The sequence below is a fragment of the Mesoplodon densirostris genome, chromosome 7 (genome assembly GCF_025265405.1).
Source record: "Mesoplodon densirostris isolate mMesDen1 chromosome 7, mMesDen1 primary haplotype, whole genome shotgun sequence".
In the NCBI taxonomy this organism is placed as follows: Eukaryota; Metazoa; Chordata; class Mammalia; order Artiodactyla; family Ziphiidae; genus Mesoplodon; species Mesoplodon densirostris.
This window is the reverse complement of record NC_082667.1, coordinates 87,186,807-87,330,985: the sequence shown is the minus strand read 5'-3', so window position 1 is coordinate 87,330,985 and position 144,179 is coordinate 87,186,807. Positions and strand designations below refer to the sequence as shown.

The 144,179-nt window shown below is 42.7% G+C and overlaps 2 protein-coding genes and 1 pseudogene across 6 annotated transcripts; all 3 read left to right on the top strand.

Moving 5' to 3' along the window:
- The first annotated feature begins 37,510 nt into the window (after window positions 1-37,510).
- Window positions 37,511-122,021, top strand: LOC132493273 (interferon regulatory factor 6-like). 5 transcript variants are annotated; one of them, XM_060103628.1, is made up of 5 exons: window positions 38,100-38,358; window positions 38,885-38,924; window positions 44,994-45,199; window positions 46,228-46,356; window positions 121,964-122,021. In XM_060103628.1, the coding sequence occupies exons 1-5, from the start codon at window positions 38,262-38,264 to the stop codon at window positions 121,990-121,992; spliced, it is 501 nt and encodes a 166-aa protein (XP_059959611.1). In that variant the 5' UTR covers window positions 38,100-38,261; the 3' UTR covers window positions 121,993-122,021. The 5 variants fall into 5 exon arrangements, 4 of the variants coding, with proteins under 4 accessions (XP_059959611.1, XP_059959609.1, XP_059959608.1 ...); XM_060103626.1 differs by lacking the exon at window positions 121,964-122,021 and adding an exon at window positions 54,301-54,452; XM_060103625.1 differs by lacking the exon at window positions 121,964-122,021 and adding an exon at window positions 53,851-54,026.
- Window positions 54,532-73,223, top strand: LOC132493264 (BCL-6 corepressor-like). The gene is given in 10 exon segments (XM_060103613.1): window positions 54,532-54,864; window positions 56,051-56,237; window positions 57,051-57,113; window positions 61,861-62,106; window positions 63,352-63,533; window positions 63,858-64,112; window positions 68,999-69,165; window positions 70,316-70,461; window positions 71,142-71,298; window positions 72,731-73,223. Coding segments are annotated over 9 exon segments (1,686 nt in total). The 5' UTR covers window positions 54,532-54,864; window positions 56,051-56,059; the 3' UTR covers window positions 73,023-73,223.
- LOC132493275 (centrosomal protein of 78 kDa-like) lies at window positions 101,372-104,147 on the top strand (annotated as a pseudogene).
- Window positions 122,022-144,179: the final 22,158 nt, after the last annotated feature.

Below are 144,179 nucleotides of genomic sequence, written 5' to 3'. Positions count from 1 at the left end.
GTGGGTCTGAAGAAGTTCAGGTGTTTGCCAAGTGCAGTGGGAAAGCAGTGAATGAGAGGTGTCCTGATCCAGTTTGCACTGAAAGGGGAACAATTGATTTTGGCTGCTGCATAAATGGATGGGGTGGGGATTCAGTAAGAGTGGAAGTCGGGAGACCCAGATAAGGTTAGGAATTTGGCGTGGTAGTCCAGGAAGACGATGTCTGAGAAGATGGAGAGAAGTAAACAGGTTCTCTCTATTTGGAGGGAGAATCAGCAGGGCTCATCGGGGGATCAGATTGCGGGGAGGTAGCGGGGCGCTATTCTGTTTACTCTGTGTGCACGTGTGTGCTTATGCCTCTACTGCTGAGACTTAATTGTTTCTACAGAGAAACACTAACCTTTCCTCTTAAAAGTGGAATTGTTAAATTTTCACTGTTCATACAAAGAAATGTCAATCTTTGAAAAATACATAAATGGTCTTTGTATCAATTAGAAACTTTCCTTCCTGTTTGTGGGTGAATAATATCTGTTGTGTGAATATACACACCACATTTTCTTGATCCATTCATCTGTCAGTGAACACTTGGTTTGTTTCCACATTTTGGCTCTGAATCTTGCTTTTGAATTATTGTTTGGACTTTGATGAGAAGTATCTCTGTTGTTCAGGATGTGCCCAGAGGTTTATTCTGTCTTCTGATCACTTCCATATTTCTAATTAGCCCAAGCAGTGCATACGTAGAGTCAAATCAGTTCATCCAAGGTGCAGGGACTGAGTGTCTCTTTGGTTTGCACTCGTGGACTTTCTGAGATGTTCTAGGTCTCAGAGGCCGTGCAAAGAGTGTCTGAGGTCCTCCAGAGCTGCCACAGCCTGGCTCTCCTCAGGGTCTGCACTGCTGGGAAAAGCACTGCTGCTTGAGGACCTGTGTCCCTCTGCTGTAGACGTTGCATTGTTAGGAGGCAAATGAATTCAGATTTGCATTCATCATGCTCTCAACCATCACAGCTGATTGGGTCCTTGTATAACAAAACAGAAGTTCACTCTCCCTCTTGGCTAACAGGCTTTCAAATATTAGAAGGTTGGTATTCTGTCCCCATGAAAATTTCTCTTGTATACTGTGAAATACCCTGATTGCTTTATCTAGTCTTCAGATCTGGATTTGCATAATCCCACCCCACCGCACCTTGTCCAAATGTGCTACAGTCGGGTGGGACCCATCTTAAGATGTGTTGGTATGTTGTCCAAAAATGGCGTAAACAGCCCAGATTGAATGTGATGTTGTAAGTGAGCAGGACCTTGTGGGGCCTTCCTGGGACAGATTCTCCCCATGTCTTCTGCCTGCTTCTTGTCTTTAGAAAATTTTAGCCTCCTAGCCTCCCGTGAGTTGGAAACAAACAATTTAATCAGAGAAGGGAGAAAGTGCCAAAAGAAAGGAAAAGAGTCCCAAAAGACCAAATAATACTAGTGTAGCCGTTAAACAAAGTCAAGGACCTTTAGTTCCTCCTCAAGGGCTGTAGATACTGTTCTGAGCCACGTCCTTGGAGCTGTTTTGCAGAGACTGAAGCCCCCAGCAGGGGGGAGGAAGGTAACTGCATGCTGCCCACAAGCACGTAGACCCCAGACCAGCTGGAACCAGCCGGTTGATGATGTTGACCTCAGATTACCTCACCACCAACCAATCGGAAGAATGTCCACAAGCTGACCACACACCCCTCAGCCTCCTCTCCCTCACCCCACTCGTTTGTAATTCACTTTAAACATTTTTTAAATTTTATATTGGGAGTATAGTTGATTTACAGTGTTGTGTTAGTTTCCGGTGTACAGCAAAGTGATTCAGTTATATGGACACAGATATCTATTCTTTTTCAGATTGTTTTCCCATTTAGGTTATTACCGAATTTTGCTTTTTTTTCGTGGTGCTGTGTGGCTTGTAGGATCTCAGTTCCCTGACCAGGGATTGAACCCGGGCCACGGCCGTGAAAGACCAGAATCCTAACCTCTGGGCCACCAGGGAACTCCCTAGGTTAATACAGAATATTGAGTAGAGATCCCTGTGCTCTACAGGAGGTCCTTGTTGATTTCCTGTTTTATATATAGTTGTGTGCATATGTTAGCCCCAACCTCCTGATCTATCCCTCTCCCCCACCTTTTCCCTTTGGTAAACCTCAGTTTTTTTCCTATGTCTGTGAGTCTGTTTCTGTTTTGTTAAGAAGTTCATTCGTATCACTGTTTTAGATTCCACATAGGAGTGATAGCATATGGTATTTGTCTTTGTCTGACATCCTTCACTTAGTGTGATAATCTCTAGGTCCATCCATGTTGCTGCACATGGCATAATCTCATTCTTTTTTATGGCTGAGTAGTATTCCATCACACATATGTACCACATCTTCCCTATCCATTCCTCTGTCGATGGACATTTAAGTTGCTTCCATGTCTTGGCTATTGTAAATCGTACTGCTATACATATTGGGGTGCATGTGTCTTCTTGAATTATGGTTTTCTCTGGGTATATGCCCAGGAGTGGGATTGCTGGGTCCTACGGTAGCTCTAGCTTTAGTGTTTTGAGGAACCTCCACACTGTTCTGCATAGCGGCAGCACCAGTGTACATTCCCACCGACAGCCTCACCCCATCTGTAAACACCTTTCCCTGAAAGCCACTGGGGAGTGGGGGCCTTTTGAGCCCTAGAGACCTGGACCCCTTGCTTGTTGCCCTGCCATAAACGTGGCACTTTCCTTCACCGTGACCCGTGTCAGTAGACTGGCTTTAGTGCGTGCGGGCGAGTGGACCCAAGTTTGGTTCAGTAACAGCGTGTTTGGAGATAAGCAAAACTATCACCTCTCCTCCTCTCTTTTTCTCCTGTGGATGCAGTTTAATATAACAACGGCTGTAGCTCTAGTGCAGAAATATCAGTAGGGTGAAGCAGAAGGGCTTTGCCAATACAATCCTTTGGGCATGAGAGTCATGTGGAGAAAATATTCCAACACAGATGCCTGGACCCAGCCTCACAGATTCTAATTGCACAGCACTGAGCCAGGGCCTAATTTTAACCTTCTCAATTGACATGCTTGTGATTTGGAAATGACTGGGTGGGATGTGCCACCCAGGCTGGTGCAGTAGGGGGTCTTCAAGGCGTCGTTGAATGCAATAAGCAGGAGGGAGGTGAACCGTGACCTGGATTTCAACCAGGCAGCCTCTGGCAGGGCTGTGGCCGGGCCATGGGTCCACAGCTGAGCGGACGTCTGTGTCAGCCTGCAGTCCTCCTGCCAACGGGTCCGTGACAAGCCCTCCAGCGGCCTGGTGCTGCTGCGGATGAGCAGCCCTGGGATCGGAGTTCAGCCCAGGCACCTACGTGGTACATACATAGTGCATGTGCTTGTGAGGAAACCGCCCTCTCCACCAGGAAGCCTGGAGCACATCCTCCCGTACAGCCCTCAGAGGGGACCAACCCTGCTGACACCTTGATCTCAGACTTGCAGCCTGCGTAAATGTCGGACAGTGCATTTGTGTTGCTTAAGCCCGCCAGTGTGTCGTATTTTGTGACGCAGCCCAAGTAAACTGCTACGACCTGTATTTTGAATAAGAAGGAATTCACATGAGACGGTCACTTTCCTGCTTCCCCTGCCTTTATTTTTTTTATTTTTATTTGTAAAAAATGATTTATCTCTCTTAGGCTGCATCGTGTCTAATTGCAGCACGCGGGCTTAATTGCCCCGTGGCGTGTGGGATCTTAGCTCCCGGACCAGTGTTCCCAGGCTTTGAACCCACGTACCCTGTATTAGAAGGCGGATTCTTTACCACTGGAACACCAGGGAAGTCCCTCCCCTGCCTTTAAATTAAGACGTGTCGCTGAGCTTCAAAGAAGAGCCTGTCCTTTTCTGTTAGATTACAAACTTGAGTTTTCTTCTTAAACATTGCGTTTCCTGGTTGTGGTAGATGTGTTAGTGTTGAAAAAAATGGTTGAGAGACTTTAAGAGGAAAATGATTTTACAAATCCTGAAGATGGGTGCCAGTTATCTTGATAAAATTGGTATGTTAAGAGACCCAAAATAAACAGGAGAAAACACAGGCAACTACTTAGGAAATGCAGGATGGGAAAGGCTTCTTCAAGTACAGTGTCCAAGCTGATGAAAAGTATGAAGTGAAAGTGAAAGATTTGAACACAAAATATCTTTTTAAGTGTCTGTATAACAGAATGTGAGAGTAAAAAATTAAGTTAAAAAGATAAAGAACAGGGATTGACAGATACATACTTTTATATGTAAAATAGATAAACAGTAAGGACCTACTGTATAGCCCAGGGAACTATGTTCAATATCTTGTAATAACCCATAATGGAAAAAAGAACCTGAAAAAGAATACATATATTCTTACATAAATACATGTAACTGAGTCACTTTGCTGTACACCTGAAATATTGTAAACGAAGTATACTTCAATAAAAATAGCTAAGTGACACAGTAGGGAAAATATCTGTATTTAATAGAAATGCAGATACAAAAAGAGAAAGCTTTATATTGTAAATCTCCATATATATGAAGAGATCTTAATGAAAGCAAACTAAAAGGTGGCCATTGCTGCTTCTGGTCAAGGTGAAATCGCAGGGTCCAGGTTTACCCTCCTAGCTTCAACAACTTTAAAAAGGGGGGAAATGTATGAAATGACAGTTTTTCGCCTTTTGGGGAGAGGGGTGAGTCGTGAGAGACATCAGCTCACTGCTGGACATCCTGTTCATTGGGATGACTCCGTACTTATTATTCCCTTTTTTAGAGCATTTCCTCAAGACAACTTGTAATAGAAAGACTTGCAGAGAGTGTCCAGGGCAGGGGGCTGGGGAGCCCAGCATGTCTTTGGGCTGAAGGGATAGAGTGAGGTGTTGAGGTGGGCACAGCAGCTGGGCTTCACAGGCCACCCCAGTCTTCTGCTGAGACACGGTCAGTGCACGTGGGTGAGGTGAGAACTGGAGGCCTGGTGGCGTGCTCATGGGCGCACTGCCCTTCCAAGGCGCTTCCCAGCAAGGTACTCCGTGTAGCTGATGTCCTTACGTGGTGAACTTGGAAAATGCGAGAAATGCACCCTGGAGGTTTGCCAGGCTCAGGCTCAGAGGAAGTGTGGTCGCTGTCATTCCCACACGAGCAGCATTTCATCGGTGAGAATTCAGGCAGAGGCCACAGTCAGCAGCAGCAAGAACTGGAAAAGACCATTCGTGGCTCTAAGCAGCCACTTCCAAGAGCAGTTTTGGGGAAGCACACATTTTGTGCAGGATTCATTTAATGTGGCAGTTCAGCTGGGGAAATCAGGAATGGGTTAGGTGCTTATTCATTTGCATGAATCATCACTTCTTATTTCCGTTTTTAGAGGATTTCCTCAAGACACTTGTAATAGAAATACTTCCTCTGTCCCTTTCGTAAGTATCTAAATCTTTTAAAAACTAAATCAGTTTCTTGCCAGCATTACAACCCAGGAATGTTTATGTTAAGGACCTGAGAGCTATCTTCTTTATCTCTCTGTCACCAGGGGAGTTTAGGCTAGGTGTTAGGCACTTTCCTCTGAGCTATAAGTACGTGCTTGTCCTAGAGATAGGAGAAGTTGTCTTTCTCCTTTTGGATAAAGGGTATTAACTAGCATGGACAACCACCGAGATGACCAGGTGAATTTAGGATGTACTCTGAAAGAATGTATGCCATTTTTATGGTGGTGTCAAGTCTATTCCCATGAGGCAAGTTCCCGTTTATCTTGAGAACCTGTATGCAACAGATTTTATCTGCTGAGCTATAAAAAAAAAAGGTGAGGTTGATTTCATTTGCACAAACATTAGTGGTTCACCTGTGGGTGCACAGCGCAGTCTGGTTTAATGGTTATTCAACAGTAAAACCGTTTTCTTTATCTCTACATTTGTGGAGAGGATTTTCTCGGTTGGCGAGAGATTTTATTTTTATTTTGTGTGTTCGTTAATTAATTAATTAATGAGACTGTGCTGCGCAGCATGTGGGATCTTAGTTCCCCAACCAGGAATCAAACACGTGCCCCCTGCAGTGGAAACTAGGAGTCTTCACCACTGGACCACCAGGGAAGTCCCTGGAGATTTTATTTTTAACTTTTCCCCTAGCAGCTTTTAAGGAACAGTTGGCCAAGAACACAGTTATATTATTTCACCCCCAGTGATAAATAGTGATAAATCATTACCCTTCTGATTCCATTTTTGAAAAATGATATTTTTACCTAACATAAACAGTATCCCCTTTAAGAGGTAAGATCCCAGGTATCTGTTTTCTGTTTTCGGTTTGTGTGTACGTTCTGATTTTCGTACAGTTTTTAATGCGTTGGTTGTGTAATCTAAACAGCTACAGTTTCTACTTTCTTTTCCTTCCGTGGGCAATATTAGTTTGTGTCATGGCTGGGCATTTATTGTATTCTAGGATTTGAATGAAAGTTGTAGTGTTTCAGTTAAGCGAACATGATACCCTCCTTCCCCTCTCCTGGTGGTGGGGGAATCTCAGATGTAACCCGAAATGTCCCAGGGCCGGGAAAGGACCAGGGACCCTGGAGACCATCACACAGCCCCCACTTGAGGCCACACCTTTCCTTGATCCCTAACAGGAGTGAAGACAAATGGGCAACGGAGTCCCTGGTCCAGGCGGCACACCCTCGCAGCACAGCAGCACTTGAGCGCCAGATGAGATGGAGGCATTTCATACGCTCACTATCTTGACGGCACGGAGACTTCTGGGAGGCTTCTGGAGTCCGGGTACTTGTCCCGCGCTCCTGGCGGGCTTTGGCAGGCGGACTTCGGGCATCCGCCTGCGCAGGTGCGCCTGCTGATTTGTGCGTGTTGGCGCACGCGCACCGTCGCCGCCCCGCCCTCGCTTCCTGTGCGTGCCCAGGTCGTCGCTGGCCGTCGTTCCCCCGTCTTGGCCTCTTGCGGGCGAGCATTTCGGGGCCTGCGGGGCGGTACGCTGTCCTGGCCGGCCGGCCGCCCGCGGGAGCGGGCTGTGCGGGCGAGGGTTCGCGTGGGCCGGGCGGAGGCTGGAACTGTGACCTCCGAGCTCGAGCCGCGGAGCCCGCGTTTGGGCCGGAGTGGCCGGGCGGCCGGCGGCGGTGCAGTGCCCGACCATGTGCAGCGCGGGGCCAAGCGAGGTCCCGGGAGGGACGTGGGCCCAGAGCCGGCTCCTCTGGCCCAGTGGCCTCGGGAGGCGGAGCGGAGGGGCCCCGAGAGAGGAGCGCGCCCGAGGAGCAGCCCCCGGACCGGAGCCTCGGGAGCCCGGGGCCGGTGAGCGAGTCCTGACGGGGTAGGTGTTGCGTCTGCAGGCCTGTAGTTGGTTGTGGAGCCTGCGGCCCTTGAAGAGCAGGGCTTGGGGTAGCCCGCCCCGGGCCCCGCGGTAGAGCCACCTGGAGCGTTTGACCGCTTCCCGGAGGTGGAGGGGCCGGGCTGGAAGACAGGGCTGGCGGCTCCGGATGGGGCTCCCCTGGGACTTGTGAGCTCTGGGTGTCCTGAGGGAGCAGGGTCCACAGGCTCGGCCGGGACGTGCCGCGTCTTCCCCTCCGTCCAACCCCGATCCTCCACCTCCTCCTCGTCCTCCCCCTCCTTTCGCCGTCTCGGCATCTCGCACGTGTGTCTCGAGGCGCGTCAGCACCTTGGTTGTCTAATGTAAGCGTCCGCCGCCCCCCTGGGTTGTGCCCTGTGGAGTCGCCCAGTGTAATCGGTGCAGGATGAGTCTGCAGGGCTTCTGTCCTGCTGCCTCGGGTGAGGAAGGAAGCGATGGGGCCTGAGGAGGGAGATGACTTGTCCTAGACCCTCCCCGGGTGTGCACGTGGGGTCGCTCACAGGACTCCAAACTCCTAGGGCAGGTGTTCTGTCCACTTAAAGTCGGTTTTAATAAAAGATGTTTTTGAGCGTCGCACTTAAGTTTGTAAAGTTTGTACAAATCATTGCAAGACTGAAACGCACCTGAGTGTGTCCCTTTATTCTGGGTGTCCTGTGGATTTTCTGATCTAAGTTGTTAACAGACTTGGAAGAGATAAACTATAAGCATTTTTAAATTTCATATTTAATGACGGAGGTTTATTTTAATAGGATTCAATGTATACTCGCTACGGAAAAATAAAGTATCCCCTCAGGTACCAGAGTCACGTGGGAGTTACAGACCTGAGGGCGGTTGCTCCCTCCTTATTCTCACAGGCCCTTCTGAAGGTGAAAGGACGGGTCTCCCACAGGGGTCTCTTGTGGAGCGCGGGGCGGGTGCTCGTGCACCCCGAGCCGCTTCAGTCGTAGCTTCACTGCCTGCGTTTTCCTTCTCCAGGTCCGCTTCCACTGTCACAGTCCTGCACGTTGTTCCGAGAGCAGCGGAAAATGAATCAGCCTCTGGTGAGTTTTGCTGTTTATGTGTTTACCTGCTGCTGTTCTTTTGTGATAACACCTTGGGAGGCGAATAGTTCAAAAGTTAAAATGGGAAAGTAGGAGTAGGTAAAAGATGTGGTTAGACAAAGCGTAGAGGAGCAGGTCAGTACCAAGTGTTTCTGGCACGTTCTACGTGTAGATCCCAGGATCCTCTTAGAGCCACAGTACAAGCCTCGTGTTCTTGACATTTGTGGCAAAACACCATCCCTTGCTTGACTTACATTGTCCTGCCGAAGCACTTTTGTTCTCGAGCGTTAAAAGGTTTCCTTGAGGATCCCGCTGTAGGCCGCGAGCCTTCCTGAGTGACAGCCCCTAACGTGTTGACATTGGTGCCTTCCTTGTACTTCCTGTAAGCCGAGAGCGTGCTGTCCAGGGAGCACTCGGTGCATATAGCTTGTCTGTTCAGTAGAACACCGTTGTCACATAGGTACATTGTTTTCAGTGCTCAGTCGAGGGATGCAATGAGGATCATCTGGAAGAACAGCCTTGTCACCCTTCCAGTAAATTTCCCTCTTTGTCTCTTACAATCTCAGAGGGTCGCGTTACACACCATGCAGTGAGGTCTGTGGCAAAGATTCTTGTTTCCCAGCTGAATTGTATAGTGCAGCCTGCGGTCTTGGTTCTGCCCCTCCACGGAACCTGATCCGGTTGAGGTGACCTGGCATCCAGCATACAAAGCAGTGGAGATTTGCCAGTCGTCACCTCAGACCACTGTCGCCTTGCCATCTGCAGAGTCTGCTCTGTTGGTTTCTGTGACAGATCTCTCCTTGCTGTCTTCCTGACTGATTCTTTCTTCCACCCTCTTTGTGTGTTGTCTTTTCACCCTTGGTTCATGACTCTTCAACCCGTCTGATCTCACCCTCTGGTGCTTTTCACCTCCAACTCTGTCAGTTCTCCCACCTGGACCGGATAGATGCCTCTGTCCAGCCACTTGCCAGCATCTCTATGGAGTTTGTCCAAAGTGCACCTCGAATTACTAGATCCAGTAGATCCAGAAATGATTATTTACAGCTCCCCTGCCCCTTGCCTTGTCCTGTTGTCTCTGGTGGCTCATCGTTGCATCATCCAGCCTGTCACCTGCCCAGAAAAAATGAGTTCATTCTAAAGTCCTTCTCCATCCTCTGTTACCACGTTGTAGTGTGAGCCTTGTTAATGTCGTCTTCTAAGTGGTTTTTATTCGTTCTCCTTCATCCCATACTTGCTACCATTAAAACAGCTCATCTGTTCGTTCCTGTAGTTACAGAAACTTTTCTTCTGTGCCGCTACCTCTTTCCTCCAGCAGCTCAAGTGTATTCTCCACGCTGAGTATTTCTCCTAAAATATTAATCACAGCGTTTTGTCTCCATGTGGGAAGCACTTTAGAGGTTCCCTGGGTGACTGGACAAACGAGGTTGCCGTTCCGCGGAGCCATTAACCATCGAGCCTAGCACTGGGGGGAGGTCGTACCTCGCTGATGATGCGTTTGGATGGATCTGTGGGGTAAAATCCTGATCGGAGAGGCTTAGGAGAGAGGAGTGGGAGAACTGGGTTTGTTCTGGTCCCAACTTTTTCAAGACATTTTGCTGTGACGGGGAAAATAGAAACTGGACAGTAGCTGGGGTAGGAGCTGAGGTCCGGGGAGGATGTTGTGTTGTGTTGTGTTGTGATGGGAGAAATAGCAGTGGGAATGATCCAGTAGATGCGTGTGGGGGAGGGGAGAGCTGCTGCCCGTGGTCCTGGAGTGGGGCGTGGATAGCAGAGCTGGGTTGCAGGTGGGGAAGCCCTCCGATGGCTTCTCTGTTCTCAGGGAAGCAGCTCCTCAGCTGAGGGTGAGGGTGAGGTTGGGGGTTTGAGGGGAGAGCAGAGCTCTGGGGCCCAGCTCCATCGTGACCATCAGCACACACAGTGCATCCAGCTGGGAAGACTGTACTTGCCTTCCCTGCCTGAAAAACCATCTCCTTTCTTAAATGTGGGAGTAATTACTCTTTGGGGAGCCTATGTATTTACATGGGTGCTTCTCAGCTCAAAGCGAATTGAGTGCCAGTTCTGGCCATGGACATTTTCTTCTCTGCTGATGGAAGGGGGTCCCCAGAGGAAGTGTCCTGCTTGCCTGGCTCTTGGCCTCGAGGACCCTTCACACCATCTAGTGTTGTGTCTTTTATCTTTGACATAAGCATCAAACGTCTTCAGTTTCTGCATGTGATCTTAAGAAGCAATTCTCTGCTTCCAGGAGCTTCTGTGCTCCTCGGGAAAGGCACTTCACAGAGCTAATTAGGGGAGAGGACGGGAATCCTGCCCGTCGATACGTAGGGAACTCCAGAGTGCTGACAAAGCAGAGCCTGCTTTTACTTATTTATTTATTCATTCATTTTAATTTTTTATTTGTTTACTATTTAACTTATTCAGTTTCAGCTGCGTTGGGTCTCTGTTGCCGCGTGCGGGCTTTGTTCTCTAGTTGCGGCGAGCAGGGGCTACTCTTCGTGGCAGTGCGTGGGCTTCTCATTGCGGTGGCTTCTCTTATTGTGGAGCACAGCTTCTAGGCATGCGGGCCTCAGTAGTTGCGGGTCGTGGGCTCAGTAGTTGTGGCACGCAGGCTCTAGAGCGCAGGCTCAGTAGTTGTGGTGCACGGGCTTAGTTGCTCTGCAGCATGTGGCATCTTCCCGGACCAGTGTTAGAACCCGTGTGCCCACCATTGGCAGGCGGATTCTTAACCAGTGTGCCACCAGGGAAGTCCGAGAGCCTGGTTTGAAATGCATTGTCAGAGCACGTGGCTCAGTGACTCGGGGAAGGGGGACGGCCCTGAAGTGACCAGGACTTGGGTAGCTGCAGAGGTTGGCGAGGCTCTCAGAGCAGCGTGAGGTGGACTGGATGAGGCTCCTGAGGTGCTGGTAAGGACCTCCCTCCTTAGGATGTGGGCCTCCCGTCAGGAAGAGCGGGACGTGAAGGCAGGCAGACCCTGAGGTTGACTGAAGAGCCTCCCCTCTGTGCTGGTTTTGGTTTCTTCCTGTGGAGAAACTGAAACCTTGTAATTGGGACAGTGAGTCATCTGATGAAAAGATGTCATGCGTAGAGACTGTGGACGGCGTGAAACGCGGGGTGGGGTGCGGTGGGTCAAGTCAGGGGGACTCTGGGCTCCAGCGCGATGCCCGACAGGAAGGGGCGAGGCCGCGGCGTGTTCCCGCTCATCCTAGGCCCCGGTAAGCAGTATGGACGTTCCCTTGGGGTTTTTCTGAATCGTGAATGAGGTTGAGAGTATTTTCACGTGCTTAGAAGCCGTTTCTTCTTTTTAATTGGTAGACAGTCTTTAGGGCAGTTTTAGGGTTAGAGGAGACTCAGAATCGAGCAGACAGCACTTTCCTACACCCGTCCCTCTGGGTTCCCTCCCTTGGTAACATCTCTGGCCTGTGTGGCGCGTCATCTCAGTGACGGATCGGCATTGACACCTAATTCTCCCCTGGAGTCTGTAGTTTATATTAAGGCTCACTCTCTGTGTCCTACTGTTCAGGTTTGGACAGGTGTGATGACCTGCAGCCACCACTGCAGTGCCACCCAGAACCATTTCACTGCCCGAAACATCCCTGTGGGCCACCTGTTCACCCGCCCAGTGCCCCCAAGCCCCCGACAGCTGCTGGTCTTGTTACTGTCTGTGTATTTTTGCCCTTTCGAGAGTGTCACGTAGTTGGAGTCCTTCATTCTGTGGTCTTTTCAGACTGGTGTCTTTCTGTTTTTATATGAAGGGCCTGTTCATGTCCACTGCCCGTCTTACTGCCCCAATTCTTTCCTGTGTGGTTTTTTTTTTTTTTTTTTTTTTGCTGTGCGCGCGCCTCTCACTGTTGTCTCCTCTCCTGCTTCGGAGCTCAGGCTCCGGACGTGCAGGCTCTGCAGCCATGGCTCAAGGGCCCAGCCGATCCGCGGCATGTGGGATCCTCCCGGTCCGGGGCACGAACCCGTGTCCCCTGCATCGTTTGGCACTGGAAGGCTTCCAGAAGCCTCCCCCGTCCATTGCAGCTGAGGAAGCAGCTCCTCAGCTGAAGGTGTGGGTGAGGTTGGGTGTTTGAGAATAGGCAGTTGGAAGAACTCCTCAGTCTGGAAGACACGATGTGGGAGGGATTCTGAGTAGCTCATGTAACGTGTGTATAGATTATTCACTAAATCTTGAGTTAGCTCTTAAGATTGAGAAGAAGCAGCATTAGGGAATAATAAGCAAGCTGTCCTCCACATCCTAAGACACGGTACCAACTGAGACTATAAATCTGCAGGTCGAGATTCATTCACAGATGGTAGGCTGATGGGAAGCTGTTAGCCAGAGTTAGGGGGTTAGGGAGCAAATCCCCAACTTAGATTCTGTAGAGGGTAACAACCTGCCTCTCTCATGCAGGGGGAGATGGAATTCTCAGCTCAATGCCTCAGGACTCCAGTCCATTATCATGGCTGTTGTAATCTGTTTCTGAAGTGGTCTTTTCTACAACATTGAAAAAAGTGACTGCATTATCCTGAACATTTTTATCAAGTAACAAATCAGCTGATATAAATGCATAAAGTTGGCTGAAAGCAGGCCAGGATCTCAAAGCCCCTTCGGAATGTCTAGGTTGGGCACACGTCACGGAGCCTAAGAGTTTATTTAGATGGGGAATCTTAAAAAGCTGCGACTAAAAGTGACCATGAAATCATCAAACTTTTAAGTTTGAAAAAGGCTCATTCTTTTTTATATGTAAAACAGCATTAACTGAGTCATTAAATGAGCTTTTAAAAAAGCCTCCTGTCAAGAGAGTGACAGATACAGAACTTTAAACCCATGCCTCTGGGGCCAGTGCTCTTTCTGTCATAAAATGGTTCTCCCTAACATTTGATGAATCAAAACACACACACACACACACACACACACACACACACACATACACACATAAGACCCAGTGTTCACTGTTCACTGTTAAGACCCAGTGTTCACTCTTCAACTTGCTTTCAACCATATGGAAACTTTATTGATTGAGTCTTTCAGATATTATTTCAGAGCAGATAAGCCAAACGCTATTTCTCTCACCTGGCTCCAAGCCCTGTTTAGTCTTCTCCAACTGGGTGTAATTATTCACTAGGGATCTCACCTATCGTTCAACACTCAAACTTGTGATGGCCATGCTGTGGACTCCATTGTCTTGAGAGGAAAGTTTACACACCAAAACATTTGGGTGGGTGAAAGGAACACAGGAGAGGAGAGTAGAGGAAAGGTATCGGTAAATATGTAGTGAGTTGTTGCTTTTCTACCTTGATTATGCCTGAATGGCTATTTTTATTAACATGAGCTTGTGCTACATGCTTGATGCATGACACATGCAGACTCCCTTAACTTAGAACATAATTGTGGCACATGTATCTCCAGCTACAAATATAGATACCAAAGAGCTTAAGGAGCTCTGAGAGTCACATTACCTTCATTTATTTTTTTGACTTTTTCTTTTTTTGTGAGAATTGAATAGAAATAAAAGCTAAAAAATATCCCTTATTCACCTAGCAATTTCTTCTCATCTTCCTTTTCTCAGGTAACATCTCTAGGAATCCTCCCATACCCAGGAAAAGATAGTTTCTCCTGCTCTTTACAATCAAAACCCCCTGGGCAACCCTTTCTCATACCTTTTATAGTAGAGTGTTGAATTGTGGATTTACTTGTCTGAATCTTCTTTAACCTGTGAGAAAATTGAGTGCAGGGGCTGAATCTTGCAACAGTGTATCTTCCAGTGCCAAGCACAAAAGAGTCAACTAACATGTAGCTTTAAAAAAAAAGTATCCTGGGGCTTCCCTGGTGGCGCAGTGGTTGAGAGTCCGCCTGCCGATGCAGGGGACACGGGTTCGTGCCCTGGTCTGGGAAGATCCCACATGCCGCGGAGCGGCTGGGCCCGTGAGCCATGGCCGTTGAGCCTGCGCGTCCGGAGCCTGTGCTCCGCAATGGGAGAGGCCACAACAGTGAGAGGCCCACATACCGGAGAAAAAAAAATTATCTTGTACATATTGTAAGTGTTCAATACATTTGTACATCAAATACATGAAATAATCAAGGCTGAGAAATATGATAGGAAAAAATTAATATTAAGGAGGATTTATAAATGAGTAGAAAGGGGATTTTAGGGAAGAAATCATGATTTAAGATTATTGGGTTTTTTTTAACCTGGTATATGTTAAGGATTGCTATAGAAGAAAAGGCAGTTCAATACTTTGAAAATGTGTGAAGTCTATATTCATTAGTTCATCAGCTAAAATAAGGTGGTATGCCCATAGCTGCTCATCTTTCAAAAATTTTCATAAATGTCAACTTGTTGAAAATATTTTTGAAACTAATTTTTCTTTACCTTTTAAATTCTCTTGGAATTAAACATGGTGATTTACCACTAAGACCTTCAAGATGTATTAATTTATTTAGGCCACCATAATAAATTTGAGAGAGTCTTTGTACAGAGATGCATTTTAAAAAACACAGTTAATCACCCAAAAGTAATTTATAAAGGAATTCAAATTTTAACCATTACTCATAAAAAAAAGGTGAAAAAAGGAATTAAATTCATAAAAAGTTGAACATTCCTAAATCTTCATCCCCCTACTCAATTTTCTTGTAGTTCACAGTGCTGCAGAATTCCTAATGCAGAAATCCTCAATTATATCCAGCACTTTTTGGCTTTTCCCTTTTCTTTACAAGCCCTCCATTATTTTCTTTTTCTTTTTTTTAAATATCTTTTTTGGAGTATAATTGCTTTACAATGGTGTGTTAGTTTCTGCTGTATAACAGAGTGAATCAGCTATATGTATACATATATCCCCATATCCCCTCCCTCTTGCGTCTCCCTCCCACCCTCCCTATCCCACCCCTCCAGGCTGTCACCAAGCACCGAGCTTATCTCCCTGTGCTATGCGGCCGCTTCCCACTAGCTCTCTATTATTCTGTATTTGGTCGTGTATATATGTCCATGCTACTCTCTCACATCATCCCAGCCTAACCTTCCCCCTTCCTTGTGTCCTCAAGTCCATTCTCTACATCTGTGTGTTTATTCCTGTCCTGCTCCTTGGTTTATCGGAACCTTTCTTTTTTTTTTTAGATTCCATATATATGTGTTAGCATACAGTATTTGTCTTTCTCTTTCTGACTTACTTCACTCTGTATGACAGACTCTAGGTCCATCCACCTCACTACAAATAACTCAATTTCGTTTCTTTCTATGGCTGAGTAATATTCCATTGTATATACGTGCCACATCTTCTTTATCCATTCATCTGTTGATGGACATTTAGGTTGCTTCCATGTCCTGGCTATTGTAAATACAGCTGCAATGAACATTGTGGTCCATGACTCTTTTTGAATTATGGCTTTCTCAGTGTATATGCCCAGTAGTGAGATTGCTGGGTTGTATGGTGTTCTCTTTTTTAGTTTTTTTTTTTTTTTTTTTTCTTTTTGCTGTATGCGGGCCTCTCACTGTTGTGGCCTCTCCCGTTGCGGAGCACAGGCTCCGGATGCGCAGGCCCAGCGGCCATGGCTCACGGGCCCAGCCGCTCCGCGGCATATGGGATCCTCCCAGACCGGGGCACGAATCCGTATCCCCTGCATCGGCAGGCGGACTCTTAACCACTGCGCCACCAGGGAGGCCCTCTTTTTTAGTTTTTTAAGGAACCTCCATACTGTTCTCCATAGTGGCTATACCAATTTACAGTCCCACCAACAGTGTAGGAGGGTTCCCTTTTCTCCACACCCTCTCCAGCATTTATTGTCTGTAGATTTTTTGATGATGGCCATTCTGACCGGTGTGAGGTGATACCTCATTGTAGCTTTGATTTGCATTTCTCTAATGATTAGTGATGCTGAGCATCGTTTCATGTGTTTGTTGGCAATCTGTATGTCTTCTTTGGAGAAATGTCTATTTAGGCCTTACACCCATTTTTGGATTGGTTTGTTTGTTTTTTTGATATTGAGCTGTGTGAGCTGCTTGCAAATTTTAGAGATTAATCCTTTGTCAGTTGCTTCATTTGCACATTTTTTCTCCAATTCTGAGGGTTGTCTTTTCGTCTTGTTTATGGTTTCCATTGCTGTGCAAAAGCCCCATAGCAGTATTGTGAGTGTCACTGAAGCAGACTTGGGTCCACTTATCCACGTGCAATAAACCCAATCTACTGACACTGGGTTGTGGTGAAAGAAAGTGCCGTGTTTTATTGTAAGGCACCATACAAAGAGTCCGGGACAGCTAGTACTCAAAAAGCCTCATTTTCCTGATGGGTTTCAGCAAAGTGTTTTTAAAGGCAAGGTGAGGGAGGGGAGTCCCAGGGTATGTGATCAGCTTGTGCACAGTTCTCTGTTTGGTTGATGGTGAGGTTTCAGGACAGTGTCACAGGGGTTAACGTCATCAATTCTTCAGCTCCAGTAGGCCTGGGGGCTATGTGCTCATGGTCATTAAGTAGTTAACCTTCCATTTGGTGGGAGTTTTAGCATCTGTAAAGCAGGAAATGTACATCAAATACTGTTATCTATGTACTTCAGAGAGGAGCTAAAGTAGAGGATATGGGGGAGGGGTCTATCCTAGGAAGGCCCCATAGGGTCCTCCTCTGTTACATGAGCCCTGATGTTCTTTCCAAAATCCTCTTAAAGTTGAAGACAGACAGATTGGGTTTCCATTTTTTTGCTACCAAAAGCATCCTAACTTATACACTTGGCATAAAAATACTCTACTAATTTGGTACCTGCTCAGAGGTCTTGCTCAGGGCTGTACACAACTCCAGCTTGTGTCATTCACATTGACATTATTATGAATGGTACCCACTGGAGTTGTGCAGTCCCCAACTTTCATAGTTGTAAAAGGCTGTGCTGCTTTGTATCTGCTCATCTTTCCAGCTCCCCTTCAGTTGTCTTACATATGTGAGCTACAGTTGAGTCAGTTCCAACTACTTTTGCTCTCCAGAGGAACCATGGTATTACTTGGGGTTTTTGTGATCACTTTGTTCCCAATGCCAAATACAGATTCTTCACAGTTTGTTCATCTGACAGAGTCGTGTTTATTCTTCGATGGTCTTCTCAGATATCACCTTTACTCTAAAACTTTTCTGGTCACATCATTTTCCTGCCATAGACCCTAGGCACTCATAGTAAATGACTTTATCAAATGTACACATAGCACTTTGTGCACATTTCTATCAATGCATCTCATGATGGTTTTTTTTTTTTTTTTTTTTTTTTTTTCTTTTTGCTGTATGCAGGCCTCTCACTGTTGTGGCCTCTCCCGTTGCGGAGCACAGGCTCCGGATGCGCAGGCCCAGCGGCCATGGCTCACGGGCCCAGCCGCTCCGCGGCATATGGGATCCTCCCAGACCGGGGCACGAACCCGTATCCCCTGCATCGGCAGGCGGACTCTTAACCACTGCGCCACCAGGGAGGCCCTCTCATGATGGTTTTATGTTAGTCTTCTGTACTGACCTATGTGCTTTTTGAGCAAACAGGTTTTTCTAATTGTGGCCTAGTAGAGGAAACCCTAGCACACAGCAGATGCTTAAAGGACTCTCTCTTTGTGGACTGTTTACTGTATTCATTAACACTCATAATTCACTGAATGAACCAAATCATTTAATATTTACAGTTTTCCACAGCAAGATCTTTTTCGACCCACCGCCTAGAGTAATGAAAATAAAAACAAAAATAAATAAATGGGACCTAATGAAACTTAGAAGCTTTTGCACAGCAAAGGAAACCATAAACAAAATGAAAAGACAACCCTCAGAATGGGAGAAAATATTTGCAAACAAAGCAACTGACAAGGGATTAATCTCCAAAATATACAAACAGCTCATTCAGCTCAATATCAAAAAGACAAACAACCCAATCAAACAATGGGTGGAAGACCTAAATAGACATTTCTCCAAAGAAGACATACAGGTGGCCAACAAACACATGAAAAGATGCTCAACATCACTAATCATTAGAGAAATGCAAATCAAAATGACAGTGAAGTATCACCTCATACCAGTCAGAATGGCCATCATCAAAAAATCTACAGACAATAAATGCTGGAGAGGGTGTGGAGAAAAGGGTACCCTCCAACACTGTTGGTGGAACTGTAAATTGGTACAGCCACTATGGAGAACAGTATGGAGGTTCCTTAAAAAACTAAAGATAGAGCTACCATATGACCTAGCAATCCCACTCCTAGGCATATATCCAGAGAAAACCATGATTCGAAAGGATGAATGCACCCCAGTGTTCACTGCAGCACTATTGATAATAGCCAGCACGTGGAAGGAACCTAAATGTCCATCAACAGAAGAATGGATAAAGAAGATGTGGTACACATATACAATGGAATATTACTCAGCCATAAAAAGGAATGAAATAGTGCCATTTTCAGAGATGTGGTTGGAGCTAGAGATTGTCATACAGAGTGAAGTAAGTCAGGCAGAGAAAAGCAAATATTGTATAGTACCATTTATGTGTGGAATCTAGAAAAATGGTAGAGATGAACTTATTTGCAAAGCAGAAATAGAGTCACAGATGTAGAGAACAACCTTACTGTTACCAAGGCGGGAAGGGGTGGGTGGGATGAATTGGGAGATTGGGACTGACATATATAACTACTATGTATAAAATAGGTAACTAATGAGAACCTACTGTATATCACAGGGAACTCTACTCAGTGCTCTGTGGTGACCTAAATGGGAAGGAAATCTAAAAAAGAGCAGATATATGTATATGTATGACTGATTCACTTTGCTATACAGCAAGAAACTAACACAACATTGTAAAAGAACTATACTCCAATAAAAATCAAATAAAAATTTTAGAGTTTTCAATCCCCCATTATCACATATATCCAGATGCAGCAATATTTACTTCTTCTATCAGTTGCCAATGTCAACTAAAAAAACCCAAACAATAGCAGCATAGTAAGGAGAAACTTTACTCAAAAGGGTAAGTGCGAGGAGGGGCCTATTGCAATTGGGGGAGGAGAACTATTGCATTAGGGAGAATGCTGTGACCCTAAGATCTGCAAGCCTCTCAGTGGTTAATCAAAAGGGGATTTTCTTCTCTTGAGAGGAAGTAACAAGGGTATTAAGGGTAGGGTGTGGGCAAATGGGATAAAAGAGTAGCTTGAGTGGATGGTAGATCAGAGAATATTTTACCCTGAGGTCAGCCTGTTCTTAGGAGAGATTATCTGTTGACTCAGTCTGACAGTGAGTCCGAGTTCTGGAGCCTGGAGGAAGGAGTGAAACTTTACAGTTTGATTAATAAGCAGTTTGTTCCAATTGATTAGTAGGAATAAACACTTCAGATGATAATTTATGAGACAAAAAAAATGGCAATTTGGAATATCTTTGTCTGGCATTGCCACAGGTAAACAAGAGGAGGCATCTGTGGTGGTTCTTAGGATTAAGCTGTTTTCCACAACACAAAGGGCAGAGGGATATCTTAACCTTTGCTGTTTTCCAGGATTCGAGGGCTCAGGTAAAATTCCACATTGTCACTAATAATAGTTTTCAGTGTCGAAGGACACAATTAGACTATATAAAACTTTATTTTCTTTTGCAGTGGTCATCACACAGCCAAGCAAATGTATCCACTTGTTAAATTTAATTACCTTTTATCTTAGAGAGTTCCCCCAAATTAAATAGGTCAGAAATTTTTATAAAGAATCAAATATTGCTTTCCTGTCTGAAAAGTGTGGACTGAGTATCAGAGACTTATCAGATTCCTTTCAAGCTAAAGTCACCTTCATTCACTTGATAAGACTGTAGAGGGCACAGTTGGACTGAAACAAAGCTTGAGTGAAAGAGTGTGAGAACTTTATTACACCTAGCTAATATCCAAATGTGTGCTGTCAGTGATTCATATCTGCCTTTCAGAGCAAAGGTTTTTTAAAAAATCTTTTTGAAAGAGGGTTTTCTTATTTGTCACTTTACTTTCTTTTTAATTAATCCTAACACCATTTCATGTGAGAAAGTGTGTTTGAAGAGATAGAATTATAAATGAGTCCAGCATTATTGTTATAGTCCCTGTATTAAAGTGTTACTGTAAGCTAAGGCAAGGAAGTCAAAGATAGTAGATTAAGAGAAAACTGCTGGGGAAATGAGCAAGCATTATTAAAAACAAGTGACAGGTTTGTATTACTCTATTGGAAGTAGCATATAGTAGTGGAAAGACTAAGGAATTAGTTGGGCTATCCGTAAGCTATTTGAAGCACAGCTTTTCCAAAGCTAAGTAAAGTTTTCTCTAATCATCAGCTAATTTGTGGTTTCAAAATCCTGTAGTGTTCTTGATGCAGTTACCACCAAAATGAAGCATGCCCTTCTTCCTAATGGTCTAGTCCTCCCCTTCCTTGTACTATATGTGCAAAACAAATGACATATACGAACTCTTTATGTTCTCTTTTCACCCTGCTTTCATTCCACATTGCACCAAGATTTCATTTTCCACACGAGTAATGGCTTTATAATTTCCAAATTCAAAGGTTTTTCTTCTGTCTCATTTACCTTAAAATCTCAATTGCTTTTGATGTTTTGCTCCTCACAGATGACTCTTATCTTTTTGCTGTAATTGTGTTGACTATGTACTACCTGTTACTCTTTTCACATATTTAGCAAATCAGTTTGTTACTTTGAGTGCTTCTTTTTGATTTTTCCCATTCCACTCTTTTGGGAATTCACCATACTTCTGTATTTTGTGTGCTGGTTCTCCTCTATCAGACTATTGATTGAATTTTATGTTTCCAGCTAAAACCTGCCATTGGATTGGCTATTACCTCAGTGGGAAATGGCTATGGTATCCATGTAATGTACTCTCACTAAAGCCCCAACTTTGTATTGCTAATTGCCTTCTAAATATTCATAAATGGATGTCTTGCTATTCCTTGAAAGATAGCTATTCAAAATCATTTTTCTCTCCAAACCTAGTCCCTCTTTCTGATTTTCTCATTCTTCTATCTCTGCCATAGCCTTTAGATAGAAAAAAATGTTGACTGTTTTTTCAACTAACACTCTGTAGGCTCCTTGCTATCCTCCTAGGCCAGGTCTTTGGGCCAAGGTAACTAGTCTCTGGATCCATTAGAAAGTCCAAGGGGGCAGAATTTTCTTTATGCTTTGTTCATTAATGTAGCCTAATCACAAAGGATGATAACTAGCTCAATTAATATTCATTAATAAATGAATGAGCCCAAATACCCAAAGTTAGGTTCTCCTATTATTTATTTGACATTAATTACCAGATGAATATTTTTAATACCACTTTTGTATTGCTGCTTTTCTGATCAGAAACTTCATTTAGTCTATTTTGTCTCTTTTTTTCTGACTTTTAAGATTGTCCATTTTTCTATTCTAAGGAGGTCCTAAGAAAGTGAATTAATGTTGTGGGTAAGAGTGAACGTACTGGAGTTAAACGGCCTGAGTTTGATTATTGTTCTTTCATTTACTAACTGGGACAGATATTTAATTTTTCTGTGCCTTGATTTCTACGTCTTTAAAATTGAGATAATGATCACTGGATTGATGTTAGGATGAAATAAGTTAGTGCCTCTTAAGCACTCAAACAGTGCCTGGTATTTAATGAATGCTCAATATGCATTATTGTTATTATTATTATTAACCTCTACATTTGAAAAGCGTCTGTACAGTCAGTGACATCCAGATGTTTAATAGAACATATCCCATCTTTCAAACAAAATTTTACATGTAATCCCAATAACTTTATGAAATACAAAATAAGTGTGGCTTTGATTATTTGTACCCTCCGCTCTTTCATGAACTCATAAATGTCCTTGACAAAATCCCCAAACTCCAAGAACTACAATTTAAAAACCACTGGTCTCAGTAACTTTTTTTCTTTTTTTTTAATATTTATTTTTTTGGCTGCACTGGGTCTTAGTTGTGGCATGCAGACTTCTTAGTTGTGGCATGCGGAATCTTAGTTGCAGAATGTGGACTCTTAGTTGCAGCATGCATGCGGGATCTAGTTCCCTGACCAGGGATCAAACTCGGGCCCCCTGCATTGGGAGCACAGGGTCTTACCCACTGGACCACCAGAGAAGTCCCTGGTCTCAGTAACTTTTGCTGTAAGTATTTACTGATTGACTAAGTCATGTTGAAAACCATTAGATTGTAGAAAGAGCAGGCATTTTAATAATACATCTATTATATTGCCTGTCTCAAGTGAGGGTATTGTAAGACAAGGAAGTTACATTTGAAAATATTATGTAACACAGACAATTTATATCTATTTTAGTAAATTTACATCAAAGGAATAAACTTTTTTTATAATAAATGAGGGGTAAGTTTGAATTACAAATCATACTTAAGGAATCAAAGTGTTGTGTTATTATAATTGTCATATATAGAATAAATTATTTGCCCTTTGAGCATTTGGAGATGACTTAAAACATTATTTGTTTCTGAACTAAGCCTATAAGATGTAAAAAGCATTTTCTAAATGATAATATTGATATTAACAATACTTATCCTTTTACTTTCAACTCTGTAAGCTTAGTAAAACTTCAGCCTTTATTGATATCCCCATATCTAAAAGATATTTATCTCTACTGCTGTACTCCCATGGTTTATTACATATGTGTGTACTCTAACACCATCACAGTTTCCCCCACAAGCATATGCACTAACAGAGTTTGTATCCTATCTATCTAGTTTCCTTTAGGGTCTGATAAGGCCAGTTGAAGATGCTTACTAAATGCTAATTGGGGGTATCGGCAGAACTCTTGGTTTTAAGCAACATGATATGACTTAGATAACTTTAAGAAAATGAATTTATTACAATGATACAGAGTAGCTCACAGAATGGTTTGGAGAGTCAGAGAACCGTGGGTCTAAACTATCAGCCAGGAGAAATGTCTAAACTTATTTCATGGTCTGATGTGGTGAAGATGAGATTGCCACTACTGCTGGATGACTTGATTACTCTGCAGATTGTAATGCTGAGCTCACAAACACAGAATTTAGATGCTGCTGGAAAGAGGATATTGCTTCCACTAGGGTTCTTTTGTGTGACCAGAATCGATTCTACAATTGCTGTTTTCCACTCACTCACTGGCAGCTTTTAATTGCAAATCTGGGGCATATGCATCCAACTGATAGAATTCCGTTTTTGTGCTAATGCCCTAGTTTCAAAGGAGGCTGAGAAAACAAGTACTTGAGATGTTTAGCTTCTATGGTGAAAGGTGGATTTGCCTCATAAAGTGGGAGATTCCTAAAACATAGGGAATGGACAAGGTTCATGCAATTTATCTATGACTTTCAGGCAGACATGGGTCTTGCCAAGACACTTTGGATAGTCTATTTACTGATCTGTAGGATCTCTGAGCATGATGTCATTAAAATAGAGGATAAGTGTGATGTCAGAAGGTCAAGGTCCCTATGAACTAAGCTGTGATGTAGAATGAAAAAGTTGAGACAATACAGTGAAATTAATACTGCTGCCTTGTGATTTGCAAGCAAATTGTTCTGATGTTCTCAGCTTTTTAGAGTAAAGGAATAAAAGCATGTGCCTAATCAATAACTATTGATTACTTAGAAAGCAAAGCAGGTTCCTTAGAACCTTACTGATTTGTTCTAGTGAAGAGACCACATACAGAACAACGGTCTCAATTTGCTGTCTCTAGCTGATCAAATTTATAACAATCTTCTGTTTTACTCCTGAATACTCTGACTTCTACACTAGACAAATTGAAATTTTAAAAGGGAATATGATAGAAATCACCAACCCTGAATTTGTAAAATCTTCCATAGTGAAACTAATCACTGTGATTCTCTTAGGGATTTAATCATGCTTTTGACATATTATTATAATAAATAGAGGAAGCTCTTGGAGCTTTTAGTGGGCTCTTCCTAATAAAAATATTATTCCCTGAGACATGCAGCCAAGATGGTGATTCTGCTTGTGGCTGAGTGTACTACTTTAATGATATACTAAGAAACTAATGAAATATTTATGGACATTTGGGGCATCCTACTAGTCCTACTGGGAGGCAGACTTAAGTCAAACTGCCATTTATCATTTCATCTTCGTGTCTCCACCCTGACTAGTGGAGAATAGTGGTATCGAAGGTACCAAGAATCAATACAGGGAAGGGTAAAGAGGTTGGGATGGGAAAAATTGACTTCCATTTTCTAGGTAACTCTTCTTGGCTAAGTCATTACATGTCTCCAATCATGGCGAAAGAAATGTTACTATATATCGTAAAATTGACTTCTCTTTAGAAAGATGGCAAGTGAGGGTTGGAGAGTCCTTTCTTTATTGGAATCTACCATTATATCCTCATCCCACTACAAAGAAGTCCAGTTCTTTTTCAGTCAATGCCCCATTCCAAGATGCCAATTAAACTCTCATAATAAAGCAGTCATCAGAATTAAATGTTTAGTGTTATTCTATCTCAACCTGTGGATGCAAGAAGTAAGACTTTTATCACATTCACAGAAAGTTAATGATATTTTGGCATTATCTTGAGCTGGGAATTTAAGACTGGAATATTACATTCTTATTACATTGGTTTATCCTGTTGTCTTTATTTTTAATTTATTTTATTAATTTATGAAAAGAAATTTTATTGTGGTAAGAAAACAATATGTGATCTACTCTCACATTTTTAAGTGTATAATACAGCCCCTGGCAACTATCATTCTATTCTTTGTTTCTACGAGTTTGACTATTTTAGATATCTCATATAAGTGGAATCATGCAGTATTTGTTCTTCTGTGACTGGCATATTTCACTTAGCATAACATCTTCAGATATATCTATGTTACTGCACATGGCAGATTTTCCTTCTTTTTTAAGGCTGGACAATATTCTATTGTATGTATATATCACATTTTAAAAATGTATGCATACGTTTTGTCCATATCTTGGCTATCATGAATAATGCTACAGTGAGCATGGTAGTGCAGAAATATCTTTTAGATCTTGATTTCAAATCTTTAGACTATCTACACAGAAGTGGCATTGCTGGGTCACGTGATAATTCTATTTTTAAGGTTTTCAAGACCCTCCATACTATTTCATAGCAACTGTACCATTTTACATTCTTACCAGCAGTACACTGTAGTTCCAATTTCTCCACATCCTTACCAATACTTTATTTATTTTTATAATAGCCATCCTAACAGGTTCAGGATGATATCTCATTGTGTGTTTTCTTTTGTTGTTTTTTGGGGGTTGTTTTGGTCTGTGCTGTGCGGCATGTGGGATCTTAGTTCCCTGACCAGGGATTGAACCTGCACCCTCAGCAGTGAAAGCACAGAGTCTTAACCACTGGACCACCAGGGAATTCCCTCATTGTGGTTTTGATTTACATTTTCCTGATGGTTAGTGATGTCGAGCACCTTTTCATATATCTGTTGACCATTTATATATCTTCTTTGGAAAAATGTCTGTTCAAGCCCATTGCCCATTTTTAAATTGGGTTATTTGGGGGTTTTTTTTGCTATTAAGTCATAGGAGTTTCTTCTAAATTTTGAATATTAAGCCCTTATCTGATACAGGGTTTGCAAGTATTTTCTTCTATTCCATAGGCTGCCTTTTCATTTTGTTGATTGTTTCCTTTGCTGTTCAGAGGGTTTTTAGTTTGATGTAGTTCTACTTGCCCATTTTTGCTTTGTTGCCTGTGCTTTTGGTATCATATAGATAGGACATCATTGCCAAAATTAGTGTCAAGGATCTTTTCCCCTGTTTTCTTCTAGGAGTTTTACAGTTTCAGATCTTATGTTTAAGTCTTTAATCCATTTAGAGTTGATTTTTGTGTATGATACAAGAGTCCAGTTTCATTCTTTTGCATGTGGATATCCAATTTCACCAACACCATTTGTCAGTTCTGAGAAAGAACAAAGTTGGAGGCGTAAGAGTTTCTGATTTCAAAAAATATATTACAAACCTACAGTACTCAAAACAGCATGGTACTGGCAAAAAGGCGAATGGAACAGAACAGAGAGACTAGAAATAAACATATGCATATACAACCAACTGATCTTTGACAAAGGAGCTAAGAATACAATTGGGAAAGGATGCTCTCCCAGTGCCCTTAGAAGTAACCATGACACCCTACAGATTTGGAATATTCAGGGCCTCCATACTTTTTTAAAAGATAAATTTATTTATTTATTTTTGGCTCCATGGGGTCTTCGTTGCTGTGCACGGGCTTTCTCTAGTTGTGGCGAGTGAGGGCTACTCTTCATTGCAGTGTGCGGGCTTCTCATTGCAGTGGCTTCTCTTGTTGCAGAGCACAGGCTCTAGGCTCATAGGCTTCAGTAGTTGTGGCACACAGGCTCAGTAGTTGTGGCTCGTGGGCTTAGTTGCTTCCCGGACCAGGGCTCGAACCCGTGTCCCTTGCACTGTCAGGTGGATTCCTAACCACTGCACCACCAGGGAAGTCCCAGGACCTTCATCCTTTTACATGTGAGTTACTACTTGGTTTTCCCTAGTCAGGTCACTAGTAGGCTTTAAGTTCCAGGAGACTCTAAGGTTAGTTTTTCTCAATTTGTTTCTTATTGCCAACTAGGGATTTACTGTCTTCAGTGCCAAGCAGGCTAGATAAGTGATGGCAATTTCCCCTATATCCTCAATGATCTGTTGTCTCTGATCTCTCCTGGTATCAATTTTTATGTTAGAGCAATAGATGACTTACTCTGGGTTAATGAAGTAGAAAATAAACGATTAAAAAGATATTGGACAGTTTATGGAATCTCTAAATAAAAGATTCAACAACCAGGATTGGTGTTTGGAAGTTTAAACTTATGCCTAGGAATCATGCTGTAGAATTGGTCCAGGGAACAACCTAGTGCAAGAGTCACTGGGCAGAGACACTTCAGCTAGAACTACAAATATCAATGATAGGGGATGCTAAATACAGTAATATGAATCACTGATACATTTGTTCTGGATACTGAAAACTGTGTGTGCTTTCCACTTCCAGAATATATTCTAAGCAGTCTTTTCTTCTTGTCAGTAGCTTCTAGTCCAGTCTCCAGAATGAATATAACTGATTGTCAGAGCTAAGGTCATATGCTAGCCTATGGCTTTAAAGGTTACTCAGAGATTAAGTAGCTGGCATTTTCAATCTCAATAACGAGAGACAGATTCTTCCTCATAAGATGGGGATTTCCATAACTTATATATGGGTTCATACACTGGACAAAAACGAAGAGTAGAACTCTCCATTAGAGTTTATTCATGAATAAATACCACATAAGTCATAATTTTCTTTACAATAATGTTTTAGAAACAAGAATAAGGAAGTTATATATATATATATATATATATATATATACACACACACACACACATATATATACAGAGACACACACACACACACATGCATACACATATATGTATATATGGGTGTGTGTGTTTATAAATTCTGACTTTATATAAAGTAGGCCTTTGTTTTTTACTGTTACTGTTCTGAATGCAGAATGGGGATTCTTTTAGTTACAAAGAGGAAAATGAAAACTTTTTTCTGAACTAAACTACATGAAATGTGAATATGAAGATTAACATCGTCTCTGAGGCAGGAACCTCAAAATTATACTCCTTCTCAATCAATGTTATTGTCAGTTCTTAGTTTTATTAATTATTAAAGGAAAATATATATCCAAGACATTACTGCAAATAAATATTTTAGAATATGTCTGGCTTTTCCTGTACAGTGAAAACATTTGTATAATATGAAATGTAAGAACAGATATTTTTCCAGCGTAAGTTCTCGTTGCACATTCTCACATATTATAACCATATGTAATTACTGTTAAGTGAAAAGCCTGAATTAGATGAGTAAATTGTTAGAGCCAGTGGTAAGAAAATTATTATATATATTTTTTAGCACAGTATTTAAATTTTATATTGAAGAAACTTTTGAGGGACTTTTCATCTAGCTAGTAGGTGAGTTAATTAAAAACAGAGGAACGTTGTGAAGAGTGACACCATGGTGTTTTTAGAATCAGAGGGGTATGAATTCAAATTATTCAATGATAATTTTTGAGATCCTACCACAGCCAGGTACGTGGCTTTTACATTTTCTCTAGGAATTTCATTTTCATCATCTAAACAATAGATATAAAACATTTAACTAATGAAGTTTTTGAGAGCAGAGCAAATCTTCAAGGCAAGACACAAAAAGGTGAAAACCTTTCCAAGTAACTTGACTATGTTCCAGAGCAAAACTCAATAATATTTATAGAAATACAAAAATATTCATCACTACTACAAGGCAAAATTAATAAGTTATGGCATCCAACCAAAGATTACCAGGCATACAAAGGGTCAGGGAAAGATGAACTATAATAAGAATAATCACTTGAGAGTGACCCAAAACTGGCACAGATGTTAGAATGAGAAGATAAGGAAGTCAAAATAGCTTTTATAATTGTACCACACATGTTAAAAAAAGTTATGTCGAAATATAGAAGATATATAAAAGAACCAAATTTAACTTCTAGAGATGAAAGCTACAGTTATTGAGATCAAAACAAAGCAAACAAATCATTTGATAGGTTTTGTGTGTTTGAAAGTTTGTTGTTTGAAAATTTGTTTCATTTGTTCTACCAGTCAGACCTGGTAGAAGAAACAGTGTTTCTGGGTAAGAGATGATAAAAATACCAGTCCTCCAGTTAGTTCACTGTCACTGTCAGAGAGCTTAAAAGAGAACTCAGTGTGGTCGAACAGTAGCCCAGAGAATAAGTTGGAGGGGGTTATTGCTGGAAGTGACAAAAGTAAGACATGGCTTCCACTTTGGGGTGTCTTCTGTTGTAAAAGAGGCAAGAATGAGGATGAACCATAAACTCTTCCCATGCTGAAGCCACAGAGTGAACCCATCCCATGTTATTAGAGGCCACTGATAGCAGAGGCAGAAGACCAGGATCATAACTGCTAATGGGCAGCTAATTGTGCTTGTAGTCAGAGGAGGGTCTCCCTCTTTTCCCGTTTTTCTTTTTAATTCTAAACTCAGGGTTATAATTAAACAAAACAGGAATTTAGAGAAGAGCATGTGGGAAGCTTTTTGGCTATTTGGAGTTGTTGCTTTGAACAAATATCCCCCCAATAAAAATAATAACATAATAATAGTAGTAGATGAAATGTCCATATATTTACTTAAATGAATTCTTTAAAATTAGATGTAGTTTTTGGTCTAGACTGCAAAAGCATTAAATTTCCCTTGTAGCAGTTACTGAAAAAAAATTAAACATTTAAATTTCTTTACTTCATCAAGATTGAATTTCTCAATCAAACCACATATGATTAACCTGGTTTTCCAATGTATCTTTTATAACAGACACATAATCTGATAATAAACATGGCATTGTTTTCTAAATTATTTTTAATGACATACATGATAGAACATGAGAGGATCTTGGCCCATTTAGCAACCTCCATACTTTTATTTTAATGGAACATATAGTTTAGGTAGAAAATATAGCCTAGTGGATTTAAAAAAATTATCTTTGGAAATGAAAAATAATGGAACTGAAAGATTATGTAAATTAGAGACTATAAGGATTTGATTTATTTGAAGTACAGGGTCCTTAAATTGTGCTTCTGGTTAATAAACTGGCTTTAGACATTGGACAAAGGTCTGTAATTTCTTCTACTACAGTCTGGTATTTCAAGAGCTACCAAGAAAACACTGCTGAATGGCTTTAGGTCTCAGAAGTTAAGACACAAGAGAAGTCAGTTATCACCACTATGGTGGTAAATTCCCTCTATGCAAAACAATTTTAAAAAATTCCACTTCTCTCATCAGAATACCACAGTGCAGAACTTCCGTGGTGGCGCAGTGGTTAAGAATCCGCCTGCCAAGGCAGGGGACATGGGTGCGAGCCCTGGTCCAGGAAGATCCCACATGCCCAGAGCAACTAAGCCAGTGTGCCATAACTACTGAACCTGCATGGCACAACTACTGAAGCCCACGTGTCTAGAGCCCGTGCTCCACAACAAGCGAAGACACCGCAATGAAGAGTAACCCCCACTCGCCGTCACTAGAGAAAGCCCACGCACAGCAATGAAGACCCAACGCAGCCAAAAATAAATAAAAATTAATTAATTAAGAAAAAAGAATACCACAGTGCAATGTCATCATCTCCTCAAGAAAAAGTGCCATATAATTCTGTTCTCTGTCTTCAGTGTTATGCAGTAAGACAAGATTTGTTTTCTCCAAGTCCCCCCTCCCTTTTTTTGGTCATTTCCCCCTCCTAGAAGAGAGCCTTAGCTTAGATGAGAAAATAAAGTTTCTATTATCATAACACCAAATAAAGGCTATCAACATTTGCAAGGGAAATTTTGATTGTAGATGTTTAACTGAAAGATTAAAACATATTTCCGTAGGACCTTCAAGGTACCTGACCTCTCCCACTGCGTATCTTGCTGAGAAGATGAAAGGAGCCTATTGACTGCTAATCAAGCCTTGCAGAGTAAGAAGAAAGCTGAAAAAACCAAGGTCATGGTGAAGAGGAGAAAAGTTAGGGAGAACCTACAGAGATGCAGCTTTAAGCTGAAACCTGTATAGACTTTAAATGGAAAAGAGGAAAACACTATCCGTGCTCTCCACTGTTCTCTATGTGTTTTGTATTGTAAAGTAGGCTTTTCTTCTAGTAACAGACCCACTTTCATGCTCTTCCAGATATTCAAGTCTACATAAATAAGGATTTATATACTTGTGGTCTTGTCTGAGATTACTGTACTGTGACATAACATATGGCTGTGCCTCCATCTAAGACTACCATAGAAATTAGCCAAGAAATACTCCACCGTTTATCTAAACTACCAGATTGTTGCTGAGGAAGGGGAGTGCTCACAGCTTTTGTAAATTGATGTAATGAATACTCTTTCAGCAGGGGAGTAACTTGAGAAAAGTAGTAATCTTGGCCTGGAAGCACTGGCCGAGAGAATGCATGGTTTAACATGAATGCCTAGGTTAATGCTTTCTTGTGAGTTTATTAGTTTCCCATAGGAATATTTCACAAGCTGTTATCAGGCTATGAAGAGAGGGAAGAAGTCTGGGGAAGGTCATATGTGTGTCTGCATCATCCAAAATGGATGATAGAAGGGAAATTAGATTGTTTATGAAGACGGAGGAAAAGTCCCTGAATGATATGGCAATATTGATGGGGGCAATGCAGTTGATACAGTATTTGGCTCCAGCTACATTTGAAACAGGGCTTGAAACTAGTGAAATGACAGCCAGTAGGTACGTGAGAAGAAGAATGCATTATTTAGGAATTCATGATTCTCTGCCATTCTCAAATAATTCATTGAATAATTAATTGAGAGGATGGGTAAGGGAAATTGATTAAGCTTTAGAGAAACTGATATAAATTATTTAGTGGACAGTGTATGTTATGATTGATTTAAGAGATTTTCAAGGGTAATTTTGACTTTACTCCCTTAAACAATATTTTCCACTGATTTTAGCACCTAATCAAATATCAGAGTAATATTTGACTCCAGTTTATGGACAGATTTGAATATACAAAATCTTAAGTAACCTAAGAATGGAAGGCAAGTTTAAAGAGAAGTTATAAGGTATGAATACAAATTTTTCCTCTCAATAAGCAGTGCAAAAGGAGAACTACAGCTGTAGAACCCTAGAGTTTGTAGAGCTTTTCAGTGTGATTGAGCCATCAGAGATCAATGTTTTATGGTACCATAGTAGGAAATCCTATATTATGATATCATAGTATCGAAGTTAGTAATCTTATTCAATTGTGATGGTATTTTAAAAGACTAAGAAAATTAGGATGTGTGTGTGTTTGTACTAAAGGAAGTTGAAGAAGAAACTATTAATTATTAATTTACTGTATCCCAAATTCAGAATTCAGAAGTTGGCATGGTATAGATTCAGGAATTTTTTTGTCTGTGTTAGACTTAAGGAAGGAGTGAATATTATTTGATACCCATAGGAAGACTAAACCTAAAGAGAATATAAATACTTTTTTCTAGGGAGATTTTTTTTCCTTTGAAAAAATGCTTCAGGGTAACACTTGAGTCTAAACTCTTTGGGGACAGTGGCTATTGGTGAGAGTATTTGGAAGTGTAGGTATAGTTAAATAATAAACTTGATTCTTGGAGTTAAGGACTCTGAAAAAGCAAGAAAAGTTACTCCTCTAAGGGCAAGATCACCTTAAGGAAGTTAATTTGAAAATGTCATTTAACAGGTGTGAGTTTTGACACACTTCAGTGAATATGTGCACCATGTTGTTTATTGACAAGGGGAAAAAGAATTACTATGTCATTAACAAGACCACTTCTTACCAATCTGAAAGAACTAAAGATATTTGGAGAGTTCAGATGGTATTATAATTGATTCATCCAAGATTACTCCTAGAGTGAAATAAGTGGATTGGCACTCAGCATCTATTTGATCTATAGTCATTTCCCTTTATTCGAGGTTTCATTTTCTACTGTTTCAGTTACCCACGGTCAACCGAAGTCCAAAAATATTAAATAGAAACTTCCAGAAATAAACAATTCATAAATTTCTGAGTAGCGTGATGAAATCTTGTATCATCCATCCACCCACCGGGGTATGGACCATCCCTTTGTCTGGCGTATCTCACCCCTTAGTCACTTAGTAGCCATCTTGGTTATAGAACTGACTCTCAGTATCACAGTGCTTGTGTCCAAGTCACCCTTATTTTACTTGATAATGGCCCCAAAGCAAAAGAGGAGTGATGCTGGCAATTTGGATATGCCAAAGAGAAGCTGTAAAGTACTTTCTTTAGGTGAAAAGGTGAAAGTTCTTGGTTTAATAAGGAAAGAAAACATCATTTGCTGAGGTTGCTAAGATCTATGGTAAGAATGAATCTTCTGTATGTGAAATTGTGAAGAAGGAAAAATAAATTCATGCTAGTTTTGCGGTCACACCTCAAATTGCAAAAGTTATGGCCACAGTGCATGATAAGTGCTTAGTTAAGATGGAAAAGGCATGAAAATTGTACAATAAGATATTTTGAGAGAGGAAGGGACCACATTCACATAACTTTTATTATAGTATATTGCTATAATTTTTACATTTTATTATTAGTTATTGTTAACCTCTTACTGTGCCTACCTGATAAATTTTATCATAGGTATGTAAGTATAGGAAAAAAACACAGTATATATAGGATTCGGTGCTATCTGCTGTTTCATGCAACCACTGGGGTCTTGGAATGTATACCCTGAGGATAAGGGGGCTACTGCATTTTCTAGTATACCTTCCTAAGGCAGAGGTTAGAAGTTAAGAAAAAAAAATCCCAAACCCTCTTTCAGCTTGGGATCTTTATATAAAAGAAATTCCACAAACTCAGTGCATTTATGTGAGACTTGGAATTTGAAAATAAGGAAAGGCAGTTATCCTGCTGCTTTAGCTTTTGTGGCCAGCAAGCATGGCTGTGGAGACATAAGTATTCATCTGTAGCATCATTCCTGTGTACTTAACTCCCTAGGTAGTAAGCACAATAGCTGTTTCTCTTTGTGAGTTTAGATGGAAAATCTATAGACTCTATGTACATTTAATGAAAATTATGAAGCAGTAACAATTGTTACAATCACACGGGTCAAGAAATGGAACATTGGCAACAACCAAGAATCCCCTCCATGCCTTGCATCATCACAAAACCCTCCCATAGCACAAACAATAACCACTTACCTAACTTTTATGTTAACCCATTCATTGTTTTTCTTTGTAGATTTATTACTTATGTGCACATTCCTGTAATACTGTTGATAGATATTTGTGTTGTTTTCTATTTATGGCTGTCATGAACAATGCTGAACAAGATACATGTCTATATATGTATCCTAGTACACAGGAGAACACATTTCTCTCGGGAGTGAACTACTGGGTTACAGGGAAGTTTCAGGAATGAGATGCTGAGTCACAGAGAAAATATGTCCTTAAACCACAAGATAATGACAAGTGGTCAAATCAACTTACACTTCCAACAGTGGTGGTGACTCATATTTAAATTCCTTGACATGAGTTGTTATCATTTATTTTAATATTTCCTATCTCATCTGTGTGTAGTGGTACCTCATTATGGTGTGAATTTTAGTTTTCATGATTACTAGTGAAAATATAAATATTTTACAATTTTAAATATAGTTATTGGCTTTTGGGATTTGCTGTTTTTTGAAGGGTCTATTGAATTTTTGGCCTACTTTTCTATTGGGTTATTTGCCTTTTTATTCTTGCTTATAAGAGTTTATTTCATTTTTTAATTGAAGTATAGTTGATTTACAATATTATATTACTTTCAGACGTACAACATAGTGATTCAATATTTTTATAGATTATACTCCATTTAAAGTTATTATAAAATATTGGCCATATTTCCTGAACTGTAAATATATCTTTGTAGCTGGTTTATTTTACACATTTTATACCTCTTTATCCCCTACCCCTATCTTGCCCCTTCCTCCTTCTCTTTCCCCACTGGTAACCACTAGTCTGTTCTCTATAACTGTGAGTCTATTTCAGTTTTGTTATATTCATTCATTTTATTTTTTAGATTCCACATATAAATGATAACATACAGTATTTGTCTTTCTCTGTCTAACTTATTTCACTAATCATAATACCCTCCATGTCCATCCATGTTGTTGCAAATGGCAGGATTTCTTTCTTTTTCATGGCTGAGTAATATTTCTCTGTGTGTGTGTGTGTGTGTGTGTGTGTGTGTGTGCGTGCGCGTGTGTGTGTATCATACCACATGTTATTTATTTATTTGGCTGTTAGCAGGCACTTAGGTTTCTTCCATATCTTGGCTATTGTAAATAATGTACATAATGCTGCTGTGAACATTGGTTGCATTCATCTTTTTGGATTAGTATTTTCGTTTTCTTTGGATATATACCCAGGAGTGGAATTGCTGGATTTTATGGTAGTTCTAATTTTAGTTTTGAGAAACCTTCATACTGTTTTCCATAGTGGCTGCACCAATTCATATTCCTACCAACAGTGTACTAGGGTTCCCTTTTCTCCACATCCTTGCCAACATTTGTTATTTGTAGTCTTTTTGATGATAGCCATTCTGACAGGTATGAAGTGATATCCCATTGTGGTTTTGATTTGTATTTCTTTGTTGATTAGTGATGTGCATCTTTTCATGTGCCTATTGGCCACCTGTATGTATTCTTTGGAAACATGTCTATTCAGGTCTTCTGCCCATTTTTAATTGTTTTTTTAACATTGAGTTTTATGAGATGTTCATATATTTTAGATATTAACCCCTTATAGGTCATATCATTTGCAGATATTTTCTGCCATTTAGTAGGTTGTCTTTTCATGTTGCCAGTGGTTTCCTTTTCAGTGCAAAAGCTTTTAAGTTTATTTAGGTCCCATTTGTTTATTTTTGCTTTGGTTTCCTTTGTCTTAGGAGACAGATCCAAAATAATATTGCTGTTATTTATGTCAGAGTGTTTTGCCTATGTTTTCTTCAAGGAGTTTTATGGTTTCTGATCTTGTATTTAGGTCTTTAATCCATTTTGAATTTATTTTTGTATATGATGTGAGAAAGTGTTCTAATTTAATTGTTTCACAATTAGCTGTCCAGTTTTCCCAGCACCACTTATTGAAGAGACCTTTTTCCTATTGAACATTCTTGCCTCCTTTGTCTGAGATTAATTGACCATAAGTGTATATAGGTTTATTTCTGGTCTCTCTATTCTGTTCCATATGTCTGTTTTGGTGTCAGTACCATACTGTTTTGTTTACTGTAGGTCTGTACTAGAGTCTGAAGTCAGGGCGTGAGATACCTCCAGCTTTATTCTTTTTAAGTTCTTTTCATATTTTGAATAGTAGTCTCTCTATTGGTTTAATATGTTGCAATGATCTTTTCAAGCTCTGTGGCATGACCTCTCTTTTAACTACCTTTGTGTTTTCTTTTGTTGGAAAATATTCATTTATTTATTTATTTATTTATTTATTTATTCATGCATTCATGCATGCATGTACGACAGGCGTTAGAACTTCATGTTTCCCATTCCGCCCCCTAGCGAGGCTCTTTGGAAGCACGCTCACGCATGCGCAGCTTTTTTTGAGCCCCGTAAGGAAGGCAGGCAGGGAGGCTTCGGGCTCCCCAGGTGGGTAAATGGGTGGGTGTACTTCGTGCGTCTGTTTTCGCTGTGAGAATCAGCCTGCATAAACGTGTAGTAACTGAGATGGTTGAATGCAGTGCCTTTCTATTATGCCATAACACAAATACCAACTAACATTTAAGGCTGCCGGTGCATCTCAATTCATCCTCACAACAGTAAACAAATAGGCCTTGTTAATAAGCCTGATATTGGAGATGAGAAAGCTGATGCTTACAAAAGGTTACACACACACTAGCAAGAGAGGAGATGGAAACCTAATTCTCTCTGATGCGACCACAGGCTTTTCCCACTAGGATCTGCCACATGCGTGTGCTGTGTGAAGAATGAGGACACAAGGCTGAGATTCCCGCCCTTACCCTACCCCCTCATTTTCTGAAAGTATTGCAAGGGCCCTTGGTAACACATCTGTTCTGGCATTTTTCATGTTATAAAAGCAAAAACACATCCAGAGAGGTAAAGTGACTTTCCTAAATCACCCGGAGAGTCGATGTTAGAGAAAGCAGTCAAACTCAATAAAGTGTCTCACAACTGAATTGGGGCAAATTGGGATGGAAAACTTTTAAAGGGTAAGTAACTTTTCTATATCTGGGTCGTGGTGGTGGTTACACCTGGTATACAATTACCAAAATTAATCAAACTGTACCTTTGAAATTGGTACATTTTAATGCAAGTAAATAATAATCTCAATAAACAAAGAGGTAAAAACAGCGCAACTGGACTTAATACTCTAGAGACAGGCAGAGTGTGCAGGGATACTTAAAAACCACAGGATAGGGCTTCCCTGCAATGGGAAACAGGAAGTTCTAACGCCTGTCGTACAAGCGCGACGTAAAGCGGGTCTGCTTTATGGCACCCTGCTTCCGCCGTAAAGCGCCGTTGGCAATCCCGCCTGAGTGGGTTGAGGAGACGACTTCCAGGTGAAAAACGCGATTCTTGGAGTTTGGCTGACTTGACGTCTTCCCCATGGGCAAACGCGGGAGCCGGAGCCGGAGCCGGAGCCAGAGCCAGAGCCAGCTGCTCAACTCCCTAACTAAAAAGCAGAAGAAGCATCTAAGGGATTTCGGCGAGGAACATCCCTTCTATGACAGGTATAGAGAGGCAAGGCTGGGACCGGCGCTGCCGGCGTCCTTTCCCGGTGGGAGCCCGCGTGTCCCCGCGTTTGGTCCGCCGGTGCCCCGGGGGTAGTGACAGGGCAGCTCCCGCCGCGTGCCACGCTGCCCCGGCGCCGGCCTAGCTCGCCCGGGGATCCTGGCGGCTTCCCGCCTGAGATGGGGTTCTTCACCGGTCTTCCTACCCTTTGTTGAGCCCGTAGTTTTACGCTAGACGGCACGCCTCCTGTGTGGCGACTGGGCAGAGATTTTTTTTTTTTTTTTTTTTTTTTTCCCTTTTTGCGTTATGTGGGCCTCTCACTGTTGTGGCCTCTCCCATTGCGGAGCACAGGCTCCGGATGCGCAGGCCCAGCGGCCATGGCTCACGGGCCCAGCCGCTCCGCGGAATATGGGATCCTCCCAGACCGGGGCACGAACCCGTATCCCCTGCATCGGCAGGCGGACTCTCAACCACTGCGCCACCAGGGAGGCCCTGGGCAGAGATTTTATAAGCTTGTGTTCGTTTTATATGTTTTTAAAGAATTACTTGGGGGGCTTCCCTGGTCGCGCAGTGGTTAAGAATCCGCCTGCCAACGGAGGGGACAGGGGTTCGAGCCCTGGTCCGGGAAGATCCCACATGCCGCGGTGCAAGTAAGCCCGTGCGCCACAACTATTGAGCCTGCACTCCAGAGCCCGCGAGCCACAACTACTGAGCCAGGGTGGTGCAACTACTGATGCCCGCGAGCCTAGAGCCCCTGCTCCGCAACAAGAGAAGCCACCTCTCGCCGCAACTAGAGAAAGCCCGGGCGCAGCAACGAAGACCCATAGCAGGCAAAAATAAATAAATTAAATAAGTTTAAAAAAATGAAAAAAAAATTGCTTGGGACCCTCGACATCACCTATCTATTCAATGACCATGAGGAAACTAATGTTTGGGTAGTTGTGGGTTCCTCTCTAAGTGTCCAGACTCTCAGTTATGATCTTAGTGCTCATCCCACCCCTTTGGGCTGCTTTATCAACAGTTAGAGGGATAGTCTACTTAAGAAATTTGCTAGAAAAGGTGAACCCCGAGGGCTTTTATTTGCCAAAATTTCCCATCTTTTGGATGAGAGCCTGTTACTGTGTGACTGTAGTATTTGTCATGTGGTCTTGTTAGACTTTTTCATTCGTCTCTTATTATCTATTTGGCATATCCTTCCAAAACCTGTCCAAATGCATATGGAGTTTTTACTTGACAATAGATATAATGTATTTATAACGGTATAGTCTGCCACGTTCATTGAAAGTTGTATCATTAGACTTTTCCTAATTGCTACATACTAGTAGTTAAAGTTTAACATTGCCTGTTTCTTCTCAGGGTTTCCAGAAAGGAAGCAAAACCACAGACTTGTCAACTGGTAATGCTTTATACCTTCTTTATGATAGTAGATTCTGGACTGTTACTTTTAAGATTATATATGGTACTAAAGTTTGGCTACATTTCCACTCTCTTTGATTTTAGATGTAAGCTATATTTTAGTAATATTGCTTAGTTTTAAGTGCAGATGTCTGTTAAAATGCCATTGTGATAACTAATATCGTATAGAGTATGAAACTGTCCTGAGAGATTAGCCTGTTAGAACCTGTTAAGGAGGCTTACCAGAGGGCTCTTGGTGAATCCTAAGAGGGAATGTCATGTTTGCTTAACATAAAATAGAGTGCAAAATCATCAAAGGTCTTATTTCATTACCACAGACTCAGAAATAAAGTACACTTTTTTGTTGTAAGTTTTCCTGTTGCTCCTTTAAAGGTGCCAGATGTCTGACACATAGGTTAGATCGCCTTATAACCTAAAGCTCCATGTGTTTAGTTTGCTGTCTTCCCATGTGGAACATGAGCAGTTCAAAGAAGAGGAAGCGCTTCTAGAATCATAGCTAGATTAGCTGTTTGAAACAAATTTGGTGCTAGGTCTGGTTGAATAGATAGGATTGCATATTTGCAGAAAAGCTAGTTTTTATTTAGAAAAGTCTGAACTTGGTTCCACTGTGGGCCTGATGATAGTCGTGGGGTAGCAACAAGAACAGTATAATTTTTGTTTTTAAAATCCCCATTTTCCTTTTAGTCAGAGAGTTTATAGATACTTCAAGTTCTGAAAGTGAAGCATAGAGTGAACCAGAACAAGTTTCTGGTTACAACAGACTACTTGCCACATTAAAGGATGTCTCCAAGGAAGATGAGGAGGAGGAAGAGGAAGAAGACAGTGTTCTAGATGAGACAGAAATGAGTCTTGAAGATGGCGATAGTGACGTCATTGTGGAGGAAGAGATGGCAGTAGAGTCCACTGACGTGCAGAAGAGTGAGTGTCTCTGATGTGGGTTTATCATCTTTGCAGGGACCACAGACAGATTGCCCCAGGGGCAGGGTGCCTTGTACCACAGAGCTGGGTGAAAGCACATGGATTCAAAGCAGAGATTCTTAACATTGTTGGGCTCTGTGATATCTTCAAGAATCTGATGAAAACACAGGACCCTGTGGCCATAAAAATGCAGAAATGACATTTTTGCTTAGGATTTCCAGGATTTCATCAATCCTAGTTCAAATTCCCCTGATTGGGAGGAAAGGGCACATAATTCTGTTTTTGTAATGGTCTCAATTTATGAAAGAGATTATTGTTCCTGCCTTAGAGGAACCAAGTTTAATGGAAGATAGACATAAAATATACAAAACTTTTCAAGCATCAAATCTGAATGGAACCGATAAATATAAGGTGTTAAAGAGATGCAAAGTGGTCACATGCTGCCAGGGTGAATGAGGGGAGGCTTCAGAGAAGAGCTGGGACTGAAAGCTTAAAGGGACTCTGTCTCACTCAGACGTCTAGGTGACTATTTTTTTAAAAATTATTATTAATTTATTTATTTTGGGCTGCATTGTGTCTTTGTTGCAGTGCGCCGGCTTCTCACTGTGGTGGCTTCTCTTGTTGTGGAGCATGGGCTCTAGGCACGTGGGCTTCGCTAGTTGTGGCACACGAGCTCAGTAGTTGTGGCTCACGGGCTCTAGAGCACAGGCTCTGTAGTTGTGGCGCACGGGCTTAGTTGCTCGGCGGCATGTGGGATCTTCCCAGACTAGGGCTTGGAACCACGTCCCCTGCATTAGCAGGCGAATTCTTAACCACTGTGCCACCAGGGAAGTCCCCATAGGTGACTTTTTAATTTAGCTTTAAAATCAACTTTATTGAAGTATGAATTACATTCAACAAGGTGTACCCGTTTTAAGCATGTAATTTGATAAGTCTTGACAAATGTGTATATCTATATTGTCATCGCCAAAGTCAAGATACAGAACACTTCCAATACCTGCAAAAAGTTCCTTCTTGTCCTTTTACAGTCAGTTTCCCAGGCCTGGCATCAGGCAACCACTGACATGCTTTCTTTCACTATGTATGAGTGTTTCCTATTCTAGAAATTCATATGAATGGAAGCATACAACAAGTACCCTTTTGCACGTGGCTTCTTTGGCTCCTCATGTTGTTGTGACTCATCCGTGTAGCTCATATTAGTAATTCATTTCTTTTTATTACTGGAATAGTAGTCCGTTGTCTGAATATATCTGGGTAACTTTTTATATTCTATTATCTTAATGCCTACTTGCCTTACTGTATTTTTTTCTATACTTTAAGGTGTCACACACCATTCTTAGTATTTTCATTCATCACTTGTACTCGGATACAAAAATCGTTGCCTCAGACTTAGGGATTGTTTAAATTTTGTTGGTTTTCCAGTTTTCTTTCATGTTTTAGGTTTTTAAAAATGAAAAGTTTGGCTTTTTAAATTATAAAAGTAATATATATTTACTGTAAAAATGTAATAGGGTAATATAGTTAACGTATATCTCCTCCACCCTGGGATGAACACCTTTAACATTTTATAGAACCTTCCAGACTACTTTTTTATGGATATATGAGTGAATATATATTTGTGTGTATGTGCATAATGGCCTCATACATTTCTGTAAGTTACTTTTTTCTTTAATAATATAACGTGTGTAACTGTGGGTTACTGCCGCTAGAACCCTGGTGTCCAAGCTCCCAGGCCAAATCTCCTTCTACTACATTACACTACCATGGGGAGGTTTAAAAAAGAAAGGGAAAGTATGAAGGGTGATTTTTCCATAAATTAAATCAACTTGAAAAGGCGCATTTGGAGAGTCAGAGAGTACTGATATTGCTAGAAAGAAGAAAGGTTTAAAAGCTGGTTAAATCTCATTCAAAAAAAATCCATATGTACCACATTGTAAAAAAGAGAAGGAAGACGGCGTTCATGATTACTGGGCTGGCAGGGTAGGGGACAGTTGCATGCTGGGGGTGGCTCTCGTACTGGCTCTTCCACTCTTCACACTTGTGCTCGGCCAGGGCCAGGGACCGCTGAGGGAGATCAGAGGAGAGGGTGGTGCCTTGGGGGTTCCAGGGAGTTGTGCAGCTGGCTCCCTTGCCACCCAGACTGCCCCAGGGTTCCCAGCCCCAAGGGTTATGGAGCATCCCCACACCTGTTTGCTCTGCAGTTGCTGTCCTGCACGCATTTTCTCCTCCAGCACTTTCTGCAGTGTCTCCTTGGCCTTCTGCTCATAGCTGTTTTTCTGGTCTTGCATCTGTAATAGCAACTTATTCATTCCCCAAGAAGTGTATTTCTGTAAATTTGAGGCAATTCAACAAATACACATTGACCTACTGTGTGCTAAAGCCTGAGCAGGGATACAGAAATGAAAAGAAATTGGTCCTTGCCCACAGGGCAGAGATGTCAGTAATCTGGTGGACCTTCTTCCAGGCTGGAGGCAGGCAGGGAGAGTACCTCAGGTGATGTGAGAGGTGAGTGGGGATAAAAAACTGCCCTGGGCATGCTGGGCCTTCTCCCCTAGGCCTTCCACAGGCATTTGAAACCCGACATTTCCAAAGGGAAATCATCTTTCTAAACCTGCTCCTATCTCAGTGGCCAGCATCACCACCCACCCAGTCTCCCAAACCCTAAACCAGGGAATCATCCTTGATTTCTCTCTCACCTTCTTCAAGGAATCAGTTCCTCATCAAGCTTTGTCACGTCAGCGTCTTTAACGGCTCGTTCATTACCTGTATCCTCTATCCCTACTGCCACCGCTTTAGTTCAGACCCTAGTGACACTATTATATGGATTATATAGAGACTATGTATTATCTTCATGCCTTGCCTCCCTTCAAACCCTTTTCAGCCCTTCAGCTAGAGGGTTCTTTCTAAAACTTACATCTGATCACATCACAACCTGCTTAAATCTCTCAGTGGTTCTCAGTGTTCTAAGAATCAGGTCCAGACTCCTTGGCATGGTTCCTACTTACAAGCCCAGACTTTGATCTCATGCTGCCTCCACGCAAGCTGAACTGCTTGTAGGTCCCCTAAGCACTGTGCTTTTCAGCCTCTGCCTTTGCCCATAAAGCTTCTTCTGCTTAGAGTATCGTGACCCACGCTTCTCACCTGGTTAACTTCTACCCATGTTCAAGATTCAGCCCTAGAATCATAAATTCTGATAAACTTGGCCAACCATACCTACCCCCCGACTCTTTATGGATTAGGCAGTTTTACTGGTGTTCACATAGTATCTGTATTTCTGATCTATTGACTCATCTGTCTCCTTTAAGGGATTGTAAACTCCCTTGAGGCAGGGAGCATTTTTTTTTCTTTTTTTTCTTTTCTTTTGCGGTGCATGGGCCTCCCACCGTTGCGGCCCCTCCCGCCACGGAGCACAGGCTCCGGACGCGCAGGCCCGGCGGCCATGGCCCACGGGCCCAGCCGCTCCGCGGCACGCGGGATCCTCCCAGACCGGGGCATGAACCCGTGCCCCCTGCATGGGCAGGCGGACTCTCAACCACTGCGCCACCAGGGAAGCCCCAGGGAGCATTTTTTAAAAAATAAAATTATTTTTGTAGGCTTGGGGATCTGAACAATATTCAGTAAAGTCAAGTTTTAAAAATTAATACATTTGTATTTTTAGAATTTCTCCTGGCTTCAAGGTCAAAAAGAAAAAGACACAAGAGCAGCTTTGCAAATTCACTGGGGGGGTCTTGCCTTTCCAGTGCTTTTCATTTTTACGCCCTGTGATTTTTGGGAAAGCAGGAGCCTTTTACTGTCGATTCTGGGTTACCCAACTGGGTAAGAGATAGTCTGGATAATGCAGATTTAGAGTTCAATATCAAATCATTTCCATTTAGCTTTGGAGTCATCTGAAAATTTAGATTTAAATGTTGAGTGGGTCCTATGTTCTTGGAATTGTCATTAGAAACCAGATACAGGAGTTACTGGTTGAGATCATACATGGTTATGTCCAGGTTATTGGACTTAACCATGCTGGTCACTGACCAGCTTTATCCCCCTTTGAAAACGAGTAGACTGGCATTCTGGATTATATGTCAGTCTCTTATGAGCTTGGTTGGCATTACTGAAAAAATAAAAGTTGTGGATCCGCAAACCCATAGACTATATAGACTATGTTCCCCTGCAGAATTCTAACTACATGGCCACCTTACCTTCCTAACATCAAGTGGGAGCAGTCTGGCCGGTCCATCTCGTTCTCTTGATCTTGAGTCCTCTGCAAAAGACATCCCCCTTTTCTGCACCAGCACATACGTCACAGCCCTGAAGAAAGTGTAGACATCTGAGATAGGTTAACAGTGGGGGAGGGCTGATATCCCGTGAACAGACACATAAATGCCTGTTAGACCTGGAAATTGAAAACCAGAGAGGCGGGGCCACACTGGTTTTGGCCCAGGCCACCAGCCACTGGTGTTCCCAGCAAAATGTTCCCAATGTGGGAGTTTGAGGAAGCAGGGAAAGGCAGGTGGTGTGAGTTTATTAGGACTTGAGGCCCTCAGCCTCGCACTGAGGCAAGCTGAACCCCCAGAGCGTGCTTCCTGCCCTCCTATGGGCTGCTACTCCTAAAGGTACTTGGTTTCAACAGTTATTTGTGCATCAGGTTAAAGACTGAAGGGAGAGGGAACAGCAAGCCTAAATTCTTCATATCATACGCCACCTCCCTTTCTCTTCTTATTATATAAGCAATTCATGTGAAAAACAAATAAGGCAAGCAAAACAAAACAAAATTACCTGAAGTCTTGCTATCCAAAAGTTACCATTAGTATTTTGGTGTATACTTGTTCCAGATTTTTCTTTATTTTCAACCCTTCATTAAGGCCATTGTAGTGTTGACAGATGATGCTGGCACAAGCACTTGAGATGAGGCTCCTCTTTTTAAAATACTGTATTTGCATTTGGCTTAATTGGTCTCAGGCCCTGCCTTGCCTGGTCCCCAGCGTGGTGTTTTCTGCTGCAGTCTCTGTAAATTGGAGTTGGGGTGATGGGGCAGTCAGGCAGGGCTGTGTGCATCTGTGTCTGTATGAGGGAGGGCGGGCACACTTTCCAGTGTTTCTGGGCAACAAGCAGGCACTGACTGCAGTTTCCTATCCCTCAGGCCTGGGCTGTGGAGACAGGGGAAGTACCAGGAAGGGGTGGACGACCCCGACCCAGCTAAATGGAAGGCCCAGCTCCGCTGTGCGCTCAACAAGAGCAGGGAATTCAACCTGATGTACGACGGCACCAAGGAGGTGCCCATGAACCCAGTGAAGATATATCAGGTGTGTGACATCCCCCAGCCCCAGGCCTCTATCATTAACCCAGGTGAGGCCCCAGCTGCTGGGGAGAAGGTGGACAGTGTGCCAGGTTCCGGGCTGGACCCTTAAAGGGATAGTCGACTTGAAAGTCGCCTCGCTTACAAAGTTGAAGACTGGTAAATAAAGCAAGAAATGCTGTCCCTAGAAAGAACCCAGAGAACAAAAGATATAAACTGAGCACAGTCTTCCTGCCCACCCAGTGGAACAGTAAAGCATTAGAAAGAAGAGGGGGTATTGAGTTCTATAAAAAATAACTTCTCTTGGGACTCAACACTGAGAAGAGAGGCCAGGTAGTTTAGAAGAAGGAGGGCTTAAAACTTAGAAGGTCTGAGTTATAAACCTCGGTCTTTCCATTTCACTACTTGTGGGACATTGAATCAAGTCATTCAACGTTTTGAGCCTCAGCTTCTTCCACTATAAAATCTGGGTTCTCATCTTTCCTGCGTATTTCAAAGGCTGTTCTAAGAATCAATTGCCATGACATTAGGAAGGCTATTAAGTTCTCTTTATAAATGATGGGTAAGTGATCATTTAATTTGTATGGTATTTTTCCTAGGAGAATACCACCTGATCCCTATATTTACTCAATGTTGAGCCAGTTCCGACTAAGAGCCAGATAATTTAGACTTGACGTCCAGTGAATCTAGTGAGGCTCTGCCATGAGGGAAGGGTCTGTCTTCACAGTAAGCTTATAAAGGGGAGAAGCTGTGCTCCTTGGGTCCTTAGAAGGGATGCGAATGTGTAGAAAGGGGTTTAGAGTAGGAATTAAAAGATTTCTAGGAGAAGGGAGTAGGGTCTGCAGCTCCTGGATAGGGGAGGGGATGAGAGCTTGCACTGGGGCTCCATAGGAGGAGCTGGGAGTGGGGTGAACACCCTTGGTTCCCACTCTTTGGCATTGAGGGTGCACACTGAACCCAAGGAACCCCTGTGCTGGCAGTGCCTAGCTTGAACAGTGGGTCAGCTGCAGGGATGACAGTGCAACGTGAGCGCCTCACTTTTGACCTTTGTGTGTGTGTGTGTGTGTTTCTCGGGTAGGATCCACTGGATCTGCTCCTTGGGATGAGAAAGATAATGATGTGGATGAAGAAGATGAGGAAGATGAGCTGGACCAGTCACAGCACCACGTTCCCATCCAGGACGCCTTCCCCTTCCTGAACATCAATGGTGAGTGGGGTGGGGGGTGGGACCGAGGCATGGAGAGGATGTAAGGGGCTTTGGTTTTGCAACCGTTGACACCATATCCACCATTGCACTGGGAGCAGCGACCAGGCCCTGGGGCCAGGCTGCCAGTCTGTTAGCAAGTAGGAGTCCTAGGCAAAGGAACTCCGTAGGCATAGTTATCCCAGTGGGGTGGCTTCTAGGCAGAGAGAGCATCTTCTGAATCTTATGTGATAATTCAGAGAAATTAAAAAATTAAATTCATTCTCAATCCCACATACAAATACACAAGCTGTTACAAATTTTGCTGATTTCCTTCAGGCCAAGTGCAGGGATCCTTTTCGTGAATTGTAGGCAAACTCTTCTGCTATTTCCCTCGGTACAAATTTTCTGTCACTGCCTTAACAGCCTCTCCTAAGGCTGTATCGTGGGAAACTTGTGGCTCTACAGCTCTTAATACTAGGCTCTGATAAAATTTCTCTACTAGAGACTTTTATCTTTTTTAAATTTATGTATTTATTTATTTATTTTTTGTGGTACGCGGGCCTCTCACTGTTGTGGCCTCTCCCATTGCGGAGCACAGGCTCCGGACGCGCAGGCTGAACGGCCATGGCTCACGGGCCCAGCCGCTCCGCGGCATGTGGGATCTTCCCGGACCGGGGCACGAACCCGCGTCCCCTGCATCGGCAGGCGGACTCTCAACCACTGCGCCACCAGGGAAGCCCTATGTTCTTTTTACATTGACTTTTTGAATTCAGCTTCCCAGGAAAGATGAGTTTAGAGGTTGGAGGGTCCCTGTGAGACAGAGCAGGTCCTGCACCTCCCACTGCACGTTCTGAGGACGCTCAACCACAAGGTGAACTGCTCTTCCACAGCATCTTCCCTTGAACTTTTCACTGACGTGCTCCTAGTCATATGACTTGCATTCAGTTGAGTAGCTTTTCACTACTTTTCTAAGTTCCATCTGGCTGCTAGGGTCACATGAGATACTTTTGCCACCTAGAAAATTTAGTATATCCAGATGATTCCTGTAGGATTTTGGAGTCCCCTTCCCTAGGTGATGCCCCTTCTTTTGAGAATCAGGAAATGATTCTTATCTGTCTACTTGCCCTCCTTCACTTACCCTGTCATTTATAACCTTGCTACCAAGTGATGAGTAAAGACAACGATCATAGAGCTCTCTCAGGTTAATACTGCCACAGCTACATTCCCACTTGGTGCAATTTTAAGATTTGGACATTTGGAAATGTGAGATCCTTTCCCACATCTTTGGCTCACTCATTCTGTTATTCTCACCCCTTAAAAGGATGCAACCCATTTCCAGCATCATGATTTCCCTTTTTTTTTTTTTCATGTGTTTTTTTTTTTTTATTTTACAAATTTAATCAGTTATACATATACATATGTTCCCATATCCCCTCCCTTTTGCGTCTCCCTCCCACCCTCCCTATCCCACCCCTCCAGGCGGTCACAAAGAACCGAGCTGATCTCCCTGTGCTATGCGGCTGCTTCCCACTAGCTATCTACCTTACGTTTGGTAGTGTATATATGTCCATGCCGCTCTTTCACTTTGTCACAGCTTACCCTTCCCCCTCCCCATATCCTCAAGTCCATGCTCTAGTAGGTCTGTGTCTTTATTCCTGTCTTACCCCTATGTTCTTGATGACATTTTTTTCTTAAATTCCATATATATGTGTCAGCATACAGTATTTGTCTTTCTCTTTCTGACTTACTTCACTCTGTATGACAGACTCTAGGTCCATCCACCTCATTACAAATAGCTCAATTTCATTTCTTTTTATGGCTGAGTAATATTCCATTGTATATATGTGCCACATCTTCTTTATCCATTCATCCGATGATGGACACTTAGGTTGTTTCCATCTCCGGGCTATTGTAAATAGGGCTGCTATGAACATTTTGGTACATGTCTCTTTTTGAATTATGGTTTTCTCAGGGTATATGCCCAGTAGTGGGATTGCTGGGTCATATGGTAGTTCTATTTGTAGTTTTTTACGGAACCTCCATACCGTTCTCCATAGTGGCTGTCCCAATTCACATTCCCACCAGCAGTGCAAGAGTGTTCCCTTTTTTCCACACCCTCTCCAGCATTTATTGTTTCTAGATTTTTTGATGATGGCCATTCTGACTGGTGTGAGATGATATCTCATTGTAGTTTTGATTTGCATTTCTCTAATGAGTAAAGATGTTGAGCATCCTTTCATGTGTTTGTTGGCTGTCTGTATATCTTCTGTGGAGAAATGTCTATTTAGGTCTTCTGCCCATTTTTGGATTGGGTTGTTTGTTTTTTTGCTATTGAGCTGCATGAGCTGCTTATAAATTTTGGAGATTAATCCTTTGTCAGTTGCTTCATTTGCAAATATTTTCTCCCATTCTGAGGGTTGTCTTTTGGTCTTGTTTATGGTTTCCTTTGCTGTGCAAAAGCTTTGAAGTTTCATTAGGTCCCATGTGTTTATTTTTGTCTTTATTTCCATTTCTCTAGGAGGTGGGTCAAAAAGGATCTTGCTGTGATTTATGTCATAGAGTGTTCTGCCTATGTTTTCCTCTAGGAGTTTGATAGTGTCTGGCCTTACATTTAGGTCTTTAATCCATTTTGAGCTAATTTTTGTGTATGGTGTTAGGGAGTGATCTAATCTCATACTTTTACATGTCCCTGTCCAGTTTTCCCAGCACCACTTATTGAAGAGACTGTCCTTTCTCCACTGTACATTCCTGCCTCCTTTATCAAAGATAAGGTGACCATATGTCCATGGGTTTATCTCTGGGCTTTCTATCCTGTTCCATTGATCTATCTTTCTGTTTTTGTGCCAGTACCATACTGTCTTGATTACTGTAGCTTTGTAGTATAGTCTGAAGTCAGGGAGCCTGATTCCTCCAGCTCCGTTTTTGGTTCTCAAGATTGCTTTGGCTATTCGGGGTCTTTTGTGTTTCCATACAAACTGTGAAATTTTTTGTTCTAGTTCTGTGAAAAATGCCATTGGTAGTTTGATAGGTATTGCATTGAATCTGTAGATTGCTTTGGGTAGTAGAGTCATTTTCACAATGTTGATTCTTCCAATCCAAGAACATGGTACATCTCTCCATCTATTTGTATCCTCTTTAATTTCTTTCATCAGTGTTTTATAATTTTCTGCATACAGGTCTTTTGTCTCCTTAGGTAGGTTTATTCCTAGATATTTTATTCTTTTTGTTGCAATGGTAAATGGGAGTGTTTCCTTGATTTCACTTTCAGATTTTTCATCATTAGTATATAGGAATGCCAGAGATTTCTGTGCATTAATTTTGTATCCTGCAACTTTACCAAATTCATTGATTAGCTCTAGTAGTTTTCTGGTAGCATCTTTAGGATTCTCTATGTATAGTATCATGTCATCTGCAAACAGTGACAACTTTACTTCTTCTTTTCCCATTTGGATTCCTTTTATTTCCTTTTCTTCTCTGATTGCTGTGGCTAAAACTTCCAAAACTATGTTGAATAAGAGTGGTGAGAGTGGGCAACCTTGTCTTGTTCCTGATCTTAGTGGAAATGGTTTCAGTTTTTCACCATTGAGGACGATGCTGGCTGTGGGTTTGTCATATATGGCCTTTATTATGTTGAGGAAAGTTCCCTCTATGCCTACTTTCTGCAGGGTTTTTATCATAAATGGGTGTTGAATTTTGTCAAAAGCTTTCTCTGCATCTATTGAGATGATCATATGGTTTTTCTCCTTCAGTTTGTTAATATGGTGTATCACATTGATTGATTTGCGTATATTGAAGAATCCTTGCATTCCTGGAATAAACCCCACTTGATCATGGTGTATGATCCTTTTAATGTGCTGTTGGATTCTGTTTGCTAGTATTTTGTTGAGGATTTTTGCATCTATGTTCATCAGTGATATTGGCCTGTAGTTTTCTTTCTTTGTGACATCCTTGTCTGGTTTTGGTATCAAGGTGATGGTGGCCTCGTAGAATGAGTTTGGGAGTGTTCCTCCCTCTGCTATATTTTGGAAGAGTTTGAGAAGGATAGGTGTTAACTCTTCTCTACATGCTTGATAGAATTCGCCTGTGAAGCCATCTGGTCCTGGGCTTTTGTTTGTTGGAAGATTTTTAATCACAGTTTCAATTTCAGTGCTTGTGATTGGTCTGTTCATATTTTCTATTTCTTCCTGATTCAGTCTTGGCAGGTTGTGCATTTCTAAGAATTTGTCCATTTCTTCCAGGTTGTCCATTTTATTGGCATAGAGTTGCTTATAGTAATCTCTCATGATCTTTTGTATTTCTGCAGTGTCAGTTGTTACTTCTCCTTTTTCATTTCTAATTCTATTGATTTGAGTCTTCTCCCTTTTTTTCTTGATGAGTCTGGCTAATGGTTTATCAATTTTGTTTATCTTCTCAAAGAACCAGCTTTTAGTTTTATTGATCTTTGCTATCGTTTCCTTCATTTCTTTTTCATTTATTTCTGATCTGATTTTTATGATTTCTTTCCTTCTGCTAACTTTGGGATGTTTTTGTTCTTCTTTCTCTAATTGCTTTAGGTGAAAGGTTATGTTGTTTATTCGAGATATTTCCTGTTTCTTAAGGTGGGATTGTATTGCCATAAACTTCCCTCTTAGAACTGCTTTTGCTGCCTCCCATAGGTTTTGGGTCGTCGTGTCTCCATTGTCATTTGTTTCTAGGTATTTTTTAATTTCCTCTTTGATTTCTTCAGTGATCACTTCGTTATTAAGTAGTGTATTGTTTAGCCTCCATGTGTTTGTATGTTTTACAGCTCTTTTCCTGTAATTGATATCTAGTCTCATAGCATTGTGGTCAGAAAAGATACTTGATACAATTTCAATTTTCTTAAATTTACCAAGGCTTGATTTGTGACCCAAGATATGATCTATCCTGGAGAATGTTCCATGAGCACTTGAGAAAAATGTGTATTCTGTTGTTTTTGGATGGAATGTCCTATAAATATCAATTAAGTCCATCTTGTTTAATGTATCATTTAAAGCTTGTGTTTCCTTATTTATTTTCATTTTGGATGACCTGTCCATTGGTGAAAGTGGGGTGTTAAAGTCCCCTACTATGATTGTGTTACTGTCGATATCTCCTTTTATGGCTGTTAATATTTCCCTTATGTATTGAGGTGCTCCTATGTTTGATGCATAAATATTTACAATTGTTATATCTTCTTCTTGGATTGATCCCTTGATCATTATGTAGTGTCCTTCTTTGTCTCTTCTAGTAGTCTTTATTTTAAAGTCTATTTTGTCTGATATGAGAATTGCTACTCCAGCTTTCTTTTGGTTTCCATTTGCATGGAATATCTTTTTCCATCCCCTTACTTTCAGTCTGTATGTGTCTCTAGGTCTGAAGTGGGTCTCTTGTAGACAGCATCTATATGGGTCTTGTTTTTGTATCCATTCAGCCAGTCTGTGTCTTTTGGTGGGAGCATTTAGTCCATTTACATTTAAGGTAATTATTGATATGTATGTTCCTATTCCCATTTTCTTAATTGTTTTGGGTTCGTTATTGTAGTTCTTTTCCTTCTGTTGTGTTTCTTGCCTAGAGAAGTTCCTTTAGCATTTGTTGTAAAGCTGGTTTGGTGGTGCTGAACTCTCTCAGCTTTTGCTTGTCTGTAAAGGTTTTAATTTCTCCATCAAATCTGAATGAGATCCTTGCTGGGTAGAGTAATCTTGGTTGCAGGTTTTTCTCCTTCATCACTTTAAGTATGTCCTGCCACTCCCTTCTGGCTTGTAGAGTTTCTGCTGAGAGATCAGCTGTTATCCTGATGGGGATTCCCTTGTGTGTTATTTGTTGTTTTTGCCTTGCTGCTTTTAATATGATTTCTTTGTGTTTAATTTTTGACAGTTTGATTAATATGTGTCTTGGTGTATTTCTCCTTGGATTTATTCTGTATGGGACTCTCTGTGCCTCCTGGACTTGATGAACTATTTCCTTTCCCATATTAGGGAAGTTTTCAACTATAATCTCTTCAAATATTTTCTCAGTCCCTTTCTTTTTCTCTTCTTCTTCTGGAACCCCTATAATTCGAATGTTGGTGCGTTTAATGTTGTCCCAGAGGTCTCTGAGACTGTCCTCTGTTCTTTTCATTCTTTTTTCTTTATTTTGCTGTGCAGCTGTTATTTCCACTATTTTATCTTCCACCTCACTTATCCGTTCTTCTGCCTCAGTTATTCTGCTATTGATCCCATCTAGAGTATTTTTTATTTCATTTATTGTGTTTTTAATCGATGCTTGATTCGTCTTTAGTTCTTCTAGGTCCTTGTTAACTGTTCTTGCATTTTGTCTATTCTATTTCCAAGATTTTGGATCATCTTTACCATCATTATTCTGAATTCTTTTTCAGATAGACTGCCTATTACCTCTTCATTTGTTAGGTCTGGTGGGTTTTTATCTTGCTCCTTCTCCTGCTGTGTGTTTTTCTGTCTTCTCATTTTGCTTATGTTACTGTGTTTGGGGTCTCCTTTTTGCAGGCTGCAGGTTCGTAGTTCCCGTTGTTTTTGGTGTCTGTCCCCAGTGGCTTAGGTTGGTTTAGTGGGTTGTGTAGGCTTCTTGGTGGAGGGGACTACTGCCTGTGTTCTGGTGGATGAGGCTGGATCTTGTCTTTCTGGTGGGCAGGTCCACGTCTGGTGGTGTGTTTTGGGGTGTTTGCGGACTTTTTATGATTTGAGGCAGCCTCTCAGCTAATGGGTGGCGTTGTGTTCCTGTCTTGCTAGTTGTTTGGCATAGGGTGTCCAGCACTGTAGCTTGCTGGTCGTTGAGTGAAGCTGGGTGCTGGTGTTGAGATGGAGATCTCTGGAAGATTTTCGCCGTTTGATATTATGTGGAGCTGGGAGGTCTCTTGTGGACCAGTGTCCTGAAGTTCGCTCTCCCACCTCAGAGGCACAGCACTGACTGCTGGCTCCTCAATTTGGGATGATTTGTTGTCTATTCATGTATTCCACAGATGCAGGGTACATGAAGTTGATTGTGGAGCTTTAATCCGCTGCTTCTGAGGCTGCTGGGAGAGGTTTCCCTTTCTCTTCTTTGTTCTCACAGCTCCTGGGTCTCAGCTTTGGATTTGGCCCCGCCTCTGCGTGTAGGTCGCCGGAGGGCGTCTGTTCTTCGCTCAGACAGGACAGGGTTAAAGGAGCAGCCTCTTCGGGGACTCTGGCTCACTCAGGCCGGGCGGGAGGGAGGGGCACGGAGTGCGGGGCGAGCCCGCAGCGGCAGAGGTCGGCGTGACGTTGCACCAGCCCGAGGCGCGCCGTGCGTTCTCCCAGGGAAGCCGCCCCTGGATCCCGGGACCCCGGCAGTGGCAGGCTGCACAGGCTCCTGGAAGGGCGGTGTGGACAGTGACCTGCGCTCGCACACAGGCTTCTTGGCGGCGGCAGCAGCAGCCCCAGCGTCCCACGCCCGTCTCTGGGCTCCGCGCTTTCAGCCGCGACTCGCGCCCGTCTCTGGAGCTCCTTTACGCGGCGCTCTTAATCCCCTCTCCTCGCGCACCAGGAAACCAAGAGGGAAGAAAAAGTCTCCTGCCTCTTCGGCAGCTCCAGAGTTTTCCCGGACTCCCTCCCGGCTAGCTGTGGCACATTAGCCCCCTTCAGGCTGAGTTCTCGCCGCCAGCCCCAGTCCTCTCCCTGCGCTCTGACCGAAGGCCGAGCCTCAGCTCCAGCGCCGCCCGCCCCGCCGGGGGAGCAGACAAGCCTCTCGGGCTGGTGAGTGCCGCTCGGCACCGCTCCTCTGTGCGGGAATCTCTCTGCTTTGCCCTACCCAGGTATGTGGGGAGTTTCTTGCCTTTTGGGAGGTCTGGGGTCTTCTGCCAGCGTTCAGTAGGTGTTCTGTAGGAGTTGTTCCACGTGTAGCTGTATTTCTGGTGTATCTGTGGGGAGGAAGGTGATCTCCGTGTCTTACTCTTCCGCCATCTTACCCGGAAGTCCTTTTCATGTGTTTTTAAAGCTAATATTGTGTGTCCTTACGTTATGGGCCACCTTGGATCCTTTATGGAAACGTGAACATATATTAAAAATGAAAAAGTAAAATGTGGCCCTACAGCCACACCGAGATTTCATTGCCCTGAGAGAGGAGGAGGGGCGCATCAGTGACTTCCACGAAGCCTATACTTTCAAACAGGCTCCGGGCCAGCCAGTTTCCGGCTTAAGCAAGGAGAATGTTCCAGCGGTAACCAACAAGGAGAACCTGGCGACGCCGGTCTCGACTCCATTCCTGGAGCCGACCCTGGGGAGTGACGGCTCTGCGGTCACTTTCGGGAAAACCCAAGAGGATCCCAAACCATTTTGCGTGGGCAGTGCCCCACCGAGTGTGGACGTCACCCCCACCTACACCAAAGACGGAGCTGACGAGGCAGGATCAACCGATGGCAAAGTTCTGAACCCGAAGCCATCTAAGCTGGCAAAGAGAATCGCAAACTCCGCTGGTTACGTGGGTGACCGGTTCAAGTGTGTCGCTACCGGACTGTACGCAGACTCCAGTCAGCTCGGCCGGGAGCAGCGGGCATTGCAGGTGAGCCCCCCCCACACCCGAATTTCAGGAGCCTGACCAGTTGTCAGGTTTTTTTAATGTGTGAAGAGGAGGGGGCCGGGGGTATGATAGGGCAGGACACCGGGCTGATTTGGTTAATGAAGCTTAGGATAATTTAAATGTTTGAAATGTGTCCAGTAAGGGGACGTAAGTGGATACTTGAAGTTATTCTGTAGATTTTAAGCGAACTCCACTCGAATGCTGATAACGGAAGTTTTAATTATTGCGAAGGATGTCTAAAAGACTGCATGACATTTACCTATCAATCGCTTTGCTTTCTCTGCCGTTACTGTACATTAACAAATATACCTCAAAGCGCTGCTTAGAATGCCTTACGTGATACTTGGTGGAGGTGTGTAGCGGCCGCATGTCTGTGAGATTCGTGCAATTTTTTTTTCCACCCAAAAAACAAACAAACAAACAAAACAAAAACACAAACCTTGCTTAAAGGGATAGAGTATGTATTTAACTTGCTAGTGAATGATAGATGTTGTATAGGAATTTCCTTAAGATATTTTACTTTTAATTAAAAGACAAATAAAGCCAAATTGTTTTGCAATGTTAAGAAAAAAATTGGCTTATGCTTAAAAAAATGGATGAAGTTATCTAAATGATCCATTGAGTGCCCATTTTAATGACATAGATGGAAGGATTACAAGAGGACAGTATTTTATGTCTACCCGCTGCTTACTGTGAGGTCAGTTCTTCTAATTTTTATTACTAGAATCTTACATAAACTTTCTGAGTTAAATTTCATTTCCAAATATACAAAGGGAAGTTTGTGGGCCATGGTTGTCTTTATACATTGTGCATTTGTTTTCTTTTCTGTTGTGTTTTTGTTTCGCTTTCTTTGCGTTGTGTTTTTGTTTTGTTTTATTTACCTTCGAAAGAGAATGTCTGTCTGTATGCCACAGTGTATGTATGGCTATACATACACACCACATATATCTCTACATACATATGGCTTTACGAAGAAAGAGTGTGTGACTACTTACACGTAGACATTCTTACATTTTTATCGTTCAATTTTAAAATATCTCAGTTGTATCATAAATTGTGGTTGGTTTTGGGCAAACTTTTCTTTGAAGATACTTTCCTTTAAGGTAAGGGCAGTGAAATAGCTTTGGTGGTAAGGTGTGTCTTTTTTCCATCTCCGTTCTCTTTGTAGCGTGCAGTGATGCGCTTCTCAGAGTTGGAGATGAAAGAGCGAGAAGGTGGCCACCCCACGACCAAAGACTCCGAGGTGCGCAAATTCAGCCCCGCTGACTGGAAAAGGCTGAAAGGAAGTCAGGACAAAAAGCCAAAGTCGGTCGCCCCGGAGGAGGCCATTGCCGACCAGAACGACAGTGAGAGATGTAAGTGAACCCAGGCGGCTCGCGTGTGGTACCACGTCGGTGGGAACGGGGCGGTTCCGCTCCCAGTGCCGAGGGAGGTGAGAGGAAACAATACGCTTCCGACGGCCCAGCGTCTGGGTGCTGGCTGTTCGGAGAACGGGCTGCTCTGGCCACCCTTCCCAGCTGTGGATTGCAAGGCTGGTTGTCCTTTTGAGCGTTGCGGCATCCAGGAGTGAAGCACCTATGAAATGTTGTTTCCTGGCACGCATCTCCTTTTTCCGGAGAAATGCTAGTCCTGTAGTTGGTAATAGTCTGATACAGTAGAGCAGAGCAATGGCAGTGCAAGACCTCCAGCGTAGCAGGTACGTGTTCTGTTTTGTAGCAGGTACGGATACGCGTTTTTGGTGGCAGTGGAATGACACTTGCAGCCAGAGCCAGACCCTCCAGAGTGACGGTCTCCTATGGGAGGGAGTGGAGAGTACTCGGATTCTCCCTCCGAAGGCAGAGGTTTCGTTCAAATGAGATGAGGGCTGATGAAGGCACCAGAAAGAGGAGCAGAATTGTTCTCTGTGGCAGAGGCTTGTTTGCAGTCACTAGGAGTTGACAGCACGCTCCGAGGGCGTGGGATCGACGAGGCCGTTCTTCCCACCAGACGGGCTGTATTCGGTTTTGGAGGCCAAACTGGAGAGAAGGCTAGTGTTTGCCTCGAGTCACACTCTGCGGTCCCATCAGCTGCTCCCCCACTGGGGTTGACTTCGGGCTTTGCCCTCGAGACTTCCTGGGCTAATGAGATGTGTTGGCAGCAAGTGGAGGTCTTTCTCCCGCTTTCTTCAGTGTGCGTGCTTGTGGCCTGTGGCCTACAGCCTGCTCCGGACCCCAGAAACCTCACGGGTGATGGTGAGTGAGGGCACCTAGGTGAACGTCGAGGACAGGGTGGGCGTGAAATCCTCCTGAGATGGGACAGTCGGGGGTGGTGGGCACGTTTGGGAGGCCCAGGCCCTTGGACCCAGTCGTAGGGTCAGCGTTCGCCCGCACGCTTAGGTCGTGGGTGCCTGATGCAGTTTGGGAAAATTGTGGTCAGCCACAGCGTGTGCTTCTCTCTGCTGCTTGGAGCACTGCCCTCCCCCAGCTCATCTTTGGGGTCAGACAAAGGCCTGTGGCCAGGGTTCTGGGTAAGCCACACCGGGACCAGTTTGTCCTACGTGGCTCCCGTAGAAGGGGATTTCTGGGGCTAGTCAGTGGCGGCCTTACCCGAGGGATGGGGCTCTTGATGTGCCTGGAGTAGACGATTCCGAGCTCCTCCCCCTTGGGATTGGAATGAAAAACGGAGGGTCCAGGCCACCCTGGAGTGAAGCAGCAAGAAGGCCTCCCTCCTTGCCTGTGCTCACACCTGACACGCAGCCCTTACCCTCCTGAGTGGCCTCATAAATCAGCCCTTGGGGAAGTTTCTCAGAGAGATGTGATAAAAGTGGGCAAGGGCCTCCCTGGTGGCGCAAGTGGTTGAGAGTCCGCCTGCCGATGCAGGGGATACGGGTTCGTGCCCCGGTCTGGGAGGATCCCATGTGCCGCGGAGCGGCTGGGCCCGTGAGCCATGGCCGCTGAGCCTGCGCGTTCGGAGCCTGTGCTCCGCAGCGGGGGAGGCCACAACAGTGAGAGGCCCGCATACCGCAAAAAAAAAAAAAAAAAAAAAAAAAAAGTGGGCAAGGCCAAGTACACGGGGCTGCACTTTTCTGAGGAGGGGATCTGCCTGTTGTGGGTGGACGGTGAGGGAGGCTGGAGGAAGGGAGCGGGCAGTTAACCGGCCTCGAGTCTTCTCGCCCTTTTCTCCAGCAACGTGGCCAAACCCAGGGTGGCCGCTGCCCTTCACGTCTCAGTGGCCTCACCCGCCCTTCTTCCCAGAGACGTTTGTGTGTGTCCTTCCCAGTCTTTCCTGCTGAGCGTGGAGACGAGAACTCGGTGTGGCTGATGGGGAGCAGGGCCTGAGCCCCAGATGATTCCAAAAGCCCCCTCCCCCCACCGCCTGCCTCCAATCTCAGACCGACCGACGGGTCTCTTCCTGGAGCACCCGGGACATGGCCCAGTGAGCCATGAATTTCCACCATGGGAGGGCAGGAGAAGGGTTGGGGAAGGTGAGGGGCTCCGTTTGAAAGGTTGGGGCAACGGAGGTGGGTTCCCCACCCACCCTCTGTCTTGTAGAGACGTGGGGTTTGTAAATAGCTGGTCAGGAAAGGTCACCTGAAGGGGCCACTGTTCTTACTGCGGCCTCCACGTCCAAGGCCCAGCAGGTGTTCATTCCATTCAGCTGGATATGAACGGGCCTTCTTGTTCTTGGGCCATCATGTCTTGAGCTGATATGGGCTCAGGTCCTTCTCATGGGTGTTGGTGTGGCCGAGAGCCGAGCTGTGAGCACATGGGAGCTGGGGCGGGGATTTGGGGCGGGCAGGGGTCACAGAGAGGGTCCAGGACGCCTTCAAGATGCCTTCCCCCTTCTGAGGCAGCCCCTATCCATGGAGGGACCAGGAGCTTCTAAGGTGGTGGGTGCTGTTTGCGTGGCCCTGGTTGTCCTGGTGTGGGTGCATCTTGTTGCTAGGAGCCTGTTTAAAAAAGAAATTAACTTGAAAACACAGTGGCTGAGATACTCATTTATTCTTTATGATCACATGGGTGGCTGAGTGATATTTTTATTTTGGAAGTTCACCAAATGAGTTGGGAGGTTCCTCAGCCTTGGAAGTTCATCACTAGGAACCCTCAATGGCATTTGAAGGTGGGGCGGGACAAGGAGGCATTGGTCCCTTCCTTCTCAAACTTGTAGTAACCATCTCCCTTGCGAACCACTTGTCTGGGACAGGCCTAGGACCTGCTCAGTGGCAGTGCCTGGCCAGGAGCTGGAGGAAGCCTCAGTCGAGGGGCTTCATGAAACTTCTTTGCTCAGGGAACTTCTCTTCCAGCTGAGCACCTGCACATTTGTAAACTACTTTGGAACAGAGATCCCCTGCACTCCTTGTGTAGTGGGAGTAACTTTGAACAAGGTTAGCCCTGACTGGAGGTGCTATTATAGTTAAGCTACAGAGAAGGGGATTTTAATCCTGGGGAGCCTTCCAGCAACTCAGAACCCTCTCACCTTGTTTAGGCCTCACTGGGCATGGCTCAACAGTGGTGAGGGTCCTTTGCTGCCACAGTGACTTGTAAATGTTGCTGTGGTGATGCTTCTGTGAGGTGATGCTATGGTACAACCATAATGAATTTGGGATATATGTGCTGTGAGTCATAGGACCATGCTGCAGGGACCACGTTCACATCTTGCTTAGACTGGGTGACCAAGGGCACATGGCTTCCCACTTTTAGAAGGGCCAAAAGTAGCAATGATGGCAAAGCCTGATGGTTAGGGTCCCCGTGTATCTATTTATCTCCCCATCTCCTTTGCCCTCAAGGGTCATCCTCCTGTGGGTCGTGGTTAGAACAGTCTTTAAGAAGCTCCAAGTGACACGGAGCCTCTACCCGATAGCTGGTGGCCATGGGTATCTTGAGCAGTCGGGGTGGGTGTCCTTCAGGGTTATTAGTGGCCTGGGTAAGGTCACACTAGCGTAAGGTCTTGGGGGGCCTTAGCTGAGGGGAATTGAGATCTTTGCCCTAAAAGGCTCCGGGGTTGGGGGAAGGGTGGATGGACCTAGTTTGGAAAAAGAAACTTTCAAATTGGACATGGGGGTTCTTAAGGTAGCCCTTCCATTCCTCCATGGATGCCCTCCCACGGAGCTTTTAGGGAAGGCTGATCGGACCAGATTGGACCAGAGAAGTCCAATGGTGTAACCAGCAGGGCTCACCTCTTAAAATTTCCTACATTTCAGGCCTGAGATTCAGGCTGGTCTGAAAGTCTTGGCATCTTTTGGTTAAAGGGATTTTTCCAGCCTTTCTCTGTGCTGAGCCCGGCCCGTGATTATGAAGCCCACCCCTGGAGGGAGGCTAGCAGTAACCTTCCCACTTGACAAGTGAAGGGGGCCGAGTTGTAAAGCGGCGCCATTCCTGCCCGAGTGTTTAAGAGGGTCACAGAGAAGCCGGAGTGAGAGTTGCAGCACGCCGTCTTCACCGGGCCTGCGGTAGCCTGGGCTGCATCACCCGTAAGCACAGGCCAGGAGTTTGGGGTTTCTCCTGCTGCCATGGCAGGAGACCCTCGCGGTTGGGGTGATTCCACCATTCCGGCAAGAGTAGATGGGGATCTGCCCCACCTTGGGATACCCTTGGAGAAAAGCTAAGTGTGTTCCACCATTGAGAACACAGGTCAGGCTAGCCCAGGCCAGGGTGAGGTTCACCCCCACAACTGGCTGCCATTAAATGCTGGGAATGCCCCCAAGAGAGGCTGATCAGGGGACCAGCCGGCTGGGCAGAAGTGGGAGTGATACTTGAAGTGGTCTAGGGAGAGGAGGAGGAATGCGAGCAGCATGTGAGGGGTGTGTCCATGATTTCATCTAGAAAAACGGGCTGTGGGAGCTTAGCTCAGGTGTTAACGAAATACCAAACTCATACACCCACCCCCACCCCCGGCCGGTGATGGACACAGGGTCATCTTCGGGGAACTCTTTAACAGCACAGTGATCATTATGGAATTATTTGTGTGTTAGAAACAATGTGACTAGCAAAGCAGTTGAACTGTTTCTTTGGCTAGAGCAAAAGTGAGGAGTGATGTTAGGCTGGGGTGATTGGAGGAAAAGCCCCAAGTGGATGCTAGATTGAGCAGGGGGGCAGGAGCAACACAGGCGGAGCTGGGGTGTGAGCAGTTCAGCCCTGCCCGCTGCCCCCCCACCCCCCATGAAGGGGGTTGGAGTCTTGTCTTTGAAGTGTCCTTAGATTCTTGTTGCCTGGGAAGGAAGGCGTGGAGACATGCCAGGTGGGTGACTGGTGTCACTGAGGGCCTTCTTCCTAGACAGGAAACAGGAGCAGCCCCTCGATGGCAGTGAAACGCTTTTCCCCCCACGGGTGTGGAAAGAGGACAGACGGACTTGTAGCAATCTGGTTGAGTTCTTTGAAATTGCCCTTGACCCTTGTGTGTGCACCAGGAAGCCTTTCCTTTCCCTTTGCCAGGCTCCTCTTGCCTTGGTCTCCCCAGCTTCCCAGCCTCCCACCGTTCTTTCCCTACCCTTTTTCTTCACCCTCGCCCCTGCTGACCCAAGTGAACATGGGTGCTATGTCTGTGTAGATGGCAGTTGGGGGCTATTTGGTCTCTTGATGACATCAGCCTTTTTTGTTGACTAGCAGCTGTTTCCATAGTCATTTGTAGCTCCGCCCTGATTGGTTGGATCTTACTGTGAGGTCACTCACCCCCCCTTTAAAAGTAAGCCACCTTGGAGAGTTAAGCAGTTAGGGAGTGATCTCACATGCCTATAGACGGATGGTATAGATGCCTCACCTTGACCCTTGAAGGATGGATTGTGAGTGGGCTACACGCCTCATTTTCTGCTTTCTTTGCTGGTTGTGTTCAGCTGTCCTTCCTTTGGGACGTCTTTCTGAGGGTTTTGTGCCTCCAGCGTGTGAGGCCCCTGGTCTCCAAAGTGGGGTGGTCTGTTGGTAGCAGATTGCCTTGGGCATGGGGGTCCTGCCTGCTCCTGGTGACCTTTGTTCCTGCCTTTCCGGGTTGTCTCCCCTCCCCTAGGGGAGTGTTATGATGGAAGCAAACCTGACCCCTTCAAAGCCCCAGAAGACAGTGATCTTCCTGAGGACATGGACACGGAGCCCCCCAGAGAGTCCCCCACCGACCAGGCGGCCCCGGACGCGTCACGCAGCCCCACCCTCCGGCTGAACAGAAAGCGCAAGGTCTCTGGCGATAGGAACCACACTGAGACCACTGTGCTCCCGGAGGACTCTCTGCTGAAAGCCAAGCGGAGACGGGTCTCCGAAGGTGAGCTCGATTTCGCTTTGGGCCCGCAGAGCACCCTTCGGAAGTCCTGGAGCGGAGCAGTGGAAAGTTCCAGTCCCACCCTGGAGCCCTGGGGGGAGCCACTCACACCTCCCCACCCCCCACCCCGCCAAAGCCAGGTGCCGGGGCTGGAGCCCAAAGGTGGCCAAAGGCAAATAGGCCCCCTCCCGAGACTTGGTGACAAGTTCCAGCCAACACAGTGACCACACCCCTCCCCTCCCCCATCCCTGTTAGTGATGTGTAAGACAGTTTGTTCCCCGCCCCACCCCGCCCCAGGGGGCTTCTTCATTAATTTGTAGTTATTTCTCCATTAGCTGACTGGCCTGAGAGGGAAATGACAAACAGTTCCTCTAACCGCTTAGAAGAGCCACATTATAGTGAGATGACCAACCTGAGGTGTGCATTGAATTAACAGGGCTCCATCCCAGAAAGCAGCGCCGCTTGCTGCACCTTAGAGAACGGCGGGAGCAGAGAGCAAACCTGGCTGGCAGGGCAGGAAGGAAGTGACCCAGGCGGTTCAGCCTGCGGTCACCCCCCAGGGCAATAGCATCTCCGAAAAGAAACCTGGCAGGAAAAGGGCAGAGGCCAAAAGCAACAGCAGCTGGTTGGAGTAGTCCCTTAAATGCAGTGACAATGAACAAGGTACGCCCGGGGCGGGGGGCGCTCCTGGAGGGTGGATCACCCGCCCTCTGTGGGAAACGGCCCTGGAGGGGACCTGAGCGCCATCCAAGTTGACAAGAGTAGCGTGTGGCGAGCGGGGAGTTTTCTTCCTGAGGTCCTTTCAGCCTGCACACTTCCTTATGGAATGGACAGTGAGGCGGGAGCTCGACTTCCTGGGCTGCTCCTCATCACCCAGCCCGCGGCTGGGCAGGAAGGGAAGTCTTGGGTGACGCCGGGCGCTTGTCAGTGCCCTCATTCCAGCCTCAGGCTGTCTGTCCCGAGTCGCCCTGTCCCGAGCACCCAGGCCCCCCACGGGTGGCGACAGGAGCGCACGAAGGGCTGGCTTCTGCCCTCTCTTGCGGCCCTTTGAAGCGACTTGCCATTTGGCGTTTCGTGGGTTAGCCTATTTGCCGGTTGAATGTGGGATGATTAAAATATTAGTGCTTTGAAAACATAATTGGTATATCTTTAAAAACTGAAGCTGCTCCAACGACCAGTGCTAACAATGGGCTTTTCTTTCCTCACCGGCTACAACTGTGTAACGCCCGCTGCTTCTCCCCCTGACAGATGTGCTGTGCATGGACGAAGAAATGGATTGGCAGCCTTCGCCCCTGCCGCAGAAATACACCGACAACAGCGAGAAACCATCCGGGAAGCGACCGTGCAAAACCAAGCATTTGATCCCTCAGGAGCCCAGGCGGGGCTTTCCGCTGCCAGGGGACTCCTAGGTGGACAATGCGGATGGCAAGGTACCTCTTGCCCCTGGGTCTCCCCCGCCCCCCGTGCAGGCACATCCCGCCTGCCTACTTCTCTGCTTCTGGGGACAAAGCTTTCCTTTCCCTGAACCCCTCCCCCCAAAACGTCCCTGCCCCTTCCTAGGGGACCTGTCTCCTGGGTGGTGGTGAAGTTTCCAGCTAGTAAAAATGCAACCCCTTCCTCCCGCCCCGCCTCCCCCAGACAGAGAGGAGGAAAAGTGCTTTCCTCCACTCAGGTTTGTAACTCAGGGAGGAGGCGAACCAGCCGGGTGGAGGAAGGACAGCCTGAAATGTGTGCGCTGCCTGGTTTCGTGATAGGTGACCGTCCGGAGATTTTGAAAGCGGCCTGAGCCCAGTTCCGACTATGATCTTTCGCCAGCCAAGCAGGACCAGAAGCCCTTGGACCATTTGCAGCAATTGTTACCAGCTTCCCAGGCCTCGCAGCTGACATGGTCAAGCTCCCCTCCAGAGACCACCCAGTCCCTCCCGATGCCACCGGAAGCGCGGAGACTTATTGTCAATAAGAACGCGGGCGAGACCCTCCTACAGCAGGCCTCCCGGCTTGGCTACGAGGTGAGCATCCTTGTGGGTGCCCTGGATCAGGATCCGCCGGCTGCTGCTCCTTGGGTGGGGGACACACTGGCTGGGGATGGGGGGCGGGTCTCAGAGCCCAGCCCCCTCCACGTGGCGGGCTGGGCTGGGTGTTCCAGCAGGGTGTTTGCGTTGGCCCCGCTCACACTGCGGGCTCTTTGGTGGCTTGTTCAGTCGTGGTGTGAAAAGAAAGGCAGGCCTCTCTGATGTTCCGTTCCCGTTCAGGCAGGTAGGCTGCTTCGGCCAGTCCGGCTCACTTATCTCTGATACAAAATCTGACCTAACCCAGGGCTTGGCGACCAGGGGAATTTTAATGAGCCCTTTTGGATTCTGAATAGCAAGAAGGAGAGTAGTTATTAGCTCTACTAACTTGTGCTGTTTGGGGCAGAGTGATGCCCCTGTGGGGTAGCGGGTGGGAAGTGTCTGTGCAGAGTAGGGGTGGGAGTGGGGCAGACCTGAGCAGTCTCTTTCTGAGAGGGCACGGGAGCCGAGGGCTGATGGGCGGGGAGCAGGGGTTGAGCCGTGCACAAAACTCCCTGTCCACACTGCTGTATCCCAACCCAGCATGGCTGATGACAGTGATAGCCTCTATTGCTAGAGCAACATAGAAAGATAGCTGATATCTGCCTAAGCCGGTGTGATCTGTAGTAACTCCTTTCACCCTTTTAACATCTTCACTTGGGAGTAACGAGTACTAGCCCACTCTCGGATGAGGAAACTGAGCCTCAGAGGAGTTAGCTGATACCCGTACAGGTAGCAATCCAGCAGTGCTCCACAGCCCACCACGCTCCTCAGCAAGACTGGCTCACACTGGAATTGCCCTTTTTACAGTTCAAAACCTCTGTGAGACAGATGACTCTCCCTGTCCTGTGCAGTTCCCCCACCATACTTGTCAGTAGCAATTGTGATGTAATAGCCCACAGGGCAAAGGCATTTTTCTGTGCTGGCATCAGCCCTCTGGGAGTTGAATGGTGACAGTAAAATGCGGTTCAGCAGGCTGAGCGTGGAGGTGTGGCTGAGCACTGGGGTGGCAGGACCCAGGCTGGCCCGGAGCCCTGGCGCCCACACCCTCAGCCAGCTCTGTGCCCCTGTCCCCCGTCTCCTGTCGTGTCCCCCCACCCCGGTCCATAGTGCCGTGAGCCCTTCGAAGTGTGCCTGCATTGGCCCTAAGGCATGACCGTGGGTGGGAAGTTGGAAGCACTAGGGCTATGCTTAGTTTGGGGGTGTTTTTTGTTGTTGTTGTGGGTTGAATGTGCTGTTGTTTATATTTACACGTCTCTTGGAGACCTCTCCATTAGCTAGAGAGCACTTTCTGGTAGTTAGCGCAGTTACTTGCAGGTGAAGTCCAAGGAGCACCCAGTTGGTTTCCCAAGAGCTGAGAGCGGGCGCCTAGGAGAACAGAGCAGATGTTGCACATAGTGTTGAGCTAGACCCCCCGTGGTTGAGAAGATAGTCTCCTTGCTTCCAGCAAACGCTGGAGGTGGCGGGGAGACCCCTAACCCCAACTTTTGGGTTAGGGTTGAGAAAGTAGACTCCCGCTTCCAGCAAATGCTGGAGATGGGGGGGCGGGGTGCTGCTGCACCCGCCGTGGAGGGCGGGGCTCCGAGCCCCACCTGTGAACTTGGCATCATTTCCAGCAGCCTCCCTTTGGGACCAGAGACGTCAAAAGACCCTCGTTGGTCCTCTAAGACAGTTTCCATTTTGGTTTGGTGGCTCTGAGGCCTGGACCAAGGGGCACTTGATCCATACTTTTTTAGGCTACCTGGCCTTTGATTGCACAGGAAGCCTTGGGAATGTTTATGGTCGGATTTGTTCTTTTCTTCAAATGTAAATTTCAATATGTAGATTCCACACATCACCAGTGTTGATGCTGAGCATTGTGACAAGTAGATGAACGCTTTCAACTTTGAATCCAACTTCCTGGGATTTCTCTGGGCAGAATTTTAAACGTTGGGATGATGGCCCAGTTGGGAGATGTGGCAGCTTCAACCTTTTAAAATTGAAGGACAGTTTGCTTAAGCAGATAAGGGTGTGGTTTGGGAGGGTTTTCCTGAAGTTTTGTCTTCAGCATTCTTGGTTATTTTCTTCTGCTTAGCCAAAGATACCATGTGCAGTATAAAGGCTGTCTGAGCTTTATGTCATGATAATGTGGTTCTGGAAGTTTAGAAACACACTCTGGCTTCAGATCCACATTAAATAGATCACTTGCGTGGCCAAAGACCTCAAACCTTTCCCTCCTGGGAAAAAGGCTTCTATTTCTTAGGCTAAAACGCCAGTGTGCAACCACATGCTTGTGCCTTTAGCGGTGATGGTTAAATTTTCTATGAATTGAATAAGTCATGTTTTTTAAAAAGTTAATGAGGCATTTAATTAACTAACAACGTCGGGCTTATGGCCTTTATAGTTACATTTTGCGGGTAATGGCATTCGGTTTATAGCCGCTGAACAGAGAGCTGTCCGACAAAAGCAGTTTGACTTTGCTCGGGAATGGCTGGGCTGCCCTTCAGACACTCCCGTTTATTTCTAGCGGAGAAAATAAACCAAGGAATGTGTTGCGTCGACAGACTCGCCCCGCCTCTTCACCTTTCAGTTAGAGAAAGTGTTGGTGGCGACGGTTGCCATCCATTTAGAGGCCATCACCCTCCTAGCTAGGAGAGTGTAGTTAGCCCACTTGACCCCCGACAGAGAAGGCCTGTGGGATGCTCGTCACAGCTGGATTGCATCCCTCTAACTGGGGCCCTCTTGGGCCTTTTGAATCTTCCCAGCTGACCAGGTACCAAAGACCTGAGTTATGGGTCTAGTACTTCATGTTAATTGAACTTGGGGTTTATTATCTCTGGGCCTCTGTTTCCAAGTGTTGAATGAGGATAGTACTGCCTTCCTTTCCTGCGATCTCCTGGGTTCCTGTGGGTGACAGAAGACGTCCTCATCTGGGGAAATGAGAAGCACTGTGTAAACAGTGGGATCAACGTGGTTGAGTTAGGACAGCCCGTGGCAAAAGGTCTGACCTGGCCGTGGGGCTACTGCTGCCTGTGCTGCCATCTTCCAGGAGAAGAGAGTTGACTTACCCACCAGCTTGGACGGCCTTTCATTTCTAGGTACCCTTGAACCTGCCCTAGTAGTGATGAAGGTTTCCAGGCGAAGGCTGTGATTGTCACAGCAAATAAACCCTGGGTTGAGTAAATTGATGTGTGCACAGCAGTTGGTGGCGTTCAGACCTGATCCCAGAGCCAGGTGACAGGGCCTCTCCCTGGCTGGGGCACACAACTCATTAGCTTGCAGCCGTCCACTCAAGTCTGGCTAGTGAGGGCCTGCTAAAAGAGCAGCAGCTTCATGCGGTATCCTGGATACCAGGGCTCGGGGCAGGTGGCCTGGGAGCCCAGAGGATTGTGGGCTTTCTGGCAGGTTGGGATGTAAACGGAGAAACGCATTCGTGGGCGTGCCTTTTCTCTTCCTCCTCTTGTTTTGGAAGGGAGCTGCTGCAGTGACCTGAAGTAACAGGGCACCGATGGCCAGGTTTACCAGCATGCCCCATTGGGTTCACGTGGTAAGGAAATGGAACATTCTAGTTCGCTCCCAAGTGAGTGGTCACCTTTGATTGGCGTGTCCTCCAAAGGGCATAAAAGGTTTTACAGAACCCATCTCGCACTTGTGGGCGGCTAGAATGACACCCGTTTGGGTTTAACAGATGAGTTACCTGAGAGATGTCACAAGGAGGCCTGTTCTGACCCCATCGCATCCCCCTTTACCCTGCAGACCATGTGTTGGGCCACATGCACGTTCTGCCTACTCCCAGCTCTCAGAACCTGCCGGCTCTCTGCTGGGCACGACTTACCCAGTTTAAACAGTGTAACGTGTTTTCTGGTGGCATATGCTTTCGATGTGTCTGAAAACTTTCTTAAGGTAATAAAACATTGAATAAATTCCTGCTCTGCTTACTGGGAGTGGTTCATATTAATATTTTAACAAGCCAAAGAAAGAAGGTTAATAACAGTGATTCTAATGCACAGTGTTGACACAGAACATCTCCGGGGTGGGGGGTGGGGCGGTGAACGTTTTACTTGATTCTTGAAATGTGGAGGTTGCAGCCTGTGGTGTATCAGGTTCCTGTCATTAACTTGAGTAAATATGAAAATATTAGACTGATTCTGCCCCGAGAGGGTGGAGTGAGGCAAAATAGAGGGTGGGGTTATTGGAGGCATTTTGTGTCATTCCTCGAGGATGGAGGGAGAGAGCTTCTCTTTAACTCTACTTAACGTACAGACAAGAGCATCTGAGGCCCAGGTTCTGATTGGGGGTCTTAACAAGGGGTGCGAGGATGTAGGTGACCTGGGTGTCCCTGCTTCTCTAAGCTGGGGAATGTTCTCTGGCTGATTTAAGCTCTCTTTAAGTGTTGGTCATCCATACTTTGATCTAAACGTGTGTTATCGTCCACTGCCACCGACTGAACAGACCCATCAAGTGAGAATGGTCTGTGCTTGGCAATGTGTCATCTAAGATGTTAGCAGCCGTGACACCTCTGTACTGGTCACATCGGCCCCTGGGCTGAGGGCTTTCATCGCTATCCGAATGCGTCCTCTCAGCAGCCCTGTGGAAGCTTGGAGAAGTTCAAGGGTAACTTGCCCATGGCCAGGCCACTGGTGCAGCAGAGCCTTAGACAACACTGTCTGCATCTCCAAGCCCTTCTCACGCACTCTCGCCCCCCAGCAGGATGCCTGCCGCCTGCCCGCGCCATGGTGGGCTTTTGGCCCCAAGGATGTATGCCTTTGAAAGTGGGCCCCGGCAAGCTATGGGGAGGTCACCCTTACAAGGTTCACTGTATGGTGGTCTGATGGTATCTCCTCTCCTCTCCTCTCCTCTCCCCGTAGGAAGTGGTCTTGTACTGCCTGGAGAACAAGATTTGTGATGTGAACCACCGCGACTACGCGGGTTACTGTGCCCCGCACGAGGCTTGTGCAAGAGGTTGGCTCAACATCGTACGACACCTCCTTGAATATGGCGCCGATGTCAACTGCAGTGCCCAGGATGGAAGCGGGTCAGTGGCGGTCTTGCTCTTGGCCTGGCCCTGCTGGGGCATAGGCAGTGGTTCTCAGGGTGTGTGGGGAACCCCAGAAGGAAAGATGGAGAGTGAGTGCCATGTAAGCACACTGATGGCGGAGTCCTCTAGAATGGAATCGGACAGATCTTTCTGGCAAATTTACACAGAACTTTAAAAGTCTGTGACGCTCTTATGGACAGAAGTCCCTGAAAATGTTGAGCCTGCATGAATAATCAGGGGTGTTCTCTTTTAAGACCCTGGACTCTTCACCAGCGTCTGTTGAATCTCAATCTTGAACATATATGTGAGTTGAAAGTTGCAGGAGTACAGACAGGTCCAGTGGCAACTGGCTTGATAGGACCTGCCGTGTCCACCCACATCCCCGGGCCTGGCCCCCACTCTGTCCTTGACCTCGGTTTATTGGCCAGAGGCCCAGGTCTGAGTCAGCCCAAGCATCTTCCTGGTTGTACCTGGGATGCCACCACGAGGCAGGGCACTGGGGCTTTCCTGACAGTCATAACATTAGCAAAACCGTAAGGTATTTGGTGGTTCATGGTTTCCAAATAGCATCCTTTCTGGATGGGACTGCGGACAGTGTTCCTGACCCCAGCGGACACGGGCAGGAGGACTCTGTATCCTCCTGAGAACTCGCCCTGCCTGTCGACTGCTTCTGGGCGAGAGGGTTGATCACTCATCTACAAGTTGGTTTCAGGAGAGGTTCCACTTTGCCCCTAGTTTCTTTTACAAACTGCACTTTTTGGGTTTTGTTTGTAATGGTGTAACAATGGCTTGTCGTATCTGCTTCTGTGGTGCTGGGGTTCTTCCCCCCACCCCGCCGTATGTTACCTTCTTACAGTCTGTCACTATTTAAGTTCATTGGAAACGTTTTCATCGTGGCCTGAGTTCCTTCTTGGGCCATGCATTAAGACAGATTTGCATTGAAGAATTAGGCCTGAGATGGTCCCTTCACCTGTCCAGTAAAGGGTTATGTGTTGAAATAACAGAGTAATTTGTCGCAGCGACTGTACACTCACCTCCTCAGTGAAATAGCATGCCTACGAGGCTTGGCCACACACGCTCGATTTTGCCCCGTGTCCTTAGAAGCAAGCGTCGCGTGCACAGGTGTAATCCCCCGCACCTCTCCTAGGCCTCTCCACGATGCTGTCAAGAATGATCATCTCGAAACTGTCCGCTTGCTCCTCTCCTACGGTGCTGATCCTACCCTGGCTACGTACTCAGGTAGAACCATCAAGAAAGTGAACCACAGCGAACTTCTGGAGAAGTTCTTAACAGGTACGGCAGAGGTCAAGACACGGTCTTGTTCAAGCATCTAGACGGTGACTTCACAGCCTTTCACCTGGGTTCCCCCTACCCCCACCCCCCGTTTACTCTAAGTGACCCTTTACTGGGAAAAGCGGCCCAACGTTAGTCTGTCAGAGAAGAGATACATACTTTGAGTTTTGCGAGGTGGGGGGCTGGAAAACTCTTAGCTAGCCAGGCTAGCTTTTGTTTGGCAGGCTGGGGCGGTGAGGCGGGCAGTCCCTCAGGAAGGCGGGTGGACGCGTGGGGAGGTTTCAGTCAGATACCTAGAGGCGTGTGCAGTGCGACTTGTCAGGAGGTGACACCAGCCCCAGCGTGAGATGTTCCCGAACTGCAGCAGCATTTGCCTCTTACCAGCAGGCGTTATCTTGTTTCTCTCTCTCTCTCTCCCCACCTCTCTCTCCAAACTGTTTAAATAACCTGCAGGCTCCTGACGACGGTAGCCCCGGTTGCTCTTCGGAGTTCTCTGGCAGCTGTGTGTGTGCTGAGCAGCCTTGTTCGTTTCAGTTGGGCTTGTGGGGGTAGGGGTGGGGTGGGGGTGGTGCTGTGAGCAGGACTTGCTTGGGAAAGAATTTTTCCAGAGTCCTTTTTGGCGAACAGCTGGAATCTTGCTCCAGCTTACTGACCTCTCTCTTGTTTGCCCCCCCGGTTAGAACCAGATGATGAAAGTGGTTACGATGTTTTAGCAAATCCCCCACGACCGGAGGACCAGGATGACAGCAACGAGGCCTATGGTGACCTATTGGAATCTGAATTTTCCGAAGACCCCCTTTTGCTGTGTTATAACGTCCAGGTGTCCGTCGCTCAGGGGTGAGCGTGGCCAGCGTGTGGTCGAGAGCCAGCCCAGCTGCTCTGTGGGGTGGCAGGAGTTAGAAATCCCCTTCAGCAGATGAGGGTGGATGGGTTGGGGGGTGAGTGAATTCCTCACCAAGTGTCCAGCGACCTCACATAATGCAGTGGAACTTTTCCAGAAAAGTTTGGGGGGTGGGAGGGCTCCCCAGCCAACTGCCCTCATTGGAACACACCCCTAGAGCCCAAAGGACACGGGAGTCAGCGACTGCAATTGCACAGTTTCAATCACTAAACTCATGGGGAAGGGATCCTCCCCAAACGGCTACCATAGGGGCCTTCCAAGGCGCGTGAGGTCCACGGGACGATACTGATGTGTACCCTCTTCTTGTATAAGATTAGAGAAAGCCGTATGTGGCACCTGGGATCTTATGTGTCTTAAGATTTGCTTAGATCGAGTCTTGTCCCCACGGTCGGGCCACTGTGCCCCATGACCAACCCTTCGGAGTGAACACATCAGGAGACCTTGCTCTGCTGTGTGTTGAGCCCGGTGCTTAAGGAGTAGCATCCTCCTTGGACTCTGAGGCTGGGAACGTGTCTGCCTTTGTGGTGACATTGTATTCGGGATAGAGATCATAAAGCGTGGCAGGGTATCAGGAAGGATTGTACCACCTCCCTTCTCGAAAAAGCCTCAGTCCCGGCAGCATTGAGGGGCGGCTTGGAGGTGTGGGAAAGGAAAGGAAAGCCAGGTGACCTCGAGTGTTTCTCATGCTCTCTCCGTGAGGGCCGGAGGAGAGGAGAGGTCAAAGAGGTGTTTGCCATCTCCCTTGGGTTGGCATACAGACTGGTTTTCCCCAGTCACTAGAACGGGGTGCACTTACTTGGAGTGGGGTGACCTGAGTTGTGGCCAGAGCCAAGGCAGCACTGGGGTGGCCTGCAACGAGGCTGGTTCAGGGGTGCTGCTCGTGCTTTTGTCTAAGTTGGCTGATCCTCCCTAGGTGGTCTCTTAACACATGCACATGAGTCCAGAGTTCCCCCGCTAGAAGTAGATCTTCCGGGCTTCCCTGGTGGCACCGTGGTTAAGAATCCGCCTGCCAGTGCAGGGGACACAGGTTCAAGCCCTGGTCCGGGAAGATCCCACATGCCACGGAGCAACTAAGCCCGTGCGCCACAGCTACTGAGCCTGCGCTCTAGAGTCCTCGAGCCACAACTAGAGAAAGCCCGTGCGCAGCAACAGGCCCAACGCAGCCAAAAATAAATAAATAAATAAAATTAAAAAAAAAAAAAAAAGAAGAAGAAGTAGATCTTCTAAGGACAGTGAGAAGTGGGGTGGGGGTGGGGTAATCAAAGTGGAAGTAGCAGGCCCTTTCACCGCCAGGAGACGGGTAGTTCATAGTTGGGAGCGCCTCTCATTTTGCCGGAAACTCAAACCACTGTCCTTTCTCTGGTGTAGGCCTCGTAACTGGCTGTTGCTCTCAGACCTGCTCAAGAAACTGCAAATGTCCTCCTGCATATTCCGCTGCAATTTCCCAAATGTGGAAATTGTCACCATCGCGGAGGCCGAGTTCTGCCGGCAAGTGTCAGCAAGTCTCTTATTCTCTTGCCCCAAAGACCTGGAGTCCTGTAATCCAGAAAGTAAGGAGCTCTTAGATCTGGTGGAGTTCACGAACGAGCTTCAGACTCTGCTGGGCTCATCCGTGGAGTGGATCCTCCCCAGAGACCTGGACTCAGACGACGACTGGTGAGCTCGCCGGGGCCCGCCGTGTACAGTGTGTCATGGTGTTAATCCTTGTGCATATGTGTCCTAATACGACTATTTCTGTAAAGAAAAGACACTATGAGACACGACTCCAGTCGGAAGGACTTCAAAACATGTTTTTTTCTTTTTAAAATTTTAAGTCAGTTTTTATGAAGTTGTTAATAAAGTTTCTTTACTTTTCAATGTACACATGCTTCGGAATATGTTTGTTTTTACTCGGAACAATTGTTTCTTTTCTTTTTTAAGGAGAAAAAAAAAAAGGCAAAGGAGCTCCACACTTGGACTTAATTTCATACAAAGCTCCGACGACAGAGGCCATAAGTGTTGAGAGTTGCTTTTGGGGCAAATAAAACCAGTAAAATTTTAAACTCTTCCTCCATATTAAAGGGATTGAATAAATTGGCCACTTTGGTGCACCTGTGTCCTGCGAATTGTCCAATTGGAGATGGAGGTTTAGAAAGTGAGTTTCAGTCTTGTTTAAGTCTCTTCCCATCAGACTGGTCTCGTGATTTCCTACACACCATGTTACTTCCTGTCTACCTTGCCTTGGTGTTGTTCATGCCTGGATTGTCTCCTGTACCTGCTCAAACCTTGGTCCGTTCTCATTTGTACCATGGAAGTTTGTCATGCTGGATACTGTCAGAACTCATTTTACTTAAGTTTGCGTTAAGGTGCAAAGCACACGTTTTGTATATTTTCTGTTTTTTGTGTTTGTCTATATTTTATGGTTTCGCTTCAGGAAATATTATGGGAAGGGAAATACCAAGATGTAAAGAGCAAAAAAGTCATCATTCTCTTTCAATTGTTAGAACATCTATCTGCAATCATAATTATGATGCACTGTGGTATGTGTTAACATAGTAAATACATGTAACGTCCCGTAGGAGCAGCAAACTCAGTGGTGTTGGTGAGGGCTGTGTCATGGAAGTAATCACAAAGCAGGTGACTGTTGGTTGGGGTCCTGAAACATTAGTGTGCCTTCCCTGTGTCCGGTAGTGGTCTGGAGGGGTCAGGAAGCCTGCCTTTGAATTTGAGGGAACAGAGGGTTTGAGGTCCTCTCTCTTCTATTGCTCTAGTACACTGCATAGCAGCAGTATACTGGGTTTATAGTTGACGTTTAAATCGCTGATTGATCATTAAGATTGGGATGTATCTTTGGAAATGAAAATAGGAAGAATCGTATGCTTTTTCTTTTTTTTTCTTTTTTTTTCCTATATCTGAAAAGGTATGTAGTACTTTGCTGAGTGGTTGGGAATAAAGTTTGCAGTATTCAGTGTATTCAGTTTTAGTATCTAAATAGAATTAAATTGTTGCTGTAAACTGGAATAGCACTTTGTTACTGACAAGTTTTAGAATGCATCTGTTCGTCAATTACCTGTTTGGGAAGATTGTAGTTAATGATTTTGAGAATGTGGCTATAAACTTGCAACTGACTCAAGAAAAGCAAATAAGTCAAGATTGACAAATGTATAGGCTCTTCATCTTATTGTGTGTGGGTTTTTTTTTTTTTCCTTTTAGTTATTTGTCAAGGTATAAAGAATTCTATCACACTTAAGACACTTAAGTTAAGTAAACTTCACGGGGTGTATTCTGACATGGCATGGAGCAGATCACATGGCCTAGATCTTAAAGGTGATTTTATGTTTAAACTTTCATGAAAACATATGTGATTGAAACACATTAATATATTGATACAGAGGGCAGTTAATTTTTGTCTTTTGTGTGTGTGTGTGTGGTACTGTTGTGGCCTCTCCCGTTGCGGAGCACAGGCTCTGGACGCGCAGGCTCAGCGGCCATGGCTCACGGGCCTAGCCGCTCCGCGGCATGTGGGATCTTCCCGGACCGGGGCACGAACCCATGTCCCTGCATTGGCAGGCGGACTCTCAACCACTGTGCCACCAGGGAAGCCCTAATTTTTGTCTTTTGATACATGTGAGCACAGCTTTCATTTTGCAGAAAGAATATGACCAGTTTTCAGTTTGGGATTCTACCATTTAGTAAATATAGTCCACTTAATTTTAGAAATAAGAGATTTAATATATAATACCTAATAATACTTTTATGTATGTTTTTTTACTGAAAACTTTTATTGTAATACTGTGAAGAAACTATGCCATTCTAGTCTTCAAGACTTAAATGAATCAAGTGTTTATTAGCTGTTGTAGTTTTTAAACTAATAAAAGTCAGTACATCAGCAATTTGTAAATACAGTTTTTAAAATAATGCCTTAACAACTTACAGCGGTTATAATGACTGTATTTAGGCCTAAAGTTAGTTAATAATTTGACATGAAGGCTTTTTAATAGTTTGATGGTGCAGATCAGGGATAGGTAAACTCTGGCTGGTGGGCCAGATCCAGCCCGTCGCCTGGCTTTGTAAAGGAAGTTTTTCTGGAACATAGTCGCACCCATTGTTTACATGGTAGTTGTGGCTCCTTTCACCCTACACCAGTGGGGCAGAGTCGTTGCAACAGAAACTGTAGAGCCCACAAATGTGGAAATGTTTAAATTTAGATTTTAAAAATTGAAAAGTTCTTTGAGCCTATACAGGGCAAGTCCATTGACCCCTGAGGTAGAAAACAGTCAGGAACTTGGGTGCGGAAGCCAAATGGCCTAGGTTCAAATTCCCTTTCTCCCATTTCATAGCTCGTGACCATGGGCAAATCACTGAACCTCTATGCCTCGTTATGAGATTTAAATGCACTTATTTGTATAAATAGTGCCTGGCGCATACTAAGCACTGTGTAAGTGATTGCTGTTGTTTCTGCTTGGAGCTTTAATAAGTTATTATTAATAGAAAAATGACACTAATGATTTTCCTTTTAGAGTAACAAAGGCACTTTGAGTCTTTTACTTTTTCAGGAATGTAATAAGACTTTTTTCATTGACAGTCAGTGTTCCCTGTTACCAAAATTTACTTTATGAATATAAAGAACTGAATGTCTTCAAGACAGTACTTTTGCTTAAATGTCAAACCATTATTTCCCCAAGGCACATCAAACTGGCTCTGCATAGTCCACGCCTCTAAAGCTTGTGTGCACGCCCTAGGCAGCATGTGAGATACATTTTGTAAATATAGTTTTTTAAATAATGCTTGAGACTTCCCTGGCGGTCCAGCAGTTAACACTATGTGCTCCCAATGTAGGGGGCTTGGGTTCGATCCCTGCTCAAGGAACTAGATCCCACGTGCCTGCCATAACTAAGAGCCCACATGCCACAACTAAAAGATCCGGCATGCTGCAACTAAAGACCCGGCACAGCCAAACAAACAAACAAACAAATAAATAAATCTTTATAAAAAAATAAGTAAATTAAAATAATGCCTTAGGAGTTAGGAAAAGAAAATATTAGAACATTTTTTACCTTTGTATTATTTTAAAAAATCTCTGTAGTTTATCATGTACATAAATTCTATGTATGGAACTTTGTGTATATAATTTGTTAATAAATAAGATGCATATTAAAAAGTTTTCTTATGGTTTGCCCAGTCAGGTGTTTGGAGGCCATTGGAGGACAGGATGATGAAATATAGGGCCTCAGCAAAGATAGAATTTAGAACCAATTCCCTGACTTAAAAGATAAGGAAAATAATTCATAGACTGTAATTGAGTTGTCCAACTTTACATAGGTGTTCAGAAACAGGAAATGCAGTGGCTAGAATCTAATCACTGACCGAGCAGAATCTGGGTCACTGGACTCGTAAACCAGAAGTGACTGTTGAATTTCTCAGGTTGATGCTCCTGGCATATATGCTTGATCTGTGTGTGTGTGTAAATCTCTGACATAATAAGCCATACTCAGGCACACCCTGTTTCCTTATTCAAGCATCTTAATTTCATCCCATTAAATCTTTGAAGTATCAGACTACCAGAAGGCATGAAGAAACCTGGGCTGAGAGTCTTCATTCCAGGAGACGTGATCTTGACTGCATGGCTGGTTTGAGGCGCATCGCTCTGAACTGCCACCCGCTCATTGGTGACCTGGGTGCAAGTGCTTTGGCAGAATCTCTTAGTGAGGATTTATGGCTTAGAGGGAAATTCTAAAATTGAAAAGATTGAATGTTTAATATGAAATATGCTTAGCTTTTGGCATGATACTATTGTGATAGGATTTTTTAAAGCCTCATTGTACTGATAGCTTTTATTTTGATTTTCAACTTTCTCTAAGAGTTGCATATATACTTTATAGAAAATACAGAGTAATAAGAGAACAATTACCTATCATTTTAATACCCAGATATAATCACTGTTCATTTTGGAGTATATACTTTCAGTCTTTTTTTTTCTACAAATATATATGTACACTTAGGGATTACAAAAATAGAATTGTAGTATACTTGCTATTTCATATTCCTGCTTTTTTCACTTAATGATGTATCATGTAGTATTGCGTCGTATTGATGTCCCATAGTTTAATCAATTCTTTGCAATTCTATTTAGACAATTTGCTTTTCCCTGTCAGAAACAATGTGAATACGTTGTATATACATCTCTGTGTCCATCGGGATTACTTCTGTAGAATAAGGTACTACAAGTGGAATGACTAAGTGTGACATATTTTTAAGACATTTGATACACATGGCCAAATTACTACCCAGAAAGGCTATGCCAATTTGTAGTCCACCCCAACAGTAGATGTGAAGCCTGCCTCTCACAAACGCTGGCCTGTAGCACTTGTAAAAAAACGTAAAACTACAAAAATGAGTACCTCTCCATTTTCTATGCAAGTGGGATTACTCCAAATTTTATAACTTTTTTCAATTAATTTAGTATGAGCATTTTAGCAAGTCAGTAAATTTGCATCTCCTACATCATTTTTTGTGATTGTTCAGTATTCCATTATATGAATATGCCAGAGTGCACATAACTTATCCATTTTTGTATATAAGCTTTGTCCAGTTTTTCAGTTACAAATAGTACTCTGATATATATCCTTACCTATATCTCTGACTATTTCTTTTGGTTAAATTCTTAGAAAGAGAGTTGTTGGATCCAAAGGGTATAGACATTATTTAAAGGCTTTTCTTACAGAATCTTGGCTTCATCTGATAGGAGAATAACCACATTTTGTTTTATTTTGTATTCATTTGATTGACTGGTGAGGTTTATTGGCTGTTTGTATTAATTTGGCTATTTGGTTAATTATACCCTGTGTCCATTCTTCTGTAGTGAGAGTTTGTAAGGGTTGTATCATATCCTGTCAGATCCGTATGTCTGACTTGCTATTTCTGTGTGTCATGGGGGTGTTGAAAGACTCCAGTTATTTTAATGTGATGGTCCACACAACACTTAAACAAAAGACTCATGATAGTTTCCTTTCATGTAATATTTTTTAATCCCTGTGCTTTAGTGATGATCCCTTTGGTTTAAATGAGTAGGTTGTTCAGGCCCAGAACTACTAGAATTCATGATCAGTTTTTCTGGTTTTTGTCTGGCCTTTTACTGCGAGGGTTCTTGACCATCATACTTTCATGATAGGTTTTTAGTATGTATTCTCTATTCACACATTGTTGAAAGTTTTTATTATTTGTATCCTCTTAGACTTGTCTTTTTTTCCTCTAAAACTAACAGTTATTACATTTCTTCTATTTTGTTTTCCCCTTTGAACTAGTTTCAAGTGTGATTTGGAGCTGAAGATCATGATCAAAAGAATGCAGTGCATTTCTGAGCTCCACCAGGTTTTGCTTGTGAGGTTTACACGCCCCTGCCGCCCTTGCTAATTATGAACTGAGATTCATTTTGTGATGCTTTTTGCTCATACGTTCTATACAGTTATTCTTCAGTTCTGTAATTGTAAAATATGTTGTCTGATTTATTGGTACTAAAGCCAGGGTTATCATTGCACATCCAAGAAGAGGTTTTTAAATTGGATTATGCATTATGTGTGTGCGTATATGTTTCTGTTTTTTTCCATACCCAAAATTACAAACCTGCCATGACTTGTCTTGTGCAGGACTCTTACACACGTGAGAAAACGAGAGTTGTCTATATGTTAAATCTGTAGAGTTAGCAAGTGACCTTTTGTCTTTCATCGAAAGCACTTGACCTGCAGCAGTGCGGCCTCACCAGTGAAGGAGCAAAGGCTTTCCTAAAGGCCCTTGAAACCAACAGAACTCTGCTCGTTCTGGATATAAGAAAAAATCTGCTTGTTGGTATGTGGTCACTTTTTTTAAATTGATGAACACATAGCAAAACAAAAAGAATTTGTTCAGGTATTGACAGCTTTTTAAAACTTAATGTGTTTAACTTTCCTCATCATATCCAGTTGGCCCTTGAACAACGTGGGGTTAGGGGTGTCGACCCCTACGCAGTTGAAGATCTGGGTATAAGTTTATAGTCAGTGGTTCCACATCTGTGGATTCAACCAACCTTGGATCATGTAGGACGATAGTACATATGTACTGAAAACTATGCGTGTGTCAGTGGACCCGCGAGGTTCAAACCCATGTTGTTCAAGCTTCAACTGTACTTTTCTAGTGTTGCACTTCCCTTATGTTTTTAGCAGCTAATGTACTAATTAAAGTGAATTATACTTGTAAATTTTTCTTATCTCTGCTCTGAATAGAGGTGAACCTAGATACTAAGCCTGCTTCCACCAAGAGCATTCTTTCTTTCCTGTGCAACCTCTGAATTCTTGCTAGGAGTACTTTATTCATTTGTCAGATTCACAAGTAATTTTGTAATCATCTTCTGTGTGCCAGATACGGGTTTTAGGGACTAGGGATAAAGCAGTGAACCAGACAGACAAAAGTCTTGCCCTCATGGAGCTTACATTCTAGTGAAGGAGATCAGATAGAAATGAGTAAACAGATAAGTCATATAATTTTAGAGAGTAGGAAGTGCAAAACTATCTTAATGTAAGGAGAGTGAGGGAGAGCAGGTAGGACTCCATTGGATAGGTTTGTTAGGGGACAGCTTCACTGGAGAAGTGGCATTTGAACGGAGACCTGAATGAAGAGAGGAGTAAGCCATGGAAGATGTGGAGTAAGCACATTCCAGGACAAGGAGGCAATGAGTATGTAGGCATGTAGGTGGGTGGAGTATTTAAGGAAAAGCAAGGAGGCCCATCTGGGCAGAGTACCGAGTGAAGAAGAGTGTGGTAGGACATGAGGTCAAGGAGCTAGCCAGGGGTCTGCTCTTGTAAAGTCTTGAAGGCCAGAGTAAAGATGTGGTTTATTCTAAATGAGTAGAGGGGTTTGAACTGGAAAAAGGCATGATCCAAATCGTATCTGAATAAGGTGACCTGGTATAGAGAAGGGACTTGGGAGGATAAAGAAGAGGAACAGGGGGCTTCCCTGGTGGCGCAGTGGTTGAGAATCCGCCTGCCGATGCAGGGGACGCGGGTTCGTGCCCCGGTCCAGGAAGATCCCACATGCCGCGGAGCGACTGGGCCCGTGAGCCATGGCCGCTGAGCCTGCGCGTCCGGAGCCTGTGCTCCGCAACGGGAGAGGCCACAACAGTGAGAGGCCCGTGTACCGCAAAAAAAAAAAAAAAAAAAAAAAGAAGAGGAACAGGGAGACCAGTTAGGAGACTATCACAGTGCTCCAAATAAGAGATGTTTATGGCCTAGGTTAGGTTGGAAGTTTGCAGCAAGTGAAAAGTGGTTGAATTCAGGTTGTGTTTTGAGGGTGTAGCTATCAAGACCTGCAGATAGATGTGAGGTATGAAGGAAATAGTACCAAGGAGACAAGTCGTTGATGATTATGTGTGCAACTGGGTGGTATCACTTAGAAGAAGGGGGCTGATGGGAGGAGCAGCTTTTGAGGGAATATCAGGACTTGGTTTGTTATCTTGGATGCCCTGGTTTGATATCTTAGATGCTCTTTAGGTATCTAAGGGTCTGGACGGTGCTCAGACTGTACTTTGTATCCAGAGGTATCCAAAGCCACTTTAGATGCAAAATGTTTCAAGTTGACCTTCGCTGCTGCCAAAATAGTAGCCACTGTGGGCAGTCTGCAAGATGGCATCTTAGGTTTCTGAGGAAGAAATTAGAATACACAAAGGGGGAAATAAGTGTATAATTATATAATGTAGATTTCATATTTAAATGTATGGGAAAAGCAATAATTAGTTGGCTTTTGGTTTTAAATGGAAATAGCCACTCATTGGAAAATAATTACTCTGTAATTTCAATTCATTTTACTTTAGATCATTCTGTGATGAAAACAGTTACCAAAAAAGTTCTCCAGATGGAAGGAGTGCCAAGTCAGAGGTATATAACATGTTTCAGTTCTCTCGGAAGAATTTCTCTTTAATGGCTTGGTTTTCTTTCTTTCTTAAAAGAAAATTATCAAGGTACTTTCTGCCATCTTAAAACTAAGATTTTAGTCAAATCAAATGGCTTTTCTGTTTTTGAAAATGTTGTGTGATGCTTTAATTTAGGTTCCCAGATATGCAGCTTGAAAACCTTTTAACTTTATTTTCTGTAACATATTATCGTTAGTCACAAATAGTCTTTTTCTTTTGGTGATAAGAATGAATAGCAGGAGCAGCATTTGTGAAACCAAATCTAATATGAAACTGACTCTTTCTTGTAAGTAAATTTGAATTTTGAAACAGCAAAACAGTAAGGTTTAATAAAAAGCAAAATAAATTTTTTATGTTTATGATCTGCCACTTTCCCAGAAAGAGTTTTGTGGTGACTTTAGTTATATACCAGATACATTAAAATCACCAGTGGACAACACTTGTTTTATTCAGGTGCCCTCTGAAAGTTTTAAAAATTTGTTGACTTCATATCACTGAATGGTCCACTTTAAAATGGTTAAAATTATAAATTTTCTGTTTTGTGTAGTTTACCACAATTTTTAAAAAATGTGTTGTTTGAAGATTTTTGGGTTTTTTTTTTTTTTTTTAAGACTTGGTGAGGGTGACCTAGGTTTGAGGCCATAGGTATAGGGGAGCCTTATATGCTAAGAGAAATAGAATTGATATCATTTAATGATTGATTAGCTGTGGACGTTGAGGAATAATAGGGCAGCTGGAAATAAGGCAATTGGAAAACAAACTCTCAGGAGAGAAACTGGGTTGGAGATACACATTTGGGAATCGCCAGCATTTAGATGTTTCTGAGCTTGCTCTGCTCAGGGAGAGCATGGAGCAGTGGGAAGAGAAGACAAGTGGCCACTGCCTATCATGGATATGTCTTCATTCTCACCAAAGGCTTTATTCATCTGTTTCTTTTTTTTTTTTTTTTTTTTTTTTATTTTTTTTATTTTACAAATTTAATCAGTTATACATATACATATGTTCCCATATCCCCTCCCTTTTGCGTCTCCCTCCCACCCTCCCTATCCCACCCCTCCAGGCGGTCACAAAGAACCGAGCTGATCTCCCTGTGCTATGCGGCTGCTTCCCACTAGCTATCTACCTTACGTTTGGTAGTGTATATATGTCCATGCCGCTCTTTCACTTTGTCACAGCTTACCCTTCCCCCTCCCCATATCCTCAAGTCCATGCTCTAGTAGGTCTGTGTCTTTATTCCTGTCTTACCCCTATGTTCTTGATGACATTTTTTTCTTAAATTCCATATATATGTGTCAGCATACAGTATTTGTCTTTCTCTTTCTGACTTACTTCACTCTGTATGACAGACTCTAGGTCCATCCACCTCATTACAAATAGCTCAATTTCATTTCTTTTTATGGCTGAGTAATATTCCATTGTATATATGTGCCACATCTTCTTGATCCATTCATCCGACGATGGACACTTAGGTTGTTTCCATCTCCGGGCTATTGTAAATAGGGCTGCTATGAACATTTTGGTACATGTCTCTTTTTGAATTATGGTTTTCTCAGGGTATATGCCCAGTAGTGGGATTGATGGGTCGTATGGTAGTTCTATTTGTAGTTTTTTAAGGAACCTCCATACCGTTCTCCATAGTGGCTGTACCAATTCACATTCCCACCAGCAGTGCAAGAGTGTTCCCTTTTTTCCACACCCTCTCCAGCATTTATTGTTTCTAGATTTTTTGATGATGGCCATTCTGACTGGTGTGAGATGATATCTCATTGTAGTTTTGATTTGCATTTCTCTAATGAGTAAAGATGTTGAGCATCCTTTCATGTGTTTGTTGGCTGTCTGTATATCTTCTGTGGAGAAATGTCTATTTAGGTCTTCTGCCCATTTTTGGATTGGGTTGTTTGTTTTTTTGCTATTGAGCTGCATGAGCTGCTTATAAATTTTGGAGATTAATCCTTTGTCAGTTGCTTCATTTGCAAATATTTTCTCCCATTCTGAGGGTTGTCTTTTCGTCTTGTTTATGGTTTCCTTTGCTGTGCAAAAGCTTTGAAGTTTCATTAGGTCCCATGTGTTTATTTTTGTCTTTATTTCCATTTCTCTAGGAGGTGGGTCAAAAAGGATCTTGCTGTGATTTATGTCATAGAGTGTTCTGCCTATGTTTTCCTCTAAGAGTTTGATAGTGTCTGGCCTTACATTTAGGTCTTTAATCCATTTTGAGCTTATTTTTGTGTATGGTGTTAGGGAGTGATCTAATCTCATACTTTTACATGTCCCTGTCCAGTTTTCCCAGCACCACTTATTGAAGAGACTGTCCTTTCTCCACTGTACATTCCTGCCTCCTTTATCAAAGATAAGGTGAGCCTATGTCCGTGGGTTTATCTCTGGGCTTTCTATCCTGTTCCATTGATCTATCTTTCTGTTTTTGTGCCAGTACCATACTGTCTTGATTACTGTAGCTTTGTAGTATAGTCTGAAGTCAGGGAGCCTGATTCCTCCAGCTCCGTTTTTCGTTCTCAAGATTGCTTTGGCTATTCGGGGTCTTTTGTGTTTCCATACAAATTGTGAAATTTTTTGTTCTAGTTCTGTGAAAAATGCCATTGGTAGTTTGATAGGTATTGCATTGAATTTGTAGATTGCTTTGGGTAGTAGAGTCATTTTCACAATGTTGATTCTTCCAATCCAAGAACATGGTACATCTCTCCATCTATCTGTGTCATCTTTAATTTCTTTCATCAGTGTCTTATAATTTTCTGCATACAGGTCTTTTGTCTCCTTAGGTAGGTTTATTCCTAGATATTTTATTCTTTTTGTTGCAATGGTAAATGGGAGTGTTTCCTTGATTTCACTTTCAGATTTTTCATCATTAGTATATAGGAATGCCAGAGATTTCTGTGCATTAATTTTGTATCCTGCAACTTTACCAAATTCATTGATTAGCTCTAGTAGTTTTCTGGTAGCATCTTTAGGATTCTCTATGTATAGTATCATGTCATCTGCAAACAGTGACAGCTTTACTTCTTCTTTTCCCATTTGGATTCCTTTTATTTCCTTTTCTTCTCTGATTGCTATGGCTAAAACTTCCAAAACTATGTTGAATAAGAGTGGTGAGAGTGGGCAACCTTGTCTTGTTCCTGATCTTAGTGGAAATGGTTTCAGTTTTTCACCATTGAGGACGATGCTGGCTGTGGGTTTGTCATATATGGCCTTTATTATGTTGAGGAAAGTTCCCTCTATGCCTACTTTCTGCAGGGTTTTGATCATAAATGGGTGTTGAATTTTGTCAAAAGCTTTCTCTGCATCTATTGAGATGATCATATGGTTTTTCTCCTTCAGTTTGTTAATATGGTGTATCACATTGATTGATTTGCGTATATTGAAGAATCCTTGCATTCCTGGAATAAACCCCACTTGATCATGGTGTATGATCCTTTTAATGTGCTGTTGGATTCTGTTTGCTAGTATTTTGTTGAGGATTTTTGCATCTATGTTCATCAGTGATATTGGCCTGTAGTTTTCTTTCTTTGTGACATCCTTGTCTGGTTTTGGTATCAAGGTGATGGTGGCCTCGTAGAATGAGTTTGGGAGTGTTCCTCCCTCTGCTATATTTTGGAAGAGTTTGAGAAGGATAGGTGTTAGCTCTTCTCTAAATGCTTGATAGAATTCGCCTGTGAAGCCATCTGGTCCTGGGCTTTTGTTTGTTGGAAGATTTTTAATCACAGTTTCAATTTCAGTGCTTGTGATTGATTTTTGGGTTTTATAAAGGTATTGTATTAGCATAAAAATGAAAAATTTAAAAGACCACCTCTAATCCCATTATCCTATCAAGCAATATTTACATTTTTAATTTCTCTTCCTGAGGTCTATAAACATAATTCCACATAGCTTCAATATAATTTGCCATTCTTTTCATACTAAATTTAAATTCTGTGATTCATAGTTATACTTTTTAACATTGCATTCACAAGGTTTCATTGAGTAGGTCAATTTTTTTAATTGGTGAAAAATTGGAAATAACCTCAAATAAACTATTGTAAACATCTTCATAAATACAGCTTTTTTTTTTCCTACTTCAAGTTGTATGTTTTTGATTCTCTATTAATGAACTTGCTTGGACAATAGTGTATTAAATAAGTTGTTAAGAGTGTTTATGAAGTCAAAAAAAAGCTTATGATCGTCTGCCAATTGTTATTTCAAGAGAGTGATATTTTAATAATCAAATAGTACATTCAAAGAAGTTAAGGTTTGTGATATCACACTAATTAGATATTATTATTAAAAATTTATATCCTATGTAAAGCATTCTTAAAATAGCTACATTGACTTTTGCTATGATATTAGAAATGGAAAGATATATAAATAAAACATGTATATGTAAAACATATTAGGAATTCTGTAAAATTAGTACAGAATAATAGGGCATCATGGAATGAGAACAGTTAAACATTTTTTTTTAGTTAGCATGATTAAACAAAGTGGAAATGTAACTGAAGTATACAAGCTCATTGAGCTCTTTTAAGAGTAATTTTATTTCTTGGGCTTTTTTTTGTATTTGCCTCAGTTATTTGGAGACATAGAGGTAAGCCAAATCAGTATCTGTGTATATACCTAGATCCAGGTGAGTATAGGGGTGAAATAATGGTGTGAATTGTGTCACATTTATATTATACTTATGTATGCCTAATAAAAGATGGGAACTTTTATTAGAAATTTTTTAATCTCCTAACAAGAAAAGTGTAATTAAAAAAAATTTTAATACAGGGCCTCCCTGGTGGCGCAGTGGTTTGGGAGTTCGCCTTCCGATGCAGGGAATACGGGTTCGTGCCCCGGTCTGGGAGGATCCCACATGCCGCGGAGCAGCTGGGCCCGTGAGCCATGGCCGCTGGGCCTGCGCATCCGGAGCCTGTGCTCCGCAACGGGAGAGGCCACAACAGTGAGAGGCCCGCATACCGCAAAAAGAAAATAAAAATAAAAATAAAAAAATTTTAATACAAATGTATTTGCATTAGTTTCTGAAAGTAAAGGAAGGGTATACACATACAAACCATATGCATACAAAGATTTTTTTTTGATGGCAATTAAGTTAAAAAGCAATAAAATAGCACAAAATGAACTGAGCTCCTATATATTTTTAAGAGGCATGTAAATCACAGAGGATCGTGTGGTGATTATCAATAAGCTACACTCTATGAAATATTTGTCCTGTATTACCGCATACACTCCATTTTACCCTGCATCCTAATGCTGCTAAAATATAGTAGAAAGCAGCAGCATAGCACAGGGAGATCAGCTTGGTGCTTTGCAATGACCTAGAGGGGTGGGATAGGGAGGGTGGGAGGGAGGCTCAAGAGGGTGGGATATGCGGACATGTGTATGCATATGGCTGATTCGCTTTGTTGTGTAACAGAAACTAACACAGAATTCTGAAGCAATTATACTCCAATCAAGATCTATTAAAATAAATAAATAAAATAACATAAAATATAGTAGCTTTGAAGGATAAATATAACCATTTTAACCTATGATGTTTGTTTTCAGTAAATTCAAATTAAATATTTAAATGTGAATTTTAATATATGGCTTGTTCTAAGTAAAATATTAACACGTAGGTCTAGTTTCTGCAACCAAATGTTTCATATAAAGATACTTGCCTCTTTACTACTGAAATATAGGGTAAGTCTCCACATTTCACTCTTTCATCCAGTGGGTTTCATTTGTTTTTTTGTGTGTTTTCTATATGAAATCAAAGGAGCAGTGAAGGTTGACACGCTTATAGGAAGGTAAAATTGACTCACCTAACCCCCAGCAACTTGCAGCCTTATAACTTGTATTGTTTTTACATAGAAAAATTCATCTTAAATTTAACTTTTGGTCTACTTCTGAAGATTCTGTTTGGCAGAAGTCATGGGTGTATCCGTGTTTCTGTGTCCTTGAGATTCAGAAATGCCAAAGGTGTTCTAAGATTCAGGAAACTTGAGTGTTTCTGCATGATACATAAAATGTATCATACTTTGGGATTTTTTTAAACTTTAGTTTTGCATTTCTGCACATCTCAATACTTTTGTTTTAGTTAAAATAACTTGTTACTGTAGAGGACTTATATTTTTTAAAAATGCTGGCTTATGTAAAACCTTTGTACAAAACGATCCTCTTTTTAATGGGCTTGGCATCATTGTCAAGTGCCTTTTTGATTCCTTTCGACGTGTGCACGTGTGACAGTTGCTCTGTAGACCTTTGGTGCATCTTGATTCCTTCTTTTCATGCTTTGTCCAACGTAGTCTTGGCCGCAAAGAAGCCTGTAAGTAATGGAAGGAAACACTCTGCTGGTCAAGAATGCTACCCTCCTGAAGCGCTACCACCTGGAGTGTCTGGTTTCCGGCCATTGTGTCCTGCAGAAAGTGCAAAAAGCAACAGGTAACCTGTTTGCATTCCCTGTCTTTTTCAGTCATTTAGAGTTCTTTATTTTGGAACTTGTATTATGTGGGTGGTCTCTGGTGCTTTGTGTAGAGGAAAAAAGGTAACTCACACATGGCTTCTGCCTATTGAGCCCTCTAAGGAAGAAAAATTAAAAGTAATTGGGAGTTTCAAGTTGTTTCTCAAGTGTCACAACAGAGGTAACTCCGTGGGAGTCTTGAGGAGACTAAAATGATCACCAATTGTGCATGTGAGGAAAGTTTGATTAAAGGCAGGTGTAGTTGAGCGAAGCCCTACAGCACAGAAGTAGGAATTTGGAGACGTACGAATGGGGAAAAAGACACTTTAGGCATGGGAAATAGTTTAATGCAGAATGGATGAAAGATATGCATTAGACCTATTCTAAATCAACTGGCTTATTAACTCAGTAAATCAGATTTAGTGAGTCAAACTAACATTACCTGATTTCTTATCCAGGGGATAGCTGCTCATAGTAATTTTTGTCACAGAACAGTAAATAAAATGGTTGAATTATAGCTTTAGGCTTGCTAAGTGAAATAGATGGCTCTAGATGATCTTCAGGTGACTTACTTGGTAGTAATCAGGAAATTGGGGATTAACAATTGCTTAAGAAAACAAAGAGAATTGATTTTAAATAGTACTTGAAGTAGTTACTGTGTCAAATATCTGTTCAGTTGCTCATGTTAAATGGATGTTTCTAATCCCCACTGGACAACCGACTACTTTTTTGCAAATGGTAATGTGAATTGCTGTTGCATAAACTATAGTGTTGAATCCCCAGTGTTTGCACTTGAGTTTCACAGCTCTGTGGTTTCCTATCTTCTTCCTGAGACACTTAATCGCAGGTCCATCCTCGTCACACAGGGTGGTAAATTAGAGAACGATTAATATCACCATTTAAAGAAGAGAGACTGAAATCTCAACCATCCTGAACATAGGAGCTGAAGGGGCCTCTCAGCAGTTCAGAGAGTTATTACCAAGCCAGTAGGCTGAATTCTGTTCTGTTTTCTCCGTAGCAGAGCCCTCCAGGTCCTTCTTTTGAGCTTATTTATTTTTATACACAATTCTGTATGGATACTGTTCATACTACTAAATAGTTGTATTAAATGGGTTTAACTGGTGATGTATTTACATGAAGATCTAACTTCGTTTTGTTGCTATCGTTTTAGGGGCTTTCCATTCATCAAAGCTCGTGATGTATGTAATCAGTTGGTGGTGTGTAGCTATCATATTTATGATATATAGGGCTTGAATTGGGAAAGGTGGATGGTCATTCTTCTTGCTTTTTAAACTGACAGAGCCTTACAAGAAGCATTTCCCTCTCTGAAATAAATCCATGTAAAACATGTTTGGTCGCTCTCCCAATGCAACTGTGTGGTTCTGTGGATTTGGCGCACAACGGGCAGCCTTGTGGTGATGTCTGTAAACAAGGAAGCCTGTTTTCCAGTCCGCAAATCAGCTGTTACCCAGTGAAACGAACTTGACTGCCATTTCTGACCCCTCACATGGAGCTGTCATACTCAAGAATGTTCACATATTTTCAAGAAACGTTGTTTCCGGGCTATATGTACAAATTCCTGATCTGAAAGCCAATATAAAGCAACATCTCCCAAACCTCTGCTCTCTCACCAAGGCCACACACATTCCCTCGCTTATGGCCTTATGGCAAGCTAATACTGTCAGTATCAGATTCTCCTTCCCAGTGGTCTTGGGAGACTGCATAGTTGCTCTGTGAAAGGCACCACTGCTGAGGTTGAGAGAAGAGCATCTTGGGTGTCAGTCCTGGCCTTGCGTTCCCAGAAAGAGGGGTGTGCACCTCGTTCTCCTGTTAGGGTTTTCCTATGCTGCAGGGTTTGCTGCTTGTTGTCAAAATGATGTCCTAGTGACTTGTCTTCTGCATGGTTATATAATCTTAGCACAGTTCTTTATGATCTGTAGACTTTTATGGGGTTGTGGCAAGGTCAGTTTTTAAATGTTTGGAAATGTCCTATTGAACAACATTGCAGTGGCAGTGAAGCTTGCTGGGAGAATTGTTGCCCTAGTTTTGGCTTAAGGGTGGTGAGAAGATGAAATTTTTGATGGGTCTGTTTTAGTTCTGTATGTGATTTATTTTTTTAAATTCTAATGTCTATTATTCACAGCTTAGATATGTTGACTTCCTGATTATTCATCAGTCCCTTTACTGATGTATTTTCCTCTGAAAAACTACATTTTCTTCCAGACTGTTTTTGTCTGATGGTGAAGAATAAATTTTTCATTTGCAGTATAAAGTTGATCTGAGAAAAAATGTTTACCTTGGATCTTCACTTGGCTTCTGTGAAAGAAACTTAATAAAATAATATGGGCAATTCCCATTACTAATCCTAACCACGTACAACAGAGGTCTGTACAGTAACATAGCAAAAATAAGTTACTGTACTTTTACTTAGTCATTGCCTGTTTTACACTAAAGAGCAGTGAGAGACATTTATAAATAATGATACCTCAGATCACTTTTGTTAAATGTCTTCTCATATTTGGATATTTGGTATGTGGCTTGTGTTGTCTTTTATACAATCTTGTCTTCTTTCTTTGCACTTTAGTTTAACAACTCTGTGGTTTCCTATCTTCTTCTTGTGACACTCAGGTCCATCAGAATTTCCTGTGACTGTGACAGTAGAGAGTCCTTCCTCCTCAGAAATCGAAGAGGTCGATGATTCCTCAGAACATGTTCAGGAAGAGCCAGAGAAAATACGTTTGAAACAAGAAGCATTGCAGGTACAAAGTTATCACTTTAAAGCTATAGAGAAGATTATTGTTCAAACGGAAGGCTGATTGCAACACAGCACAGCTTGTGTGAGGGTTCTGTTTTCTCCTCCCATCTGCATTGTATCCCCTTGAATGATTCCTTAAGCTTAGACCAAGGTGAATGGTGGACATTTGAACTCTAAGAAACTGAAATCAAAACATGTCGTTAGTAATATATTTTCCTTTGCTTAGAACCTTAGTATATTAGATTTAGGGAGAAGCTTAGTGATCATAAGATAAGGAAATTGAGTTCTGAATGAATACAGTCAGCTGATTCAGTGCTCTTGTTTTACAGATGAGAAAATGGACAGTTCTAGTTGAACTCTCTTTTTATAAGAGGAAAATATGGCCTCATTTTAAATAAAAGTAAAGTTGAAAAATGTTTTGATGTTGATATTCTCCTTTCCTAAAATCAAAAATATCAAAAAGCTACATTCTATTACCAAATAATCCTGACCTCTAATGTCATTCCTTACTTTTGTTTGTATGGACAGAAAAGAAAAATTGATTTTCATAAGAAATTTTTGCACCTCAAAATTAATATATTTATTTTATTTCAACTTTAATGCAGAGCTGAACATTTCTAGTAAATAAAGGAACACCATTTGGGGGGGACCTTGTCTTTGTGCTACAAAGTCCATGTTTAATTTTTTTAAATTATTTAGTATGATTTTCTCTTCATATGAAACGTGACACTTGACAGGTTTCAGAACTAATTATCCCATTATTGTAGGACTACGGGAATTACTCTTTGATTTTCAAAAGAGAAAGTTAGATTTTTATTTTTTAATTAAAATTAATGATAATATAGAGAAATTTTAAGAAAATAACGTAGAAAATTATGAAATGTTAGAGTAGGAGCAATCTATAGTTCATGTAGAGTTACTCCATTTCGTTTTATAAATGAGCACCTACAATTTGTAGAACGTAAGTGGTTTATTAGTAAATGGCAGAGTATGACAAGACCCTAGAGCATCTAACCCGCATTCCTTGTTATTTTAGATGTGTATTCATTTCCTTCACGAATAGACCACGAGATTGTATTTGTAAAAGCAGTAATAGACAGTGGGGAAGTCCAAGAAGTTTAAACACTGGGACCACAGAATAGCAGATTCAGAATACACTGAGAACCCTTTTAGCTCTTCTCTGTTTTGACAAGACACTACAATGATGGTATCAAGGTGTTTAAGTATATATGCCCACAACAATCAAGAGATTTCAACATAGTTTTGAAAGAGAGAAGACAGGTGGAAGAGTGTGAAACTGAAGCAGTAGAACAGAGGAAAAGCATCACCTAGAATATGCACATGGACCACCTGCAACTGAGGAGGATTCTGACCCCACCTGCAGAAGTAGCTCTGTGCTTTGATGCGCATGTAGGAGAGAGTGTGGAGTTAGTTAAAAGTGTGACTGAGATAGGGGAGCTCATTGAAGGGTTGTGTTTGGAGGAGTGGACTCCCAGCCCAGCCCTCACGCTCCTGAAATGAGATGATTTCATTTTGAAAACAGTGACACTGGCGAGAACTGGGGCAGCTAGTATGAGTTTTTACACGCTAGAAAACTGTGTTTGGGGGAGATCCTGTTACAGTTACTCCCCGCTTCTTCCTGCATAAGAAGCCAATCAATCGTTGACTTCAGGGAGCTTTCTGCGCTCATTCTTAAATAGAAAATAACTGTCATTTGCCTGTTAGTTGAGTAAAGCTTACAACATGAGAGAGGGGGAAAGAGTGCAAACATATCCTAGTAGGACCAGGGACAATTTAGGGAACAGAATAATTTAAGAAAAAACCCTAATTAGTATCCTGAGAGAGGTTTAAAAAGAGCTAGCAACTATAAAATAAGACTAGGGTATTAATGAAAAGGAGAATGGTCAGAAAGCAAGAGGGGTCTCCTGGAAATGAAAATATGGTTGCTGAAATAAATTCAGTAGGAATTTTAAAAATTTCTCAGTATATAAAAAAGAAAGACACAATGGAAAATGCGATAAAAATATGTTAGAGAGGCTGCATCTGGGAGATCCCACATGTTACTATTAGAAAGTCCAGACCCAGAAAAAAAATGGAGGGAAGCTGTCAAAGGGCAACAAAATTCCCCACAGCTGAAAGTAGACATCAGGCCTCAGATTGAAAATAGTTATGCAAGATGAGCAAGAATAGACTCATACCTAGGCACCCTTCATTGTGAAACTTTCAAATACTGAAAAAATAAATTAAAATAGAATAAAATACTGAGAGGATACATCCATTCCAGAGAGAAAAATACTGGTCACCTAAATAAAAAGGTTAAAATCTGACTTTATCATACTTGTCATGAGCACCATGGATCCTGGAAGGCATTAGAAAGATACCTCCAAGGTTTTTCAGGCACATAATTTTCACCCTAGGGGTTTGTATCCAGCCAAACTATCAGTCATACGTGGAGGCTGAAGAAGATATTTTGTACCCAAAGAAATTTGAAAACTTGACTTCCTGTGCTACACCTTAAGCTATTTATAGACATAATCCAGCAAAATGAGGCAGTAAACCAAGAAGGAAGGTAATAGGGGATTCAGTGCAGACTGCAGCTAGTCTAGAGTGGAGAGGCTTCTATTGATTGTGTGATTGAGAGCTTAGAGACACCTTGAGGCATATTGTACTTACTAGGTGTTAGGCACTGTTGGAAGGGAGGAGGAAGAGGAGAAGGAACTTGAACTCCAGAGGAGAAAAGGCTATACGGACATAAAGCTGAAGCACACTAAACTGTGGTTGATTTTTAACCTAGTATTGGTGAGGAAGGGAAGAATCCACTTGAACTTGACACTATAGATGTCCCCCTTTTCAGTGACACACAGGGGTAATGACCACCTATCTAATTTGTTGTCCAAACCAGAACTTGTCCAAACTCCTTACACTTCAATAGTGTAAGGAGGCACTCTAATGCTGTAACATCAGGACAACAGGTATAAACTGGAACAGCGCAAGGCGGCTTGGGGTATGTGGTCACCCTGCACAAGGGCAGTGACACTGGCACAGTATGGAACGAGGTGTAGTCTATACACAGAGACACAGTACATCTGCAGTGGGCAATATTAATTTCATTGTAATAATGGCAATACTGTCTTGGTTTGCAGCGTTTATTGTCAACTTGCATGTAATCACAAATAACTAAAGTAAACTATACTTAGTATGTATTAGTATTAACTTGGTATGTACTGAAATGTATTGTGTACTAGTATGTACTTAGTATATATTAGGCTCTAAGTGTTTTTGCATATATTAACTCATTTAATCCTCTGAATAGCCTTATGAGGTTTGTGCTAATATCATTCCCACTTTTGAGAACAGGAAGCTAAGACAGGGAAGGAACTTGCGCAGGCTGTACCTAATTTAAGGTTGGATCGAGGCTTTGAGTTTAGGCTCTCTGCCTGTTCTCTTAAACCTTACTCCGTACTGACTCTCAAATAACAGAAGACTTAACTGCACATAGAACAGAATATAAATTTCAACTTTGACAACGTAACAGCTAGGTTTGGAAGGTAGACAGGAGGTAGAAAAAAGGGAAGATGGTATGAATGTCCTCATTTTACAAAGCGTGACGTTGAGAGAGTTTCTAGTTGATCAACAATGTAGGTTTTTAAGTATATGACTACAAGTCAAAGAGATCATGAGCAGTGGAATAACTCATGATGACATAACTTTACTGAGCAGTGTGGACATAGGAAAGAGTGTAGAGGAACTAAACCCTTACTTATTAGTAAGTTAGAAAGTGAACAGATAACGCCTCCAATTTAGTGAGAAAATAGTCATGGAAGAGTATTACTTGGACATGGAGAAGAATTCAAAATAACAATAGTTGGACCTCCCTGATGGCGTAGTGGTTAAGAAACTGCCTCCCAAGGCAGGGGACACGGGTTCGAGCCCTGGTCCAGGAAGGTCCCACATGCCACGGAGCAGCGAAGCCCGTGCACCAGAACTACGGAGCCTGTGCTCTAGAGCCCGTGAGCCACAACTACTGAGCCCATGTGCCACAACTACTGAAGCCTGCGCGCCTAGATCCTGTGCTTCATAACAAGAGAAGCCACCGCAATGAAGAGTAGCCCCCGCTCGCCGCAACTAGAGAAAACCTGCACGCAGCAACGAAGACCCAATACAGCCAAAAGTAAATAATAATAATAAAATAATAAAAATAACAATATTTGACGTAAACCTCACAAAAAAGGAAATCCATACAGCCAGTAAACACAGAAAAGTGTACAACTTCATTAAGTAATAAGTGAAAAGTGAGTCAAAATCAAGGAAACTACATGTCAATCAGATTGACAAATACATAAATAAAAAGTCTGGTAGTATCAGGTATTGTAGACCTGAAGTACTATGGGAATCTTCTACCCTGTTTATTATACTGGAGTGTAAATCGACACAACTACTTTGGAAAGCATTTAGCCCTCTCCGTCAACTGAAGGTATATAAATAGCCTGTGAGGCAGCAGCCCTAACCCCCGCCCTGTGTAAATGCACCAGAATAACGGGTACAGCAGGATTCCTGTCCATGATTTGCATTAGCACAAACTGAAAACAAACCAAATGTCCATTAAGAGTCAAAAATTAAATAAATGATGTGTATTTGTACAGTGGGAAAACTATCCAGAAATAAAATTGAATGAAGTAGAGCTACAGGCAGCAATGTGGATGAATTTTTTAAATCAACGTTGAGAGAAAGAAATAAGATAGAAAAGACTTCATATACTATGATCCTGTACATAAAGTTAGATGTTGACACAACTAAACTCTTTTGTTAGGGATGCATGCAGGTTAAAGGAAATGACTGTCAAGAAGTGAGGTTGGTGTTTAACCGGGAAGAGGGAAGGAGCTTGTGATGAGAAAAGGATATGGGGGGTTTTTGCGATGCTGACAAGTCTCAATACTTTCAGATTCGAGTCGTGCTTATGTAAGTATTCTCTTTTTATTTGTCACATTCACAGTTTTGTTCTGTGCACTTCTCAGTACCCATATCGTATTTTACAATTAAAAACTGCGTAAAGAATCGGTCGCTTCTTGAGTGCTGGATGTGGGAGTGGGATGAGACCGTTTCATTTTAAGCCCTTCACTACTGTTTGCATTCGCATGTTCATTCATTCAGCATTAATTGCACATATTCTATGTACCAAGCACTCTTCTAATTTTATATGTGTTTTAACTCATGTAATTCTCACAAGAGCTCTGTAATATGGGAGCTTATCTCCATTTTATAGATGAGGAAGTTGAGGCCTAGAGTTATAGAACTTGTCCAAGGTTATGTAGCTAATGGGTAGTGCCAGGCCCATTTGCCTCAGAGAATCTGAATATTTACAATATAATCTAAAAGAGAAATTTAATGACTAATTATAAAGAAAAAAATTGCACATTAAAGAAGATGACAAGTTTTCATCTATCCAGTTAGAGAAAAACACACAGTCTGTCTTTCACGCACATACATCTTATATGTACGTGTGTGGCAGGGATTTTCCTTATTAAGCAATTATTTATTGACCGTCTACGTTGTGCTAGGCACAGGTGCTGGGGATAAACACTTAATAAAATACACCCCCTATCTTCAAATAACTTGCACTCTGAGTGAGGAAGTAAGCCAACAGTTATAGTAGAGGTTATATACCAAGTGATACATCGCTGATGGCAGTGTAAAATCTCAGAAATCTTTTGGAAAGAAGTCTGGAGATAGGTACCTCAGAGCCTTAAAAATGTTCATTTGCTTTGATCTCAAACTCATTTTTATGGATTTATTGTAAGAATGTTATTCTCAATATGGAAAAAAGCCTTCATGCATAAAAACGGTTATTTTGTCTGATAATATTGAAAAGTTGGAAAGAATTTAAATGTGTAAAATGGTTAACCAGTAAACCCACGCAGTGGAATATTTTGTAGCCCGCACAAAAAAATCAAGATTATGAATCCCCTGATTATATGAGAAATGATTGATTTCCATGTTAAATGGAGAAAAGTTGAACATAAAATTTGATATCCAATATGATGGGAGCTTTGTCCCAGAAAAATCACCCTAGCCGGTGTACAGAAGGGAGGAAGGGAGAGCAGATGGCAGGAAGGAAAATTATTCCAAAGCCTCATCATTAGTCTTACTTAAGTAATAGAATATCAAGCAAGTTTACTTTCTAACTTTTTTGGTTCCATATTTCCATGTAAGGGACATGAATTCTGAATACTTTGTAGGAGGAGGGTACACTTTTTCACAAAAATTGAACACTGTGTTCTAATTCCCTCCATTAGAGGGAGAAACTGTTGCATGTAATTGCACTTTGATGTGCTATTTAGAACCAGTCAGGAATTTTAGTCTACTTTCCTCTGACCGTGCTGAGGGTTTTTTGTTTTTTTGTTTATTTGTTTAGAATTTCTTTGAAATCAGTTTTAGAAGATTGATTAAACCATTATATTAAAAGTAGAGGAATTCTGCAATTTTTTCCCCTTTTTCCCCATTGAAAACTTGACTGGCTTTAGTAATGAACCATTAAAGAATTTGAAGTTCTTAGACTCTCAATTTTTTAAACATGTTCTGAATATAAAAATATATGTTCATTGAGCAAATGTTTGAAAACAATGAACAACTTCTTGAAGGAAATGAAAGCCACCTCTGCATGTACACACACCTAATCTGCTCTTTTGTCTTAAAAAAGTATCAGAAATATTTTGCCATGTCACTAACTACTCTTCTACATCAGAGAATTTGATTAAGCTTATGCATCATCTCCCAGGAAAAACGCACAGATATATTTTGAATGTAGCACTCCTGAAGCCCATTCATGAACTCTGGTTGAGACCTCTTGTCATTCTTAGTGGCTTCATAGCGCATTCCTTCAGACGATGAGCTGTTTTTATTTAAACCAGTCCCAATTCGGAGGCTCTTAGCTTTCTTCTAGGGTTTGGTTATCAACAATCTTATGACATCATGTTGGTAGATAAATCTTTGCCCACATCTTTGATTTCCTTAGGGTAAACTCCTGATGTAGGATTGTTGTTAGGTACCAAAAGCTACTGTCCAGAAAGTGATACCAGCTCCTCTCCCAATGATGGCAGGTAATAGAGTTCCTCATTCTTTAAGTGATTGTTCAAAGCAGTTAACATGGATAACTATACCTTACTGTTTTCATAAATATAGGTATTATGATTGTTTATCACTGCATAAGAAACCACCCCAAAACAGTGGCCTAAAACAATGACAATCATTTATTTTGTTCACGAACCTGGAGGTTGAGTAGAATATTAATTCTTTTACTACACTCTTACTGACTGAAAACAATACCTATTTGACTAGCTCAGAGTTCTGTAGGTCAGAAGTCCAGGCACAGCGTGACTGGGCTTCCTGCTCAGATACACACGGGAACTTGTGGGTTCCCTCCTGAGAGTGTTAAAGCACGTGAAATTTAAGTGTAAGATATTGAGCCCCAAACGTTGGATGTTCACCATAGTTTGTGTGGGCCACAGAGCTGAAATCAAGATGTCAGTCTGGCTGTGTTAGCGTCCAGAGGCTCTGGGAAAGAATGCCTACAGGCTTCTTCCGGCTTGTTGGCATAATTCAGATTCTGCAGTTGCAGGACAGAGGTCCCCATTTCCTTGCTGGCTGTCAGTCGGGGGAGAGTTTCAGCTCCTAGAGGCCTCGCTTGCCATCCCTGCCGCAGCATTGGACTTCTTCAGAGCCAGCAATGGAGAGTCTCCCTCTTGTCCCTTTTGTACTTCAATTCAGGAAGAGTTCAGGTCCTTTTCATGGGGTGCCTGAGTAGGCCACATCCACCTAAAATAATCTCCCTATCTTAAAAGATCAACTGATTTTGAACCTTAATTCCATGTGCAAAATCCCTTCACTACAGCACTTACATTTAGAGTTTGATTGGATAAGTGGAAGGTTTGTGTACTTCAGTAAGTGGTCATCTTGGGGGCTCTGTCAGAATTCTGCCTATTGCAAGCAGTGTCCCCACTTCAAGGACCGAAGTGTCTTAGTTCCTAAACTCCTAAGATAGTTTATCAGTGTTCATTTTACTTCAGTGACCTTGGTGACGGGAAGACTACCACCTCCGTGAGCAGGAATGGCAGCCAGCTTCCTGAGTCCACAGTGTGGCTCTGCTACTTAGTGGTGTGACCTTGGCTGTGCTGCTCTACTTACTCTACTTCTCTGCCTCTGTTTCCCTCATCTGTAAAATAACATGGAGTTAGTGATCGTTCTTTCCTCGTAGGGTTTTTTGTTTTATAAATTTATTTTTGGCCGCATTGGGTCTTCGTTGCTGCTCGCCAGCTTTCTCCAGTTGCGTCGAGCGGAGGGCTACTCTTCGTTGCGGTGCGGTGGCTTCTCTTATTGCGGAGCACAGGCTCTAGGCGTGCAGGCTTCAGTAGTTGTGGCACGTGGGTTCTAGAGCGTAGGCTCAGTAGTCGTGACTCACAGGCTTAGTTGCTCTGCGGCATGTGGGTTCTTCCTGGACTAGGGCTCAAACCCGTGTCCCCTGCACTGGCAGGCGGATTCTTAACCACTGTGCCAGTAGGGAAGCCCCCTCTTAGGGTTTTGATGATTTGATTATTTAATACCCAGGGAACTTCAGGAACAGTGCTTGACTGTAAATTGCTTTAAAAGTGATTACTTTTTTTTTTTTTTTTTTTTTTTTTTTTTTTGCGGTACACGGGCCTCTCACTGCTGTGGCCTCTCCTGTTGTGGAGCACAGGCTCCGGACGCACAGGCCCAGCGGCCATGGCTCACGGGCCCACCCGCTCCACGGCATGTGGGATCTTCCCAGACCGGGGCACGAACCCGTGTCCCCTGCATCGGCAGGCGGACTCTCAACCACTGCGCCACCAGGGAAGCCCTAAAAGTGATTACTTTTTTAAAACATGCTTTTGAATCTGCAATTATGCAATTCAGGTATGCTAAGCAGGTTCGTTAATAGGACTTCCTGCTATAAAGAGACCCACAAATAAAAATAGAATTTTTCTTTCTTGGTCGTAACTTCTTATTTCTGACTTACTATGTTATATGCATATGCCTTTTATGGTGGGCTGCCACAAATTTATGTTGGAAAGAGTGGAATTTAAATAAATCTTTGCCAATTTGATAGATTTTGATCATTCATTTCACTGGCATGGTATGATATGACAAGTAGCAGACTAAAATCTGAGTTCACTTCTGGCTCTGCCCCTAAATCCTGACGAGACCAATAGCTGGAAAGGCTTTTGGATATTATACTATGAATTAGTTATAATATGGACTCTGTTTGTTTAGGAAACCCTGGAGGAGTGCCTAAAGCAGTTAAAGGAGGAAAGAGTAATAAGACTGAAGGCTGATAGACGAGTCAGTGAGGTAAACACGTTTCATCTGCTTTTGAGAGTGTTTTGGTTTTATTTTGATTTGATTTTAAGCCATATACACATATTTTGTAAGCTTTAAAACTATAATATGTTGCAAATTGGTTGTATCATATGGACTTTTGCATTTACTGGTATTTAGTGATCATATGATCTATATTCCAGAAAGCATGTTTTTAAAGATGTGAAAATCTGGTTTTGTGTATGTGTGTGTGTGTGTGTGCTTTTATATGACATTAGCTTATTTCCTGTTCATGATTCTTTGATTCAAGAAGGCACTTTCTGTGCATATATTGTATATACAGTAACATAAAAGACATGATGAGACTCTCCTGGCAATGAATTAGGAAAGTGAATCATTTAAATAAATTTAAGACATTGGAAAACTTCTAAGAATGCAATGAAAGATAAAAATGTATACTATGAGAATTACTTTAGGTAATGTGCATGAAAGCAGGGCATAATCTAAAAAGTTCTATCTAAATATAATTTATCACAGGGTGAGTGTAGGGAGGAATTTTTGAAAGTGCATCCATTGGATTGGCAGACACTCATTCAGTAAACGTTGAGCACCTGCTCATGTAAGGCAAAAGGGGCATCATGAAAATTAACGACCTTTCTGAGAAATACGAGAGTTGAGCTTACAGGAGGTTTTAAGTGCGTAGATGCTGAGCGGAAGGGGAAGAGTGCACGGGGGTGAATATGTTCAAGAAGCCAAAGAAAATATTGGTGATCGTACATTTAATAAATTGGGTTGGATATGATTTAGGACTTTTAAACGTAAGCATTAGATATTTTACTCACTAAAGTTAATTCTTAACATTCAGCAGAGTTGTAATATGTTTTGTTCAAATCAGATTCTATAATTCACTTTCGAATTTAAGGGAAACTTAAAGCAGTTAATTTTCTAATGTGGAATGAGGCTCCATTATGAATTAAACCAGTTAGAAATGTGATCTTTTGTGAAAGATCATTAATAAAATGGTAACTTTGGTTTATTTATATACCACTTAAGTGTTATATAGGAAACTTTGTTGGGTGCCTGTGGATTTTGGTCATTATGTGATATGGTCTCTGTCTTTACTGGCGGAGGGTTACATTAATTATAAATTAATTACATTTTGAGTGTTTTAGTTTTGTTCCTTGAAACTAGGCAAGACTACTTTTTGTTTGTTTTTTGCTTTTTTGGTTTTTTTTTTTTTTGCAGTATGTGAGCCTCTCACTGTTGTGGCCTCTCCCGTTGCGGAGCACAGGCTCCGGACGCACAGGCTCAGCAGCCATGGCTCACGGGCCCAGCCACTACGCAGCATGTGGGATCTTCCCGGACTGGGGCACGAACCCGTGTCCCCTGCATCGGCAGGCGGACTCGCAACCACTGCGCCACCAGGGAAGCCCAAGGCAAGACTACTTTTGATGACAATGAGAAGAAATCATGTCAGACGTTTTCAGTCTTCTTGTATAGCTGGAACATGAAAATGCCCAGTTAAGAAACACAACTTTCTCTTTGTCTGAAGCCCTTCATGCCCACTCATTGACAAGCATGATCCTGGATGATGAAGGTGTTTTGGGCAGCACTGAGAATTCTTTTCAGAAGTTCCACGCTTTCCTGGTTCTCCTTAAAGATGCTGGGTTAGTTCATTTCTCTTCATGGCATTCTTCTCTTTGCGACTCTAATGGTAGTTTGCTGAGGAACTGGAGCAATTTTCATCACTTACGTGGCTATATTTAGCCAAATTTAGTGTAATTATAGGTAATATAGTTGACGTTTTAAAATGAGGAATTAAATTTTTTAAGAAATGCAAATAGGGAAGCCTGCTTTGGTAGAGTGGGGAACCCATTATAAAAGAGTAACCTGTAGACAGAGTAATTAGTAGGTATAGTTGTTTTGTAAAGACTAAATTAAAGGCAGTTTTCATTGAAAATAGTTGGGAATGCATAAGAATTTTCCTATCTTTCACTTCTTTTGCTTGTTTGATAAGTTTGAATTAAAGTTATCTTTGCCTTAGACATAAAAATGATTATTAATCTGCAGGGGAGATATAGGTCAGTGGTTCTCAACTGGGAGCAATTTTGCTGAAAGAGGGAAGTGGAGATTGATAGTTGATAGAGTGGTGTTTTGTCAGTGAATGAATTGGTGTTGGTGTTGGGAAGGAAGGAACAAACACATTCTTGGAAACTGGAGGAAAGGTGGTAAAGAAGTGTGGGAATGGAGGTGTGACAGGCAGTGGACAGGGTGCATGGAACATATTGAAGCTGCTAGTGAGACAGTGGGATGTCTCCTAGAGGATGAATCCGGAAAGGGCTGAGGATTTGGGGGAGAGAGAGGCTTGTAGTCTGGAGTAGGATGTTGGCTTTTAAGATTTTAGAAGTAGGGCTTCCCTGGTGGCGGAGTGGTTGAGAGTCCGCCTGCCGATGCAGGGGATATGGGTTCGTGCCCCGGTCTGGGAGGACCCCGCATGGCGCGGAGCGGCTGGGCCCGTGAGCCATGGCTCCTGAGCCTGCGCGTCCGGAGTCTGTGCTCCGCAACGGGAGAGGCCACAGGAGTGAGAGGCCCGCGTACCCCCCCCCAAAAAAAAAAGATTTTAGAAGTATTTCATGATTGTAGGTCTGGGGAAATCTAAACTGCTCTTCTGTGATTATAATAACCTTTGTCTTTTCTCCTTTCCTCCTCTCGTCTAGGCTTGGGCAGTTGGCCACAATGGCTGGTATAGATCAGTCAGATTTTCATTTACTAGGTCGTCCCCAGATGAATTCTCCTGTTAGTAGTCCACCTAAAGAAGAAAAGAAGGCACTTGAAGAAGGAAAATCAGAATCAAAACAGGGTGCCCCATAACAAATGCAAAATAGCCAAGTAAATGGACAGAACAGCACTTAATGATTCTAAGAGTGATTAGCAAAAAGGAAATGACCAAGTCAGGGAGAAAACAATAACGATCAGTCTCTAATAGTTCACATGCTCGGGAGCTAGAAGACTCTGGAGTCCTTTCCAAATCTGAGATTAGTAAATGTGTGCCCATTTCATGATACTGTACTTTTGTAAATAAGGAGACTGGAAGTTCTTTAGAAAATTTATGAGTTAAAGCAAACTATCCTTAATGAAGAAAGAAGACATTAGAGAAAATATTCCAGATTTTAAATTGTATAAATGTCTATTCTGTTCATATTTTATCTAGGTTTCTATTTGTATGCAGTCAGCTTACAATGAAAGAACACTAATGAAGGTACACATACTGATATAATTTTAAAAATAAGTAATCCAGACATAGCTAATAGGTAACATATTAGAGTGAATCACCTGGTTATGGGAATGGGAGGGGAAAACCTGTCAGCTTTTCCTCTAGCCTTACTTGGAGCCCCCATCAACCAATCTCAGAGTGGTCTTGGGAACTGACAGCTTGAGAATACAGTCTGGTCACAAACTATATACGGTTTACATGTGCCTGGAGGATAGAAAAGAAATTAATTATCTTACAGAATAGGGTTTTATTTTTAGTGAGGGAAAGGAAATGGGTAATAACTACCCCAATCACCAAAGTCTGAAAACGTAGCGGACATAGCCTTGGATATAGCTAGGTTAAGCTGAGAATCACTTGGCAAGATATAATTACAAAAAAAAAACTGGCTCTGAAATCTTCTGATTAATCAATTGACTGTGTTAATAATAAGATTACAGAGTAACATTGAAGTCTTGAACTCTACTTTTTAATGGTTGGCTTTGTTTATCACTGAATTTTTGTCTTGTCTTTTGTCTTCCCCTCCACTTTCCGAAAATTACAGGCGATGCTAGGATTCCTTTGCCTCTCGACTCCTTCCGTGTCCCAGCGTCTACTCAAGAGGCCTTAGAAACTTCCAAAGACAACCTGGGGGTCCCAGTCACAGAGCAGCAGCAGGAGTCTTTTGAAAATTTCATTGCTAGAACATGTTCTCCTTCAGCAGACGTCATTTCTGGAACTGGAAGTCAAAGAAAAGAAGAGGAATTATCTAGAAATAGCAGGTCTTCTTCAGAGAAAATGAGCAAAGCAGGTGAATAGACCAAAAACTACTCTGCTAAGAAACAACCTGGGAAGGACCTGCATTCCTGCTCTGACTCACCTGTAAAGCAGAAAAGCAAAGGAATTGGGCAAAATAATTCTTTGGTTAATAAACCAATTAAAAGTGAGTCTTCGAAAAAACACATTTCTGTTAAGAGAGTAGAATAGTGACTGTTTCATCAAAGACAACTAAAAGTAAACTCAGTCTACTAGAACAGTCTGAAAGTGATACTCTTGGATCTGATTGTGAATTTCAAGAAAGCATCCATACTCTATCACGCCTAACATAGGTCTAAATCTTTTAAAATTATGTTTTTGCCTTCAAATTTTCATAAATTACTTATGTTTTTATTATAGCATATGGTGTTTTCAGTTACTTGACTGGAAGCCATTAGAGAAAGATTTTTTTATCTATACTTTTTTATTATAATGAAAGTTTGGGTGTACTTTTCCTTGTAACACTTTGCACCATTCATTCAGCTAGTGTTTACTGAGGGCTTCATATGTACAGTACTTTTCTGGGTGCTGTTGCTTTCAGCAGTGAACAAAATAAAGCCTTTACTCTCCTGGAACTAGCACTCTGTGGTGGGAGAAAACATAAACAACAAAGCAGGCTAAGGATTAAAAAGAGATGGGAATAATAAATGGAATAGTTTTACCATTTGGTTAAACATCAAACTATTATAAATCACACGGCCAGAAGCCATTGACATATTTTAATTCATAATAACCAGAGAGGCTCAAACATTTACCAAGGCACTTAACCGTGTTTATGGATTACAGCAACGCTCTGAGGTAGGGAACTCTTACCATCCCCATTTTATAGATGAACAATCTGAGGAGACATTATGTGAGTTGCCCAGAATTACACAGCTATAAGTAAGTGGGAAGTTGCAATGTGACCCGAACCCATGCTCTTTTTTTTTTTTTTAAATGTATGGACTTTATTATCTTTCATTTGTTTCTGATTTATGTGAATTTTTTCTTTAAAGATTTTTTTCTGCTGTCAGCCATTTTTAAAGTGTTTATTGCATTTGTTACAGTATTGCTTCTGTTTTATATTTTGGTTTTTTGGCCTCAAGGCATGTGGGATCTTAGCTCCCCGACCAGGGATTGAACCCTCACCCCCTCCATTGGAAGGCAAAGTCTTAACCACTGGACCACCAGGGAAGTTCCCCTTATGTGACCATTTTTCTGGCAATTTTTTTAAATTTTATTTTTTATTGACATACACTTGAATTGCAGTGTTGTGTTAATTACTGCTGTACAGGAAAGTGACTCAGTTACACATTTATGTACATTCTTTTTCATATTCTTTTCCATTATGGTTTATCACAGGATATAGAATATAGTTCCCTGTGCTCTACAGTAGGACCTTTTGGGGTTTTTTTAAAATACATGCACTTTTTAAAAATAAATGTATGTATGTATTTATTTTTGGCTGTGTTTGGCTTTTGTTGCTGCACGCGGGCTTCCTCTAGTTGAGGTGCACATGCTTCTCATTGTGGTGGCTTCTCTTGTTGCAGAGCACGGGCTCTAGGTGCCTGGACTTCAGTAGTTGTGATATCCGGCTTAGTTGCTCTCTGGCATGTGGGATCTTCCCAGACCAGGGCTTGAACCCATGTCCCCTGCATTGGTAGGCATATTCTTAACCACCGCGCCACCAGGGAAGTCCCATGTAGAACCTTTTTGTTTATCCATCCTGTATATACACCAGTTTGCACCTGCTAATCCGAAACTCCCAATCCAACCCTCTCCCACCCCCTCCTCCTTGGCAACCGCCAGTCTATTCTCTATGTCCTTGGTTATGTTTCTGTTCACACATAGGCTGTAACCAGGCTCTTAATTACTTTGTTATCCTGTTTCCTTGTTAAGAGAAGAAGGGTTTAAGGAAGGCCCTGAGAGAGAAGCCAGTGACCACTAGAAGTGCAAAAACAGTGGGGCTGTCAGAAAGCACACCTGTCTCCTTCCCCCATCGTGAGCAGAATTTTTAAATGGCAGAGTATGTAAGAGTATGTGATGACACATCTCTGGATTAAATGTCTCCCTGGTAAAACATGTACAGATAAGTCTTTAGTTCAATCAGAGTGAAAGGTGAGATCAGAGAAAAGCTGGAGTGTCAGATTTCTTGTAGAAGGTCCTGCCTGATTGTTACTAAGAGGGCTACTACAGTACTAGTTAGTTCACTAGTCATGGGTTGAGTGTTAGAGGAGTGAAACAATGAGCAAGATGTAGTGTTGGCCCTTTAGCAGTGGAGTGAGAGGGGAAGACGCACAGCAGATGTCTCATCCTGCACGTGACCTGCTGTGACGGGCATATTCAGGGCGTTTAGTCAGTGTTTGTGGAAGAAGAGGGGGAGCCGTGAGGCAAAGAAAAGTCATCAAAAGAGGCAGTCCCTAAGCTAAGTCTTAAAGGACTCGTGAGAAACTGGTGAGTCAGCCGGTGAAAGGCAAGGATACTCAAGGCAGAGTGGACAGCGGAAGTCCAGAGCCGTGAGTGTGCGAGGGGTGTGTCACACAGCCACAGGCACAGGCTCTGGAGGATCAGTGCAGTGTCCCCAGGCAGCGGCAAGTGCCCCTAAAGGAGGCAGCGAGGAGGAGGAGAGCAGGTCTTAACCATCCATGTGCGTGGAGCTGGTTTCCTCAGAAAATAGCTAAGAATGGAAAGGACAAGTTCAGGTGGCATTTTAGACCACTGACGTCAGTATGGATGAGGACTCTGAAGAAGCCTGGAGATAATTATGCCCCACTCTTCTGAGGAGCAGTGCTTTATATTTTCAAGTGGGATTTTCACGCTGCCACCTCCTCTCCTGTCCCTACTGAAAGGTTTATAGGCCGGCAGAAGGGAGGACCTGGCTTAAGTAAAGTTAATCAGGTTCCCTTACTGTACAGCTTCTCGGGGCTGCTGTAGGCTAATGTTCATTCTGGATCGTCACAGCAGGCGTATGGTACACAGCCATCCTCAAAGCTATTTGACCCTAGAGTCCTTTTCTAATAGAATGTCTAACAACTGGTTCCACCAAACAGCAATTTCGTAACTTCTAGACCAGGTAATAGCAAGAAGAAAGGGGTCTGAAATAAGGTATAGATGAAGGGAGGAAATAAGTTCTAATTGTATTTAGGAAATTACCAGCAAGGCTTGACCTTGGGAAGTAAGGAAGAAGTAGGAGGCGGAGGCTGAACCCCCATCTGTGTGACTAAGGTTGGGTGGTGGTATCATTGAGTTTGGAAATAGGGGATAAAGAACTGAAGTGGGGAAAAGACTTTAGTTCTGGACATGTAGAATTTGAAAGCATCTGTAGAATTCAGAAGACAAACTGGTAGATAACTGGACATGCACGTGAAGACATGGAAAGATAAAAATTTGAATGTCATCAGCACATATCAGCAGTCATTTAAATAATGAAAATGGATGAGATTTCAGAGAATTGTGAGCACTGACAACGTTTAAGTAATAAGCAGAGAAAGAATTCTTGGAAGGAGAGAGGTGATATAGAGTTTCAAGAAGGAGGAAGTAGATGACAGTGTCATCCTTCAGAGAATGTGAGTGTCCATTGGATTTGGGCAGTTAGGTCCCCAGTGACCTTAGAGCAGTTCAGTGAAGTGGTGGACAAAAAGCCAGATGGCAATAAACTGAGGGTGTAGGGCTGCCTGTCGGGGCCAGGCGGGGCTAGAGAGGACAGTGGGAATAGGCTACTCTCAAGGAGTTTGGATGAAAAGAGAAAATAATTAGCAAAAAAGAATTTTTTAGAATGAGAAGGACATATTTTATATGTTGAAATGAAGGAACCAATAAAGGAGATCGTGAAGATGTAGATAATAATTTAGAGAATTGGGGAAACATGGACATATGAATAAGAAAAAAACACCTTGCACAGTATATAAAAATCACTTGTATCCTTCGAGCTGGATGGATACTGGTAAGTTTGGGAGGAAATAAAGGTAAGAAGAGATAGAAGTTAAATAAGTTTATACTGATAGCCTCAGTTTTCTTTGACACAGATTTTTCAGAGACACATATATACACATACATAATTACCGTTTGAAAATTCTTTCATAGTTACGTTTTATTAATCACGTCTGAGAAAAGTCACTGATTTTCATTTTGTACAGCATTATCTTGTAAGGACAAGATACAGTGACAACTTCCATGCTTTTTGCATATCAGAGCTGACATTGAAAGTATCTGCATAATTGAATTTTCACTTCTTATTTGTAATAAGTTTATCCTTAGTAGGATACTTTCATAGTGTTTGATCAGAGATGAGTTTGGGCATTGCTATCACTCAATAATGTTAAGCATCTGTCAGGTTCTCTCCTATACTATATATTTATTTTTTGTCCATTAAGCAAATATTTATTGGCGGCCTGTGGGAATAAGATACACCTAGGTCCTCTTTCCTTGGTATATTCACAAAAGCCTCTGAAATTAAATTTCCAAGTCAGGCCATACTAAGGCCTGGCATAATAAGTTTTCATTGTTAACAGTTTTTTTGTGTTTGTGGGGGTTTTTCGTTTTTATTTTTTTGAAGCAAGGATAAGACACTGTCTTAACTCAGTAGTTGTCCATTCATTAATAAGTCAAAGAAGACATTGATGAAGCATGGTATTTTGAATATCCTTTCCACAGAATAGGTAGTGGGCCATCCTGAAACTCTGGTGAGATGCTTATCATTTTCACATTTTGGAGTGGCTGAGAAAACCCTATTACACCTTGAATTATCACTAGAAACATGAATTCAGCCAAATAAAAACAGTGCCTCTGCCTACTGAGGTGGTCAATTTCCATCTCAACAAAAGTGACCATTTCTCCTTTAGATTAAAATCAAGAAAATCCCCTCTGTCCAGGATGCAATAATGGGGTGCACGAAAGAGGAAAACTGAAGCTATTCCCTCTTTACACCTGAACAGTGAATTCATTCTGATATCAAATATTTGTTATGATTCTGTTATGACCAGGTGCTTTATTGTTTAGAGATCAAGTTACTGTTCATTCTTGGTAAGTAAGAAAAATCCACGTTTTAGGACTCTGAATAGTAACTTTATATATATTATATATATATAATAAAAATAAATATGTATATTATATGTAATATATATTCCACCTATTCAACAAAATTGTAACTTCCATCATCTCTTACGAATGATGAACTGTATTCACTCTTTGGAAAGGGCTTATAGGGAATTAAAAGTCTCCATATACCTTTTATATAAGACCGTGGAAACCAAATTCTCAACTGGGAGCAAATTTAGGTTTTGCTCTGAAGGTTTATGCTTGCCTGGCCTTAGAGTGGTAGGCCAGGAACTCAAGTTTTTTTCCTCTAAGTTACTTTCATTGATGCCACCCTGAAAAAATTTGGAGGGAGTATTTTTGAAATAGCTTTATCTCAGTAACCCTTTAAAAATGCTTCAGGGTATGGGGAACATAACTGTCAAAATGTTCAAGCAACTCTTGTTGATTTAAGTGTAATTGATCAGGAGCAATACAGGAAGGAGCTGGGTACAAAAGACAAAAGGCGTGAGGCTATTTCATGTAGTGTTTTTGGCTTATTGTACAAAACAGAGAAAGTCTCATACACTCGCGCAGCCAAGGTCCCCTGCTGTTCTCTCCTTTTAGTAGAAATAAAAGAGAGCTCGCTTCTCAATAGCAGCATTCTACCCTTAAGTGGGTACACAGTGATATTCTGATGGTCTCTGGAGCAGAGAATAATTCCGTGGCAGCGCTGACCTCCAGTCACCGGGTTCTCTGTAACTTAGTCTTTCATGGCCAAGGACCATAATCATTCTTTCGATTTATATTTAGCATCTCAAAATGGAAAGGATTCCATGGACAACAAAACAGGAAGTGATTTCATGAAGTGTTTTAGTATGGATAAAACAATAAACTGTAAAAATACAAATCATCAGTGAAGCTTTTTCTTTCCGGAGAACTATATTCAGAAATTAATGTAAGCCTCTAAGGTGCGCATGTGTGTTTTTTCACCCATGGTCATGTTTGTATGTGTGTGCATTCCACTGCTACAGGAGACATGCAAAATGATATCAGATTTGTACTGGTTTCTCCCAAGAACTGTGTGCTCGCAGGGTTCGTTCAGGAAGGTGAGTGCCCTACCACCACATCACAGTCGTATCTCATCACCTTCGGCGGGAATAGTTGACACTTTAACCTCACATGCAGGCTTATTAAATTAGTATTACTCATCAGAACTTGCTTACTAATAAAACAAGCTGAATTAGCCACTGCAGAATCATATTTGGAAATTCAATGAAAATTTTACATTTTTAATAAAGGCCCAGAAGTATTATTTCAGAGCAGGTGGTACAGAAAACTGTGCTCAAATTTGACATTCATTCATCATTGAAGTGTGGAACGTGACAGGTGAAAATTGATATTGATTTCTTTCCTCTAATATTTGGAAGAGTTCTAACAGGTAAATCAAATGAGATAACAAGACATATCAAGTTTCACTCATTTCTATGATCACACCCTCCCCACATATCACTCCTTCGCCTGCCATGTTTTGAATAATTCAATGCCCATAGTCTTTCCAGTCCAGTGTATTATAAGACACACTCAAGCTGGGTTTCAATCATATTAGACTGAAAGCTGAACATTTTAGGAAGGATTATTTAAAACCAAATGCGTCTTGAGCCCAACAGCCTTTGAAACCAAACAATCCTGGGAGTTCAGTTGGATTCAGAAAATTCAGTAATCCTATTTGATGTATGTTAACCGTATCAATATTAACAACCTTCTGCTGGATTTCAGCACTGATTTGAGAGCTGAGTTACTACTGGTCTTGTATTTTACCTAGTTGTGAAAGCACTGAGAGAGTTGTTCTTGGGTTGAACTTGACCTGCCTCTGGGAATGCTCTCTGTTCTATCCATCTTGAAAAGCTTTATTCAAGTGCATTTCTCTGCCTGCCTTCTCTTCACTTGCACCCCTTGGGAAAACGAAAGATGCTCAAATATAGATGTGAACACTGCAGGTGCTCTGCTTGGCAATGGTGTCTTTCAGCTTCCCAATAAAAACTTATATTGCTGACCACCCATTTGACTGAAAAGTGACTCATTTTACTGACAGATATCTGGATTGAGATGCCAAAAGAAATAGGTCATTTCAAATTTCCTTTTTAAGTCATAGCTTTGTGTTGCAACACTACTTGTTCAAAACTTAGATCATGAAGGTTCCTTCCTATGACCTCCAAATAATTAAAATGTTCTTCAATAGGCTATATAAAAAGCAAGCAGAGGGGCTTCCCTGGTGGCACAGTGGTTGGGAGTCCGCCTGCCGATGCAGGGGACACGGGTTCGTGCCCCGGTCCGGGAGGATCCCACATGCCGCGGAGCGGCTGGCCCCGTGGGCCATGGCCGCTGGGCCTGCGCGTCCGGAGCCTGTGCTCCGCAACGGGAGAGGCCGCAGCAGTGAGAGGCCCGCGTACTGCAACAAAAAAAAAAAAAAAAAAAAAAAAAAACAAGCAAGCAGAATATTCCTAATTATCAATCTTTCTCTTGAGTCATATAGTTCTTGTAATTTCAAGGAAGAGAAACTCAAATGTAAAGTGTTACAATAGCCAAGCATACCAGCACTATTATCTAACCATTCAGCAATTTTCTCTGCCAAGTCACTCTGAACCTTAGACTACTGAGGATGTCTTCTTAATTAATTTTTAAGGTTCTCCTCTTCTGAGTTAAAAAATGGTCACAATTTTATAAGTAAAATTAAAGAAAAATACCAAAGAGAACATCTGAGATGTTTCCATTAGGCATTTTATATATATATATATATACATAAATTTAATAGATATACATATATACATGCACTGGGATAAATCTCCATCTTCTGTGTCAGTCGGACATAGGTCCATTTTCTTAGGAATAGGGAACTCCTTTCACAATGGAAGTGAGGAAATTGGCTGGACCATCCTTCTTGAAAATAATTCTGTGAAGCCGCCATTCCTTCTAGCAATCTACTACTCCAACAGTGTGTAGTTCATCAAATTCAGGTCTTCTGAAGCCAGGCGAGAAATACAAAGTGAGGTGGACGACTCAGGTAACTGACCAAAAAGGAGGAAAGGAAGAGGAGCAAAACAATTTCCCAATTTCATTCTTTCCCATATTCTCGTGCTTGACAAGGGAAAAAATATTCGGGTCTGAGTGCCTCTCATTCTTAGCCATTGTTAGTTCAAAGTCTGAGAGAAAAAAAAAAAAGGTAAAAACGAAAATATGGAGTCCAGAATTCCGTTAGCTCTCTTGCATGCAATATCACAACTTAAAAGGCCTTCCAAAATGGAGGGATCAACTTTTAAAAATATAGCCCAATCTTTTCCATCTAAACAAGTAAACACTAAAAATATATTTTAGAAATCCAGCAAACACACTAACCACAGTCAAAGCAAAGGAAGGCTTATGGCTTACCAAATGACAGTGGCTGTCTACAAGAGAGAGAAAGAGAATAGTCCAAAATTCTATCTGACCTGGCAGAGCTAGGAGGGTGCCTTGGTTAGGGTCTTTCATATACAGTTATTCAAGCTCAGACTTGATCATCTGTCAGGGATGCTACAGTAGGGAGAGTTTTGCCCTAACTGTGAGACTCCGCAAGATCACTTCCAACTCTAAAACCTACAACTTTAATTTAATCACCAACACCAGCCATCATTAAGAGCGACCTCAAATAACTCCAAATCTGTTCATCTACTCACATATTCTTTACACAGTCAACAGACCTCGAGTGATTACTACATGCCAGACACAGTTCTAAGACCCAGAATAAGGGATAAGAAAGGTAACAACCTCTGTCACTGTGGGGCTTGAGTTCTTTGGGAAGAAGTTCATCTAAATACAAAGAGACACCAAAGAAAATATTTGGTTTGATTATTATTCTGTGAAAGAAGTAAGGTAATCTGTTAAATTGGGACTGAGTTAGGCTAGTAGGACAATCAAGGAAAAAATATCTTTAAGAGATGAGTGCCAAAGAATAGAAAGGAATCAGTTATGGAAAATTTTTCTGGAAATAATATTTCCAAAACATGGGAACAGCGAATACAAAGTCCCTTAGGCAAGATGAAGCTTAACTACAATCAAGGAACAAAAAGAAGCTAAAAGGTTAGGTCAGGAGATAACCACACAGATTTACACCAGCTGGTCCCTAACTTCAAGTCTACATGGGTATATTCTTCAGGTGAGTTACATATATATCATCCAAAAAACAAACAAAAAAAATGGACTCCAAAATTACCCTGGAAATTCTGAGTGAGATTCTTTACAAAGGCACAACCATATTACAGATCACAGCCATCATTCTCCAAACTCCACTCTGGGCATCACTTGCAGGCATTTAACGGGGAGTTTCATATCCTCTCTACAATATTGGGCAGGAAGAACAAACATCCTAGCATGTCTGCACTGTGCACCTAGTGTCTCACGATTGAGAAGTAGCCGGAGCTCACCCTGCTGATGGCTTTGCTGGGTTTTTTTAACCATTTATTAAGAGGCCCATCTCTTTTAAGAACTGGGATATATTTTTTGAGGAAATAAACTACAGGAAAATTCAACTGAAAGAGATCATACTGTAGTTGACTTTTCTGTTCTTTGTTACATTTATTCGTTGAGACAAACGTCTGTTCTTAGCCTTTTTTTAACGGCTCTGTTAAATAGAACGGACACAGTACACTGCACATACTTAAAAACACAATTTAAATTCTGAAATATGCATATACCCATGGAACTGCCAACACAATCAAGAAAAGGAACATATCCATCACTTGCAAGTGTTTATGCCTCATTCATAAAGCCCCCTTTTTCCCCTCACATTCCAGCCCTCCACATCCCCAAGTGAGCACTGATATGCTTTCTTTCATTATAGACGTGTTTGCATTTTTCTAGAAATTTAGATAAAGGGATTCACACACTGAGGACTCTTTTATCTGGCTTCTTTCACTCAATGTAATTATTTGGAGAGTAATTCATATTTTGGTGGGTGTCAATAGTTTATCACTTTGTTTTGCTGAATAGTGTTTCACTGTATGGGTATACCACAGTATATTTATTCATTCTCTTGTTGATGGGTGCTCGAGGTTGTTTCAATTCTGTCTATTAAAAATAAAGATGCTATGATGATCCATGTACAAGTCTTTGTATGAACATATGCTTTCATTTTTCTTGCATAAATATCCAGGTGCAGAAAGGCTGGATCATACGGTAGGTGTACGTTCAACTTATAAAGAAACAGCCAAACTGTTGACTGAAGTGACTGTACTATTTTCCTTCCCACTAGCAGTGTAAAAGACTTGCAGTTCCTACACTGCCTCATCAATACTTGGTGTGGTTGGACTTTTCTAATTTTAGCCATTCAGTAGGTGTGTAGTGGTATCTCCTGGGGCTTTCATTTCCATAGAGCTAATAATTGATTACATTGAGCAACTTCATGTGCTTATTTGCATCCGTACACCTCCTTGGCAGGATCTCTTTTTAAATATTCTTACCCATATTGTTAATTTAAAAATTTTTTTTTCTAATTACTGAGTTTTGAGAGTTCTATACGTGTTAGAGACACAAGTCTTTTCAGGTATATACTTTGTAAATATTTTCTTCCAACCTGTGGCTTTTCTTTTATTAATAATGGCTTCCAAAGATGAAACCCAATTTATTACTTTTTTTCTTTTATGGATCTTGTTTTTGGTGTCATCTCTAGGAAATCTTTGCTTAACCCAAGGTCAAAAAGATTGTGTCCAAGTTTTAGAGATTTATGTTTTGATCTACATTTAGTTAATTCTTTATATGGTGTGAAGTAGGGATCAAAGGTCATACTTTTGCATATGGCTACCTAGGCACTATATCCATGTACTACATGCTTCCAGCACCATTTGTCAAGAAGACTATCCTTTCTCCTCAAAATTGGCTTTGCACCTCTGTTGAAAAATCAATTGCCCTTATATGTGTGGATATGTTCCTGGGATCTACATTCTATTTGATTGACCTATTATATCTGACTCTTGGTTATAATATATTCTTTCACTGATTTCTTTTCACTTGCTCATGTAAATAGTCTCCCAGTAATACAGCCTTACCATTTGACTGGACATACCTAGGTATACCTAAAATGCATTTGATAAATCGATGGAACTTGCACTCAAACTAGGGTTACTTTCCAAAAACTCTTCAAATGTTGAGGTGTAAAAACGATGTACTCTACAGCCTTCCTGCCTCAACCAAGTGTATGTTAACACATCCCCACACAAGCTATTTTGCATGTGTATGGGGCTGTAGAGTCTGGGGAGTATGAGAGTGGTATGTGCTGTCTATCCCAAAAGATCATCATAGGAGGCAAAGGAAACATTAAGGAAGTAGATAAGAATAGTCAAATGCCGAATGTTAACATATTTCTCATGCGTTTTTAATATTTACATTGAGATAAATAAATAAATTATTATAAAATAAAATACAAAACTTTAGAGAATATTTCAAAATGCTCTTTTTTGCCAATGCAACAAGATACTAGGAATAGAGGGATTTTCTGGAACCGGCTTATCTTTCCTTTTTTTATCACCATCAAGTGATGGGGTTGTATTTTATTCAGTGTATTGTACATGTGGGTGTGAATAAGATGGAAGTTGTCTCAAAAAGAGAAATGGGGCCTCCCTGGTGGCGCAAGTGGTTGAGAGTCCGCCTGCCGATGCAGGGGATACGGGTTCGTGCCCCGGTCTGGGAGGATCCCATGTGCCGCGGAGCGGCTGGGCCCGTGAGCCATGGCCGCTGAGCCTGCGCGTCCGGAGCCTGTGCTCCGCAACGGGGGAGGCCACAACAGTGAGAGGCCCGCATACCACAAAAAAAAAAAAAAAAAAAAAAAAAAGAGAAATGAGCAAAGAATATATGTCGTCAACTTGTCTAAAACATTTTTTCATGTTCTGACTCATTTTTCTTTGTATTGGCATTTCAAGGCATTTTGTTTTTTACTGACTATTAAAAAACCCTGATAATTTCAGTGAAATCCCATGAAGATAATATAAACAACAGTAATGGAAAATGAAAAGATGATAATAGCAACCAGCACTGTGATATTTCTTGTCAGTGTTCTTTACTATTTAGAATAGTAACAAATCCCATAGTAATTTGACTCTTTGAACTTTGGCCTTTACTTTGGTGGAAGAAATTCCTTACACTTTGCTTATTATCTGTTTGCAATTAAAAACAATTAATGACCATACTTTGATATGATCATCTTAGAGTTGTATAGAGGGAGGATAGTTATGCAACTATTTATATATCTATGGGTTCAACGAAGTTTAAAGGCTTATTTGAATCCTGTGGAAAGTAGCCTCCTTTCCCAGAGGGAAATGAACATATACATGTACTTAATGTAGTTTAAACTAAAGCAACACCTGTTCGTAGAGGCACCTTCTATCCCAGGTATGTTTAGGTATAGGGAGGGGGAACAAGAGCTATAAAACATAATTCTTGTGTATAAGAAGTTTACAGGGGCTTCCCTGGTGGCACAGTGGTTGAGAGTCTGCCTGCTGATGCAGGGGACACGGGTTTGTGCCCCGGTCCGGGAGGATCCCACATGCCATGGAGCGGCTGGGCCCGCGAGCCATGCCCGCTGAGCCTGCATGTCTGGAGCCTGTGCTGCGCATCTGGAGCCTGTGCTCCGCAACAGGAGAGGCCACAACAGTGAGAGGGCCGCATACCACACAAAAAAAAAAAAAAGAAAAAAAAAGTTTACAGTTTAGGGGGGTTGAGGGCACTCAGTGACTCAATGCGGATGAGCCTGATGCAGGTTACTAAAAGGTCACCCTTGAATAAACTCTGCTTTAGGAAAGACCAGCCTACTCTTATTCTGTTAAACTCTTTAATGTGGTGCTCAATATACCTGAATATCAATGTCAAAGGCCACTTTAGAAATGTTTCCAGGGGTGCTAACAGCCAACAAGTTAATATGATTCCTATACACTTGACACAACTCACCAGAGGTCTTGAATTCGGTGAGCATATTGGCCTCCTTTAAGAAAGATCACCCGTTAAACTTCGAATGCTAAGTGCTAAGAGAATGAAGTAAGTAATAAGTGATATTCAGGTTCAGAGGCGGAAGAGAAAAGACGTCTCACCTTGAGTAGAACATTTTGTTGGATTCTCCAAAGTGGCAAACAATAAGGAGAACACTAAATAACTAAGACTGAATAAGTTGAGAAATAAGATGAAAGCCTAAGATGGAGGTCAAAATGTCCCCTAGATTTAAGGATACATTTAGGCTGAAAGGGAAACTATTGAAAAAGATGTAGAAAGTGCTAAATATTTCACAAAAAAATTATTAGAACAAAAAATGTATTAGAATAAACTTAGCAAAGTTTGTTTGCAGAATATGAAATCAACATACACACATCACTTGCATTTCTGTACATTAACAATGAACAATCTGAAAAAGAAATTAGGAGAATAATTCAATTTACAATACCATCTAAAAGGATAAAATACTTAGCAATAAGCTTAACCAAAGACATGAAACACTTGTACACTGAAAACTACAGCAGTATTGAGAGAAATTAAGGAAGACATAAATAAATGGAAAGACATCCCATGTTCATGAACTATTGTTAAAATGTCCATGTTACACAAAGCTATCTACAGATTTAATGCAATGCCTATCAAAATCCCCTGTTTTTGCAGAAATAGAAGAAACCACTCCAAAATTGATATGTAACCACAAAGGACCCTCAATAACGAAAGCAAACTTGAAGACCTCACACTTTCTTTTGAAATGAAGTTTTCTTGTTATTGCGGGTTAAAAATCCAAAGTCCTAAGTGTCCATAAATTATCCTCCTAAATTTATATTTTGGTTCATTCTCAGTGACAGGGCTTTCAGTGCCTGAGTGGTATTGAGGGCCCCTTCAATATCTGTAGCTTGGACTCCTGTCACTGACATGGTGTGGGTATCTCACAGCCTTGGCTGTTTTACCAGTTTATCAAGTCTCAGATGAACCATGCTCAGAAGGGCCCCACACTTGCTTGGTTTCATGCTCTGATATTGCTGTCTTAATATTCTTAATGATTTTATCTTTGAACTTACGTTCTGTAAGTAAAGTTTATGGGACAATAAAATATACGCATGAGCAGAGGAGACGTGTGCAATATGTGTGTCTGCCACCATTCCTGCTGCCCCATTCACATCTAGTTTTCACCCTGCTTATGGTGTGCTTTCCATGACATGCTTATTTGGTACCCATTTGGAGTCTTATTGTGTTCCACCAGAATGCTGTGCTACTGGTCACATCCAAGACTAAGTGAAGGTGTTAACAGATGTGGAGGCCATGCTTTCCATTTGAATCTGAACTTACTTCTAACACAGAAAGAAAGCGTTGTTTTTTAAGAAACAAGAATGTCCAAGGAATCTTATCATATCCTTTCTTACTCGTGTTACTTCCCAATATTAGCCAAACAGTCTGCTGAAAAAGATGACATGTATGAAAAAGAGAAGCAAGAACAACCCACAGAACCCATTTAGGGCTCATCCTAATCTAGTATGATGTCATCTTATCTCGATTCTATCTGAAAAAAGAATTTACTTGGGCACATTCACAGGTTCCAGGTGAACATGAATTTGGGGAGGACACTATGCACCCCAGTGCAAATACTTTCAACAAGGCTTTTTCTTTGCAGTTTGAACAAGAGGCACTATATTTTCATTTTGCACTGGAGCCCACACATTATGTCACTTGTTACTGTTAGAGCCCATGTTGGAAAATGGGGCTTCATGACATAGCCAAGTGAGTCTGTCAACTGAATTCTAGAATTATCCAGACTTACCCACTTGGTTGCAGCAAGTTGGTTCCAGGCAAACCCAGGTGAGAGGGGCATGTCCACAGTGGAGCAGAGAACTTCTGTCTCTCTATCACCAGACTCACTCCCAAGATGAAGGAAAGAAGAGCTTAGCAAAGCATGGCCAGTTATTCTTCCCAACTCTGCCCGTCAGGTAGGTCACCTCACCTAGCCAGTGTCAGTGAACATAAGAGCAGGGAGGTTAAAAGTTACACTAATCAAATTCCCTTCACATGCTGGTACCCGTAGGAATGAGAAGGGAAACTGTCACTAATGCTCCCCTGGTGTTTTCAATCTCTTAACCCACTCAACGATGCTTTTAAGCCTATAATTAATGGAATATGGCTCTCCCTTCAGGAAAAAGAATAGACCTTTATCAGGACAGTCCTGCTCACACTTTTATGGGGCTACTCGTTTGAGTGGCCTCCAGGAACTGCTGGTGGATGCCTTAGAGTTTCATCCCAGAAGTCTCTGATATGGGTGAGAAATTGCATTACTTCAAATGAACTCCAAGGCTACTCATATCCAATGATCAGAAACAACTTTTTGTTCTACCAGCCATCCACAACATAGCTAACCATAGACGTTTGATGAGGTCAAATGACAAACTAAGATTAAATACATAAAAGCATCCAGTAATACAATTCAGAAATCATAGAAATGTTGCAAATTTGTAAGTACACCTTTGCCAGTATCAAATTCTTCACAGACAAATTAAAAGGGCACACATTACACGCTCTTATGAATTAATGTTCCAAAGTATTAAATCCCAATTTTGAAATCAAGTTTCTTTGTTACTGTGGGTTAAAAATCCAAAGTCCTAAATGTCCATAAACAATCCTCCCAAATGTACATTTGGTTCATTCTCAGTGACAGGGCTTTCATTGCCTGAATGGGACTGAGGGCTCCTTCAGTATCTGCACCTTGGACTTCTGTCACTGACATGGGTGTGGCTCTCTCAGGGCCTTGGCTGTTTTATCAGTTTATCAACCCTCTCATGAACCATGCTTTTAAAGAGTCTAAAGAGTTACTAAGATACAATTTGATTTTACAGCACTATCCCCAAAATTTAAAAACAATCTCAAAAGCAAGCCAATCCCCCACTCTTAGAAGAGTGAAACTAGGCACATTTTTGTTCCCGGAATCCAGTAAAGACTTTGACCAAAGAACATAGCAGAAACTCAATGGCATTTGAGAGAAAGAGAAAGTCTCTTTGGTTTTAGCCTCACTAGGATGTCCATTAGTCTATGCCATTTAACTGAAATTTCTGACCTGCGAACTTCGAACCAGGAGGAAACTTTTAGCTTGACATTGATTTGTCACTATGAATTTGCCATGGGCAGTGCACAGCCCTGAGCATCTGTCACACATGGACTCTTGAGTTATCCTTCCTCTTTGATGACCTTGTTGTTTACACTGCAGTACTGAACTGTTTATGGGTTCTGTCGAGTGACATTACACCTCCAGGTCTGAGGCGTAGATTTGACAGTCCTATGCCGCCATGGCCATTTTCACTGCCTCCTGCTATGGAACTACATAGACCAAAGGCGGCTGCCTTTAGGACAACATTTCTTTCTCCAACATAATTGACAAATCCAGTGTCAGCTTGGGTCCACATGTAAGGGGAGTCACTTGAGCCTACGGTAGACCATATGTGTCAATGCCGACAAGTTCTATAAAACATGTTTTCCTTACAATTGAGTCTTTGTCTCAGTCAAGCCTGCTTGGGAAAAACTGTACCTGAAAAGTAAGGCAAGGTGGACGGCTGCCTGAGACTTTCCTGCCCTGTAAACTCCTGCACACTCTCAAGTCAAGTGCCAGGTAAAGGTCTCTGTATACTAAAGACCCTCCAGGTGCCTTATTCATTCCGTTCCAGGTATTGCTCAGTCACCTGCAACTCCCTAATGCCCCTTTTCTTTATATCAGACCTTTACTTAAGTGGCTCGAAAGAAACAGCCACTCTCCCACACCATAAGCTGCAGCCATCAGCCAAAATCAAAGTATCTTATGGCTGGTGTAGTGGGTTGGATGGTGGCCCCCAAAAGGATATATCCATATCCTAATCCTTGACTGTTACCTCATTTGAAAAAAAAAAGGTTTTGCAAATATCATTAAAGATCTTGAGATGGGATTTCCATCCTCTATTAGCTGGATGGGTCCTAAATAGAATGACAATTGTGCTTAATATACAAGAAGGGCAGAGGGACATTTGAGACACACAAAAGAGAAGATACAGACACAGAAAGGGGGTGATGTGAAGACACAGACCAAAACTGAGTGATGTGGCCTCAAGCCAAGGAAGCTGGCAACCACCAGAAGCTGAAAGAGGCAAGGGATAGAATCTGCCCTAGAGCATCAGTAGGGAGAACAGCCTTGCTGACACCTTGACAGCACACTTCTGGCCTCTACAACTGTGAGAGAGTAAATTTCTATTGTGTTCAGCCCCCAAGTTTATTAGTCTCCCAGCAAGCACGGCACATTTATACAGCATGCATTAAACGTTTTCTAAGCTTCAGCAGTTTACTGCACAAACCTAAATATTTTCAAACAGTCAAAGGTCTCAACATCCCACCATACATTAAAGACCAAGGCAGTAGACTACCTTCCTTGGCAGTAACAAAAGATTTTCCACATGGGCATTTTCCTCTCCAAAATGTCTGCTCCTTTCTTTTTATTTCTCAGTGTTCCCAGGTAATGCACCAAGTGTCAGGGACTTCTAATTACCTTTCAGCAAGTACAATACCTTAATTCCATTTGGTTTGGAATGAATTAGGAAATAAGATAAAAGAGAAAAGATGGAGGGCCGAATATTCCTGTTACTGTTGATAACCCTGGCTTGAGAATCCAGTTGGAATGAAATGATCACGTAACTGAACCCCAGAATGGGGCAGATTTACTAACTAGTAATACACAGAATGAGAGAAACAGAAGACACTCACTCACACTCTCAAGGGAGAGAACAGAATTAGTCAAGGCAAGCATGCTCACTTAATTCTTTTCAAGCTTTCTATATAAGTCACTTGATCACCCTGGGGCAGAGTCAGTAAAGAAGCAGCGCTGATAGGACCCTACGAGCTCTCTTGACAGGACTGAAACATCAGGAGCAGGAAAGGAACATTCCCTCACTCTCCACCACCGCCACCGCCAGCAGTAAAAATATGATCATCCACATTGACAATGTAAAAGAAATCAGAAACTACGCTAACTCTGATTCACTCTTAGTATACCAACAGCTAATCGGGAGCCTTGTGAAAAAACATCTTGATTAGTTGCTAATAAAACTTCTTAGGGGCCTGGGGGAAGATGGCGGAAGAGTAAGACGAGGAGATCACCTTCCTCCCCACAGATACACCAGAAATTCATCTACACGTGGAACAACTCCTACAGAACACATACTGAACGCTGGCAGAAGACCTCAGACCCCCCAAAAGGCAAGAAACTCCCCATGCACTCTGGGTAGGGCAAAAGAAAAAAGAATAAACAGAGACAAAAGGATAGGGACGGGACCTGCACCAGTGGGAGGGAGCTGTGAGGCAGGAAAGGTTTCCACACACTAGGAGCCCCTTCGAGGGCAGAGACTGCGGGTGGCGGAGGGGGAAAGCTTGGGAGTAGCGGAGGAGAGCACAGCAACAGGGGTGCGGAGGGCAAAGCGGAGAGATTCCCGCACAGAGGATGGGTGCCGACCAGCACTCACCAGCCCGGGAGGCTTGTCTGCTCGGCCACCGGCGCGGGCGGGGCTGTGAGCTGAGGCTCGGGTTTCGGGTTTCTGTCGGGAGCACAGGGAGAGGACTGGGGTTGGCGGCCTGAACACAGCCTGAAGGGGTAAGTGCACCACGGCTGGCCAGGAGGGAGTCCGGGAAAAAGTCTGGACCTGCCGAAGAGGCAAGAGACTTTTTCTTCCCTCTTTGTTTCCTGGTGCGCGAGGAGAGGGGACTAAGAGCGCTGCTTAAAGGAGCTGCAGAGACGGGCGCGAGCCGCGGCTAAAAGCGCGGACCCCAGAGGCGGGCGTGGGATGCTGGGGCTGCTGCTGCCACCGCCAAGAGGCCTGTGTGCGAGCGCAGGTCACTGTCCATGCCCCCTTTCCGGGGAGACTGTGCAGCCCGCCACTGCCGGGGTCCCGGGATCCAGGGACGGCTTCCCCGGGAGAGTGCACGGCACACCTCGGGCTGGTGCAACATCACGCCGGCCTCTGCCGCCGCAGGCTCGCCCCGCACTCCGTACCCCTCCCTCCCCCAGGCCTGAGTGAGTCAGAGTCCCCGAAGCAGCTGTTCCTTTAACCCCGTCCTGTCTGAGCGAAGAACAGACGCCCTCCGGTGACCTACATGCAGAGGTGGGGCCAAATCCAAAGCTGAGCCCCGGGAGCTGTGCGAACAAAGAAGAGAAAGGAAAATCCCTCCCAGCAGCCTCAGAAGCAGCGGATTAAAGCTCCACAATCAACTTGTACCCTGCATCTGTGGAATACATGAATAGACAAGGAATCATCCCAACTTGAGGAGGTGGACTTTGAGAGCAAGATTTATGATTTTCTCCTCTTCTCCTCTTTTTGAACAACACAATAAGTGAAATTAAAAATACTCTACATTGGATCAATAGCAGAATAACTGAGGCAGAAGAACGGATAAGTGACCTGGAAGATAAAATAGTGGAAATAACTACTGCAGAGCAGAAGAAAGAAAAAAGAATGAAAAGAACTGAGGACAGTCTCAGAGACCCCTGGGACAACATTAAACTCACCAACATTCAAATTATAGGGGTTCCAGAAGAAGAAGAGAAAAAGAAAGGGACTGAGGAAATATTTGAAGAGATTATAGTTGAAAACTTCCCTAATATGGGAAAGGAAATAGTTAATCAAGTCCAGGAAGCACAGAGCATCCCATACAGGATAAATCCAAGGAGAAACACGTCAAGACACATATTAATCAAACTGTCAAAAATTAAATACAAAGAAAACATATTAAAAGCAGCAAGGGAAAAACAACAAATAACACACAAGGGAATCCCCATAACGTTAACAGCTGATCTTTCAGCAGAAACTCTGCAAGCAAGAGGGGACTGGCAGGACATATTTAAAATGATGAAGGAGAAAAACCTACAACCAAGATTACTCTACCCAGCAAGGAGCTCATTCAGATTTGATGGAGAAATTAAAACCTTTACAGACAAGCAAAGGCTGAGAGGATTCAGCACCACCAAACCAGCTTTACAACAGATGCTAAAGGAATTTCTCTAGGCAAGAAACACAAGAGAAGGAAAAGAACTACAATAACGAACCCAAAACAATTAAGAAAATGGGAATAGGAACACACATATCGATAATTACCTTAAATGTAAATGGACTAAATGCTCCCACCAGAAGACACAGATTGGCTGAATGGATACAAAAACAAGACCCAAATATATGATGTCTACAAGAGACCCACTTCAGACCTAGAGACACATACAGACTGAAAGTAAGGGGATGGAAAAAGATATTCCATGCAAATGGAAACCAAAAGAAAGCTGGAGTAGCAGTTCTCATATCAGTCAAAATAGACTTTAAAATAAAGACTATTAGAAGACACAAAGAAGGACACTACCTAATGATCAAGGGATAGATCCAACAAGGAGATATAACAATTGTAAATATTTAGGCACCCAATATAGGAGCACCTCAATACATAAGGCAAATACTAACAGCCATAAAAGGGGAAATCGACAGTAGCACATTCATAGTAGGGAACTTTAACACCCCACTTTCACCAATGGACAGATCATCCAAAATGAAAATAAATAAGGAAACACAAGCTTTAAATGATATATTAAACAAGATGGACTTAACTGATATTTATAGGACATTCCATCCAAAAACAACAGAAGACACATTTTTCTCAAGTGCTCATGGAACATTCTCCAGGATAGATCACATCTTGGGTCAAAAATCAAGCCTTGGTAAATTTAAGAAAATTGAAATTGTATCAAGTATCTTTTCTGACCACAACGCTATGAGACTAGATACCAATTACAGGAAAAGATCTGTAAAAAATACAAACACATGGAGGCTAAACAATACACTACTTAATAACGAAGTGATCACTGAAGAAATCAAAGAGGAAATCAAAAAATACCTAGAAACAAATGACAATGGAGACACCACAACCCAAAACCTAGGAGAGGCAGCAAAAGCATTTCTAAGAGGGAAGTTTATAGCAATACAATCCCACCTTAAGAAACAGGAAACATGTCGAATAAACATCCCAAACGTGCTCCTAAAGCAATTAGAGAAAGAAGAAGAAGAACAACAAAAAAACCCCAAAGTTAGCAGAAGGAAAGAAATCATAAAAATCAGATCAGAAATAAATGAAAAAGAAATGAAGGAAACGATAGCAAAGATCAATAAAACTAAAAGCTGGTTCTTTGAGAAGATAAACAAAATTGATAAACCATTAGCCAGACTCATCAAGAAAAAAAGGGAGAAGACTCAAATCAATAGAATTAGAAATGAAAAAGGAAAAGTAACCACTGACACTGCAGAAATACCAAAGGTCAGGAGAGATTACTACAAGCAACTCTATGCCAATAAAATGTACAACCTGGAAGAAATGGACAAATTCTTAGAAATGCACAACCTGCCAAGACTGACTCAGGAAGAAATAGAAAATATGAACAGACCAATCACAAGCACTGAAATTGAAACTGTGATTAAAAATCTTCCAACAAACAAAAACCCAGGACCAGATGGCTTCACAGGTGAATTCTATCAAACATTTAGAGAAGAGCTAACACCTATCCTTCTCAAACTCTTCCAAAATATAGCAGAGGGAGGAACACTCCCAAACTCATTCTACAAGGCCACCATCACCCTGATACCAAAACCAGACAAGGATGTCACAAAGAAAGAAAACTACAGGCCAATAACACTGATGAACATAGATGCAAAAATCCTCAACAAAATACTAGCAAACAGAATCCAACAGCACATTAAAAGGATCATACACCATGATCAAGTGGGGTTTATTCCAGGAATGCAAGCATTCTTCAATATACGCAAATCAATCAACGTGATACACCATATTAACAAATGGAAGGAGAAAAACCATATGATCATCTCAATAGATGCAGAGAAAGCTTTTGACAAAATTCAACACCCATTTATGATAAAAACCCTGCAGAAAGTAGGCATAGAGGGAACTTTCCTCAACATAATAAAGGCCATATATGACAAACCCACAGCCAGCATCGTCCTCAATGGTGAAAAACTGAAACCATTTCCACTAAGATCAGGAACAAAACAAGGTTGCCCACTCTCACCAATCTTATTCAACATAGATTTGAAAGTTTTAGCCACAGTAATCAGAGAAGAAAAGGAAATAAAAGGAATCCAAATTGGAAAAGAAGAAGTAAAGCTGTCACTGTTTGCAGATGACATGATACTATACATAGAGAATCCTAAAGATGCTACCAGAAAACTACTAGAGCTAATCAATGAATTTGGTAAAGTAGCAGGATACAAAATTAATGCACAGAAATCTCTGGCCTTCCTATACACTAATGATGAAAAATCTGAAAGTGAAATCAAGAAAACACTCCCATTTACCACTGCAACAAAAAGAGTAAAATTTCTAGGAATAAACCTACCTAAGGAGACAAAAGAACTGTATGCAGAAAATTATAAGACACTGATGAAAGAAATTAAAGATGATACAAATAGATGGAGAGATACACCATGTTCTTGGATGGCAAGAATCAACATTGTGAAAATGACTCTACTACCCAAAGCAATCTACAGATTCAATGCAATCCCTATCAAACTACCACTGGCATTCTTCACAAAACTAGAGCAACAAATATCACAATTTGTATGGAAACACAAAAGACCCCGAATAGCCAAAGCAATCTTGAGAACGTAAAACGGAGCTGGAGGAATCAGGCTCCCTGACTTCAGACTATACTACAAAGCTACAGTAATCAAGACAGTATGGTACTGGCACAAAAACAGAAAGATAGATCAATGGAACAGGATAGAAAGCCCAGAGATAAACCCATGCACATATGGTCACCTTATCTTTGATAAAGGAGGCAGGAATGTACAGTGGAGAAAGGACAGCCTCTTCAATAAGTGGTGCTGGGAAAACTGGACAGGGACATGTAAAAGTTTGAGATTCGATCACTCCCTAACACCATACACAATAATAAGCTCAAAATGGATTAAAGATCTAAATGTAAGGCCAGAAACTATCAAACTCTTAGAGGAAAACATAGGCAGAACACTCCATGACATAAATCACAGCAAGATCCTTTTTGACCCACCTCCTAGAGAAATGGAAGTCAAAACAAAAATAAACAAATGGGACCTAATGAAACTTCAAAGCTTTTGCACAGCAAAGGAAACCATAAACAAGACCAAAAGACAACCCACAGAATGGGAGAAAATATTTGCAAATGGAGCAACGGACAAAGGATTAATCTCCAAAATTTATACGCAGCTCATGCAGCTCAATAACAAAAAAAAAAAAAAAACAACCCAATCCAAAAATGGGCAGAAGACCTAAATAGACATTTCTCCAAAGAAGATATACAGACTGCCAACAAACACATGAAAGAATGCTCAACATCATTAATCATTAGAGAAATGCAACTCAAAACTACAATGAGAGATCATCTCACACCAGTCAGAATGGCCATCATCAAGAAATCTAGAAACAATAAATGCTGGAGAGGGTGTGGAGAAAAGGGAACACTCTTGCACTGCTGGTGGGAATGTGAATTGGTACAGCCACTATGGAGAACTGTATGGAGGTTCCTTAAAAAACTACAAATAGAACTACCATATGACCCAGCAATCCCACTATTGGGCATATACCCGGCGAAAACCATAATTCAAAAAGAGTGATGTACCAAAATGTTCATTGCAGCTCTATTTACAATAGCCCGGAGATGGAAACAACCTAAGTGTCCATCATCAGATGAGTGGATAAAGAAGATGTGGCACATATATACAATGGAATGTTACTCAGCCATAAAAAGAAACGAAACTGAGCTATTTGTAATGAGGTGGATAGACCGAGAGTCTGTCATACAGAGTGAAGTAAGTCAGAAAGAGAAAGACAAATACCGTATGCTAATACATATATATGGAATTTAAGAAAAAAAATGTGATGAAGAACCTAGGGGTAAGACAGGAATAAAGACACAGACCTGGGGCTTCCCTGGTGGTGCAGTGGTTGAGAGTCTGCCTGCCAATGCAGGGGACACGGGTTCGTGCCCCGGTCTAGGAAGATCCCACATGCCGCGGAGTGGCTGTGCCCGTGAGCCATGGCGGCTGCACCTGTGCATCCGGAGCCTGTGCTCAGCAACACGAGAGGCCACAACAGTGAGAGTTCCGCATACCGCAAAAAAAAAAAAAAAAAAAAAAAAGACACAGACCTACTAGAGAATGGACTTGAGGATATGGGGAGGGGGAAGGGTAAGCTGTGATACACTACCAAATATAAGGTCGCTAGCTAGTGGGAAGCAGCCGCATAGCACAGGGAGATCAGCTTGGTGCTTTGTGACCACCTGGAGGGGTGGGATAGGGAGGGTGGGAGGTAGGGAGACGCAAGAGGGAAGAGATATGGGAACATATGTATATGTATAACTGATTCACTTTGTTATAAAGCAGAAACGAACACACCATTGTAAAGCAATTATACTCCAATTAATATGTAAAAAAAATGTCATGAAGAACCTAGGGGTAAGACAGGAATAAAGACACAGACCTACTCGAGAATGGACTTGAGGATATGGGGAAGGGGAGGGGAAGCTGTGACAAAGCGAGAAAGTGGCCTGGACACATATCCACGACCAAACGTCAAATAGAGAGCTAGTGGGAAGCAGCCACGTGGCACAGAGAGGTCAGCTCGGTGCTCTGTGACCACCTAGAGGGGTGGGATAGGGAGGGTGGGAGGGAGGGAGACGCAAGAGGGAAGAGATATGGGAACATATGTATATGTATGACCGATTCGCTTTGTTATAAATCAGAAACTAACACACCATTGTAAAGCAATTATATTCCAATAAAGATGTAAAAATAAAAAATATAAATGGTTTAAAACAGCACGTAAATATCTATGTATTGCTAGAAAAGAGATAATTTAAGGATGAGCTTTCTTTATTAGTCATAGTTTATACTGTTAGAAGAATGAGACTGTCAACTGAATTCTGTTCCCGCAAAATTCATATATTCAAGCTCTAAGAAAGTGATGGTATTTGGTAATTAGATTAAATGATTAGGCTCTATTAGTGCCCCTATAAGAAGAAACCAGAGAATTTTTTCTGTCTCTCTCCAACATGTGAGGACACAGTGAAAAGACAGTTGTCTGCAAGCCAGCAAGAGAGCCCTCACCAGGCACTGAATTGGCCAGCACCGTGATCTTAGACTTCCAAGCCTCTAGAACTGTGAGTTGTTAAAGTCACTAAGCCTATAGTATTATGTTATGGCAGCTTGAGCTATAAGAGTACTAAATGGAAGAGACATGGAGGAACCCTAAACGCATATTGCTAAATGAAAGATGCCAAACTGAAATGGATACATGCTGTATGATTTCAGCTATAGGACATCCTGGAAAACGGAGGGCACTTAACCTATTCTGTATGATACTGTAATGGTCAATGCTTGTCATACATTCATCAAAACCCATAGGATATACAACAGAGTAAACTGTAATGTAAACTATGGATATTAGTTAATAATAATGTATGAACATTGGCTCATCAATTGTAAAAAAATGCCCCACGCTAATGCAAGATGTTAATAATAGGGGAAAGTGTGGTTTGGGGAATAGATGTGAGGGGGTGTATGGGAACTCAATACTCTGCTCAAAAATTCTCTTTAAACTTAAAACTACTGTAAATATAGTCTACCAATTTATTTAAACAAAATAAATCTAAGTTGCCTCATCATATTGTGAGGTTATTAAGCATCTTATAGTTTTTCTATATTCTATTTCTATTTCTAAAGACCTACTTCTTTAATGTTCATTTCTATCTTCTTTTATCCTTGTAAAAAATATATCAAATGATTTGTATTATTTCACCTCCCAGCCTATTATCTTTTTAGTTATATGTCTTTCACAAACATTCATTAGAAACTACATTAGATATCCTTGACTTATTACACTCTATGCCCATTACTATTTTCACCACCTCCCTCGTAATGCTTGAACCTTGGCTATGACCCATTGTCACCTCTGGACAAATAGTTTCTGCTCTATTTTCTGTCTTCTGTCCTTCTGGGCCACTTCTATCTACCATCATTACCCAAAGAACTGACTTTACAGATTCTATATGCCAGTGTGTAAGACTTGCAGTGTTTTAAGAAGTATCCCAACTTCATGATGGTGATTTGGGGTCATTACTAAAGCACTCGGGATCATACATATTCTTTTAAGGTAGTTTTACAGGACAACGCACATTGGTATTTTTCTCCTATTAACAGAGTAGGAAATTGTGGGCTGATGTGCAGTTATTTCGATTAAGAAAGCAAGATATGAACACTGCTTCTTTGCTGGGGTACTTGGCACTGCTCTTTCTCGTGCTGGGACATATTTTGCGCCTTTACAGCCTTGCATCTAGGCGTACTGATCAGACTAATGTTTGGCTTTATTGGATACGTTGACCAGTCTGATTGATATTCTGGTACATACAGGGTACTTGGTCATGGTTGCTCACCTCTGAACCTCAGCTTCATCACCTGCAAAGTTCAACTAATAGCATATCCGCTTTGTGGGGTTTTTAGGGATTTGGCAAGCGTCATAGTGCCTGGTACATGCTAGAGACTCAGGTGATGCAGTAATTACTCAAATGTGCATTTTCAGTGGATCCTTCCCACCTGGACAGGGTGACTTAACAGCCTTGGGAGAGTAAGAGCAGGACAAACAGCAAGGGCAGCATGGGCCAAGGGAAGGAGGTGAGAACTGACATGCAGGGAGCCCTCTTGCTAGTATCACCAGAGGGCCCATAGTGAGCCAGGATGTGGGGAGAGACTGGCCGCTCAGTAAGACCAGGCCAAGAAAGGCCGTGTGAGGGGGCTTAGCTTTTACCTTGTGGTAGAGGTCATCCAAAGGAGAAAGTGGAAGATGGGTAGGTATAGACTTCTCCCTTAGGAATTGTCCTCAGGGTCTGTTTATCTCCTGGCAGGGTGCGTTCAACGAGTTGGCCGCTCCAGCACATTCTAGAGAGGACTGGCCAGGTCTGACCTTCTGGAGATACAGCCCTGACCTCCTGGCCACCTCACTGAGGAGAGGGCTCATGGGGGAATCAGCTTCACTCTGCATCTGTCCACCAGTCCTGCACCCTGGACTCCAGGACCACTCACTTGCAAGAGGCACATCCAGCTGCCAGAGGAAGTGACATTTCCTGACTCATCTGGCTAAGAATGAGCAGAGGATCGCTGACCATTCCAGGGGAGTAGATGCCACAGAAGATCAGGATGCGGACAAGCCACAGAAGATCAGAAGGAACAAAGGTCAGTCCACGTGGGAGTTCACATGGGCGCCTCACAGTCCCCAACAGGCCCTCGGGTTTCCCTTCCAGCCCAACACACACTCCACCTGCCCACAGTCACCTGTGCCACCATCACAGAGCCCCACAGAGCTGCAAACATCCTCAAACACACAAACTCCCTACTTATAAGCAAATGCCTGACTGTGTGCCCAGAACCCTCCTGCTCCAATATACATGCACTACAAACCCCAATAAAATCACAGCCATAGTCTTGAATACAAAATCACACCCCCAACGGCCCCTGATAATCAAACACCTAAATCCTCATACCCCACAAAAATCCACCCAACCCCATATAACCCCTCAATGCAAACACACAAACCCTTCAACAATAGCCAGATATATTCAAACCAAACTCACATACTTCTTAATATAAGACACAACCCCCCAAATCCAAATAGAACACATACAGTCCGCACACAGCTGTCAACATCCACGTATGTACAATGCCTCAGAAGCTGAGACAAACACAAAATACCATCAGAGAGACACAATGTTTCCAACCTTCTCCTATATACTCCCCCCAGAACACATCATGACCTCACACCCCCGATACAAACATACACCCATCTCCCTCTTGAGATACTATAAACAGCCTCTGTCACATCCCCTGATGATACACACACAGCTAGCAGCCCCAATTTACACTGACAACCCCAATCTCTGCAAATTCCTCCACATCAAAAATACACTCCCTGAACTCTTACCCTACAGGATGAGCACGTGTATAACCCCTGCACTCTGAGTACACACAGATCCAACACACAAAGCATTAAAATGCATACCCCTACCTCTTCTCAAATGCCTGCACACATAGCCTCAAAACACCCAGAAGCAGCCCACCACCCAGCCACACCATGCTACACCAACCGTACACTCACAAAGGCACTCATGCCCCTCATCTCTCCCCAGATCACACATACACAGTCTCTACACAGCTTTACTATTACCCCAAACCATCCTATGCCCTAAACATACATCCAAGAGTTCCCCACACAGCCCTAACCGATGATAGAGGCAGCTGTACCAGGGGCATCACGGTACCCTGAACAGGCAAATGCCGCTGAGGTAAGTGTCTCCTATGTTGCTGCATTTCTTGCTGCTGTTGCAAATCATCCCTTGACCCCACCGAGGCTGACTGGGACACCCTAAACAGGAAGTGGCAGCATAGGAGTCAGGAAGAGGAAACTCCATTCCAGGTGCTCCCTGTCACCATCCATTGCACCAAAACATCAGATGACCAGCATGAACAAGAAACAGAGACATGTAACTATACCATGGTTGAAATGCAAATTTTTCTAGAAAACATTTGTCCAAGGGAAGGGGGAGAAGGGTGCTCCCCCTAATTCTAAAGCCATGCAGTTACGATTCAAAGAAACGTCAGATACAGTCCAACAGGCATGGGACTGCATCCATGTTGTAGCTGGATACGAAAAAGATAAGTTTTCGGAAGCCCCAAATCTCGCTTGCCAGTAAAGGCACATGGGCCCCGCTGCCCCACTGGCCAGGAACCCAGCAGAGGACCCTTAAGGGATATAGGGACTTCTGGGACCCTTACTGATCTCCACCAAGGGGTGGTGCCATCACACAGCTCCATCCTTCATGAGATGACTAACAGACCTCCCTGTATTGGCAGCTCTGGAGATCGGGGGTCCCTAATGATGTCAACTTGAGACCGCCCAAGCACAAGTTAGAAATTTTTGCTCAGGCGCTGCAGACTCTTCAGGAGACTGGAGTGATGGGTAGCTGTCACCTCTCCGAATCCTCTACCCTGACCTCTGCCAACGCCTCTGCCTTAGGGACCTGGCAGATCCCTGGAGCGTGGCCCTTCTCTGGGACACTTGCCCATATACTTCTCTAATTTTCCTTGGGACACACATAAACAAATCTTCTTATGGCTCTCATGGACAACGGGAGCTCAAATTACAGTGCCTCCTGGGAACCCCTCCAATTATAAGCAAGGGCCACACTTTAGATTACAAGGCATAGTAGTCAGGGGAGTAGAAAGCATTCAACTTCCATTGAATGTCACTATTGAAACAATCTTTATTAAAAATCTTTTAGTGGTGGTAGCCCCTTTGGCCCTACCCTTTCCCGTTACAGCTATGGATGCCTTGATGTACTGCAACGCCATCTGGAACAAACCCAAATTCCTGGCCTTCCTGGTGGAAGCTGAAACTGGGAGCCCATAAGACTGCCACCTAAGACAGTAAATATCCCCCAATAACATGTATGACAGGGGGCTGTGGGATTGCAGCCCATAATTCAGAATTTATGAAAAGAAGTCATTAAACACACCATTTCTCCTTTTCAATTTCCCCATTTGGCTCCTATTAAAGCCTGCTATTAATGAGTGGTGACTTATAATCAACTACTGAAATACAAATGCTGATCCCCACTATTAAGGCTCCCATTTCCAACATTGTCCAGTTCATTAAGGATATCCAAAGGGCTCCAGGGAATTACTTTGCTGTGACAATCTAGCTATTATGTTCTATTCAGTACCAGTTATTAAGGAGTCCCAGCTGCAGTCTACTTTTACTTCAGGAGGCACCCAGTATGTTTTAACCTGTCTGCCTACTGGCTATCTTAACAGCCCAGCTATTGCCCACAGTCTTTGCTGGCAAGACCTGGGGTCCCCTTGCACCGTCTGGCACTATACTGAGGTTCTAATCCACAGCCCCTCAGGAGACTGGTGCACAAGGCCCTAACATGGTTGGTGACCCATCTATAACATACAGGTGGGCTATTTATTGCCCCACATAAAATTCAAGGGCTGTCCACAACTATTAAATTTCTGGGCATTAACTGATCCTCTAAAAGCCAGGAAATTCCTTTTGCAGCTAAACCTCAGCTGTTAACTATTCAGCCCCCCAACACACTATAGCAAGCCCAACACATCTTACTTAGGTCTCTCCACACTTTGGAGCCAACGAATACCACACTTGTCCATCATTCTTAGACCCATTTATGCAGCCACGTACAAACCCTCCATAGTTTACTGGCCAAGAGCTAAACAATAAGCTTTATAGCAGGCACAAAGCTCAAATTAGTCAAGCCCTCCCACTGGTTCCCCCTGGCTGCTCCTTCTGGGCTGAGAATGGACTATGTGTCCCAGAGCCTTTGGACTAACACAGCTCCTCCTAGCTGCCTGTGGGCTTCTGCACCAGACGGCTGCTCTCTACACCACTACACCCCCTCAGAACCGATTTGGGAACTGGTTCCTTGGTTTGGGTCTTGGTTTTGTGTGCACTGATGCCAGAATTTGTTTGCATCTTTTGCGTTTGGGTGTACAAAATGGGAAATACTCCATCAACCCTGAAGGAGAGCCCTTTGGGGCCTATAGTAGATAAATGGGTGTAACATAGCCCTGAGCCTATGACTAAGAAAGACATGTATACTATTATAATAGGGTGTGGACCCAAAATATAGGATCACAAGGGCGGTAGCCCCTAAATGGCTCACTCAATTTTTTTTTTTTTTTCTTTTTGCGGTATGCGGGCCTCTCACTGTTGTGGCCTCTCCCGTTGCGGAGCACAGGCTCCGGATGCGCAGGCCCAGCGGCCATGGCTCACGGGCCCAGCCGCTCCGCGGCATGTGGGATCCTCCCAGACCGGGGCACGAACCCGCATCCCCTGCATCGGCAGGCGGACTCTCAACCACTGCGCCACCAGGGAGGCCCTCTCACTCAATTTTTATAGGATCTCGCAGTTAGAAGTGTTTTGCAAAACAGCAAGCTGCACCGGCAGTTGTTCCACCTGCCCACCCTCCCCCCATGCCGCCATCATATTCACCACCTCCTGTTTCCCCTACCCACGGGGATCAAATAGAAGTTTCTGTGTTAACCCCCAGAGGACAGGAGCCTGATTTAGTATCACCATCTAAGACTCCACAAGCCACCCAATTTGGACTGGGAGCCACATCCACAGCAGGGCAAGTTCCCTTGTGCGGACATCCTGTAAGAGGCCAGGGGACTCCCTTGGCCTTGAGGCGTCCGATTCTAATTTCCCCACAGGAGCCCCGGGGAACTTTGACAGTGGGGAATGAGTTGATTGACTCTCCAATAGATACCACTCCCCAAACCCTCCCTGTTTATCTTAAGAGGCTTGTAAATATCAAACAAAAGGGAAACAAAGTCATCCTAGGAAAAACTTGCCTGTATCTTTGAGATGCAAATGTCCTTTCTGGTCTTCTCAGGAACTCTCATCTCTGCCATCTTTCTAAAATGCACCTTTTTGAAAGAGGGTAAAGTAATTTAGAAACTGACTTATCAAGGATAAATAAAAAACCTAAGTGTCTTTTCTGTAAAAATTCAGCCATCTAGACAAGTGAGTTGGATTTGTTCCATCTGCCAGAAACCTAATTTGAATCCAACCTCTTTTTGTAAACTGGTGGGCTTCACATGGCTGTACCTGACTCGGTGCTGAAATTCTGAAATGACAACCATGACGTCTCTGTATGTTTGTGTCCTTGTATGTGTCTTTGTCTTTGGATAACATTGCTGAGGTTGATTTGTGGATGAGCTCTATTTAATTGGCTTAAAGAAAAGTAAGCACTTACACACCAAACTATTCTAAATACAAGAGAAACTGAGCTAAATGAGCTTCAGGTTCATGTGAACTGGGAAATATTCAGTATTAATTAAGACCTGGTATTAACGTTCGTTTGTTGATCTAATTAATATAGACATGCTGTTAGAGTCATCAACATTAAGTATAATACTTTTAGTGTGCCTAGGTTTAATATAAGCTAAATAAAATCTTGTTATATCTGTTGCAAATTTGTCAGCAAGGAAATAACTTGATGTGAAGAAACTTTTAAGGAAAGAAAATGCAAATGAGTTAAGAGCTTTAGGTGAACTTTTTAAAATACTTATCTTTTAGGAAGGTCTATCTAAAATTAATCTCTCCAGATATTTGACCACTTGAAAGTCAGAATTGTGCTAAAGTAAGTGACAGAAGGTTTATGGAAAGTGGACCCTGAAAAAAAGAGTTCTGTACGTGGTCAGGACTAAGTTTAAAATAAGTTTAATTGAGTAAATACATTTTAAAAGTAAGCTGGTGCACAACTTGAATTTCGCTTTTCTCTCTGTTAAGAAGACAAGGTTTCTTAAGATTTTGGACTGCCTTTGATACCAGATTTTAAGTTTTTCTACCTTTTAAGAGATCTGTTCTGTACTTGCCTTTGAAATCTTTTATTGTTACTTTGGCTAAGTGAATAACTATTGTTTCACAGTGACATGGGATCCTATCTGACTGTTTTAAACCCTTTTCTTATTTTTTTGACAAAACGTCCCAAATCAAATTATAATGAAGTTCCTTTGACCTCTAGCTAACTTTGGGGGTGCTTCAAAGAGCCCCTGAAACACCCCAGAGATATTAACTAATTAGGTTGAATGACACGGGAAGTGTTGTCAAATAAGCAATAAATCTTCTTAGGTTCTATTGTATGCCAAATGACACAGGTATTCTACAGATTATATGGAGTTCCTAAAATTTGGTATGTCCTGGTAAAATGTTACCAGTCAGAATTCTCTTTATTATCTGAAAGTGTTGCATGTCACCGCAGTAACCACGTTACTTTCTCAATTGCACTGTAATCAGATTGAAACGTGCCTTCTTAAGTCTTTCACCATTGTACACAGTCATGGTTTCACTCTGATGCCTTTGCAAAAATGCTTCCTCTTCAAGAAGGTTTATAGAAAGGACCTTTGCATAAATACAAGTTTCTGATTTTCAAACCATAAAGGTGAACTGGGTAAGAACTTGAAGAATTCTAATGGGAAACCTGATGGCTTCATAAAGCTGTTAACAAAAACGATTAGTTGCACATGCCTGGGTAAAAGGGTTATAATTATGGTTATAATTTTGGTTATAATTATGGTTATAATTTTTATGGTTTCTATCTGAAAAATGACTGTTTTCAATCTGTGTTTTCCAGGTGTAAGCAAAACGCTCCCCTTAAACTCATTATGATTTACAGTCATTTGTTAAGTTATACCCTTGTAAGCAAAATTGAAACATTTATCTTTTTCTCTCTACCTGGGTGATCCTGCCAGTAGCATATGCTTGTCTCAAAGATTAAGCCGTGCACGTCTAAGTCCGCACTGCTGGTACACTGAAACAGCGGATGGCTCACTAAATCAGTTATGGTACCTCTGGTCGCTCGCTATTGCAATTGGATTACAAGTAGTTATACTGATCATTGTTCTTTGTTTCCAGATTGTTTGCTCTTTGTGTCTCCCTGCTGTACTGTGTCTTTGTTAACGTTACTAGCTGCATTACTTATATCCTGTCTACTTTATAAGATTGGTGTCTCTTACAGTACCCAGTATGGAACCAGGCCTCCAACAATACTTCAATGGCTAAACATCTTGAGGAAGTAGACCATATTTATAACATGAAATAATTGTAATAGTGTGATTCTAGGTACAGGAGGAAGCAACAAGGGAAAATGTCTCCTGGATCATAATTAGATAGAGGATCCAGAAGATCTTTAATTATCAGTAGGGCCTAATCCAAAAACTAGCACCTGGAGTGGCATATCAAGAATTCTCCCCTGACCTGGGATAAGCCTCCCAGCGCCGGGGGACAAAATTTGATCCTGAAACGTCTCCCAAATATGGGTCAAAATCCTGACCAAGAGGAGAGGATCTGAGAAATGGAATATTTCCTGACACATCAGTCATTAGCGACTGCAGCCCCCAACGTGAGCCGGTGAGCCCTGACGAAACTCAGGGTATGAGAATATAGGATACAGGCCCCGGAGAGCTGAGGCACACATCAAATGACTGATTTCGGTGAGCCCAGACTCTTGCATCTTCCCGTCCATGGAAAAGCGCTGAATTCCTTAACTGGAGATGCTGCCTCCCAGGCTTGAAGCCCTCAAAATTCCCATCAAAGAGATCGTAACTCTCAACTTTTAGGCTGAGAATATTTTTTTAAGGCTACAGGTGTAAAGGAGACACTTTCCAGAGAGGAACAAAAAAACCAAAAACCCAACGTTTGGAACACTGGCACCAATGGTGGACACTCCCGGAAAGATCCACCTGATGACGCAATAGAAGGGCCGTCACCCCCTTTCATCCACAAGACTGTGGGATGGACATTGACAGTAGGAACTGTAACAGGGAAGAGCCAAATCGGACTCCACATGGGATCTGTTCCTTTTACTCTAACCCTTGCCTTCTGCTGCTTTTGTTCACTAAAAGGATACTGTCTGTTCCTGTACATAATGGCCTGCCTCGGGGAACCCTGTCCCTCTGTCTGAATGTTAAACCAAAGTGCCTTTGTTCAGGGAAACATATGGACTCCGTCCACCTGTGGATGGCTACAATTAAGAAGAAATTAACACATCTCCTCCCCGAGGCTGGCCATTCCAGGGGCTATTCGCAAAACTTATGGCCTTCTTACTTTACCTCCTCATCTCCTCCCCATCTCTGTATTATAAAAGAAACTGGCACCCAAACCCCGATAAGATGGTTATTTTGAGACTTTACTCTGCCATCTTCTCGGTCTGCTGGCTTTCTGAATAAAGTCCTATTCCTTGCCTCAACACCTCATCTCCGATTTATGGCCTGTCGTGCGGCAAGCAGAGCAAGCTTGGACTCGGTAACATCTTTACTCAGGACACGGTGTCACAAAGTGGGACACTGTTTTCTGTTTGTTTTGTTTTTGTTTTGGGCCGCGCCATGTGGCTCGTGGGATCTTAGTTCCTCGACCAGAGATCCAACCCGCGCTCCCTGCAGTGGAAGCTCGGAGTCCTAACCAATGGACTACCAGGGAATCCCCATGGGACACTGTTACCTGGCAGTCACGGCCCTCACCTTTGTGAGACAGAGGGAGTAGTGTAGCAGGATTGAGAACGTTGTGACGTTTAAAGATGAGGTGGTGAAAGCAGGATTTCACAGGAAGTTCATCTAGGGATACTTGCAGAGAAATGTTGTCAATTCAGCGTTAAGAAGACTGTGGACAAGGTGTGGAGTTTGCAAATAAACTTCATTTTCTAGAGTCAAATCTGCCAAGGCTTCCACTAAATTTGCAGTTGTGGCTATAACCTTAAGACACCTGAGACAGGCAAAAGCAACTGAATCAAGTTGTATGCTACAACAGGCAATAGGCCTATGTTTACTACCATGCTCACACAGTTCTGCGTGGCCTGATTATGCTTTTCATGCACAAATAAAGGAAAAGGTTTTGAATAACCTAAAGTTAATCTATTAAGTAGAGATCTCTTTTCGAACTTAAAAGGGCTAATATACTTTGCCTCCAGTGGAGATCTCACCTTAAAGTATCCGGATCGGGCTTCCCTGGTGGCGCAGTGGTTGACAGTTCACCTGCCGATGCAGGGGACACGGGTTCGTGCCCCGGTCCGGGAAGATCCCACATGCCGCAGGGCGGCTGGGCCCGTGAGCCATGGCCGCTGAGCCTGCGTGTCCGGAGCCTGTGCTCCGCAACGGGAGAGGCCACAACAGTGAGAGGCCTGCGTACCGCAAAAAAAAAAAAAAAAAAAAAAAAAGTTTCCGGATCAACCTGAACCTGATCATTTGGGTAACCCTAAGGCAGGCAGCTCTTGCAGTGCTTGTTTTAGCCTTATAAAAACCTGCTTATGTTTATCTTCCCAAGCAAAGGATTCAGGAACTAAATCTTTAATAAGTTCATAGAGTGGAAGAGGTAACAGAAAAATTTGGAACCTAGAGCTTGCAATAACCAGCTAAACCTAGAAATCCACAATGCTAGCACTTAGTTGTGAGTCTAGGAAGTTCCTGTATCAGCCTAATTCTCTCTGGAGATAGCTGAATTACTTCAGTGCTTAGATTACGTCCTAGGTAATGAACAGCGTCTACGGATAATTGTAATTTTTCCTTTGTGTTCTTTCTCAGCTAACTGTTACAGCAAATAAATGGAATCTCTTATGAATGCCTTATGGAATCTTTACAGTAGCTGAGTACAGCAGGAGGTTATCTCCATATGGTAAAAAGGCTGATTTCTCAGGGAACTAGAGGGTACTTAAATCTTGGTGAAGTACTTGGTTCCTCGGAAAAAAGAAGGAGTCCCAGTGAACCCTTGAGGCATAAAAGTGCAGGTATATTGTTGATTGTTCCAAGTAAAGGCATGTAGATATTGGCTGTTGGGTCTCCGGGATGCTGAAAAAAGGTGAACAAAGGTCTCCAACTGTAAACCATTTCAAGTCAGTTGAAGCTTGTGACACAAGGGTGGCTAGGTTTGGAACAACAGGAAAACAGGGGAAAACTCTTTTTATTAACAGCTCCCAAGTCCTGGACAAATCGCCATCCTGCCAGGTTTCCAACCAGGCAAGATTGGCATGCTGCAGGGACGAGTACAGGAATGATTACCTCCTGGGCAATTAGGTCTTCTACAATAGCTATGGGACCTTGTATGACCGCAGGCTTTAATAGCTGTTGAGGAAACCTAGGGAGAGGTTTAGCTACATCTATCTGAATCTTTATAGGTTTGCATTTTTTTATTCTTCTCATGTTAACACTGTCAGAAGTAGCCCCCAAATTTGCAGGCATCTCCATCCAATAAGGGAACTTTTGTTGAACTTCCGCTTTTAGGTCCAGGACAGATTGTAAGGAACATAACTGATCAGGTTCACGTTGATCAGGAAATTTTAAGGTGAGATCTCCACTGGAGGCAAAATGTACTGGCCCTTTGAAGTTAGAAAAGAGATCTCTACTGAATAGATTAACTGGGGCTATACTGCATAGCAGAAAGGAATCTTGGTTGAGATAAAAATTCTCTCTGAACTGTATTAGGTACTCCCACTATGGAAACATCCTCTTTACTCAGAGGGACCTGTTGTTCTTTGAGGGTGGGATTTAGAGTAGAAAGCACAGCTCTGGTTAGGGCTAGGGGTAGGGTGTTAAAGGGTTAGGTAATTATGTTTACAGTTAGGGTTAGAGTTTAATGTAGATTTCAAAGTAAAATATGAGAGTGGGGTTTAAAGTAGAAAGCATAGCTCCAGTATCAACTAAAATTTGGCCGTTTTTCATTATATTTTCCTCTGGGCTGTTTAAGGTCATTGCTGATAATAGTTTACCAGAGAACCTCTGGAGTTCTGCCAACTAGGGGAGAAGGTCATGGGGGGCCCTCCCTTTGAGACAGATATGAGAGCATTTGTGAAGAGTTTGCATAGCACCTTTGAGGACACCTCTTTTTCCAGTGTCCTCACTGATTACAAATGAAACATCAACTTTGGGTCATCAAATTGATCATGGACCCCTAGGAGGTTGTAATGGGGGAGGCCCAGGTGTCATTTTGTGTCCCTTGCCTTAGAGCTGTTGCAACTGTAAGGCTATGAGCTTGGTGGATTTCTGTTTGTGATCTTGCTCCAAGGTCCTTTCAAAATGCTCAGCTATAGTCACGAGTTCAGTCAGGCCTATAGCCTCCCACCCTCTTTTCTGCCCTTTTATCAATCCACTAATCTCAGAAGATAATCCACTTACAAAGAGGACAGTTAAAGCAGGCTGAGTGGCCTTTTTATTCCTTGGAACACCAACTGCTGTAAAAAGAGAGCTTCCAAACTGGCTCCAAAGTCTTCCACAGATTCACCCCTCTTTTGTTTGTACGAGTGAATAATACATCAATCATTATTAGGCCAATTAATAATAGACCAAGTGTGAGCAGGGAGGATTTTAGGAATAGCTTATAAAAGGTTAGTTGTTATTCTGCAAGCCTTTTTAGGTTGAGGATCTTGAATACCATTCTAGGGATTATGTCATTTTGCTTCCCACATCCATTCTGGGGCTTTCCCCAGTCCTACCAATATGTGTACAAGTGGATAAAGATCTAGCAGTTTGGGGACATACGCCCTGACAGTGACTCTAAATTCTTTAAAAAAATGTTGGGGGTTCCTCCAAGGTTTAGAGAATTCTTTGACTACAGCTCTCAGTTCAGTCTTTGACCAAGGGGTAAAGGACACCTGAGGGGGCTCACCTGCAACCTCAGGTAGTTTTACTTTAAATGGCAATTGTTAAATATTCTTTTTGGAATAGAAAAGTATTTCAGACAGAAAATGAGTAAAACAAGAGTACTCAGGTGAAAAAGGAAAGAGGGGGACAGTAGGAGTTAAATCTGCAGTCACATCCGTCCTACGGTCTTTTGTTTCAGGTACCTTTTGTCTCTTTAATTTTTCATTAGCTTTTTGTTCTAAGTCTCTAAACGAAAAAGCTATTTTGGAATCTTGAAACCGTCTGTAAACTTTTACATACCAAGTAAAGCAGGCATCTCATTCTCCCTGTGCAATCTGTGAACCCTTGCTCTCTAGTGTTTTCCTTAAATGTACAATCTTGTCTAACTGGAACATGCCTCACAATGACCACTGTAATTCTAGATCAATATTAGTATAATTTTTCCATCTTTCTAAATATCTACAACCTCCAAGACCATAGTTCTTAAATATAAAATAAGCAGGTGTGCCAGAAGCTGGCTTTCTCAACTCTTTGGCGATAAAGGATCTCATTTCCTTAGCTAGCCTTTGTCAACCCAAAAGAACACACACAAAACCTGCGCCTTAATATATCAGCAGTAACAAAGAGATGTTACTATGTCCTGGACAAAAGAAGGCCTGGTATGCACCACCACCGATCCCCAGGGATCCTTGGACTGAGGAAAAAGATCCAAACGGCAAATCCCAAGGAAGGGGGACTGCAAACGGATTCCAAACAAAATGGAGAACTACAGCCGCCACCAACAGCTCCAAGCATGGAAACTGGGGCTGATTCCAAACGGATGGGCAAGTGCAGACTACACTGTCAGCAGTGCGCAGTGTGGAGTCCAGGGAACAAATTAGGGGCTGTGGTTTACCACTCAAAAATACACTGGCAATAACCAAGGGATGTTACTGTGTCCTGGGAATTTCCATCTGAAAGGCTAGGGGTTTGGCCTCAAGGAGAATCCTCTACCAGCCAAACTGACCTGCCCTGTAAAGGAAAGCCAGTTAGATTGGGAGCACAAACGCAAAGAGAATGGAGCTCAAACCAAGAGGAGCTTACCAACAACCTTCAGGAATGGCCAGAAAGACAGTGAACTCAAAGGAGTTGTGGGCACCACACCTGTTTCTCCTTGTCCCAAATGTTATCAGAAATTTGCTTCAGATCCCATCACTGCCACCAATATATTTACCTTTTTCTTTTTTAAAAGATAAGCCTTTAATCATAAAATCATCTTGTTAGCAGTAGCAACCATAAGAGTGGATTTTAGAAAAGTGCACATACATATTTTTATACAGAACATTTCTGGAGGGATACATATTAAACTGTTAGTGGCCACCTCTGCATGCCCCCAATGTATTAAAAAACAGAATTTAACTGAGTCAATTGGAAGATTTACTTTGAATTTTGAATAAATTGGCCTTATTAAACGATTCATGAATCAGGCAGCATCTCATCTGATAGAAAGGGAGATACGCCAACGGGTTACACAACATGGAAGGCTTTCTTTTTTTTTGGCCATGCCACATGGCATGTGGAAATCTTAGTTCCCCGACCAGGGATCGAATCCATGCCCCGTGCATTGGAAGCGCGGAGTCTTGGCTGCTGGACCACCAGGGAAGTCCCAGAAGACTTGTATAGTAAGGAGGGTGGGACAAGGAAAGAAAGTCATCATCAAGGGAAAAAATGAAAGCTCACTGGAGGAAAGTAAAACTTCAGGTGACAACGGCGTCTCATTGGCTAAACTGCGGAATTTTCTATTAGCTATTTCTATTTTCTATTTCTTGTTGCTGGCCAGGAAGGAAGTCTTCCCTCCTCCAGCTGGGGTAGTAAAGTGGTTGCACTTCCTCTTTGGGGTCAGTAAATGACCTCTTCCTGTTGGGGTAATTGATGATGAGTGGCACGGCATGAGAGCTCCCTCTACGGGCCTTCCAGACTCCAATTCTAGTGCAGGTTTCCTTTTGTTAACATTCACAGCATGTTTTATTGGCAGGAGGAGTCACAATGAGGGAGAAAAGGCCACAAGACTCAC

Coding starts and splice junctions, on each gene's coding strand:
- LOC132493273 (XM_060103625.1), top strand. CDS start 38,262: ATGCCCGCGAGCCTAGAGCCCCTGCTCCGCAACAAGAGAAGCCACCTC. Junction 38,359..38,884: donor GCAACGAAGACCCATAGCAG/GCAAAAATAAAT, acceptor GTTTCTTCTCAG/GGTTTCCAGAAAGGAAGCAA. Junction 38,925..44,993: donor AACCACAGACTTGTCAACTG/GTAATGCTTTAT, acceptor CCTATCCCTCAG/GCCTGGGCTGTGGAGACAGG.